Source organism: Dipodomys spectabilis, unplaced genomic scaffold, assembly GCF_019054845.1.
Source record: "Dipodomys spectabilis isolate Male_0828 unplaced genomic scaffold, ASM1905484v1 ptg000297l, whole genome shotgun sequence".
Lineage (NCBI taxonomy): Eukaryota > Metazoa > Chordata > Mammalia > Rodentia > Heteromyidae > Dipodomys > Dipodomys spectabilis.
The window spans coordinates 4562789-4706967 of NW_024870974.1; the positions used below are offsets into that span (position 1 = coordinate 4562789).

At 41.9% G+C, this 144179-nt stretch overlaps 1 protein-coding gene and 1 pseudogene across 1 annotated transcript; one reads left to right on the top strand and one right to left on the bottom strand.

Annotated features, from left to right (window-relative positions):
- Positions 1-22889: 22889 nt before the first annotated feature.
- Tet2 (tet methylcytosine dioxygenase 2) lies at positions 22890-108817 on the bottom strand. Its single transcript, XM_042701666.1, has 11 exons — positions 108710-108817; positions 79302-79449; positions 53008-56360; positions 50806-50896; positions 49425-49518; positions 48435-48643; positions 37858-38008; positions 35775-35864; positions 32047-32184; positions 28328-28685; positions 22890-26375 (listed from the first exon to the last, which is right to left on the bottom strand). Exons 3-11 carry the CDS (start codon positions 56312-56314, stop codon positions 24928-24930), a joined length of 5886 nt encoding a protein of 1961 aa, XP_042557600.1. The 5' UTR covers positions 56315-56360; positions 79302-79449; positions 108710-108817; the 3' UTR covers positions 22890-24927.
- Positions 30104-30880, top strand: LOC122127116 (annotated as a pseudogene).
- Positions 108818-144179: the final 35362 nt, after the last annotated feature.

Sequence of the window (144179 nt, forward strand, 5' to 3'; positions counted from 1 at the left end):
CTGTTTTGTCTTGGGCTTGGCTTCAAGCCATGATTCTCTCAATGTCTGTCTCCTGTGTAGCTGGGGTGACAGGTGTGAGCCACTGTGCCTGGCTCACTAAAATATTCTTTGCCAAGCACTGTGCTAATGATTTACTATGAACTTTCCCAATGACCCTCATAACCCTGTGAGTGCTTCACCATTGTTTCTATTTTACACATGCACCAATTGAGACTTACAGGAAACTTATCTAGAATAGGAAGCCAGGAAAAAAATGGAGGTGACATGTCACCCTAGACAAGACAGCTGTAGAACTTAAGCTTGATATTTGTTTGGTTAGACATGATTTTGCTATGTTGTTCAGGCTGGTCTCCAAATTCTGGGCTCAAGCAAGCCTCCTGATCCAGCCTCCCTAAAAGCTCAGGTTATAAACATACACAACCATGCCAAGTTCAGCCTAAGTTTTGTTATTAACTCCTGGTATTATTTCTATACCATTTATTATTTGTATTGGGATTTAAACTCATTTTGTAGTTGCTAAGCAAGTACTCTTACCACTTGAGCCACATTTATAGCCTTTTTACATATTCTGTGTGTGTGTGTGTGTGTGTGTGTGTGTGTGTGTGTGTGTATGTTTGCGTGTTTGCTAGGGCTTGAACTTGGGGCTTGGGCGCTGTCCCTGAGCTTTTGTGTTCAAGGCCAGCACTCTACCACTTGATCCATGGCTCCACTGCTGGCTGTGTGTGTGTGTGTGTGTGTGTGTGTGTGTGTGTGTGTGTGTGTGTGTGTGTGTGTGTGTGTGTGTGTGTGTGTGTGTGTGTGTGTGTGTGGTGTGTTAATTGGAAATAAGAGTCTCACAGACTCTACTACCCAGGCTGGCTTTGAACCCTGATCCTGAGATCTAAGCATCCTGAGTAGCTAGGATTAAAAGTATGATTCACTTTGCCTAGCTACCTTTGGCCCACCTGGATGGTGGTCCTCTTACTCATGCCTCCTCTGTAGCAGGTATAATAGATGTCTCCAGCCTTTTCCTTTTGCTGGGGACAGTCTTGCTTATTTTTTGTTTTTGTTTTCTCCTGGACTGGAATCAAACTCTGACCACTACCTTCTAAGTAGCTGATATCACAGATATAAGCCACTGTCCCTGATACATTTTTTTTTTGGCCTCTTGAGTTAAACATCCCTCATTGTTTGGCAAAAATAATAAAATATTAGCAATATATTTTTATTTTTAAGAATTGCTAGCCAAAAAGTAGCAGGTTATAAAATTAACCCCCAAAAATCAATGGCTTTTCTGTATGCCAACAATGAGAAAAGTGTGGCTGAAATTAGGAAAGCAACTCCATTTGTAATAGCCCCACAAAAAATAAAATACCTAGGAATTAACTAAAGAAGTGAAGGACCTCTATGATGAAAACTTTAAAATCTTGAAAAAGGAAATCAACACAGAACTTAAAAAATGGCAAAACCTCCCATGCTCCTGGATTGGAAAGATTAACATCGTGAAAATGGCAATACTCCCCAAGGCTATCTACAAATTCAATGCAATACCTATCAAAATTCCACCCTCATTCTTCAAAGAAATAGAAGAGGCAATCCAAAAATTCATATGGAACAATAAAAGACCCCGAATAGCAAAAACGCTCCTCAATGGAAAGAACACTGCTGGAGGAATATCAATACCAAATTTCAAACTCTACTATAAAGCCATAGTAATCAAAACAGCGTGGTATTGGCATAAGAACAGACCTCAGGACCAATGGAATAGAATTGAAAACCCAGAAATGAACCTACAGACCTATAGCCATCTAATCTTTGATAAGGGAGCTAAAACAATACAATGGAAGAAAGACAGCCTCTTCAGTAAACGGTGCTGGCAAAATTGGTTAACTACATGTAGAAAACTAAAGCTAGATCCTTATATATCACCCTGCACCAGAATCAACTCCAAATGGATCAAAGACCTTGAACTCAAAGCAGACACTCTGAAAACATTACAGGATGGAATAGGAGAAACCCTAGGTCTCCTTGACTCAGGCCGAAATTTTTTGAATAGAGACCCGGAAACACAACAAATCAAAGAAAGGTTGGACAAATGGGATTGCATAAAGTTGCAGAGCTTATGCAGGGCAAATGACATAGCTAGCAAGATCAATAGAAAGCCCACAGATTGGGAGAAGATCTTTACTAGCCATACAACGGACAAGGGTCTCATATCTAAAATATGCTTGGAACTCAAAAAGTTAAAACCCCCAACAACAAATCCTCAAAGAAACAACTGCCCAATAAATAAGTGGGCAAAAGACTTAAAGAGAAACTTCTCTGAAGAAGAAAGAAGGATGGCCAATAGACACATGAAAAAATGTTCAACATCCCTAGCCATAAAAGAAATGCAAATCAAAACAACATTGAGATATCACCTCACTCCAGTTAGAACAGCAAAAATCAAGAACTCTAACAACAACAGATGCTGGAGGGGATGTGGACAGAAAGGAACCTTACTTCATTGTTGGTGGGAATGTAAACTTGTTCAACCAGCAATCCCATTTTTGGGCATTTACCCAAATGTTTACAAAAAAGACCACACTAAAGCTACCAGCACAACTATGTTTATTGCAGCATTATTTACCATAGCTAAGATATGGAACCAACCCAGATGCCCCTCAGTAGATGAATGGATCAAGAAAATGTGGTATATATACACAATGGAATTCTATGCCTCCATCAGAAAGAATGACATTTCCCCATTTGTTAGGAAATTGAAAGGCTTGGAAAAAATTATATTAAGTGAAGTAAGCCAGGCCCAAAGAAACATAGGTCCCATGGTTTCCCTTATATGCAATATCTAGTATATGTATGAGTCAAGCGGAAAAGGTCAGATAATGTGATGTTAGGAAAACGATCCCATAAATATGTATTTTAATGTTTTTGTTTCTTTCATGCATGTGTTTCTAACGCATTTATAAGATTATTTCTTTGTTGCTTTGTATGTCCCTCCCCCACAGTGTAACCCCCACTTTCACTATATTTGATGTCAGTATAACTTGTGGAGGAGACGGGGACAAACAAGTCGTTTAAGGATTCAGGTGGACCTGTTGCAACAATGAGAAGTACAAAATGTCATGTCAAAACCAGCTTTACAATGTCGGTGGCGGGGGGGGGGGGGGGGGGGGGGGGGGAAGGATTGGGTGGGGGGGAGGAGGGAGGCTGGGAAGGGAGGTGAAGGGTAAACAAAGGAGGAGGCTGCAATGCTTGGTAAGAAATGTATGCATTATCCTGCCCATGTAATTGTAACCCCTCTGTACAGTATGTTCTCAAATAAAATAAAATAAAATAAATAAATAAATAAATAAAAACCCTGCTGGACAAGGAGTCGGGCCTCACAACTCTGATCTGCTGTGTCAGTGACGATTATAAGTCCAGGCTCGAGCTTTCAAATAAAGGACTCTTTTGCTGTTTAAAAAAAAAAAAAGAATTGCTAGTCAAACATTTAGTCAGGCAGTAATCATGGAACACATGCATGTGCTTAGCACTGGGCTAGGATTGGAGTTATGAATTTGCGAATGATCTCTAGCCTGGTGAACTTATAACTAAAATTTACAGCCACTACATTTACTTAACAATGTAATATGTAGAGTTGGTCCTAGACATGCAGTCGTACCTGATACAAATAAGTGACAAGAAATCTAGTTGCTAAACAACCAATACTTTCTGAGTTTTAGTATGCTTAAAATATTGCATTGAAAATAGTCATGCTAAAAGTATTTGTTTAGCTGAAAAAATTATTTTTCATTTTACCTGACTATTCTAAATGTAGCAAAAAGAGCTAAATAGATACGACTATTATTTGGAAATAACTGACTGGAAAAGTATTTGTACCAATACAATTTGAGTTTCTTTTTAAACACACCCAATGCCTTTACATCTACTAACTAAAACTAGTTAGAAAACACAATAAGCTAGCTATAATTGTAGCTATTCAGGTTGAGAACTGAAATATCATGGTTTGAAATCAGCCTGGACAGAAAAGTCCATGAGATTTTGAACCAGACTGGAGGCATGCTGCAATTGGTAGAATAACAGCTGTGAGTAAAAAAAAAACTGAGTGAGAACTTGAGGCCCCGAGTTCAAGTCCCAATGCTACATGAAATAAATGAAAGAATGAAAAGAAATGTGTAGGATAATAAGAAAACTATGAATGTGAGATGTGGAAGGGTTCTTTTGAAAAAATGTACAGGACCATTCCAGACAGATTTATTCCCTTTAAATATTGCTAATGAAATCATAATGAAAATATTAGCATGATTGAAGGTGAAGAGTGGCAGAGAGAATGTTGCAAAATTGAATCAAGTTTTCTGAATATTTTGAAGAGTAGCTTAAAATTTGCAAAAGAAGAGTCAAATGGGAAGGGTGTGGCCAGACTGAATTTGATTTAAGAGAGCATGTCTTCATAAGCAATTCCTTAAGTGGAAAAAGAGCCAGCCACTGTTTCTGTAAGCTTTCTGGAATAGGGAGGTAGGTTGGGTGTAGAGCAGGTTGCGGTGTGTACAGCATCTTTGCCCTTGCATAGAACATGGCAAATGAGAGCGAGGAAGCTCTGTGGAGATGCACGGCCATTGCCTCTGTGCAGTTCCCTCCCCTTCTCAAATGGTCCAAACAAATCAGAAAGTCAGTATTCACTTTCCTGGAAGCTGCGAGAATATGACACACAAGCAAAAGTCCACAGGACAAAAGAAAATCTTAAAGTTGAATCAAAAGAAACATTTTTTAAAATTTCTTTTGAAAGAGGTTTCAATTCCACACGTGAGATTCTGAGTACAATGCATTATCCCTTCAATTGTTCTCCTTGGAAACTATTTTATTCATATTTAACACATAAAATTCCAATATTCTGAACAGGCAAGGACCCTTTCTGTTTCATTCCCCCCAAAAAACATGATGAACTAGAAGATGGATGTTTACGAAAGAACCAATGGGAATGGCCAAGAAAGATAAATATTTTCTGTAAAGCCCTCAACCTAGTGGAGGAAAAGCTAGAAAATACCTGCAAAGGATAATAGTGCTATCATAAATTACTAGTGAAAATGTATATATAAGAGCTGGAAAAATGAATAAGAGAGCTAGAAAGCCCCTGCAATTCTACTTTAACTGGCAGAACTAACCTGTTAGACCATCGTGGTTTCATGAATACCTGGGGCAGACAAGACACTTTTTATTTTGTGGCAATAGACACTGTTTTTATTTCATTTCCTCTAAGACTGAAAGGACACAGTGATTCTTCTCCTAGACCTATTTTTGCTGCTGTTGGGATAGAACTCAAGAGCTTCTAAATGCTAAGTAAGCATACAGCCACAGAGCTAGACTCCCTGCCCATTAGCCTGCATGGATTATTGGAAAAGAAAGGAAATATGTATATGCATATACATAAATGTGTTTAATGCAGTATTATGTTGAGGAACAAAACTAGATATAATACCAAGTTATGTTTGTTTAACTGATGGTATATGCATGAAAGCTATTAACAGCTTTTTGTATTGAAGAGTTCCATGTCCTTGAATTGAAGTATACACAAAAAAGAATATTTGAAGGAAAAAAATTAATCTGAACTGGGCACCAGTGGCTCATGCCTATAACTCTAGCTACTCAGGAGGCTGAGATCTGAGGATTGAGGTTCAAAGTAAACAAATCCTAGAGACTCATCTCCAATTAGCCAGCAAAAAGCCAGCACTGGAGGTGTGGCTCAAGTGGTAGATAGCTAAGCAAGAACATGAGGTCTGTGGTACTTACTGGACATTATGTTGAAAATGAACTGTACAACTTGGAGGAGGGGAGGAGGGAGGGAAAATTGGGAGAAAGTGAGGGAAGAGGTGACACTGTTCAAAAAGAAATGTACTTGTTACCTGATCTATGTAACTGTAACCCTCTGTGTATCACCTTTACGGTAACAATTAAAAAAATAACATGAGGTCCTGAGTTCATACCCCAGTACTGGCCACACACACAAACAAATTACATACATCCTGAGTAGGAGTAGACTTTAGCCATTATTTCCCAAACAATACATTATAGCAACTATTTCTATAGTACTTATATTTAAGTCATGTATATGGAAAGGTGTACATAGGTTATGTGCAAATACTATGCCATTTTATTTTTGTGGTGATACCTGTGGCTTGAACTCAGGACTTCTTGTAGTCTTTCCCAGTTTGCTTACTGGCTGATGTTCCAGCAGTTGAACCACATCTCCAGCTTGGCATTTTGCTAGTTATTTGGAAATGGAGTCTCATGAACTTTTCTTCCCTGGGCTGATTTTGAGACTCAGTCCTCCTGAACTCAGGCTTCTGAGTAGATGGGATTACAAGTGTGAGTCACTAGAGTCTGACTACTCTGTCATTTTAAAGAGACTTGAGCATCTGAATATTTTCTCACCCTCTGTAGTTCTAGAGCCCATCTCCCATGGAAAATGAGCAATGACAGTATTAAGCTATTAAGATGGCCACATGAACCTATATTCGAGAATTTGAATATGTATAAAACTTTCATGAAAAAAACAATAATGGAAGAATTTTGTTTCACCCCAAAGTTATTCACTGAAAATTTAACACACACACACACACACACAGAGTATACCTGTACAGTATTTGCAGATCAGATCTGTTAGAAAGTTATTTGAACTACTACAAAAGATCGTTTGGAGCAAAGGCCTTCATAAGAGTAATGGAAATACTTAAGGTATGTTAGCTGTGGCAAGTTTGGGTGATGACTGATGATCACCAGCTGTCCAGCTTTGTTTCTTTAAGAATAAAACGTCAATCTAGAGTATGGGAGAGAAAATTGTTGGCTCTATCCCTGAAGGTGTGAAATTATTAGTTGCGTTTCTGGAACGTGAATGTCCATGGGTGTAGGAGAAAAATTTTAGGTGCATATTTTTATAACACAATTGTTGGCCATGTCAGCTAAAGAACAGGGTATTATTATGTTATTGCTGAACTGTGAAATTTGTCACTTCCTCCCCTTTGCATGTGAACTAAGTGTACTCTACCCACGTTGTCGTGTGCATTTGTACTTCAGACAGATGTGCCACGTGCGTTTCTTGTGTTGTGTCTGGAAAGATAGACATAGGGGGCAACCAAGCAGATGGGAGAAGGTAAGATGTTGCTTGCTAATGGACAGAGAACCATCCTAGATTCCATTAATGGATGTCTCAATTCAAAATGAATGGCAGCCGGGTCGGTGGAGGTGAGACTCGGGCTCAGGGATGGGACTGTCATCACCAGAGCACTGTATTTAATGGCATGGCTGGTGAAAGGCTTGCACTATGCCAATAAATCACTTCTGATAGTGTTGTTTGGTTTGTGGAGGAGGGAAAAAAGAGCTTGTCTACATTTCTGTACCAACTCCTATTTGATTGGCAGAGGCAGTGGGGAGGAAGTTAGCTTCCTTTTTTTTTTTTCTTGCTGGTCCTGGGGCTTGAACTCAGGGTCTGGGAGCTGTCCCGGAGCTTTTTTTTTTTTTTTTTTTACTCAAGGACAGTGCTCTACCACTTGAGCCACAGCTCCCCTTCTGGCTTTTGTTGTGGTTATTTGGAAATAAGAGTCTCAGGGACTTTTCTGCCTGGGCTGGCTTTGAGCTGTGATCTTCAGATCTCAGACTCCTGAGTAGCTAGGATTACAGGCGTGAGCCCCCGGCTCCCAGCTATCTACAAGTGGGAGCCACTAATGCCCAGTGCTTTTATCTATCTTAAGGGGTACATAGTGTTCACATATCACAAGAGTTTTCAATTTCATATTTGAGAAACTAATGAGTGACACTTGTCACCATGAAATATATCAGACCTCATGGCTGAGAGGATTTGAAGGCCTTTCCCAATTACTGAGATGTTACTATGGTACATTTTTTGTTTTTCAGATCAATATGGTAGGGTGACTTCCTGAGCATCTCAGAGCTATCTGAAGAAGTTAATTTCCGATCCTGTTTTGATTCTGTGGGTTTGTTTTAGGGTTATGGATGGGAGACCCAGCTGGGAGTCTAAGGAAGTATCTGTGGGAAATGTATAGACTTCAGGATTCTCAGCTGGTTCTTTGTAAAATGAACCCAGCTAGCTCCTTATCTTTTGGAAGGTTTTATAACCTGATAAACTCACAGTAAAGTGGAAATAAGAGAAAATGAATTTAGCTAGGCACCAGTGGCTCATGCCTGTAACCCTAGCAACTAAGAAAGCTAAGATCTGATGATCCCTGTTCAAAGCCAGCCTGGGCAGGAAAGTCCAAGAGATGCTTATCTCCAATAAACCATCAACAAACCGGAAGTGGCACTGTGGCTCAAGTGGTAGAGTGCTGGCCTTGGCTGAAGAGCTGAGTGACAGTGCCCAGGCCCAGAGTTCAAGCCCCACAACTGTCAAAGAAGAAAAAGGAAGAAAAAAAGAAAGAAAATGAATTTAATACACCTGGTCTACCAAATGTCATGTGTATGGTGGAGAATCTGGTGTTCACATCCGTATTTGCATAGCTGACCGAGAGTTTTATGCCATTTTGCTGTCTTGAGAAAAAAAAATCAACATTTAAATTTCTTCATGGAGTTTCTCCAGAAAGTGTATTACTTTTGCATCTGTATTGTGAAGCATTGGCTTGGATGGCTTCCTAAGATCTATAAATTATATATACCCTAGATTGAAATCAAAGAACTTCTAAAATGTGGTGCCATTGGTCATCTTAATCTTACTTAAAGCCCTTATATGTCTTGCAAGAAACTTCTACAATCAATGCTGCCCTGCTTCAATCTAACCTAACCCTAACCCTAACTCAGGTCAGGACCTGAGAACATTGCTTCCATTGGCAGAAGAGAAATTCCCAGTTAAATGGGGCTTCTTTATATCTGTTTTCTCAGAATTCTTCAAGTAGAAGTCAATTTGAATAACAATCATGCAAAAAAAACCTACCTCATAAAACCTAACTAAACCTTTGTCTTTGAAGTTCATTTGGTTGGCATTATTATGGACGGTACTGGAAATACAATTTAAGAAGTAGACTAATTTTGAAAAATAAATTATTTCGTGGTAATATAGATAAGGATTTTTGGGGAGTGCAAGTTTGTAAATCAAAAGTATATATTCAAGTATATTTTGTATATTAAAACTGTAATAGGAGTCAGATTCAAGGTCCCAGCAAATTTCTAACTGCCCTCTCAGACATCCCTTTCAAAATACAAGTTCAAAGTGAAGCCATCCAACATCTCAAGATGATTCAACACCACATTTAAATCCTCTGAGCATATACCAGTATGATTGCACTGGTTAGAGAACTCTAATGCCAGCTCCACAAAGAACCAGTGATGGGCATTGGTTTAATGGCTCCAGGCTTTCTAGGCCCTTGAATCCATGTTCCATCTGTGTTCACCCTCTTTCTCTTTATATCTTTTTACTTGTCCCTGTGTAGAAACTACACAACGTTGAAACCACACAAGCTCACAATAATGTGAACTGAAGTCTAAATATTTTTATTGATCCTTGATGGGGTAAAATAACAGCCAGGAAAGGTACAGGAGAGACATCTTTCCAAAATAAGAGTTACTGTGCAGTCTTCTTCTAGTTGATCATGTCTAGTTTCGACATGGCATTGCTGCCTACGCTGGTTAGGTTTCTGTCTCACACCAGATTGTTCGAGAAAGTTCAACTTCATGAAGCCCTTACTTAGACAGAAACTTGACCCCCTATTCAGTTGAGAACAACTGAGAAGTCAACTTTTGAGGAACCTACTTTCATTTCTTTCTTCCACCATACTTCAACTTAACCTGGCGGAAGCCTCTGCCAGCTTCCCAGCGAGACCCATCTCCATGATAGGTCCAGCTCGCTTGAATCCTTCCTAATGTTCCAGATGGCTCATACGAACAGTGACTCAGAAAAGCTGACAAACTCTGTCTCTGAAAGATCTCACAGTTAGATTCAACAAGCAATTTGTGTGTGTGTGTGTGTGTGTGTGACTCTGTACAGCCCTGGGGTTTTCCCTTTTCTGAGTTCTAGTTATGAATGTTACTATGAGAGCGAGCAATTCTCCACTCTAACACACAGAGGTCAGGGCGAGGAGGCTGTGTGTCAGTTGGTGCTTACTTAGAACCAGACATACACCCACCTACACCCATACAGCAAAGGATCTCAGGTAAGCTTTAGCATCATGGTATAATGCTGTTTTCCACGATGCTTTTTAAAGTCAAATACGTAAATGATCTGGTGGGCGAAGGAGTTATAATATGTGTGTGATATGTTCTCATTGTCGTAAGCAGAATCTTTGAAACCAAGGCTATATATATATATTTTTTTTTTTTTTGTCTTTTCCTCCCAGCTGACTTTTGTAACCCAGAATTTTTTTGGCCAGGAAACAAACAAAGAAACAACAACAACAACAAACAACAAACAGGGGTCAGTGGATCTTTCTAGTTCATTAAAGCTGCTGGGGCCTAAGTACACAGGACTCTGATAATAGGTCTAGACACACATCATGTGACTACTTGGAAGTGCAATTCAAAACCAGGCAATTGGCCAGGCGCTGCCAACTCACACTTGTATTCCTAGTTACTCAAGAGGATGAGATCTAAGGATCACGGTTCAAAGCCAGCCCAAGCAGAAAAGTCCATGAGACTCTTATCTCCAGTAATCAGCAAAAAGTCAGATGTGGAGACCTTCAGTTCTCCTTAAATGTTAGAACATTGCCATTCAGGCCTTCCTTCCCCCTGTCTTTAACAAAAAGGAACTAGAATTTGGAGACTTTTTTTAAAAAAAATTTTTTATTGTAAAGATACTATACAGAGGGTTACAGTTACACGAGCAAGGTAATGAGTACACTTCCTATTGAGCATTGTTAACCCCTCCATTGTTTTCCCCCTACCTTCCCTCCCTCCCTACCTTCCCCGAGGTTTTTTTTAATTGTGATTAAGTAATTACATAATTTCCCAAATTTCATAGTATTGTGGAATAATGATGCTCGTTTAAAGTCACAAGTTCATTCTAACTTTCCTGGAGCAAATTGTCTATCACGGTCTATAACATATAACGGTGTACACATATACACCATACATGTGATCAGCAGCATGGGGATATTTAGTAGTGGTTCGACCAGATGAGTGGGAGTTCTTTGTTTCTTAAGTCCTGTTAATTTTGTCATATCACCTAACATTTTGGATTTAGCATCCACTTAATAGGGAGACCATGTACCATTTGTGGAGACTTTTTTTGTTTTGTTTTTTTTGTTTTTTTTGGTCTGGTCGTGGGGCCTGAACTCTGGGCCTGGGCACTGTCCCTCAGCTCTTCAGCTCAAGGCTAGTGCTCTACCACTTGAGCCACAGCGCCACTTCCGGCTTTTTTTTTTCCTGCTTATGTGGTGCTGAGGAATCGAACCCAGGGCCTCATGCATGCAAGGCAAGCGCTCTACCACTGAGCCACCTTCCTAGCCCTGTGGAGACTTTTTTAAACCAAGTATGAGCCTTAACAGGAAGCTGGTAAGACAAGGATGAATTTAAAAATGCTCTGGAATTTCCTACCACTTTGGAATTTCTTTTATTTTTTTCTCTTTCATCAGTACTGGGGTTTGAACCTAAGGCCTAGGCACTATCTCTAAGCTTTTTTGCTCAAGTCTGGTACTTGCTTCTGTTTTGGATGTAAATTTTCTTTATTGGGCATTTGCTTAATTGCTGTGAGCCTTTCACTGTTTCTCCAGAACTACTACAGATTGGCTGAAAGAGCCCATCTCTTTTCTTCTGTTTGATTGGTTGGTTTTTGTTTGAGTGTTCCAGCCAAAAGGAGGACTTGGAGCTTCCTAGTGGGCCATATTGTTGCTGTCTCTCATCCTTGTAGATTTCATAACACTTGGGGATGTGGATGGAAATTGATGTTCGAGTACCCTCACTATGGAAATTGTGCTTAGATACCATTCTAGATTTGTCAGTTCAGAAACCATGAGAATAATGAGAAATCACAGAAATCAGAGAAGAGGAGTTAGAGAGCTGTATTTGGAGCTGGGAAAAATCTTCGCAATGTTTCTTATGAGGAAATTATTGAGGTCACCACTCAAAAGATCAATTATTTTTTATGAGAGAGATCCTAGGGGATACATTTTTCTCTTTTCCTCATTGGGTTTAAAAATGATAAATAATCTGTGACAAGTAGTGAGGACATTTGTCAAGTCCATACTTCATGAGAAAAATCAAAACGAAATATACAGAACTTTCAGCAGCCCTCTCCCAGTATGGAAAATGTCTTTACAAGTGAATGTTTGCAGCTAAAACCCATGGATCTTGAATAGTACATAACACATAGTAGGTATATATTAATGTTTGTAGGATTATTTAAGGGGAAAAGACTGTTATCATATGAGAGGAAGAAATGAGGCTTTTGCTACCTTTTCAAAGCTTTCTTTAATCAGGGACTGGCTAAAAAAAGTTACAGCTGCCTGCCAATGCTAGCTACTCAGGAGGCTGAGATATGAAGACCAAGGTTGGAAAGCAGTCTGGGCAGGAATGTCTGTGAGACCTCCAAGTAACCAGCAAAATGCTGGAAGTGGAGCTGTGGCTCTAGTGGAAGAGCACCAGACTTGAGCACAGAAAAGCTAAGGGAGAATACCAAGCTCTTGAGTTTAAACCCCAGTGCTTGCCCCCTTACCTCCAAAAAACATGTAATGAATCAGGATATCTATCATAATTACATAGGGCTGTGAGTTTTCATCTTAGGAGCAGGCTTGTGCAGTCAGCTTCTACACCCAGAAGCAGAACACCAGAAGCACTTTGGTAGCAGACTTCTCCCTACCTCTGCCTCTCCTACTTGCTACTTAACCACCTAAATCCATGGCTTTCTTTGGCCTATTTTCAATTTTCCTATAGAGTAAATAATACAGTATGTAGCATGCCTCAGTGTTAGGCTTTGTGCTCCGCATTTGTGAAGAAACTTTATTTGTTAAAAAAAATATTTTGGAGTTAATCAGTCTCACATTTATAGAGGAATAATTTCCAGTAACTGTCATTTGTTGAACTCAGTGACAAACTGAGAACATATTGAGATGGTCGGGCTTAGCCTATTAACATGAATATATTTATCATGAGGCCTGTTTTCTTGATCATTTTACAGAAGTATACTAATTGCATGAACTAATCCAGCTCTGAGTTATACCCAGATACCTCAGGCCACCAAGGTCATACTTCTTACCAACCATCTTGTTGGGTCTTTTCTCATTTTCTCATAGGACTCTGTGTGTGTGTGTGTGTGTGTGTGTGTGTGTGTGTGTGTGTGTGTGTGTGTGTGTGTGTGTGTGTGTGTGTGTGTGTGTGTGTGTGTGTGTGTGTGTGTGTGTGTGTGTGTGTGTGTGTGTGTGTGTGTGTGTGTGTGTGTGTGTGTGTGTGTGTGTGTGTGTGTGTGTACCAGTACTGGAACTTGAACTCAGGGGCTTGCACTTTAAAAAAAATAGTTTTATTGTTAGTATAAAGGTGACACACAGAGGAGTTACGGTTACACAAGTCAGATAAAGATTACATTTCTTTTTGGACAGTGTCACCTCTTACCTTGCTCTCTCTCAATTTTTCCCTCCTGTCCTCCATCCACAAGTTATACAGTTCATTTTCCAAATAGTGTCTAGTAAGTACCATTGCTGCATTGTTCACCCTTTGTCCCTCCATATCTGTGCCTCTCCTAATGGGGCTTGCACTTTTGCTTGGCCTTTTTTTTTTTTTAACTTGTGACTGGTGCTCTGCTACTTGAGCTATAACATCAGTTCTGGCTTTTTACTGATTGGAGTTAAAAGTTTTTTTGAATTTGTCTGCCAAGGCTGACTTCAAACTGTGATGCTCAGATCTTAGCCTCCTAAATAACTAGGCTGATAGGTGTGAGCTACGGTGCCCAGCTCCTCACAGGATGCTTTTAAGTGTTTTAAAATGAATAGGCATTTAGATCAAATAGGTAAAAGAGTGGAGCTGGTGCTAATTAAGATGGATGTATTATGGCTGCGTGTACCAATGATAAGAGTTATTCAAAGCTTCTGTGCTGTTCTGAACTGTGTATATGGTAACTCTTTCAAGTTCTTTGCTGAAGGCCAATTTGATGCTCCAGAGCTCAGAAGTGGACCTGGCCGGCCGTCTGCCTTACAGATGTGGGCCTCAGGATAAATTCAGGAAGAATTGTCTCTGGCTGTGTTCTATTTTTCTATGGGCCCTAGCTGTCACGGGCCCAGGCCCAGCTGGAGGTCAGCTTCGTGCCAGATGGTCTCCATTTCTTTCTACAAGGTGGTGACCTTGGTCTGGCCCCAGTGAAGAAGAAGATTCCTCCATCATTGTGAGATGCATCTGTGCAACATTTCTCCAGAGACAAAAATCTCACAGTTTAGGACTTACAGTGTTTCGTTCCCAGCTGTTTTAACACACCATTTAGAAAGATGAGATTTTTTCCCCCCTCCCCCTTTCTGGTCTTTTGCCTTCTCTCTTTCTGTGGTTTTCTACACTGCAGGCTCACATTAACTTGTATTTTTACATCCATTTTTGGAAGTTATTCGTGAGCAAGGATAGAGAGAGCCATCTGTGCCAACCAGGCCTATACTTTCATTGTATAATCTTCCCAAACATAGCTTATTTCCTTTGCTGATTTCATTTTCTCTTTAAAAGTGTTCTTTTCTCCTGCCTCTCCTTTGTCTTGTCTGACTCCTCTTGTCTCAGAAAATGATTTTGGTTGGTGAGTACAAATTCAACATCTCTGACGATCTGCAAAGCCCGGGGCGTCAGGCTGAGTACATTCCCAGGCTTTGCTTAGCCAGTGTGATTCAGCCTGGGGAAAGATGAGCTACCTCCTATCTAACAGACAGGAAGAAATGGGCCAAAAGTGGATGGAATTTCCCAAAGGACTGAGCTAGGATTTTTTTTTTTTTTTTTTCTGGTCATGGGGCTTGAACTGTGGGCCTGGGTGCTGTCCCTCAGCTCTTCAGCTCAAGGTGAGCACTCTACCACTTGAGCCATGGGATTTAACCACATGGTTAATTGGAGATGAGAGTCTCACGGACTTGCCTGCCCAGGCTGGCTTTGAACTGAGATCCTTAGATCTCAGCCTCCTGAATAGGCGTGAGCCACCAGGGCCTGGCTTAGGAGGTATTTAAATTAGTCAAAACTAAACTCTATTCTTCGTTGCCTCTGTGTTTCTTTTACCTTTTACTTATAAAAGAGTAGTGTTCAAGTGCAAGTGTCTCACATGTGTAACCCTAGCTACTCAGGGGCTGAGATCTGAGGAGTGTGGATCAGAGCCAGCCCTGGCAGGAAAGTCCATGGGATTATCTTCAATTAACCACCAAGAAAGCCAGAAGTGGGGCTGGGGTTCAAATGGTTGAACGCCATCCTTGAGCCAAAAAGCTAAGAGACAGTGGCCAGACCCTGAGTTCAAGCCCCAGTCCTGGTATAAAAAGAAGCTTCTACATCTAGGCTGTCAAATTGGGCCAGGACAGGGAGTAGAACGGTAGAAAGATGAATGCTCAATGACAAAGACAAGGCTTATCACAATGAGCATCATAAGCCTGGACATGGAGGTTGAACCTGGACATGAAGGCAGTGAAGAGTCCCTCAGCTGGCAATAAATGGGTGAGTTTATTTCTGGGTTCTCTATTGTGTTCCATTGAACCCCTTAGGGAGACTTGTCAGGGATCAGATATCTACCACTTTTTTTTTTTTTTTTTGGTCGTGGGGCTTGAACTCTGGGCCTGGGCGCTGTCCCTGAGCTCTTCAGCTCAAGGCCAGTGCTCTACCACTTGAGCCACAGCGCCACTTCTGGTTTTCTGGTGGTTAATTGGAGATAAGAGTTTCACAGACTTTCCTGCCTGGGCTGGCTTTGAAATGTGATCCTCAGCTCTCAGCCTCCTGAGTAGCTAGCATTACAGGCATGAGCCGTGCCTGGCTAGCTACCACTTTGATCCATTGCCTTCTTCTTGCTTTTGCCTCAAAGATAGGTCTTAAGTGATCAACTTGTTAATGAAGTATTTGTTTTGATTCTAGCTAAGCACTGACATGTCACTTCTCTGTAGCTTCTTTGGCTGTGAAGAGTGACTTTGAGCACTTTTATCTTCAGGCACGTGTGAGTACACAGCAGTGGGTGTGGAGCGTTGTCCATCTGGCTACCGCTATACATGGGAGTGGTAGCAAGGGTTTTCTCAAACACTGACCAAGACCCATGACCAGCACTGATGATTGAGCTATGATGAAGTACTTGTCCTCCAACCGGGGTGTGGTGTGGGCCCTGCTGCTGCAGGGGAGAGGTGGGGAGAGGAGCTATAGTACTCCCCATGCCCAGTTATAACAGAATGCATGTTCAGGGCAGGGCAGCAGGAATCTTGCAAGGTGATAACAAGAAACCCTGGCCCTCCTCTCTGCCACTTCCCTGGCAATGCCTACCTGGTGGCTGGGCTATAGTCGTGAAATGTATGAAGTTCTTCCCTGCCATAAGCAGGAGCCAGATGTGGGTGAACTTGGGTAAAGTTGCTCTTGGCATCCTTGAGTTATGCATGCCTCGTGGTGGGTGATGACCGCAGAGCTGCTCAAGGAAGGGCCCCTTGGCATGCTCTGGGTGAGAAGCACAGTATCCTAGTGGTAACAGATGCCCAAGTGTGGTGCTTGAGGAGGGATGGCAGGGTCCTCATAGTACCTTCAGTGATGTCGCCAGCATGGGTCTGCACTGAGCTGGACACACACTCTTCTTGGCCTCATAGAGCAAGTGGCCCTCATCTCCTGGGTCTAGAAGGTGATACCCATGGTCTCTTTCTCACAGCTCCCATCCTCTGCAGTTCAGAGACTCAGCGGGCTTCGGTTAGCATAGTCTCTCTGCAGTTCAGGGACTCAGCGGGCTTCGGTTAGCATAGTCTCTCTGCAAGGCCCAGGTAGGTTTGCAAAGCAGCTCCCTGCCTCATGCCCGTGGGACAGAACACTGGTAGAATTCCAGAGATGGATTTCTGACCTTCCAGACCAATGCAAATGCTGAGGATAGCTCACTTCTCAGGATGGCTTGTCGCGATAGCTCGCTGTTCGCTGGCCAATGATGGGAGGTCCTTTTCTAAAGCAAGGGTGCAGGGTTTAGGCTATTTTTTTTTATTTTTTTTATTTTTTTTGGTCGGCCATGGGGCTTGAACTCTGGGCCTGAGCGCTGTCCCTCAGCTCTTCAGCTCAAGGCGAGCGCTCTACCACTTGAGCTGCAGCGCCACTTCCTTGGGTTTAGGCTATTTAAGTTGTCCACAAGGCTGGGCAAACTGTGACACTCCAGCTAGCATGACGGTATCTCCGCTGATAGTTTTCTGGAATTGCCGCTTTCACTTTTACTCCTGAAAAAGGAAATTCTTCCACCCAAACCCTTGTTCTGGAGCTGTGGTGGCAAGTCGGGACTATTTTATTCTCTTACTATGCTGTTTTCCCAGGTCCCTGAAACTTTTATTTTTATTTTTTATTTTATATTTTGTCAGTTACGGGTCTTGAACTCAGGGCCTGGGTACTGAAAAGCTTGAGTTTTTCTGCTTGAGGCTAGCACTGTATCATACTGAGCCATAGCACCATTTTTGGATTTCTAGTGGTTAATTGCAGATAAAGGTGTCACAGACTTTCCATCCTGGCAGGCTTTGAACCACAATCTTCAGATCTCAGCCTCTTGAGTAGCTAGGATTATAGGCATGAACCACCAGTGCCCGGCAGGTCTCTGAATCTTATAAGGTTCTGAAACTTTGGCTTTCCATTGTTTCTTTGTGGATGGGCAGGTGGGTTATTACAGTTCAGTCATTTGGGATCTCCAATGCACCATTTTATGAAAATGGTTTGACTTATATCTGTGACACCTTTAAATTGAACGTGTCATCCCTCATTGTTCAAACTGGCAAACAAGGCTTAAAACAGGTTAGGTAACTTGAAAATGTGATAATTAGTGGATGAGTTGAGTACTATAATCAAACTGGTCTCAGCTCATACATAATATCCAGGTGAACATGGTTTTATCAAAGGACTTCAGTAATGTACTTAATGTTATAGCTTCCCTCTAATCTATTAGAGCCACAGTTTCACTTCCAGCTTTTTTGCAGTTAGAGTCTTTGCTGCCTAAGTAGCAAGGCTTATAGACCTGAGCCACAGCACTTAGCTAATTCTGTGAATTTAGATGATCTGAATCCATTCTTGTCAGGGGAAGAATAGGAGTAGCAGGATGTCTTTAAATAAGAAAGTTTTTACCCAACACTTATGTGGAATTCTTATTTCAGTTTGAACTAGCAGTTGATGAGAGTAGTGTCCAACTGAATATCTTTGACTATCTTTGAAGCAGCTTAATGAGAAACTCCCAAAGAAACTGTATTTATCAAGCATGCACACAGGAGCTTTGAAGAGAGAAGGTTAAAGTCATCAACACCAATGAAGGAATTTGCAAGAAATGACCAGGTCAGGAGAGGATTAAAACAAGCCGTTTCAAATCTATGAGAACAAAAGTATCTTTGTTCTTTGAATACGAAGCACACTGGTAAACCTGAACTGATGTGCACTGCAGTGAATTCCTTCCCCTATTCCTTACGCTTTGAAGCTGTGATTCTATTTAGTCACAGAGGCTGCTGAGAGGGGCGGGGCCTCCCTTCTTGATGCCCCCTGTACGTTCTCAGGCATGGTACACTAGGTATAGAAGGAGAGCAACAGAATGTCTGGATGCAACCCCAGGCTGACCAGCTGAGTGAGCACAGTAAGCAAGTCCTGTAGTGAGCAGGAGCTGCACCATCATTATGGAAAGGAGGCTCCTCCAGTTGTCCCCCCCATTTTTTTTTTTTGCATACTCACTTTTAGATGGTTTTTAAACCAACAATACTGATTTAAAACCCTGTATTACTGAAATCAAGTCTTCTCTCAAAGACTTGATCTCAAATAGCTGCTTAGTGGCAGAGTAGTTGAATGGGCAGTGGGACAAACCTAAGCAGGAATCATCCAAAATAAGGTTGTTTGTGTTCAAACCAACCAGACTAAGGAAAGCAGCCAGGGGGTGCTCTGTGTTCGGGCAGCTATATTGCATGGTTGCCTACAGGAGTTTTTTCTTCTGTCAGTCTCTTCTAAGGGAAGCAAGGGATCAATAAGGCTTTAGGACAGCTGGCTCGTCTGTCATTTTCCAGCTGTCTCCTCACTTCGAGCCACAGCTCTTTTGTAGCATAATAGCATCTCAGGTCTCTGCCAGGGAGTGGGATGGGGAAGTTTTAGAGCTTTTCTCAGCCCTGGGCATTGGAGTGCAGGGTTCTGACACATGATGGGTAGGAAGTGAGGATTGAGTGCTTTAAAAAAAATTGGGGAGGTGGGGAGGGAAGGGGTGGTAGGGGAAAAGCCAAGGAGGGGGGTGACAATGCTTGACAGGAAATGTACTCATTACTCATGTAACTCTAACCCCTCTGTACAGTAGCTTTACAATTAAAAAAATATATATATATATTTTAAAAACAGTGATGTTGCTGCATCTCTCCTAAGATCTTGGCTTAGAGCAGCATCTCAAGGAAAATTGCCCAGTCAATGAGCTTAAAAGCCACTAAACTTTAAGCATTTCCTGCGTTGCTTTAATTTGAGTCAAATTTGGCCTTGACTGAATATAAAGAAATAGGAAACAAGGGAATTCCCTATGTGCATGCTGAAAAAGATTTCTAGGTCTGAGGCCAATTCCTGTAACCCTAGCTACCTGAGTACTGCTGAGATCTGAGGATTTTTGGTTCAAAGCCAGCCTGAGTAAGAAAGGCAATGCAACTCTCCGATTAACTACCCACAGGCAAAAGTGCAGCTGTGACTCAAGCAGTAGAGGACCAGCTATAAGTAAAAAATAAAGAAAGAAGGAAAGAAAGAAAGAAAAAAAGAAAGAAAGGAAGGAAGGAAGGAAGGAAGGAAGGAAGCAAGCAAGCAAGCAAGCAAGCAAGCAAGCAAGCTAAGGGTATTCACTCTGGCTCTGAGTTCAAGCCCCAGTACTGGCACCAAGTAAATTTTAAAAAATTCCTGCTAATTTGAGAAAGGATAAAGGTTGGAAGACTTCATGGTTATGAGTCTTCTGAGAACCTGTGGTTCTAGAAAATGTTTCGTCCAGTGTTCAGGGCATGCCCCCATGGCAGAGGGAGGGTGGAGAAATGGGAACTATTTTGCTTCAAGATCTTCTAAACTACATGGAGTTGGTTAAAGATATGTCCAATTTTTTTTTGATACATCTCATGTGCCTTACACTTGTCTTTCTGATGAAAGAGGAATTCTTCCTTGAGAAGAGCCAGAGTCCCTGGGAAAATGAAAGTCCAGAATCTGAGCAATACCAGCAAGCAAAGCTTCCACACCATTAACACTGAGCATGCTCCTAGCCAGCACAAGGAAAAGGCAATCTCACATTAGCAGGGTGTTGCTACTCCTTCCTGATTTATGTGGTTCCCACAATGAGAAGGATAAAAAGTGAGCGGGAGGGCTGGGAATGTGGCTCAGTGGTAGAGTGCTTGCCTAGCATGCATGAAGCGCTGGGTTTGATTCCTCAGCACCACATACACACAGAGTGCCAGAAGTGGCGCTGTGGCTCAAGTGGTAGAGTGCTAGCCTTGAGCAAAGGAAGCTCAGGGACAGCACCCAGGCCCTGAGTTCAAGCCCGAAGACTGGCAAAAAAAACAGGGGGAAAGACAAATCAATAAACAAGAGAAATATCTGGCCTTTGGGGGCATTAGACAGTTTAATATGGAAAATATTATTTTGTGGTATAAAATACCACAATAAAACCTCCTAAAAAAACACTAAAAAACAAAACAAAACAAAACTGAGAGACTAAAACAGACTGCTGTTGGGGGATGGTATTTGTGGGAAGTGAGGGGATGAATGGAGAAGGTGAATATAACCCACGAGAGCAATGAAGCCAGTTGACATTGTTTTAAGAAGTGGGAAGTAGGGTAGGGGAAACTGAGGTTGATGTGGTATACTGTGCCTCTCATCCCAAACTCTAGAGGAAGCTGAGATTAGGATTGCAATTCCAGGTCAGCCTAGGTAAAGAAGTTTGCAAGACCCTATCTTAAAGTTGCTGGGCATGGTGGCACATGCCTGCCATTCTCGTTGTAGCAGTGAGTCTAAATAGTAGGATCAGGATGGAGCTGTGGCTCAAGTGGTAGAGCACTAGCCCTGAGAGCTTCAGGGACAGCATCCAAGCAGAGATCAAGCCCAGGGCCAAATAAAAAGAAATAGTAGGATTAGTGAAAAATGTGAGAGCCTATTCTCAAAAATAACCAGAGAGAGAAAACCAAGGTAGATATGGCTCAAGTGGTAGAATGCCTATGTAGCAAGTAGAGAAGCCCAGTAGTGTTACCCCTCCCCTCCCTCCCCGCCAAATCCCACAAAACTATAGACCCACAAAACCCCTCTTTACCTCAGTAAAGGTAGTAGTCACTCAGGAAGCAAACAGAGATGTCATCAACACAACACGTAAGAGTGCATTAAATAAATATAAATTTTATTAAAAACACTCACATAGCGTTATCAGGAATGATATAATAAACAGCTTTTTCAAATAACCTGCATTCATAACATTACAATACTTACAGTATTTATAGCCATCCTCAGATTTTATAAACCAAACATCTCTCGAAAATGAAATGAAAACTAAGTTAAAAAAATAAAGCATAGAAAAAATGCATGTCCCCGTTCATTATCTTAGTGTCAAACTGCAAATTTCCTAGATGAGCTAACCCACTAGCTTTAGAAGTGAACTGTCACTGTGCGTCCATCAAGATGAAAAAATTCATTCAAGTAAAGTTGACACCCCTCAGAAGCATTTTCAAGTATGGCTATCGAGTCAACCTGATAATTCCTATAGAAGCAAACCGTAGATCGGCTTTCCATTCACTGTGACTGAGGCAGGTTTGATATTTACAATGAGAAATCTGATATTTACAAAATGCCATTCAACCTCCTCTCTTCCTAATCCATTCTTCCCAACACTCTGGACCACACTTCCTGCTCCTGCTGGCCAGTAGTTTGACAAATGACAGCGGACAACACAGAAACCAAATATTCTAGAGGGATGGCTGACCCTCCATCACCAAATGTTTGAGTTAGATAATATAAGTAAAACACATGGCTTGTATGCATAGCATACATTTTAAAAAATGCTTATAGAGCTGGGCCCTGGTGGCTCCCTTGTCTAATCCCAGCTACTCAGGAGGCTGAGAGCTAGAAATCCCGGTACAAAGCCCACCTGGCCGGGGAAGTCCATCAGACTCTTACCAAAAAAACCAAAAATTGGAGCTGTGGCTCAAGTGGTAGAGCACCAGCCTTGAGCGAAACAAAAAAACAAAAACAAAAACACCATAGAGACAGCTCCCAGGCCCTGAGTTCAAGCCCCCAGTATTGACACACAAAATAAAAAGCTTATACATTGGACACACAGCCAAAAACTTGTGATATTTTTTTTAAACTCAAAACAAAAATTCATCTTAAGATCTGACCAATGAAACTCAAAGGACTCCATAGATTAAGAATGTGTTTGAAAAGCTAGTAAGCAAAAATATATTTAGACTGAAATGTAATTATACAGTCCTATTGCACACCATACCTATATGTTGGGCCTGTTTAAGGTAGGGGAGGGGTCTTCCTAGAGTTATAAACTTATGATTGTTTGATAAAAACTACCCCCCCCTAAAAAAAAAAGCACACAAAAAAAACTAACAACAAAAAAAACCCTAGACAAACCACTTTCTTTCAGGATTAAAAGGCTTCTGGCCCAACAGTCACTTGCCAAACTTGTGCCACGCAATTTTCCCTTTATCAGCTCAGTGCATTCTATTTTCATGTAATAATTTCTTCTCCATCAAAAGCCAAAAAAAAAAAAAAAAAAAGGCCCAGTACTTTAAAATGCTTTTCTTTACAATGAATAGCCAATAGATTTACAAAATTACTTTAGGTTACTTACATCAATACATATACAAGGAAAATAGGAGGGATTCAAAATAAAAGGGTTAGATCCCTGAAAGAAAAGGAATACATTTATTAACCTAAAACAATTTTACATAAACACAGGTGACATTGGCATAGGAGAACATGAGCTGAGATATCCCTGAATTTTTAGAACAAAAAGGTTGATGTTCAAGTTATACTTGCTAAAAAATCAAGTATTGATTTAAAAAAAAAAAGTATGCTTTTTTTTAAAGCAATAAAAAATGACTTGAAAAACAAAATGGTGGTACACAATGCTAAGTTTACACTCAGTTCCTATCTTATTGCCACACTAATATTGAGGTATATGACAACCAGGGACATCACTCAAACCTTTAATTCTTCACTCACATTATGATATATTTGTAGCAGGCTGAGTAGCACCATTGTGATGTGAAATCTGCTTTCATCTCATGTAAGTATGGGTGTATATATACATATATATATATATATATGTATATATACACACATATACACAAATATGTATATATTTAAAATTTTTACAGTACTAAAATACTAAAGCCTTGCATTAAAAAAGCTTTGTTTACAATTTAATTTACTATATAACTCTTTTAACTTCTTTATACAAATTAATGATTTTAAATCACCACAGCAAACCAGCTGCCTGTTTTTTATTTATTTATTTTTTCGTTGCCTTCTTTGTAACCATCAAGATTCAAATGGAACTAACCCTGTTTATTCAGTCCACTTCAATCTTCCTAAGCAATCACAATGATGAACACAAGTTTCAACATAAAAGCAGACAGCCGTTCTGGTCTCTGAAGATCACCTAGGTCTGGAGACCAGCGCAAGCTTCAGTAACTAAGAGTGGCTGAGTCTTTAGCATGTGGCTAAGCACAACCCACAGCTAACGGAAAATTCTGCATAAAAAAAGGTACATTTCTGAGTGACAAACTTGTCATACAGTTTTGTATTGGACTGTATAGCATGGGAAATGAGCACCAGAACACATGTGTCTTATGGACTGACGTATTCCTTTGAATCCAGTAAGCTTTCAGGGTGTGTGTGTGTTTGTTTTTTTTTAATCTTTTTCATCTCAAAATAAAAGTAAACCTTTGTTTCTTTCTTAAACGTCTCAGTACCTTCGCATTGTTCAAGTTGCCAAGGCTTAGGTAGGCAAAGTGCTTCTAAAACACCATTTAAAATAGTTAGACATATACATGTATACAAACATATGTGTGTATATGTACATGCGTACATTTATTGTCCTGTAAGGACGTGAGTGGATGAACAAGATCCAGAGGCCATTAAAATGTCCTTTTTTTTTTTTTTTTTAAAGTAAGCTTGTATAAGAACAGATCACTTTGATTAAAAACTTGAATGCAAAGGTACCCCTAACTCTTCAAGGGGTGTTATCACGAGGGTACATTGACAGCAACTTGATGATAGAAAGGCATTGTTTTCAGCTATTAAAGACACCATTTTCTTAGCACCAGTTTGTAGCACATCCAAACAAATTCAGTGTTTTGCTGTTACTCAATGCTTCTTCCTGTAGCTATATTGATAAATAAGTTAATATTAAGAGTACAGTAAGAACTGCATGTTAAAAAGCCATGATTCCAGTATTTCAGTACATTGTATATTCAGCACCAGATGCTATGTGAAGATTCCTGCAACTGTACGGTGACAGTTTTTGTGTCCCAACACTACGCAAACCTTATGTATTATTCAAAGTGGCCACAGATAGGCTGAGCTGTTAAAGGGAATCACATTTACCTATTAGACCCTCCCATCACAGAACCAGTGTTTGAAAATGGAAACGAAATCAAGGATATGTCCACACCTTTTTTTTTGTTTTGTTTTTTGCTTTTTGCATAGAATGCTATTTTTTTTGTTTTCCTGGACACCATTGGTGAATGACCACTTGGGGATCAGTGGAAATGAAGCTCCCCCGTTCCCCTCTCCACCCTGCCCAGGTCTTGAGAGCTACACGAAGCACTAGGGTGGCTGATGTCAGTTCACATGGGGTCACTGGCCGTAGGGGCCTCATATGTACCTGTTGTAAGGCCCCGTGACCCTGGTGAAGGCGTATGGAGACGTGGTCACCGTGGAATCTGTGGTCACCGAGATGGTCTTTTCCACCAGAGACTTGATGAAGCGCAGGTAGGTGGGCTCAGCGGGCTCGTGCGGCTCGGCCGGCTCCCGCTTCGCTTTTTTGCCATGCGTTTTCTGAGGCACATAATCCGGGCCGTACTTCTCACACTCTTCCTCTTTCTCCCGAGCTTTTTCAGCCATTTTGGCTTCCCAGTGCGCCAGGCCGTGCTTTGGTTCATTCATACTCTTGTGTTGGTAAAAGACCAGCGAGATCCTGGTGGGATTGTTCCTATCTGGGTTCTTTAGGGGGGTGGTGGCATGAAGCTCACGCTTTGCGCACTCAATGAGCAGGGACCCATGAGTTGGAGCCACAGCCAAACCCCCAAGGTCAGGATCCAGGAAGCTCTGTTCACTGTCTGACCAGACTTCTTCGTTGTCCTCTTTACCCGGACCCACCGCCTGGACCACAGGCATGGGCTGCTTGTCCTGACTGCCAGCATCGCTTAACCTGTACAGCACGCTGGGAGGAGCGGCAGCAGCTCCGTCCTGGCTCAGCCCTGGAAACATCTTGGAAAGCCCGTTGGTGGTGTGGGCAAGCGCGTTGTTGGTCTTGGGTTGCAGGTTCAGGGTGTGAAGGGAGCCCAGGCCTGTGCTGTAGTTGGGGGTCAGGGGAGCAGGTGGCTGAGGATCATTGTTTTTACAATCTAGGCTTGGGTTGCTGGAACTGGGTGGTAATCTGGAGGCAGCTCCCATGCAGGGGTCTTCCGCCTCGGGAGCCGAGTGGGGACGGAAGGGCCCCGCCTGGCAAACACTTGGTCTCAGGGTAGAACCGCTGGAGGTATCGCCCTGCAGGTTTTGGTTTCCGTAGTACTTCGAAGTGATCCTCTGGTCGTTGCCATACCTCTGCTGGTAGAGTGTGTGGATGGGTGGAAGATTCAGCCTGGAGAGATGATCTTGGTTTGGGTATCTGTATAAATCCATGGGTTGAGTCAGGGACGAATAGGAGCCCAGATAGGAGGAGCAGTTGTCCATGGACGCAGTGCCATTGCACTGATAGGATGGGTACTGGTTATTCTGATTTAAAAGTCCAGGATAGGGGTGCATGGGATTAGAAGAACTCAGATATGAACTAGCAGCCTGGGGGGAGGTGGAATAGAGATTCATGTGGTTGGCGCCACCATAAATATCTGACGGGTGCGGGGAGCTTGGATAAGGACTGATGGGATTGGGCCGTCTCATGTACACATTGCTGGACGTGGAGGAAGAGGAAGAGCTGACAGATTCTGACTGAGGGTTGCTGGTCAAAGTGTGCTGTGGCGGCAGCTGGGGTGCCTGGGGTCGCTGGCTCTGGTGGCTCTGGTGGCTCTGAGGGGTGACTGGTCCAGAATGTCGAAAAAGTTCTGTAGACAGGGTAAGATAGAGAAGAAACAAAGAGACAGGATTATTACTTGGTGAAGTTTAGTGAAGGTATTTTACTATAGGTGTGCACTCAAGATTATGTAACCTTCGGCCTGGGAAGGTGGCTCAGTGGTAGAGTGCTGGCCTTGCATGCATGAGGACTTGGGTTCAATTCCTCAGCACCACATAAACAGAAAAGGAGTGGAGCTATGACTCAAGTGGTAGAGCACTTGCCTTGAGCTGAAGAGGTGAGGGACAGTGCCCCAGCCTAGAGTTCAAGCCCCACGACTGACAAGAAAACATAAAAAAGTATTATGTAACCTTGCTTGGGGCCAGTGGCTCATGTCTGTAATCCTAGCTAATCAGGAAACTGAGACTTTGAGGATCACCATTCAAAGCCATTCTGGGTGGGGAATATAAATCCAATTGACTCTGATCTCTAATTAACCAGAAAAAAAAGCTGGAAGTGGAAATGTGGTTCAAGTGGAAGAGACCCTTCTTTGAGCAAAATAGGCCAAGAAGAGTGATACCCTGAACTCAAGGCTCAGTACTGGCATGGCACATGTACGTGTGTGTGCAAACACATGCATGCACACACGTATGTACAATGCAACTCTAGAAAGCAAAGGCTTTCATTACTATCTGGCATCTTTTTTTTCCTTTGTCTACAAGAGTTAGAAATATATAGAAGTAAAATGCAGAACTTTGAATAGTCTACTGTGGTAAGGGAAGAAAGAATTGTAATAAACATTTGCCAGCAGGTATTCTACTGAGATCTTCCTCCCCACATGCCTGTCTGAGTGTCTCTTCTTTCTTCTTTTCCCCATTTCTCTTCCTTGACTTTGCTTTTCCTTCCCAAAGGTTTCTGCAAGGTCACTTCAGGTGGCTTTTTCAAATACCCATTGCAAGTAGAGGTGTGATGGAGCAAGAGGCACAGGTGTGTTGTAGAAATGGGCTGTTTCTAGACCCCCCCCCCCCTTCCTCTATCTCTGGAAAAGGGGGCCAAAAGCCTAAGATCTCTAGACTGTCAGTAAATTTAATGAATATTGTCTGAAAAAAACCACTCAGAAGGGACAAAGTTCAAACTGATCGTACTTCACAGCCACAGTGGGCAGTGAGCCCAGCTGACTTTATGGAAGTCAGCCAACTAACCAGGATTTATTAACTATCTTTACCATATTGTTCTACATTAACTTAGTCCCTGTGAGCTTGGGAATTCATCAGTAGAGAGATTTGCTTTCACAAAGGATTGGTGGTTGGTTCTAAGCAAATGTGTATCTGTAAAAATATACATTTTTGTGTGCTTTTTTTTTAAAGGCTAAGAAAGAAGAATTGGACTGGAGGCAGGATTCAAATGGTAGTGCTCCAGCCATTTGTAAGAATTCGACGCTCTGAACTCAGTACTAGCCCCTCCCCACCACAAAATATATCTACCCCTTGTTGCCAATAAATCACATTTTAAGATGCCATTTTTTTAGTGTTATAGTCTTAAGACTTGAAACATCCTTAAATTTCTCTTCATTCCAATATTTTGTCCCCCATGGATTTTATTTTTCATTTGGAAACATTTATCATATTTATTGTTATATTTCCACTGGTCCTACCCCAATTTGAGGTCTTGGTTTATTGTATGACTCTAAATGCTCTTCTTTTAATTTAGCTATTTTTTTGCTATCCTGTTGACTCAAATCCCATTCTACCACTTAGCTGTTTAAAAAAATCCACAAATTTCCTGATTACATACAATAAAATCCAAACTTCTCCCAGAGGAGGTACTACAGAACAAGTAGTCCTTGCCCTTTGAGCCCTTTGAGAAGTTTCTTTAGTGCATACAGAACTAGGACCTGGCTGATCTCTTGCTGCCCACATGGATTTCCCTCGCTCAGGATGAGTGGATGCGTCAAGCCACATCTGGCAAAGCCCCTCCCTTCCCCCCTCCCCCCATGGCACTCACCTGCCAGCTGTTTGGCCTGGCCTACAGTTTCAGTCTGCTTTGTCCGTGATGAGGCTGACTTTTCCTTCTCATTCTTGCTTGAGTTGTTCTCCAAAGAATTGGAAAGCTTCTCAGCGGCAGCTTTCCTGGCTTCAAGTTTCCTTTGTCGACAACTCTTGGCCGGCTCGGCTAGCATCCGGACTTTGTGATGAAAACGGGTGAGAACCTCAATAGCACCACTGCGTTTTTTCTCCTCCTGGCCTTCCACACTCCCGAACTCATCCACATCAGAGATTTTGTACAGAGGCAGTACGTGGAGCTGCTCATCCTCAGGTTTCACTCCAAATTCTCGATTGCCTTCTTTTGTGAGGGTGCATACCTGGGAGGGAAGGGGACAGGACAGCTACAGTGGCAGATCCCAAAGGGCTGCATGGGCTGGGTAGGATTGATGAAATGCAAATTACTGTACACCTGTGTCTATTTGAGTCTACTGGGAACTATTACAGGTCCTGACTCTGATTCCAGAGAGAGAGAGACCACACCCCCCAACTAAAGGAGGAAACCTCTCGATTTTATGTATGGGACAAGTGGGAAGCTCATTTTAAAAGATGCCAAAAATCAGGTGCTGGTGGCTCACACCTGTAATCCTAGAGACTCAGGAGGCTGAGATCTGAGAATCAGCCCAGGTGGGAAAGTCCATGAGACTCCTATTGCCAATTAACTTCCAAAAACCTTAAGGGAAGCCGTGGCTCAAGTGATAGAGCACTAGCCTATCACTAGCATTAGCAAAGCCCAGAGACAGTGCGACAGTGCCTAGGCCCTGAGTGCAAGCCACAGGGGAGACACACATACACACACACACACACACACACACACACACACACACACACACACACACACACACACACACACACACACACACACACACACACACACACACACACACACACACACACACACACACACACACACACACACACACCCCTTCCACTGATTTAATCTGATGCTGATAGTTAACACCTACTTTACCTCTGCTCTCTACTCATACTGCAGTGGAATTTCACAAGTCCCATGCCTGCATTCTAACACTGTCCACACACACACACACACACACACACACACACACACACACACACACACACACACACACACACACACACACACACACACACACCCCTTCCACTGATTTAATCTGATGCTGATAGTTAACACCTACTTTACCTCTGCTCTCTACTCATACTGCAGTGGAATTTCACAAGTCCCATGCCTGCATTCTAACACTGTCCAACAAATTCAAGAAACTTCTACAAGGTAACATAGTGAAAAACAGAAGCTGAACATTTGGTTGAATTGCTTGGCAGGTGACTTAACATTTCTTCTTCTGTGGTGATCATTATACATATTTTAATTGTGGTACTACAAAACTACCATCATTGGTTTCAATGCATGATGGTTTTTAAAATACTAGCTTTGGGGGCTGGGAAGGTGGCTCAGTGGTAGAGTGCTTGCCTTGCATGCATGAGGCCTTGGGTTCGATTCCTCAGCACCACATAAGCAAAAAAAAGAAAGCTGGAAGTGGTGCTGTGTCTCAAGTGGTAGAGCGCTAGCCTTGAGCTGAAGAGCTGAGGGACAGTGCCCAGGCCCAGAGTTCAGGCCACGACTGGACCCCCACCCCCCCAAAAAAAATACTAGCTTTTGGGGAGTATTTACTGTTTGCTAAATGGGAAAAATAAGAGACCAATTAATATAATATAAAATCAGTGGAAGATACTTTTAAAAAATGTACACAAGCGCCGCTCTCCGACGCCAGCGCCATGCCATCTCTCGTTCGCCGAGCTCCAGCCGAAGGAGAAGGGGGTGTTGAGGCCGCTCCGCCATGGCTCGCACCAAGCAGACCGCCCGCAAGTCCACCGGGGACAAGGCGCCCAGGAAGCAGCTGGCGACCAAGGCCGCGCGCAAGAGCGCGCCCTCCACCGGAGGGGTGAAGAAGCCGCCCCGCTACAGGCCTGGTACTGTGGCCTCCGTGAAATGAGACGCTAGCAGAAGTGCACAGAACTTCTGATTCGCAAGCTCCCTTCCCAGCGTCTGGTGCAAGACATTGCTCAGGACTTCAAAACAGATCTGCGCTTCCAGAGCGCAGCTGTTGGTGCTTTGCAGGAGGCAAGTGAGGCCTATCTCGTTGGCCTTTTTGAAGATACCAATCTGTGTGCTATCCATGCCAAACGTGTGACAATTATGCCAAAAGATATCCAGATATCCAGCTAGCACGCCGCATACGTGGAGAACGTGCTTAAGAATCCACTAAAACGGGAGGCATTTCATTCTCAATCCCCTCCCCCCCTTTTCTTGTTATCAGTGGTTCTGAATGTTAGATTTTTTTTCCCATGGGGTCAAAAGGTACCTAAGTATATGATTGCCAGTGGAACAATAGGGGACAGAAATCAGGTATTGGCAGTTTTTCCATTTTCATTTGTGTGTGAATTTTTAATATAACTGTGGGGATATAAAGCATTAATGCAAGTCAAAATGTTTCAGCAGTTCAACTTTATAACAATTATAAATCTGTTAAATTTTTCTGGGCAATGCCAGCATTTGGATTTTTTTAAAAATAAGTAAATTTCTTATTGATGGCAACTAAATGGTGTTTGTAGCATTTTTATCCTACTGGTAGATTCCATCCGTTCACTCCACTTTTCTAACTGAGTTGTCCTACATGAAAGTTCATGTTTTTAATGTTGTCTGTCTTCTGTGCTGTTCCTGTAAGTTTGCTATTAAAATACATTAAACTATAAAAAATAAAAAATGTACACATAGTCTCACTATTATATGGAAATAGCGATTAACATGAGATAATACGGTGAGTTTGTTACCTGCTACCCAGAGTTTTCCAAAGTCATGTTGCCAAGGCATCTTTTTCCTCACAAGCAAATACTCCTTTTCACGGTGTGGGTGGGAGGCTGGGTAATCTGGATTTGAACTGAGGGCTCTGCTGCTTTTCTGTTTGCTAGGCGGGAACTTGGCCATACCTCTTGCTCTTCTTGTTCCAGGTATTTTTTGAAATAGGATCTTGCTTTTGCCCAGATTTGTCTGGAACCTGACAGGTGTGTGTTACCATGCCCACTTGTTGGTTGAGATGGGGACTCTTATGAACATTTTCCTCTAATATCCCCAGTAGCCAGGATGACAGCTATGAGCCCCAAGCGCAGGCCCCTATTAAGACATCCAAGGCTTCCTTCCACCTTCCTCTAGAGGCAAATTCCCCTTGATTTTCGATCTCCACACTTTCTATCACCCTCCTGGAAGGAAACAGGGCTATCTCTAGAACCTACAATAACTAAGTGATGAATTATTTCACTCATTTCTCAGAATCTATGGTAGGTATATAGAATCTAGCATAGTAAACGCTGAATGCTTGACAAGGGAGGAATTTATATGTGGTTGGCAGGCCTTGTGTTTCCCTCTAGAATTACGATTATTCCCTACCAGGTATCCTGAATGTCGAGAGATTGTTTAGAAATGGCCAAGTACAGACGATGATTTAGATTACCACTAGGAATTCCCCAAATTCCCCAAATAGTTTTCTACTATTAAGAAAATCTGTTCCGAATAGTAGTTGGTAGGCCAAGGAAGGTCTCCTTGCCAACAGCACTTCATGTATGTATGCTTGCTCTCTAGACACACCTTCGGAGAACCCAGTACTGTAGGTCTCCACTCCCTCTGAGGAGGGCAGCCCCTCTTACCAATGTGCTGCCATTCGGCATATTGTGTAGGTCCCTGTGGGCGTGAGCACAGAAGTCCAAGCACGCAGTCACCCCAGAGAATGGGCGACCTTCCCCCAGACCCAGGCGGCACTCCGGAGCTCTGTGTTCGAACTCAATCTGAGAAGAACAAAAGCATGTGTGTCAGTTAAGGACATTGGGTTTTACTCGTAGATAGACCCCATATTCTAAATACTCTTGGATATAAGCAATTTAAATGCTTAGTTTAAGCCAGGGACCAGTGGCTCAGGCCTGCAATCCTAGCTACTCAGGAGGCTGAGATCTGAGGATTGTGGTTCAAAGCCAGCCCAGGCAATTAAGTCTGTGAGAGTCTTATCTCCAATTAACCACGAGAAAACCAGAAGTGGTGCTGTGGCTCAAGTGGTAGAGCTAAAGAGTACCTTGAGCTAAAGAGTTCAGGGACAGCGCCCAGGCCCAGAGTTCAAGCCCTACAACCGACACCCCTCCCCTCGCCCCCACAAAGAAAAATAGTATCTGACTTTTTCTTTACCATCTACCCATGTAACCATTGCCATGAGTCAGATTACAAAGTGCATAGTCAGCATTCCCTGAGACCATGCTCTTCCCAGGATGAGGCATACATTCTATTTCTTTTTTTCACTTTAGTATCTAAGATTTCCAGTCGGATATTGAAGAGAAGTGATGAGAAGAACCGTATTTGTCTTGTTCCTAACCTTAGGGTAAAAGCATTCAGCCGTTGAGTAAAGTTCAGTATTATACAATGCTTCTGATTGTTCACCTGTTCCCCCTGACAGATAGAGATACTTCCTTTCTATGGGTGCAGATTATTAAGTGCTTTTTCTTCAAAAAACTGATCATATATTTCCTGCTGAAAGATTGAATAACTTCAATCTTTCAAATTATCTTTCAGTAGTTATACAAAGGGGACATTAAGGTTTGTGTGTCAAAGGAGCCAAGCATTTCTGAAAGAACTTCAGTTTTAGTCATTTGGTAGAACTTTTATATATTGTAAGATCTGATTTATACTATAAGACTTGATTTGCTAAGCTTGCAAAGAAATGTTTACACAAGTATTCATAAGCATTGGAGTGTGGCTTCATTTTCCCTTCATGCCTTTCTCTGGTTCTACTGTTAGCCTCAGAATGAGTTGGGAAGTTTTGACACTTAAACTCTGGAACTGTGAACAGAACTGGCAGCATTTCTTCCTTAAATGGGTCAAGGGGCTGGGAAGGCGGCTCAGTGGTAGAGTTCTTGCCTTGCATGCATGAGGCCCTGGGTTCCATTCCTCAACACCACATACACAGAAAAAGCCAGAAGTGGTGCTGTGGCTCAAGTGGTAGGTTGCCAGCCTTGAGCTGAAGAGCTGAGGGAAAGCGCCCGGGCCCAGAGTTCAGGCCCCATAATTGACCAAAAATTAAAAAAAAATAAGATTAAAAAAAATGATGGGTCCAATTTGCTAAAGAATCATCTAGGCCAAGACTTTTCATTTAACTACAGACTACATAGACATAAAGAACAGAGAGCTACACACGGTCTAAATTGTTTTCCTGTAGTGAGCGCTGGCAATTTGTCTCATTTAAAGATCTCTTTTGGGGGCTCTCTCCATCTCCTCTAATTTGCTGGACTCACTCGTATAAAGTGTTAACATTTCTCTGTTTAATATCTAAGGGATCTTTTGTGGTCTACTCTCCTTTCCTTATTTGTTGTAGTGCTGGGCATTGATTGTAGCCAGAACCTTGAGGCTGCCAGGCAAGTAAGTACTCTTCCACGTGGTCCAGTCCTTCTGCACTTTCTATCGTGCCACTAAACTTTGTCCTATAGGCTTCAAACACTTGATACCCCTGTCTCTACCTCCCCAGTAGTTGAGATTGCCAGATCTGTGCCACCATACACCTTTGGGGTGAGCTGTGTTTCTCCCTCCGTACTTTCCCCCGGAAGTACTGAGAATTAAACCCAGCCAACTTGCCAAGCCAAGTGCTCTACCATCAAGCTACCTCTGCAGCCAATATTCCTACTGTATTCCATCTAGTTTTTTCCTTATTAGATTGTCTTTTGGTTTCTCTGATTTGTTCTCTTAGTCTCTGTATTTTATTTCATTTATTCTTTGTATTTTTCCCCTCTATTCTGCCCTTTAGGACTTAAATTGCTTTTCAATATCTAGTTTCTTGAGTAGATGCATCGAATACTGACTTGAGAAATTGCATTTTTCTAACGTCATGTTTAATATCATTTCTTGTCATTTGGTTTGAGATACTTTGATTTCCCATGTGATTTCTTCTTTAGCTCTATCTATTTGTAATAAGTTTGTTGCTAAGTTTCTAGACACTTAAGGAGCTTTTTAGGTACTCTTCTGGTACAGAATATTAATTATAGAGAATATACTAGTATTTTAAAATTTATTGGTAATTGTTTCATAAACCAGAATATCTTGGCAAATATCTACCTTGGTAAACCATGCTTGTGTACCTGGATATTATGTTAATTTTGCTGTTGGATGAGAGCTTTATACACATTAATTAGGCCAAGTGGGTTAAATGTTTTGAGTTTGTTTTTTTTTAGTCTTATGCTTCTTTAATTCTTTTCTTTTTACTTCTATCAATTATTGTGGCAAATTCAAATCTCATTGTGTGGATCTTTGTTTGATGATTCCGCATTTGAACTCAGGGCCTCATACAAGGCAGATGCTCTCCTGATCACTGAGCCACTGGTGATTCTGAAACAGGGGCTCACTTCTTGCTCAGACATAGGTTGAGACTAAAACCCATTTATGCAGGTCATTGGTGTATCACGCCTGTAATCCTAGCTACTCAGGAAGCTGAAGATCTCAGTTTGAAGCCAACTTGTATAGGAAAGTCTGTGAGACTTGTATCTCCAATTAATTACCAAAAAAGCCAGAAGTGGAGCTGTTGCTCCAGTGATAGAATGCTAGATGGGCAAAAGAGCTCAGGGACAGCATTCAGACCCCGAATTCAAGCCCCAGGACTAGCATACACAAAGAAGATTATTTTCTGACATGTGCACCTGCCTCTACCCGACCCTGCTTTTATCATATTAACCAACACGTTATTTCACTTGTCTGTCCTATTAAGACACAAAAATTGCATCACCTTCTTTATGTCTCTAGTGAATAACCACAGAACAGTACCTGATGGGCTTTCACATGTTTTTGTAGTTAATACAGTGAAGACTTCATGGTTCAGGTTTTTTGTTTTTTGGGGCTTTTTTGCCTTCTTTTGGGGTAATGTCTGTCCCAAATTACTTATCTAAGATACACTAATACACAAAAAAGAAGCAAAAAGATGTTCCTGCTGGGTTAATAGAGTCAAGGCCAAACAAAAGGGACTATGGTAAGCTCTGGACATTTGTTTGTACTTTGTTTACAGACTGATAGGCTATTGGAACCTCTAGTTGGGGGACACATAATTTTATTATGATTACTAAAATTGTTTTACCATGGCTTTAGCCATACAAGGTGAGTAGAACTTTAAAAAGTCATCATCTTTAAAACTAAATAGAGTAAAAAATAAAACAAAAACTCTCGTGGATGGTTTGAGTTCTATGAACCCAAAACAAAACAGTGACTTGATTTTAACAATTAAGTTTTAAAAACAAAGGTCAAAGATAAGAATTACCTCAAACATTTTTTACAATAATAAAAAAAATCTTGGCTTAGGTGTAATATGAATAACAAATAATTAAAATCAGCGTGAACACTCATTTAAGCTTACCTGATTATGGTATGCATCTGGTGCAAGCGTCTTGTATTTTGGGGCAAGAAGAGTGGCCAGATTTTGAAAATATGACTCTAGTTTTTCTTCCTGTACCAAAATGAACAATTCAACAAATTAACTTCTAAACCATTCTCCATATAGGGAAGAGGAAAGCAGTAACATTATTCTCTAAGACTGGATCCAAATACAGTGTATACAGCCTTTCTCTATTAAATAATGGTATCATCTTAAAAATGATGATTCTAATGCCACCTAATTTTTGTGCTATTAAGGGTATCTTGGAAAGATTCATTTCTACTTTGCATGTGAATGTTTGGCCTTCTATAAAACAAGTCTATGCTGGTGGGAGGGTTAGGTGAATGAAGCTGCTTGGTTTGAAAGGGGTCAATTTCTACCACCACAGTCTAATCACCTGCCAAGGAAGATAAACTATTTCAAACGATTTTGCAGAAGGGAGACACTGTCCAAAGAAATGTACTCATTGCAACCCCTCTGTACATCACCTTTATAATAACAATTTTCAAAAAAGCACTTTGCTTGTCTATTTATATTTCACTTTAGGAAATTTACTCAAAAGGGAAAATGCTATACAGAGTGCTTGGCTACCTTCCTGTCATCCCTAACTACAAAGACCAGATCTTTCAAATAAGCCACTTTTTCAAATGGCAGGTGGTAGTATTTAGTTGTTGTACTCATTACTGAGATGTTCATATTTCAAATTATCACTCTAAAAGAAAAGGTTCAGGAAGCTGAGCACTGGTGTCTCACACCTGTAATCCTAGCAACTCAGGAGGCTGAGATCTGAGGATCATGGCTCAAAGCCAGTCCGGGTAGAAAAGTCCATGAGACTCTTATCTCCAATTAATTACAGGAAAACAAGAAGTAGTGCTGTAGCTCAGGTAGTAGAGTGCAAGTCTAAAGAGGAGCCCATGGGCAGTGATCAGGCCCAGGGTTCAAGGCTCAAGGCTGGCAAAAGGGAAGGAGGAGGAGGAAAAAGTGGAGGAGAAGACAGAGGAGGAGACAGACAGAGGCGGAAGAGGAGGAAGAGGAGAAGGAAGAGGAGGAGGAGGAGGAGGAGGAGGAGGTTTGGAGATACAAAATTTAGAAGACAAGAAGGACTTTGTATGGAGACCTTCAGTTTAAGAGATCAATAAGGATATAGTTCTTTGGGGTTGGAATCATGGCTCAGTTGGTAGAGTGACAGCCAATAGGCAAAGCATCAGGTACTGAGTTCAAATCTTGGTCTTGCAACAAAAAGAAAAAGCTCTTTTTTGGATTTTTCATGGAAACTGGTTGAAGTGACAAACACCTATCAAGATCTTTATTACAGAAAATAAGATCCCTCAGAAAAGAAATTGTAACATGAGTTCATTAATTTGTTTTCCTTTCATTATAGACGTAGATAGTAAACTTAGAAAATTTTCCATAGAATTTAATTGTACTTAAAAATTTTAAAATAATACACAAGGCATATACAGAGAAATTTGGTCACATTCAAATGCAAAGTATACTGAGGTTTCTTGCTCAGTGAGCAGGCTCTAGACCACATGATGGTCCAAATGCTATTAGATTTTATGGCAACCCAAAAGTTATGCAGTAGATAATTTAGAGGTGGTTTCAATGAGAAATCAGTGTTCACCTACTTCAACCCTTGCATGTTCAAATCTGTTAGGTTTTTGAATGCACTCCCTACAGTAACTTAAATCCTTTGGCATGTAATGAAAATTGATTATAAATGACTTCTGAATGTGATGATCATGAACATGACTAATACAAATTCCAATTTAAAGATACTTATCACCAATCCTAATTTAGGTTCCACACTGAAGAGACAGCCTCTTAACATTCTTCAGTTAACACGAAAAATAATATAAAAGGCTATCTGTAGGAAGAACTTGTGATGCTCAAGTTCAAAGCTCTTGCTTTGGCATGGTTAGGTTAACTTTCTACATTATTTTCATTGTGTTGAGTCATCCGCTACGAAATCCTGGGAATAAGAGCACCACCAGAATACGTCCCATTGCTCCCTTCATCCATGGTCCTATGGAAAATAAGATTATACAGCAGGAAGTAAACCAACCTCTTTTGGATCATCCCCAAGCAGCTTAAATTTTCTTGGGTTCTTGCTTCTGGCAAACTTACATCCATTGTAGTACATGCTCCATGAACAACCAAAAGAAAAGGAGGCACCGAAGGTCTCTGGGTCCAGCCCCTGACAGGCACAGGTTCTCCTGAGAAATCAAAGCATCAAGTTTAAGACTCAGTACAGATTGGACATATACAGAGGAAGAGACAGAGACTGATAAAACTATCTCATGTTCTGGGTGCATGTAATACAACGAACTTGGAATAAAGTCCAACCTCACTCTGGCCTATGCTGAGGCCAAACCACACCCAGAATAGAATTCGATTGACAATATCCAAACCTGTGTGATCCTAGCACTGCAAATTAAATAACTTTTTTTTTTTTGCATTCTATTGCACAAAGAAAAATATGCGTTGCCAGGTGTGGTGACACATACTTGTAATCTCAGCACTTAGAAGGTCAAAGCTTGCTAATTCCAGGGCAGCCTGGTTATGTGAGGAGACAACCGGAAACGTTGACATAATGCAGTGTGCTCAGGTGTGCAGCATCAAACAAAGACAGAGCGATTAGCAGCACCCTGGAATTGCTCTGCTTCCTGCCGGCCCTGTCTCCTAAAAGTAGTTTCCTCAGAGCAGACAAGTTGTTCTGCACAGGTAAATGAAATCAATGAGCCTATTGTGTCTAGCTTATTTTTGCAACATTCTATTTAGAGTCCTTCCTAGTTTTTAACTGAAACATATTGCCTTAATCAGATACAGCCTAGTAACAGACCAATACCTAGAGAAACAAAAGAAAAACTTACATTTGAATAGTCTTAGTGTTTATTTTGAAATCACTGAATGTATATGGTGGTGGAATAATGGGTTGTGGGCCAGGTGCCAGTTGTTCGTGGCTGTAACCATAGCAATTCATGAAGCTGAGAGATGAGGATCATAGTTGGAAGCCAGCTCAGGCAAGAAAAGTCTGTGAGACTCTTATCTCCATAAACTATTCAGAAAATGCTAGAAGTGGTGCACTGTGGCTCAAGTGGTAGAGCACTAGCCCTGAGCATAAAGAGGCTAGGCCCTGTGTTCAAGCCTTAGGACTGGCAAAAAGAAAAAAAAAAAGAAAAATAATGGGTTGTGGTCTGAGGTTGTGGCAAAGTGGTAGAGAATTTTGCCTAGCATGTGTAAGCTTTGAGTTTGATCTCCAGCAATGCAAAAAAATGAACCTCCAACAGTTAGTTACTGTCAAGAATTACAATACAAAGTGAAAGTAGAACCAATTGTAATTAGCCAATAATCTTAACTATGGATTATCTAAAACTGGATAAACCCAGGATTGGAGTTAGAATTTATTTCATGTCATCCCACCAAAGAAGCCTAAAAGTAATGGTATGGATAGACAGACATTAGTGTCCAAATATGATTTCCCTCAAAACAATCATAGGTTCGTAAATTAAAAAAAAAAAAATCAGACTGCTCATTTTCATGAGGATGTAGGTATACTGTTGGCAAGAATATACCAAAAAAGCAAAAACAAACAACCAAAACAACCAAAACAAAGCAGCTGCCTTGGAAGAAAACATGGCAGTTCTAGAAGTTTATTATATGAACAATAACATTCCTAGAAAAATACCCAAGCAAATGTACAACACCACTAAACAAGCATGGACAAGGATGTTCATCACGGCATTATTTACAACAGCAAAAATGAAACAATTCAGGCCCATTCACTGCAGAATGCACAAAGGGCACACACATGCAAAGGCATATTAATAGCTGTGAACAGAACCTAAAAAACTGACTGTTGTCACAATACCGATGAATCTTGAAAACACAAAGGATAATGTTATAATTGGACTAAAATGAAATGTACAGCGTAGGCAAAATTTCCTATTCTAGTCTACATACCATGGCGACCAAAAGTTTATTAGTGGTTGTCATTTATAGGACTGAAGCACCTAATAGACATGGTGTTTTCTTCGTGAAGTGACAAAAATACTCCAGAATACGGAAAGCAAGAGAAGGACTAATACTGTCCAAAAAGAAATGGCCTCTTGACTTATGTAATTGTAACACCTCTGTATATCACCTTTATAATAACAATTCTTAATATTGTAGAATTTAACTCTATTTTCAAAAATCCCTCCATTACAAGATAGAGTAACTGTAACCTCAAGTTGACTTCCTACAAAAAGAGGCTACTAAAAGACAATTTTCTTTTAAATATCATTAGAATCAGCACAAGACTGTCATTTTACTAAGACTCAGATTTTGGCTTATATTTTGATGATGATTTAATAAGACAAATATGAAAATGTTCATAAACAAAAGAGATTTTCAAATTCTTAAACTTTTAGTTGCCGTGTGGTTTCTAAATGGCTCATTTAAGGGCTGGGAAGGTGGCTCAGTGGTAGAGCGCTTGCCTTGCATGCATGAGGCCCTGGGTTCAATTCCTCAGCACCACATAAGCAAAAAAAAAAAAAAAAGCCGGAAGTGGCGCTGTGGCTCAAGTGGTAGAGCGCTAGCCTTGAGCTGAAGAGCTGAGGGACAGCTCCCAGGCCCAGAGTTCAGGCCCCACAACCGGACCCCCCCCCCAAAAAAAATAAATGGCTCATTTAAAAATGAAAATTATATCAGTGACTCAAAAATGTATGCAGTACCAGAATATGGCAAATAGTGGCATACAATGGTAACGGCAGCTATATGGGAGGTAGAGATAGGAGGATCATGATTTGAAGCCACTGCAATACAAAAAGAAGACCTTCTCTGAAAAAATGACTAAATACATAAAGGGCTGCAGGAATGTCTCAAGAGGCAGAGTTCCTATCTAGTAAAACCCTAGGACTGCCAGCAAAAATACCAGAAGAAAGAAAAACTAGCAAAATAATTCAACTTACAGTTTGTTTAATATCAAAATAGAAGTCAACTAAATAACTGAACTAGTCTATGAGTATCAATGGATACAAAGCTATCAAACCAGAGTTAGATGGGGAATACTGATGGGTGAAGATGACAATACTTGAACAAAGAGAAGGCCGTGAATTTCAACACAATTAAGAACCAAAACAGTGTGTGTGCCCTGCCCTGGATGTGAAAACTAAGATGGCACCTAATTTTCATAACACCTATGAAAGTACTTGCCAGTGAATACACCCATGCATGAACACATAGTTTATACCATATAGTAATGTACAATCTGTCTAACTTCTATGTACAGGAGGCTGGGGGTAAAGAAATAAGATGAAACCAACCAAATCTCATGGATTTTCCTGCCTGGGCTGACTTTGAACCACCATCCTCAAATCTCAGCCTGAGTACCTAGGATTACAGATATTGAGCCATGGGTGCCTGGCCAATGTAGGAATTTTAAAGAGAAGCTATTGCTTTAACCAAGCAATTCCAAGGGGGTTGGGGAGAGAGAGAATCACACGTACAAAAAAGCTTCTGAATCATGTATTCCAAACTAGTACACTTTGAAGAAAGAAAAGCAGATCCCAGGAATAGGTACAATCTCATCAGTCAAATGCATCATCTTCCCCTAAGTATGCACTGAAACCAGATCTGTCCAGGAAATTAACAGGTGTAAGCCTGAATACTGACATTAAAATAGTCACACTGGACATCAGTATAAGTTTTTATTTGGGGGAAAAGCCTTACTGTTTGGGATACATACTCAAACCCTTAAAGAGTTGTATCTCTGATTTACTTTAAAACATTAGAGAGGTGGAGATAAACTTTGAGACAGATACATGGAAAACTATTGACAAAACATTGACTAATAGTGATGCCATACAATGAGTACATTTGCCATTTGCTACAAAGAGCTGTTGTTATTTGTGTTGGTGATTTTGTTGCGGGGGGGGGGGGGGGGGGGGCTAGTCCTGCAGCTGGAACTCAGGTCCTAGGCACTGTCTTTGAGCTACTTTTGCTCAAGGTTAGTGCTCTACTACTTGAACCACAGATTTCTTTTTTTGGTAGTTATTTAGAAATAAGAATCTCCTGAGCTGGATCCCTGTGGCTCACTGTAATCCTACCTACTCAGGAAGCTGAGACATGAGGACCATGATTCAAAGCCAGCTCGGGCAAGAAAGTCCATGAGACTCTTATCTCCAATGAACCACCACAAATCCAGAAGTGGCACTGTGGCTCAAGTGGTAGAGTGCTCGCCTTGAGCTGAAGAGCTGAGAGACAGTGCCCAGGCTGAGAGGTCAAGCCCCATGACCACCAAAATAAATAAATAAATAATAAAATAGATAATAAAATAAAAATTAAAAAAAATCTCATGGCCTTTCCAGCCTGGGCTGGCTCTGAACTGTGATCCTCAAATCTCAGCCTTCTGAGTAGCAAGAATTATAGGCATGAGCCACCAGCACCTGGCATGAGTCATTTTTTATAATATACAATTTCTTGCAATGTTTGACACCACGTACCAGGCAGAGAGCAATTCTGGCTTAGCCTCCTTGTGATGACTGATCCAGCCCCACAGCTCTTCCTTGCCAAGGCAATGTTGGTTAAGTTTAGTCATAAAAGAGGACTCTCAAAGGGATGTCTATGGAGAACAGCTGGTGTGGCTCACAGGAAACATACAATCAGTTTTTGACTTTCCCACTACAAGAGGCTCTTCCCTAGCCCCGTGGTGGGTGGTTATGGTGTGTGTGGGGGCAGAGGAAACAAGCTCAGTGAGCTGTTCACACAGCTTTGAAATGGAGTCGGCAGCATAAACCTACTCTGTATTGGCAAAAAGTCCTGAATTTCACTCCTGCCATTCATGAAATATAATCCATTGACAGATTAGAAAAAACTTAAAAACTTACTTGGGAATGAAGTTTCTCTTGACATGTGGATTACGGGTGTGTTTTGGTAATACATTTCTTTTTTGTTTTAAATGTTAATTGTGGACAATTGCTCCAAGTATACAGAGACCCCCCCCCCCCCCCCCGCCCCAGCTTACACATACCATTAAGTAATTACACATCTTTACCCTGAAATTCTGGACAAAGAAAAGCCAAAATATACAAAGAGACCTTTAAAATGTCTTAATATTTACAGTTTGGTACTTGCCAACTATTTATACCAATTAAACAAATTATAGTTTTCCAAGATTCTAGTGAATTTTTCCTGACTTTTAGTTGCAAAACAACAGAATTTAGTAAGTTCTGAAGAAAGTTTCATTTCAGGTCAGATTTTTAGTTCACATAATGGTGTTAGTAAGAAATGAAGACAAAGTCTAAGAGAAAGGTACCCAGAGATACCATTAAGAAATAATGATTAGGGGCTGGGAAGGTGGCTCAGTGGTAGAGCGCTTGCCTTGCATGCTTGAGGCCCTGGGTTCGATTCCTCAGCACCACATAAGCAGAAAAAAAAAGCCGGAAGTGGTGCTGTGGCTCAAGTGGTAGGGTGCTAGCCTTGAGCTGAAGAGCTGAGGGACAGCGTCCAGGCCCAGAGTTCAGGCCCCACGACTGGACCCCCCCAAAAAAGAAATAATGATTAACCAGTTGTTGATGGCTCACACTTGTTATCCTAGCTACTGGGGAGGCGAAGATCTGAGGATTGCTGTTCAAAGCCAGCCAGGACAGAAATTATCTGTGAGACTCTAATTAACACCCCAAAACTAAATGAAGCTGTGGTTCAAAGTGACAGAACACTAGCATTGAGCACAAAAGCTCAGGGACAACACTCAAGCCCTGAGTTCAAGCCCCATGACTGACAGAAATGAAAGAAAGAAAGAAGGAAGGAAGGAAGGAAGGAAGGAAGGAAGGAAGGAAGGACTGTTTGCATGCAACCCCAAGAAACTTAAATTCAGCTAGAACTGAATCAGCAGCGACTTAGAATGTCATGCCATCAAGTCTAAGATAAATTATGTTGAAAAATAATGCAGTTAGGTTCCAGCCACTCAGGAAGCTGAGATCTATGGGTCAGGTTCGAAGACTGCCTAGGTAGAAAAAAGTTATGAGACAACTCCAATTTACCAGCTTTGGCTCAAGTGGTTTCCAGTCTGAGAGTATGAGCCCCAATACTAACAAATTCCTACTAAATTCTATTGTCAATATATACACGGTATGTCTTAACCTTTATTTTCTTTCTGGTTAAAGGTTATCTGCCACACTTTTTTCCAGAAAGAATAAGGAAAGTGTATGATAGATCAAAAAGCATTTGACTGCTGTACATCTACCCAGAATATCACAAGTCAGGATACTTGTTCATTGCTGCACTATTCATAATAGCCAAGCTATGGAAACAGCACAGATGCCCTTACTAGACGAGTGGTTGCAAAAAAAAAAAAAAATGTGGTACCTATACACAATGGAATTTTACACAGGCATTAGAAAGAATAATATTATGTCATTTGCAGGGAAACGGATGAACCTAGAACAAGTCATGGTAAGTGAGGTAAGCTCACAGAGACAAATGGCTCATGTTTTCATGAGTGGAAGCAACATCTAAAATACACTAGGACATGATAAGGAATTATATAGTCATTCACAAACAGTGAAACCAAAGGAAGATATTCTACGGAGATGAACACAAATAATGCCTATGTGCTTCTGATCATATAAAATAATATTTACTAAAATGAACCCCAGGAAATGGAAACAAGATGTTTTTTCGTTGCTGTTTCTTTTCTTTTCTTTTTGTTTTGTTTGTTCATTGTCTTTGGAAGGGTGAAGGGAGACAAAGAAATGCAGGGACAAAGAAAGCATGAGCAGCAGTGGCATTCACTGGACACTATGTTGAAAATGAAGCAACTGGTGGCTGAGAATGGGAGGGGAAGGGAAAGGTGACATGGACCCAAAAGAAATGTACTCCTTCCCTGACGTATATAACTGTAGCCCCTCTGTGTATCATCTTTATAATAACAGATTTTTTAAAAAAAGCATTTGACATTCAAAATGACTCATCCTAAATTTGCAAGTCATGTGTTATGAAGTGATTGTTGGTAAAAGTGGACTGGTGGTGGTCAAGCACATATTAGGAAAATTTCCCATCACAACTCTCAGAAGTACAAGCTTCTTAACTAGATGATTGATCATGCATAGATTTGCCCCCACCACAACCCAGAGAAAGAACCTACGTTAACAGAATGTTGGTAAAACCATGTGAGTTACAATCATCAAAAAACAAAACCTAAGCTGAGCCCAGTGGCTCACGCCGGTAATCCTAGCTATGCAGGAGGCTGAGATCTGAGGACTGTAGTTGGAAGCCAGCCTGGGCTGGAAAGTCCATCTCCAATAAACTGCCAATAAAAAGCCTGAAGGGCTTGGAATATGGCTTAGTGTAGAATACTTGCCGAGCATGCATGAAGCCCTGGGTTCAATTCCTCAGTACCACATCAACAGAAGAAGCCACAAATGGTGCTGTGGTTCAAGTGGTAGAGTGATAGCCTTGAGCACAGAAAAGTGCCCAGACCCTGAGTTCAAGCTCCAGGACCAGCAGAAAAAAAGGAAAAAAAAAAGCCTGAAGAAGTGCAGCTGTGGCTTGCGTGGTAAAGTACTAGCCTTGAGCAAAAGCAGTGCAAGGACAATGCCCAAGCCCTGAATTTAAGCCCCAGGGCTGGCACAAAAATAAATAGAGCAAACCTGAGTTGCACTGCACTTAAACTGATGCAATTAATTTGGACCCCTTTGTACAACTACTTAAAATAAAGAACAAAACAACCCTGAGGTACCACCTTACCCCAGTCAGAATGGTCTATATCCTAAATTCAGACAATCACAAATGCTGGTGGGGATGCGGAGAAAGAGCAACTCTATTGCACTGCTGGTGGGAGGGTAAGCCAATACAACCAGCCAATACAACCACTCTGGAAAGCAGTCTGCAGGTTCCTCAGAAAACTAAACATAGACCTTCCTTAAATCTCAGCCATGCCACTCCTAGGCATCTACCCTGACCAACAGGAACCAGGATATGAGGACACATGCACCTCCATGTTCATTGATGTGCAGTTCACAATAGCCAAGATATGGAAACAACCCAGATGCCCCACTACAGATGAATGGATCCAAAACTTGTGGTACCTATATACAATGGAATATTATGCTGCCATCAGAAAGGACAAAATAATGGCATTCACAGGATGGAACTAAAACAAATCATGTTGAGAGATGTAAGTCAAGATCAGAGAGACAAATGGTCTCCCTGATATGCGGATGTTAAATTCAAAATGCAAGGAGATATGACAAAGTAAACAGGACTCAAGAAACAAAGGACCTCTTCTTAATTTGTTCCCATCATTTCTAGATGACTCCATGTTCTTGGCCTTACATATGGTTTACACATGCGCACACCTGAGGGAAGTTAGGAAGAAGGTACAGAATCAGAAGGAAACGGATGAAAAAATACAACAGAGGGGACCCATTAGCTGCACTGGACATTGATGAAAATGAACTAAGCAACTCAAGGGCAGGGGAGGGAGGAAATGAGAGAGAAAGAGGGAACAGCTTACACTAAGCAAAAGGAAAGAAATGCTTGTATCATCCAATCTTGAAGAAATAGTTTATTGTCAAAATTTGTAGAATTCACAAGCTTTATAGACCATGATAATGACAATTCACCTTATGAAGGTTAAAATGTGTTTGTGACTTTGGCTAAGCATCACTATCCCACAATACTGTGAAATTTGTGAAATTTATGTAATCACAATAAAGAAAAAAGAAAGAACAAATCTGCTTAGTGATGGGTTGATACAATGATGGGCATGAATATTTCCATCATCTCAGTATATTAGTTTGTGGTTTCATGGATGTAGAGTTAGGTAGACAAAAGTGAAAAACTATGGGACTGGGAAGGTGGCTCAGTGGTAGAGCGCTTGCCTTGCATGCATGAGGCCCTGAATTCGATTTCTCAGCACCACATAAGCAGAAAAAGCCAAAGTGGTGCTGTGGCTCAAGTGGTAGAGTGCTAGGCTTGAGCTGAAGAGCTGAGAGACAGCGCCCAGGCCGAGTTCAGGCCCCACAACTGGCAAAATAATAATAATAATAATGTAGATAGCGACATGAACCAGGATACGAGCACACATGCACCTCCATGTTCAGATGAATGGATCCAGAAATTGTGATACCTATATACGATGGAATTCGCCAATAGAAAGGACAAAATAATGGCATTCGCAGGTAAATGGATGGAACTAGAGCAAATCATTTTGAGTAAGGTGAGCCAAGAGCCGAGAGACATATGGTAGATGGTCTCCCTGGTGTGTGGATGTTGAATCCAAAGTGCAGGGAGATATGACAGGGTAGACAGGACTCGAGAGACAAAGGACCTCCACTCGGTTTGTCATATCATTTCTGAATGACTTGACTGCTTCTTGACTACTTATATGGTATGTGCACATCTGAGGGAGGCTGGGGGAAGGGCATGGAGTCAAGGGGAAACGGGAAGGTATGCGACAGTGGGACCCATCAGCTGCACTGGACATTGATGAACACGAACTAAGCAACTCCAGGGCCGCAGTGGAAAGGAGGGAATGAGAGGGAAAGAGGGAACAGCTTACACTGGGCAGAAGGAAAGGAACGTACATGTTGCCCGACGTGGAAGAAATAGTTGTATTGTCAAAGCTCATAGAATTCACAAACATTATGGACCATGATAATGAGTTTGCCTTGTGAGGGCTAAAATGTGTTTGTGACTTGAACTAAGTATCCCTATCTCACAATGCTGTGAAATTGGTGAAATTTATACAATCACTTAACCTCAATAAAAAAAAAAATAATGTAGATAATGTCTCATCGTCTGACTTAGGAAACAGTAATTTTTGCCAGGTGCTGGTGGCTCATGCCTGTAATCCTAGCTACTCAGGAGGCTGACATCTGAGGATCAAGGTTCAAAGCCAGCCTGGTCAGGATGGTTTGTGAAACTCTTATCTCCAGTTACCACCATAAAATGGGAAGTGGCACAGAGGGCTCAAGTGGAAGAACGCTCGCCTTAAGCTGAAGAGCTTTTTTGTACAACACCCTAATAATAACAATGGAATTCGTTAGAAATAATGTATATAGAAACAGTTAATTTTCAACTATTCTGCAACAGTAAAATGGAAGCCAACCTGGGACCCAATCCGAGCTACTAGATGACTGAGATCAGAGGCTCCTGGTTCAAAGCCAGCCAAGGCAGATAAATCCAAGAACCCCTGATCTCCAATTAACCAGCAAAAGGAAAAAAAAAAAAAAAGAGCCAGAAGTAGACCAGCAGCTCAAGTGGCAGAGCTCCAGCCTTGAGCAAAAAAGCTGAGTGTGGGCCCTGAGTTCAAGACTTAGTAGTTCAAGACTTAGTACAGGCAAACAGGCTCTCTCTCTTTCTCACCCCCCTCCTGTTTCCCTCTCTCCCTCCCTCTCTCTCTCTCTCTCTCTCTCCCCCTTTCTCTCTCTGTCTCCCTCTCTCTCTCTCTCTCTGCTACAGTTGAGGCCATGTGGATATACTTCCACTTTCTAAACTGAGTATACAAAACCCAAATGAAACCACCTCCTGTCTTTCCCATGAGCAGACACTTACATTGCCTAACAGCGAACTAGGCATTTTGATCTCTTCTTCATAGATGTGAGATTACAGGCTCGACTCCTCCTCCAAGGGGAGAGAGCCCCTGGCTCCACTTACTCTTCATTGAGGGCACAGCGGCGATTGGTGAGGGCGCCGTTCTTCCTCAGCGACTGGGTGAGCTCCGAGTACAGGGTGTCGGCCAGCTGGATGGGAATCGCGTCCCACACCAGGATGAGAATCACGATCACGGCCGCCTCGCAGCGGTGGCCAGCTCGCTCTCGGACACAACACAGCAGCTTCTCCTCCAGGCTAGCTCTGCGTATCACCTGCGTGCGTCCCCATTCATCCCCAGAATCCCCCACCCCGCCCAAAATGGAACAAGGGTCACTTGTGGCAGACAAGAACACTGGCTCTTCTGAGTTAAAATTAATATAATATATATATATATATAATATATCATATATAATATAGATCATTGGTTGCAAACATATTTTACTGTTTATGGGGAGCTTAGCTTAGGAGGTCAGAAAAGAGAAGTATACAACTATTTCTAATGGTTAGCACGCTATACCAGCACAGTGGGAGCCACTAATTAAATGGCACCTGCATGAAAAGCCAGAGCTAATGCAAGCAAAGACATGCTAATGCAGACTCCAGACATGCAAGAGTTGAGGGGAATGGGTGGAGATGAGGGAGACAGAGAGAATGATGGAAGGGGCCAGATGCATTGTATTCATAAGTTAATATGTTGGATTGAACCCCCTGTGGTACAATTTGATATAATAAAATAAAAAACATGCAGGTCAGAATTCAGTGTTAGCATTAACACAACCTATGGGGAAATTGAGGATGTTTAAAGCATTAAGGACTATTTCTTCACAACCCAAGAATTATACTTTAAGCAGGCAATAAGACGGGCCTTTACCCTATTAAGTACACTGTGTCTATGATTTGAATAGGAATCCACCTTATTAAAAGATGCCACATACATGATAGCATATAGGCCAAAACGTGCCCTTCAACCTGTATACTAACCCAATTTTCAGGGCTGTATTGAGCCAAAATTCCCAAGATTGAAGACCAAAGGCATTTTCAAGTCACACTTACCCATTTAGCAATAGGGCATCCCTGAGAACTTTTGCCTTCTTTGCCGGTATAGACGGCCCTTTCAATTCTAATAGCTTTACCCTTCTCTCCAAACCTTAAAGAAACCCACAGAAATACACACACACACAATTAGAAAAAATGATTTCAAGAAGCAATCAAAATATTTGAACATTTAAGTGCAATTTTATCCTATGACCACATCCTGAGAAATAAATGGTTTATTTATTTATTTTAAAAACAGGTCTAAGCCAAGCAACTGGATAATAGACTTTGATGTCTTACTTTTCTGCAGTATCAAAATATACCAGAAAATGTAATGAACTATTATTTCCTGTCTTACATGTTGGGTAGAGAAATACTGGGACAGATTTTTTTTCTTAATATATAATTTCACAAAGTGCAAAATTTTAGTTTGCCCAATTCAGTCTTTTAAAACATACACTATTTGACTTTTGACCTTTACTAAATCTATTTTTCAGAACTTGGGGATTCATAATAGAGTTAACTAAATCTCATTTTGTAAAAGGTCTTGACAAGTACTTAGCATCCACCCATTTGAAAATACAGGATAGTGCTAGAAATAGACAGTAGAGACTTTTTGCTAATAAAAGGGACCATTTGGAGAGATTTGCTTTCTCTGCTAGGGTGATTTTATTTAGTTAATTTTCTATGCATTAATTTAGAAATGTGTGGTTTGGAAATACAGCAAGAGTGGTACTCAAAGTATCCTTGCTGCCCAATGTTTCCTACTGTATTTCCATGCTCATCCAGGCTACCACGTAAGGAAAGACTAGTAGATTACAAGCTCAGAGTTGTAGACACCTACAAAGTCTTCTTTTGGAGGAGTTAAGTGTTGATACTCGCAAATACTAATTAGCAGACCTGTGACTGATCATTTTTTTTAAAAGGCAGCTATAAACCATGTCTTTTCTATTTAACACATCACCCTTGCTCTCTTGGTTCAAAAGGTAACTTACACATTTGCAATTTACCTCAACGACTACTTTCTTATGCTACTTTCCCACTCTTTCCTCTTTGACACTATCAAGTGGAAAGGCCCAGCAGGGGACTCTGCAGCCTGTGCCAGCACCCCTGTGCCTGGCAGACTGGTTGGATGACTCTTGTTGGTGCCTAAGTTTTTCTATTTCTAGCATCTAACTCAGAGTGGGTAGCCTGTGCCAGCTCAGAGACTATTAGTCCTGTCAAATATTGTGACTCCCTGGTGAATAGTGCAGTGTGTAGTGTTGGCAAGCCCGGAAGAGCTAAGCTACTAATAATTACTCCATTTACAATTGTTTACTGCTTTGTGTGTGAAGGCTGGAAAATCTGACATATACAAAGGGATAAACGTTAATCTGCCCTGTGCCTTTGCGTTAATTACCTTTCTTCCATGATTTCTCTAATAGCTGCCACATTAGGACCTGCTCCTAGATGGGTATAAAAAGGACCTTCATCTTTTTCAATAATTTGCTCTGTTGAGATAATAGAAGATTATTATTATAGACCTCAATTACACTAAATATAAAGGCTACATCCACAAAAAGTATCCCCCATCTGCACATGAAGGGCTGTAAATTATTTAAAATTTTTTCTTTAAAATGAGTAACTTGATGGACTGAGTTATTGTGCCAGATGATTAAGTATTATGTACATGAAGGCTACTGGAAAAGATTACCAAATTACATTTCAGACATGGCATATAAGAAATAATTTTAAACCAAAGAAGTGGAACTAAACAACAACAACAAAAGAATTAGAATGTATTATATGTAATATCAAGTACAACTCAACTTTGTAAGCTGGAAAAAAATAATTCAAGCTAATTAGAAGTTTGCCTACCACTTATGAATGTCAAAATTTTAAAAATAAAATTCCCTGTCTAATACCACCCCCAGAATATCATTCAGTTTCTTGTCAAAAGTCTATGTTTTTTTTTTCCTTTTCTTTTTAAAAACTTTGTGCCAGTACTGCATCTGAATTGAACTCAAGGCTGAGCTTCTTCGCTCAAGTTTGGTGCTCTACCATTTGAGTGACAGCTCCACTTCTGGCTTCTGATGTTTAGCTGGAAATAAGAGTCTCATGGACTTTCCTGCCCAGGCTGGCTTTGAACTGATCATCTAATCTCAGACTCCCAAGTAGAGTATCTAGGATCATAGTTGTGAGCCACTGGCACTCAGCCAGCTCCCTTCTTCTGCTTCATATTTACTACCACATTTAATGACTCTATTTTTAAAATGATAATGTTCAATCTAGACAGACATTTGGATGATGATGTGAGAAAATACTTGAGAGTAAAGCAGGGGCAATTGTTAACCCAAAAGATGGAAGCAAGGTAGGACTAGGGTGAGGAGAAAGAAATAAAAGTCATGACTTATCTAATCTTGTGTGGCATGTTAGCCCAGGAACATAACTTAGTGACTACACATAAGGAGGGAAAATATGGGGTCTCCTCCATCAATCTACGCATCACAGCAAGGACAGATAGCGTGGAGAAGTTAGGCCACTATCCATGCTAACTGAACATTTGCTTTCTTAAATATCTTTGCTTCTGTTCCTGTTCTTAGCTGTGGTTAAGATCATCTCTGCCCATACTTCATCTGCAGACAGCAGCCAAAACATTTCCTTATTACAGACTGGTCACATGATCTGAATTTTAACAGAAAGTTGTTTCTTTTTAAGGAAAAAAAAGTAGAAATACCATTTTATCAAAAGGTGAAATATTAGCTGGATAGCGGTGGCTCATGTCTGTAATCCTAGCTACCCAGGAGGCTGAAAGCTGAGGACTGTGAAGGCAGCCTGGGCAGGCAAATCTGAGACTCTTATCTCCAATTAATCAGCAAAAAGCTGGAAGTGAAGATGTGGCTCAAGTGGTAGAGCACCAGCCTGGAATGAAATAGGTGAGTGAGAGCATGAGGCCCTGAGTTCAAGCCCCAGTGCTGGCAAAACCAAACCAAAGAATACAATAAAATAAAGAAGATAAAAATCAAAAAGAAAACAGATGAAACAATTAAAAAATGAAACAAAAATGAATAGAAATCAGCATCTTAACTGTATTTAGGGGGGAAAGGTCACAGTGAGTACTCTCAGAGCTTTGCATTGTGATTTCTCCAACTCAAGAGATTAAAGGTAATAATTTCCTTACAGAGAAATGTTCTAAAACAAATAAGCTCCAAATTCTAGAAAAATGAACAATCCTACATTAGCTTGTACTGGAACAGTTATTCTCTTATGTTGATCATTTTTTTAACTACCTGTTTGCCTCTTCAGATGATATTCAAAGAATTAAATCAAGAAATTTCAAACAAATACATTTATATTTTAGAGAGTGGAACTGAGGGGGCGAAATGAACATGCCTAGTTATTTAAATTTGGGGGGAAACATGCAAATGAAGCTTTCTCTGGCTCAGCACAAGGATCTATAACTTAGGGGGTGGTGGTGGAAAGCTTTGGAGGTTTTATGAGCCTTTAAAAATTGCTCCCAGACACAAGATTTAAAAAAAAAGAAAACTCATCTCATATCTGAAGATAAATTTTGCTAATTCTGGATAAACACCATGTGCTTCAGTACGTGTCTAGCACTTACCTACACATCTGCACGATGGGAAATCATACTGGGTCTTGGCAGGTGCACTCCATAAATTTTTTATAGGCGCCTCAAATAATTGGGAAGGTGACTCTACAAAACTATTGAAAATGGAGCCAGCTGTTCTTTTGCTGGGCGTCTTTTCTAAAGGCGATGCTGGCTGCTCTGATGTTGAAGTGTGGCTATTGATTTGTGTCGTTAAAACTGTCACTGGCCCAGACATCTCTACTTTCACATGTTTCTGGGACTTGAGACTAAGTGCTTTATGGTCAAAGAGTGATTTGGCCTGAAACTGCTTCACCTGCAGTTCCATGGTCTCGATGATGCTCTTCTGCTGGCTATTCTCGCCGCTCAGAGGTGGAATCTCTTGTTTGGGTGTCTTTTTCCAAGTTTTGTTCTCTTGAGGTGTTGTTGCACGCATACAGGCCTGGGGCTTGGAGCCAGGCTCACTTTTGATGGGCCTGTGCATCTGATTTTGGCAGGACTCAGCTTGGACTTGCTGAGCTTGCTGCTGCTCTTGCTTTTGCAAGAGGTGCCACCTGAGAGCAGCATGCTTTTGGATGTCCTTTGGGGTAGGGCTAACACGAATGCGACATCCTCCCTGATCAGAAGCAGGAAATGCCTCTGCAGGGTGATGCATCAAGTACCTTTGCTGAGCTAGTTGTACAGTTTGTTGTCCTGACATTTCCTGGCTTCTGCTTTTATATCCCTGTAGAACTGAAGCTTGTGGAGGCTTCTGCTCTTGTTCTTGAAAGCACCTGTGAGGAACTTCTTGCTTTGGAGTCACATGATTTGGAAAATAGTGCATGTGGTGCAAGTTGGGGGTCTTGCTTCCTCCAAAGACTTCAGAATGTATGGTTTGTTCATTACCCTCTGGGATAAGGTGTGGATTGCTTGCACTTGACTTCAAGATCTGACCATAAGGGACATTTCTATTAGTATTCTGTACTTGCTCTAATTTTTCTTGGGTAGTACGAGCTTGGAACTCATTTGGTTTTGAATACTGATTTTCACCACTAAAGCAGTCTTCTACTTTAATCTGGCCAAAGAATGATCCTTCTCTTTGCTGATCGTTATTACCTTGGGGGTGAGGGAAAGCCTGAGACATTTGTTCTTTACTCCTCATTTGTAATTTTTGCTGCTGCAGCTGCTGGTTTTGAGAGAAGTGTGGATCTGGGGATGGTGGGATTTGTTCAGCCTTCTTGAGACGCTTAAGTGTTGAGCTTGAAAAGGGCTCAGGCTCAGTAACCTGTTGATTCAAGTGCCGTTTTAATTGTGGGGACAGGAACTTCTCAGTGTGTGGATCTGCTCTTTGTGGAAAATAAAATCGAGAGGCACACGGTACCTTCCTGGGAGGTTCAGGCGAAGGCTCTGTCTTAGAAACATGCCCTTGGGGAGAGAGTTTTTGGAACTGGAGATGTTGGTCCAGCATACCTTGAGACTGCCCTTGACCTGTCTCCACCTGGTACATTTGTAACTTCTGCTCCCGCGGCATCATTTTCTGGAGATAAACTTGCCTGGAGAGCCCTCCACTTATGTTGGAATTTCCAGTGTATTGTGTGGAGGTGATTGGATGGGCATTGTTGGATTGACACTGTCGCGAGGCCTCACGGAAGGGTGGATGAGATTCCGCTTGATGAAAGTGCGGAGTCTTCAATTCAATCCATCCTGGTTTCAGAGAGTGTGGAGTTGGGAGCACGTGATCTTGTGTTCGATCCTTCCCCATCGCTTCCTCTTTGCAGCCCATCAGCTGCTGGGGATGGTGGCTACCAAGGGTTGGAGGGTTATGTTTGAGATGTTCTGCTACTGTGGTTTTCTCAGAAGCCAAGGGAACAGTGGTTGTACCAGGTGTCCGGAGGCCATTGTTATTAACACAATTATTCTGAGGACCTTCTGGAAGCAACAGGGAAGGGTTGGATAGGCTGGCAGAGGGATCAGGACTCTGGGATGCTCTGGTCAAACGTTGACCTTCAACTTTCACTTCCTGTAGAAGAGTTATGTTATTTTGGTTCGGATGGTGGTGGTTTGCTTCCAAAACTCCATCCTTCAGAGTGCTGTTTCCTTCTGAAGGAAACTGAGGAAGAGGAGAAAGAGGAGGAGGGGGAGAAAGAAGCAGTTGGGGTGGCGTGGGAGTGGTAGGAAAGGAATCCTTAGTGAACACTGAGCTTCGCTTGAAGTAAGCACCATTCATTTCATTTTGCTTTAAATACTGTTCAGAGTTGCCATGAGGAGCTTGCGACTTGCTTCTGACACCTGAACAGAATTCTTCACCAGAGACGAGTCTCATGTTTCCTTGAAGGTGGCTGTTTTCTGCTGGAGATGAGCCAAGCTCAAAGAGTGACTTTTGTGGTTGGCGGTAGTCTGGTGTTTGGGGGGAACAAGTGGTCCCCAGCATTGCCATGGGTTTCTTGGCATGCTCAGCATCACAGGCCTCTGCTGGCTCTGGTGGCAGCTCAGGGATTGAGGTCTGGGAATTGTTCTGCCCTGAGGTATGCAGTGGGTGAGTGAGCTCACAGGACAACTCATTAGTAGCCTGACTGTTAATGGCATTGATGTGAGATGTGGTCGTCTGCACTGTATTGGAAACACACCCTGGATAGTATCGAGACAGTGTTTTCTCCAGGAGCTCACCATGTGTGTTTTCCATGGAAGAGGCAGATTCGGTAGCACCATTAGGCATTAGCACTGCCTGGTTTGTAAGAAGTAATACAAGGTTCTTGTTGTGGTAGCTAGCATTTTCCCTTTCCTGCTCATTCTGAATCTGAAGCTCTGGATTTTCAGAGCCGTTGCAGTGACTGGATGGGAAACTGGTGGAATTTTTCACTGAATTTTCTTGGGTGACTGAGCTCACAGATTCTGTCTTATCACTCAAATCGGAGACATTTGGTTGACTGCTGCTTTTACCTGGATTTCTTTCTTGCCTTTCCCCGAAGTTATTTCTCTCTCCATTAGCCTTTTGGTCTTGTTTCCATTTCCGGTTATTTGGGAGCCCAGAGAGAGACGGTTCACTAAGTGTGCGTTTTATTCCTCTATTTGGCAAATGCTTGGAATACCCTTGGCCTTCTTGGATGAAATCTGGACTGGTGCAACTACTCTGGCTATCCTTCATATGCGGTATTCCGTAATAGCTCTTGAAAGACTGCCACTTGGTATCTCCATTTACTTCTTGATGTGGTCTCTCAGTTACTGGGCTTCCATTCTGGAGTTTTACAGCCAGAGGTTCTGCCTGGCAGATCGGGGAAGGTAATGGTCTCAGGAATGGACTTTGTCTGTTGCCCTCCACATGGTTGGTTCTATCCTCTTCCATCGGGCTTGCTTCGGGGCCATCCACAAGGCTGCCCTCTGAATGAATCCTAAAGAACATGGAAACAAATATGATGCATCAGTATACATCAACACTAACAGATAACTTAGATGATAACTGTCACTGAAGTAGTATAGGAATACCTTTGGAAGAAAGTTATACTCATTTTCTCTGTCTGTAATGATGGACCAATGGCTACTTGAGAAGTGTTCATTTTTTATCTTTCCAACAACTCTCAGGTCATTATGGTCATGGAGCGCAATGGCTAATAAAAATTATTAGCTGACATGGGAGTTTATCAGTAATTAGTACCAACTTCTTTTCCAAATAATTCTTTGGGATCAAAATTCTAAGAATTATAAAGAAAAATCCTTTTTCTTTCTTTTCCCCTAGTACTTCATGTATCCAATTCCTTGCCAAGTTCTCTTGTTTACACTTTCTACATAGTCCTTAGATCATCTTCATTGCAAGTTTTAACACTCAGATCTTTACTTTGTCAAGACCTATGTTAGCAGATTTTTAAAAAAGGATTATCTCCCTTAGCCTGGGCTGCTTCCCCACCCCTACCCCTTCAAGGACACACATCAACACAGAAAATTAACAACATATAGACAAATCATAAAAATGGGTACGGTATTTTTTTTTTACTTGGTATTGTTTTTACTTCTTGACCTATGTCTCCAATCCTTTTGATTTTAGTGTTTCTTTTAGATAGGATTTCCTAATTTGCCCCAATCTTTCTGTCTTCATTTCCTTTAGTAACTAAAATTACAGGCATGTTCCACCATACCTGGCTTATTTGTTGAGGTAAGGTTTCACTCTGCCTAGGCTAACTTTGAGCTATGATCTTCCTTATATTTGCCTCCTGGAAATCTGGAATTGTATTTGTGAAGTACTCTATGCCACTTTGGCATTTTCTTTCTTTCTTTCTTTTTTTGGTCAGTCGTGGGGCTTGAATTCTAGGCCTGGGTACTGTCCCTGAGCTCTTCAGCTCAAGGCTAGCACGCAGCCAGGTTTAGGTGGCTCACGCTTGTCATCCTAGCTATTCAGGAGGCTAAGATCTGAGGATCGCAGTAGAAAGCCAGCTGAGGCAGGAAGGTCCATGAGACTCTTATCTCCAATAAACCACAAGAAAACTGGAAGTGGCACTGTGGCTCAAGCAGTAGAGTGCTCGCCTTGAGCTGAAGAGCTAAGGGACAGCCCAGAGTTCAAGCCCCACAACCAACAACAACAACAAAAAAGGCTAGCACGCTACCACTTGAGACACAGCGCCACGTCTGGCCTTTTTTTCTGTTTATGTGGTGCTGAGGAATCAAACCCAGGGCCTCATGCATGTGAGGCAAGCACTCTACCACTGAGCCACCTTCCCAGCCCCCGGAGTTTTCTTAGAAGACCAAATAGGCAGTTTTAGAAATTATATAAGACAGATTTGAATGAAATCACAAATAAAACCAAAAAGCACATTTAGATCCAATTTGTCATTTTTTTGTCTAACCTTTTACTGCAGTAATCCAATATTCCTCATAAATAAATCCTGCCTTTCTGAAGAGCCAAAAAGAGCAGTTTCATTTTCTGGAAATATCCATGATTTTTAAGCAGAAGGGTTACCATTTCTTAGTCAGGTAATGAGTACATTTCTTTTTGGGTGGTGTTACCCCTTCCTTCACTCTCTCCCACTTTCCCCCTTCTGTGGTTTCTTTCTTTTTTTTTTTTTCAAAAATCTAAAGGTCAAATTATATCCGAGTAATTTAGCATAAATAGGAACACACAATCATTATCTATGGCCATTCCATGATTTCAGCTAATGGCACAGAACAATTTTCTAAGAGAGAGAGAAAGAAAAGGAGATGTATAGAAGGAAAGGGAGAGAGAGGGAGGGGTGGGGAAAGAGGAAGGAAGAAGGGGACACCATGTTCCTTATGACCTTTATCATTGATGTGAAGATTTATGAAGCATCTCTATTTTGAATACTGTCCCTTTAGCTAGTAGCTAACATTTTGGTTTCCTAAGACCAAAACAGGTTTTCAGCCAGAGCAGTTTCCCTTTGATATTTAATTCTGTGCCTTTTCTTGCCTCTCTGACAATAATTTATTATAAATTCAAGTCGCATCGGCAGCATCTGTGAAACAATTACTGCATCTAGGACTGACTTTGCAGTCTAATCCATCATAATTATGACAGTCCTCTTTGAAGATACCATGATGCATGACTTAAAAATAGCACATTAGTGTGCAAATGGACCTGCATCTCATTTCACCAATATGCATTTAGGGCTGTAATTTAGCTCAACACCATTTGACTCTTTGAATCGCTCAAATGTAGCTGCACTTCTTACCACATCAGACTACATAGATGAGGCTCAAAATTTGTGAAGGGTTTCTATTCTCTTGTTCTCTCTATTGATTTTTGTAGGTGGTATTTCTTTTCCTGCTCTTAGTGTAAAAAAAAAAAAAAGGCACAGATCATTTAAGTCTTTTCTCAAGGGAAAACCCTATGCAGATGTTATGATAATGCAGTTTAATTAAATGCAATCTCGAGGTATTGAGAGGCTGTGAATTGGGAGAGTCCAAAGTTAACACCACTGTGAACTTAGATGGATGTGTGGAAATGAAAGTCTTTGCTTTACCTTCAAAATTGCACCAGCAAAGAAACTTAAGTATCTTGCTGTTCTACTTATTCAAACAGTTTGCCTCTAACTGGGTATTTCTTCTATCAGGTAAAAAGATTCAATGTGGCTATCAAAGCTTAAGCCTACAAGGTTTGAAACAGTAACCTTTGACATTATAATTGAATAGCAAGTTTGATTTCTTTCAAGAAGTTTAAGAACCATTACTTTGTTGTATACATACTTTAATTTCAGGTACAAGTGAGAATTTAGTTTTCTAATTAAATCTTGTAAGTGCAGCCTTGTAACCTCTTGAGTCCCACAAGTCACCCCAAGAATATAATCCCTGACTGTTCATTTCTAAACCACACCTACATACACTCAAACAAAATTGCGGATTATTAGGCAACTTTTTATGTGGGTATAAATAGAAACAATGACAATTGAGAAATTGTAGTATATCTCTATTGGTATGATGAGTAATTTAGCATGAGTTATTTTTTTTTAATCCATTAAAAAACACACAGGTCTGGGAAGGTGGCTTAGTGGTAGAGCGCTTGCCTTGCATGCATGAGGCCCTAGGTTCGATTCCTTAGCACCACATAAGCAAAATGAAAAAAGCCAGAAGTGGCACTGTGGCTCAAGTGGTAGAGCGCTAGCCTTGAGCTGAAGAGCTGAGGGACAGCGCCCAGGCCCAGAGTTCAGGCCCCACAACTGGACCCCCCCCCCAAAAACACACACACACACACACACACACACACACACACATACTCAGGCTGGGTGCTGGTGGCTCATGCCTGTATGTAATCCTAGCTACTCAGGAGGCTGATATCTGAGGATCATGGTGGTTTGAAGCCAGCCCATGAGTTCAAGCCCCACGACTAACAAAAAAAATTTAAAAAAAAAGAACCCAGCCTACAAATTTTCTGTCATATACCTTTCTGTTCCCATTTTGATAAACAACTTGGCACACATACTATTATAGTAAAAATGAAGTTGTTAGAAATGCCTCATATCAGCTCTAGACCGGAATCAATCAACAGGCATATTCTGTTTAGACCTTTTAACCTTAGACATCAATGTAGATCATTCTTTATTGTGAAAGATCCAACAGCTAGACTCTGCCCAGCCTTCTCTCACATTCTTTATTGTGAAAGATCCAACAGCTAGACTCTGCCCAGCCTTCTCTCAGTCAGCCTATGAACAGAAATGTCAGTTTTAAGATGGGTACTAGTGGCTCAGGCCTATAATCCTAGCTAAATTTTGAGGATCATGGGTCAAAGCAAGGCTAGGCAGCAAAGTCATCTGTGATATCCTTCAATTAAGGACACACACACACACACACACACACACACACACACACACACACACACACACACACCACTTTCCTTCCCTATATGGCTTAAGGCTCTCTTGATTCATCACAGAACAAATACAAATTCTGACTATTATTAATAAGACTCAAAATGTCAGGTTGAATTTAACTCCGAGCTTAATAAATATCACCAGTGGTGAGTGGCCAAAACATATTCATGCAAACATTGATTCTCATACATTCAGTTTGACTGAAAGCAGCCTTCACCCAAACATACACACTGTGCAGAAAGCAAGTTCACATGAAATGTAATAGTTTTGTCCTTTTATCCACTTCACTCTGAAACATCATCAGTATTGGAATGTGTGATTGACACTAAAATGCAGTTCGAACTTGAGATTACATTTGCAGACAGTCTGCCTCTTTGGAGGAAGATTGTTTTACTTGGTACCCTGTTTCCTGTTTTGTTGTGGCAAGCAGGTCACCACTTTGAAAAAAAAAAAAAAGTAATGAAACCAAATTCATGCTAAATTACTCCCAAACTTTGAAATTAACTGTTAACACTATGTACTTACTACTATGTCTTTACCCATATTTTATTCTTCATGCTAACCTAGTCAGTCAGGAATACTCAGCAACTTTTCTACGACTAGAAACAATCCAAGAAAAAAAAATGGTAAAAATAAAAATGGTAAAAATAAAGTTGTATTAATTAGCATTGTGAGTTCATTGCAATTAGAAGTCTATTTTTTGTATCCCTGACACTCCACAGAAAGACAAAAAATAATAATGAACATGGAACTGGTGGCTCATGTCTATACTAGCTACTTGGGAGCTGAAATCTGGAGATCAATTATTCAAAGCCAGTTAGGGCAGGAAATTCTTATAAGACTACAACCAGCAAAAAGCCGGAAGTGGAGACCTGGTTCAAGTGATAAATTGCCATCCTAGAGTGGGAAAACTTCAAGGAGCAGTGCTGGTACAATAGTAAATAATAAAAACAATAAACAAAAACCAGTTAAGAGGGCTGGGAAGGTGGCTCAGTGGTAGAGCACTCACCTTGCACGCCTGAGGCCCTGGGTTCATCCTCAGCACCACATAAGCAAAAAGAAAAAAGCCAGAAGTGGTTCTGTGGCTCAAGTGGTAGAGAGCTAGCCTTGAGCCGAAGAGCTGAGGGACAGTGCCCAGGCCCAGAGTTCAGGCCCCATGACCGGACCCCCCCCCCCAAAAAAAATTAAAAAACCAGTTAAGAGACTCCCCTAACTTGGGAAATTTATTCTTCACAGAACCCAAAATGTGGTTTAGAGAAGAAATAATGTTGGAGTCCTGGATTGCTTGCTTGCAAATAGGCATCTTCTATCAGTTACTATGGAGGGAAGGGAAGGGGACCTGAACATTTCTAAGTCAGGATAGAGAATAAAAATTTGTTTTTAGCAGGCTGGGAATGTGGCTTACTAGTAGAGTGCTTGACTAATATGCATGAAGCTGTGAGTTCAATTCCTTAGTACCACATAAACAGAAAAGGCCAGAAGTGGCACTGTGGCTCAAGTGGTAAAGCACTAGCATTAAGCAAAAGAGGCTCAGGGATAGTGCCCAGGCCCTGAGTTCAAGCCCCAGGACTGGCAAAAAAAAAAAAAAGTGTTTAGGCCCAGTGCTGGTGGCTTAGGCCTGTAATTCTAGCTTTTCAGGAAACTGAGATCTGAGGATCATAATTTGAAGCCAGCTCAGGCAGAAACACCTGTGAGACTCTTATCTCCAATTAACTTATCAAGCCAGACATGGAGCTGTGGTTCAAATGGTAGAATGCTAGCCTTGAACCATAAAGCTCAGACAGCACCCAGGACCTGTGTTCAAGTCCCAGGAGAGGTCCATACATAGACAAAATGTTTAGAAATTTGTGATTTTTTTCTGCTAATAGCTGGCTGCATAATTAAGATACTCATAGTGACTCACATAATAAAAACTGAGGGCATGAAAAAGGAAAATGGAGTTGGATACTTTCTACTTCTGAAATTACTCAAGTTCAAAGTTGCAGCTGTGACCCAAATGAACCAAAGCCAGTCCCCATCCTTCCCAGCCACAGAGGAATGATGCAACACAGAACCATATTTAAAATCTATCAATGTACTTTGTATCAAAGCAAATCCAATTTTCTGCACTTCTGGTTTTAATTCTTCACTTGAATCTCCTTTTTCATATTAAAAGGACAGTTTTCATTTTTTGTGCTAAAACAATTCCTTGTAAATTATTATCTAAACTATAAACCCCTAAGATGAATTTTGTTCTTAATTCCATATGCTTATAGCATTAATTTCTAATAAGCTTTGTGAGCTCATGAGAATCTAAGGGAAGGAATTAGTCCCCCTCTCCTAGAAAAATCTGTATAAAATTTCTAGATATGAGCCAGGTGGCCTTGGCTCATGCCTGTGATCCTAGCTACTCAGGAGGCTGAGATCTGAGGATCATGGTTCAAAGCCAGTCTAGGCAGGAAAGTCCATGAGACTCTTATCTCCAATTAACCATCAGAAAAACAGAAGTGGTGCTGTGGCTCAAGTGGTAGAGCGCTCGCCTTGAGCTGAAGAGGCTCAGGAACAGCACCCAGGCCCAGAGTTCAAGCCCCATGACTAAACAACAACAAATATATATATATATATATAATATATGCTCTGCGGTTTCATTTCAAGAGTTCAGCGCAGTTTTGGAATGTTAGTTTACTCCAAAATCTTTTAAAAATATGATCTGACTTATTTTCGTGTGTATGTAAAACTAGCTGATAATTTATTCTCTCTACTTGAAAGAATACTTTCTATTCTGAATTTCCTTGAAAGCAGTATCCAATGGTAAAGCCATTCAAGGAAGTTACTTCCATTATGTCCATGGAAAAAAAAATAAGCTTTTTAGACTTCTGGGAACATTAGAGCAGGTATCATCCTCTTCCTATGAGGTGACTAAAATAACTAAAGAAAATAAAAATAGGGGCTGGGAAGGTGGCTCGGTGGTAGAGTACTTGCTTTGCATGCATGAGGCTCTGGGTTCGATTCCTCAGCACCACATGAACAGAAAAAGCCAGAAGTGGTAGAGCGCTAGCCTTGAGCTGAAGAACTGAAGGACAGCGCCCAGACCCAGAGTTCAGGCCCCACGACTGGCAAAAAAACAATTGGGAAATATCCTGTATTAGCACTAGGTAACTAGGGGATAATTTTTTGAGACGAGTTTTAAGAATTTCTAGAAATACAAAACAAGCCAATCCACAAAGTACATTGCTGTCTGTTGCTGGTGGCTCATGTCTGTAGTAGTCCTAGCTACTCAGGAAGCTGAGATCTGAGGATCATGGTTCAAAGCCCCCCATCCCTCACCCCCCACCCCCCCACCCCCGCATTGAGGCTTGAACTCAGGGCTCAGGCACTGTCCCTGAGCCTCAAGGCTAGCATTCTACCACATCCCCACTTCCAGTTTTTGAGTGGTTAATTGGAGGTAAGAGTCTCATGGGGCCTTTTCTGCCCACTGGCTTCGAACTGCAGTCCTCAGATCTCAGCCTCCAGAGTAGCTAGGATTATAGGCATAAACCACCAGCGTCCAGCTAAGAAAAACTCTTATTTTCAATAAACCACCAAAAAGCCAGACGTGGAGCTATGGGTCAAACTGTAAAGCCCCATCTTAGATCTAAAAAGCTAAGTGAATGTGAGGCCCTGAATTCAAGCCCCAACCCAAACCAACCAACTAACCAATGAAAAATACATTGCTACCTGTCTAGTCATAATCTCTTATGAGGTGACTCAAATGATAGAGCCGACAGTGAGTGAGTGCAAGGCATTGATTTCAAGCCCTAGACCCAGCTCCCTGCTCCTCCCACCCCTCCTCCCCCAGCAAAGCCAGTCATGGAATGTATAAAGAATAAATACAAAGCCTTGGCACATCTTATTTGGAGGGCATGGGCTGGGTAGACAAAATCAACGGGAGAGATGAACAATGCCTTGGAAGCCCTTTCTCCCTACGTGAAGCGGAAGAAGGAGGAACACTAGAGAGAAGAATGCTAGGGTTGGTGGCATGCTTAGCCTGGCATAGAGAAGCTATTCTGGCAACTCGGCACACCACATACCTGGAGATAGCCTTAATCTCTTTTATTTCTTCCTCTTCTAATCTGACTTTCTTTTTCACTGATGAGTTCTCTTTTTTTATTTTTATTACTATTATTTGTGTGTGTGTGTGTGTGTGTGTGTGTGTGTGTGTGTGTGTGTGTGTGTATGAGGCTTAAATGCTGGGCATGGGTTGTCCCTTAGCTTTTTTGCTCAAGGCTGGTACTTTACATGACTGGAATCACAGCTCCACTGGCTTAGTTGGCTAATTGGAGGTAAGATTCTCAAGATTTGGGCTGACACTCATCTTTTACCCTCAGATCTCAGCCTTCCCAGTAAGGAAGTTTTCAGGTAAGTTAGCATCCAGCTAGTGCTCCATCTTAATACTGGTTGAAAAGTCCTCAGCTGGGTGGGCCGGGGCACCAAAAAAAGAAGAAAAAACTAAAAGGACTAGCTCACATAACAATCCTTGACTAGAGTCCAGGACAAGTAAAAAGGTACAAGGAGATTAAACAGAAGGGAGAGGCAGGAGCTGATCTCTTAAGCAATATTGTATTTTTTTTTTGGGGGGGGGGGCCGAATTCTGGGCCTGGGCACTGTCCCTCAGCTCTTCAGCTCAAGGCTAGCGCTCTACCACTTGAGCCACAGCGCCACTTCCGGCTTTTTTCTTTTTGCTTATATGGTGCTGAGGAATCGAACCCAGGGCCTTAGGCATGCAAGGCAAGTGCTCTACCACTGAGCCACCTTCCCAGCCCTTAGGCAATATTGTAAATTAGTACAAAGACTCTTTTTAGGGATAATATTCTAAATGTCTTCACAAAGAGAATCTTTTTTTTTTTTCTTTGCCAGTCCTGAGGCTTGAACTCAGGGGCCTGGGCACTGTCCCTGAGTTGCTTTTGCTCAAGGCTGGCATTCTACCACTTGAGCCACAGCATCACTTCTGGGTTTTTTTCTCCCACTTCTGGCTTTTTCTCCGTTGAACCCCAGGCTTTGTGCATGCTAGGCAAGCACTCTATCACTAAGCCACCTTCCCAGCCCTTGAAGAGAATCTTTTGAACATTCTAAGACTCTTTTACAGACTTCCATTGGGTATAGGTGTTTTCCTTCAAGGGCTAGGGAAATAAAAGGAGAATAAAACCTGTGTTGAGAAAACAAATTTCTCCTCTGCTCTCAAAACATAACCAACAGACAAGTCTTTAGTGACACTGAAGGATCAAAGCCTTCTGCCCTACAAGCAAGTGTGCAAGTCAGCAGATGACAGAAAACTGGGGTCCTAATGCAGTCACCCTGACCCCAGCCACACGTGCTAAAGCCTCAACTGTTACACGAGGAGAGCTCAGCCATACCACTAATGCCCACCCCATTTAGATGCCATTTGAACCTATCTTAGTTTTCTGAGTGAACAGCTGTAAAACAGGCTTGCCACACTCCATCCTTCCTTCGTAGGTTCAACAAATAGGCTCAAACAGCTCAAAGACCTCCAGAGAACACCTTTATGGGTAAAAGATAGAGAGGAAGAAATGCATAGGTGGAGCTATGGAGTTATGAGAAAAGAGGACTGGAGTTTCTCTACCTTTCAGAGGTGATCCGGTGATCTTCAAATTCAGCTTCGAATTTATTGACGGAATTCAGAGCCCCCAGCCCTTCAAAGAGCTTTTATGGAAACCTTAATCTAATGTTAATAAATTGGGTGGGGAAACTTAGGAAAACCTATCATTTTCTAGTTTCTCTCAAGAATTTTCTGGCAGCATTCCTCCCCCAGGCCAGGACAGTGTCCTTGAGCTAATTGGACTGGATTCTAGTGAAATGCCTTAAGGAGAGAAAGTTATAAAGGAAGACCAGAAGAACATGTCAACTGACAACACCCTGGAAAAGAAAAAACTTCACCTAAAAGAAGAAATAAACCTGTGGCCCCCCCAAAAGAAAATGAACATGTTTCACAGCTAATGTTCTTACTGTGCTAGAAATAAGTGACAGATTTCATGAGTCATTCATGGTAAAAGTTTTTGGCTGAGTGGAGCTGAATAGTAGAATGCTTGCCTAGTATGTGAGAAGTTCTGGGTGAGATTCCCCAGCCTTTGGGATCTATGGGGTGGGGGACGTTCGCAGACATTCTTTGAAACAACAGATGAAAGGTTAAGTTAGAAAATGTACTGAAGTTAAGGGGGAAATCTAAGGCAAAAATACTTAGAAAATTCCACAAAATAGCTATATATATATATATATATATATATATATATATATATATATATAGTTTTTTAATTTAATTTTTTTCTTTTTGTCAGTCATGGGGCCTGAACTCTGGGCCTGGGCGCTGTCCCTCAGCTCTTCAGCTCAAGGCTAGTGCCCTACCACTTGAGCCACAACGCCACTTCCGGCTTTTTTCTGCTTATGTGGTGCTGAGGAATCGAACCCAAGCAGTCTACCACTAAGCCAACTTCCCAGCCCAAAATAGCAATATTAAAAGAAACAAAAACCAGAGTACTGCCAGGAGCTGGTGGCTCACACCTATAATCCTTTCTACTAAGGAGGCTGAGGTCAGAGGATCACTGTTCAAAGCCAGCCTGTGAGACTCTTATCTCTAATCACTGAAAAACCTGGAAGTGTCACTGTGGCTCAGGTAGTAGTGCACTAGCCTTGAGCAAAAAATTTAAAAAAAAAAAAAAAAAGGAGCCAGGCTCAGAGTTCAAGCCCCAGGATGTGGTGGAGTGGGAAAGACCAGAAACCTGCCCAAAACAAATTAAAATGGTTTGGACACTCACTCAAAATGGACTCTAGACTCCAGTGATAAGGAAAAACTCATCCACAGCCTACAGCCCACAACCACCCAAGGGCCATTTAAAACTTTAATGTCTAAAGACCAGCACACTCCCTACCATTCCTTGTTTTGTTACTTTAAGTCAGGATTGGTGTCAGGCGCTGGTGGCTTCTAGCTACTCAGGAGGCTGAGATCTGAGGATCATGGTTCAAAGCCAGCCTTGGCAGAAAAGTTCCCAGGAGACTCTTATCTCCAATTAACTATTCAGAAACCGGAAATAACACTGTGGCTCAAGTGGTAGAGCGCTAGCTAGCCTTGAGCTGATGAATTCAGGCCCAGGGCCCAGACCCAAAGTTCAAGCCCCATGACTAACTAACTAACTAACTAAATAACTAGGAGACATGGCTGGGAAGGCGGCTCAGTGGTAGAGTGCTTGCTTGCCTTGCATGCAAGAGGCCCTGGGTTCCATTCCTCAGCACCACATAAGCAGAAAAAGCTGGAAGTGGTGCTGTGGCTCTAATGGTAGAGCGCTAGCCTTGAGCTGAAGAGGGACAGTTCCCAGGCCCAGAGTTCAGGTGCCACAACCAACAAAAAAAAAAAAAAAACCAGACAGGGAGACAGGGTTGGCCTGGTGGATCAGGCCTATAATCTTAGCTATTCAGGAAGATTCCATGAGAGGATCATGATTTGAAGCCAGCCCAGGCAGGAAAGTCAATAAAACTTTTATCTCCAATTAACTACCAAAAAGTGGCAAATGGAGCTGTAGCTTAAAGTGCTAGAGCTCAGGGCTCAGGGACAATGTCCAGGCCCCGGAGTACAAGCTACTCTCTCTCTCCCTCTCTCCCTCTTCCTCTCCCTCTCTCCCCTTCTCCCCCTCTCCCCCTCTCCCTCTCTTTCTCTCCCCCCCCTCTCTCTCTCTGTCTCTGTCTCTCTGTAGGACCCATTGACCTTGAATTTCCAGTAAAGCCTAGGGTTCTCAATCCCATCAGAGAATAACTCAACCAATCCAATTAAACATCAGTTTGAAGCCAGCCCAGGCAGATAAATCCAAGAGATTCTTATCTCCAATTGACCAGCAGATAGCTGGCCTGGTAGAGCACCTGCCCTGAGCAAAAAAAAAAAAAAAAATCAAAGACAAGAGTCCAAGTTCTGGCCCATGAGCTAACATCAAAACAAACAAAAACTTACACTCTCGCCAAGCACTGGTGGCTCACATCTGTAATCCTAGCTACTTAGGAAGCTGAGATCTGAGGATCACGGTTCAAAGCCAGCCTAGGCAGGAAAGTCTGTGAGACTCTTATCTCCAATTAACCACTAGAAAACCGGAATTGGCGCTGTGGCTCCAGCGGTAGGGTGCTAGCCTTGAGCTGAAGAGCGCAGAGATAGCACCCAAGCCCAGAGTTCAAGTCCCACCACCAACAAAAAACAAAACAAAAAACAACTTATACCAGCACTAATCATAATTCCTACCAAATGATGTAGTTACCAATTGCCTTGAGGTTCAAAGTCACAAATATGGCTGCCATTTTGTAAAACTTTGGAACACATATTCAATGTACTTGCTTGTATTTGTGCTTTCCCAGATTGTCATCTTAATTAACCCCAATGTAATTTTTTTTCTTGTTTGGATTTTTGGTTTGCTTGTTGTACTAATAGAGCCATATCTTGACTTATACACTTTGCCAGTAAACTGGAGATAAAAGTATCAAGTTTTTTTTTGTTTTTGGGGGGTCCAGTCACGGGGCCTGAACTCTGGGCCTGTACTCTGGGTGCTGTCCCTCAGCTCTTCAGCTCAAGGATAGCGCTCTACCACTTGAGCCACAGCGCCACTTCCGGCTTTTTTCTTTTTGTTTATGTGGTGCTGAGGAATGGAACCCAGGGCCTCAGGCATGCAAGGCAAGCTCTCTACCTCTGAGCCACCTTCCCAGCCCCTCAAGTTTTTTTTTGTTGTTGTTGTTCCTGCTAGGTCTGGCTTTGAACCATCATCCTCAGATCTCAGCCTCATGAGTAGCTAGAATTTTAGGCATGGGCCATGGGCACTTGGCTTAAGTTTGGCTATGGTGGATGTATTCTAGGTCAACACAGCTGTAAAGATGCTTGTGTAGGGCTGGGACGTTGGCTCAGTGGTAGAGCGCTTGCCTTGCATGCCTGAGGCCCTGGGTTCGATTCCTCAGCACCACATAAGCAAAAAGAAAAAAGCCGGAAGTGGCGCTGTGGCTCAAGTGGTAGAGTGCTAGCCTTGAGCTGAAGAGCTGAGGGACAGCGTTCAGGCCCAGAGTTCAGGCCCCATGACCGGACCCCCCCCCTCAAAAAAAAAGATGCTTGTGTATTTTTCTAAATAATTCTTTGCCCAAAGAAGAAAACAAAAGCTTGAAATAAATACCCAAAAATAACAGTCATGAGCTGGGAGCTGGTGGCTCAAGCTAGTAATCCTAGCTATTTAGGAGGCTGAGATCTGGGGATCTTGGTTCAAAGCCAGCCCAGACAAAAAAAAATCTATAAGATTCTTATCTCCAATTAACCACCAGAAAATGGGATGTGGTGCTGTGGATCAAAGTGGTAGAGTGCTAGCCTGGAGCAAAAGAGCTAAGGACAGTGCCCAGGCCCTAAGTTCAAGGCCCACAACTTACAAAAAAAAAAATCAGTATTGAGTACAGTACATCTTCAAATGCATTATTATAGCCAAATTATAAGCTGAGCCTTAAATTATTTTGACCAAAAAAACCTACAACAAGAAAATAAATTGTTTTCCAACTCAATAATTCAGGAAAATAAGCAAGAAAAAGTAATTAAGAAAGCATATACTAGGCCTGATTTAAAAAAATTAAAGTAGTCTTCAGTAAAGAATCTAGTAAATAGAAAATATAAAACAATTTAAAAACTGCATAAGCTAATGTAGACAGAAACAGAGGTGTTCTATTGACACAAAGTATTTTTTTTAATTTTTTGGCAGTTGTGGGGCCTGAACCTGGGCTTGGGCGCTGTCCCTCAGCTCTTCAGCTCAAGGCTAGCACTCTACCACTTGAGCCACAGAACCACTTCTGACTTTTTCTGCTTATGTGGTACTAAGAAATCGAACCCAGGGCCTCATGCATACAAGACAAGCGCTGTACCACTGAGCCACCTTCCCAGCCTAAAGTATTTTAAAAAATACTAGAATAATAAAATGGACAAATTTTATGACACTAATTCGACAATAAATTCAAAAACCTAGATACACTGCATGATAATAAAGGGAAACATGATGATCTCAAGAGAAGGTATAATGTGGCAAAAAACATTGTGAGGTCCTAAGTTTGGTCTCCATCTCTGGGCAGGTGGGGATGGGAAGAGAAGAATCAAGACATAAACATCAACTATCACCCATAAAGTCTCTATAGTGAAACATTTATATTTCTCAATACCATTGGGATTAGCACACTGAATGAATGCCCAAACTCATACATCTCAGTTGTAACAACTTTGAAATTCCACAAGTGTTAGTTACCATTAAATACCTCTATGGTTTGAGCTCTGTCATAATGTAACTGCCTATGACTTCTCAAGCATTGACAATGAGTTTCTAATACTCCAGCTGCCCGCCCCCCTCCCCTCCCTTCCACAAACACACACCAGGGCTGCCTCTTCAATGGGCAGGTGTGGTATGTATTTTAAGAAAGGGCCAGTGGAGACAAATGAGAAAGAAGAGGTTAAAAAAAAAAGGGGGGGGGGGCACACAGTGAGCTGCCTGATTGCTTAGCATGTAACCAAACACTGTGAGGAATAAGAAGACAGGATCTGTGTCAGAGGAACTTCAGGTTGTGGAGCAGACCAGCGCAAGCAAGGATAGGAGTTATCTCCAGCTGTGACACTATGAAAAAGGGAATGTCAGCAGAATAACAGCAACTGTGAAGGCTCAAGTGTATCAGATGCTATGTCATGCTGCAGACCTCGCAGGGCCGGAGGAATCTGAGTGACCACATGATGATGAGATTGGACAGTAACCAGGTCAGGGATATGAAGCATGTAGTCCTTTTCTTTTTTTTCTTTCCCATTGATATTCCAAACTAAGGTTTTTATCTTCTACAAAACTATCCCAGGACATTAGGAAAAGAAGGTAAGAACACTAGCAACCCGTCCATCTCTGTGTTATCCAACCAGATAAACTCCTTGGGGGTAAAGGGAGCTTCTTGCCTTACACATTAGATAGTGACTGTCCGTTAAAGGGTAGTAAGAATGATCAGAAAAGCTTAAGAATAAGCAAGCTGGGGCAATTTAAACTGATCATTAGAAAAGTAAACAGTAGCAGCAACAATAACAACCAAACAGATAGACGGAGCTACCTAGAGAAGGAAGAGGTAGTTTTGAAGACTAGAAAAAGGATAGGGAGTCATGTCAGCACTGGGTTTGGGATACGGATGACCACAAACTTGTAGAAGGTCTTGCCCCAAAAGTTCAATGTTCTTAGTGTTGTAGGGAGCAAGCTGGCAGAGAGGATCTAAGAAAGAATCTGTCACCACCGCAGCTATGCGTGAGCTCATAATGAGCTCACATTCAAGAGTGAAAGGAGGGAAACAGTCAGGCACCAGTGGCTCACCCCGTAATCCTAGCTCCTTAGGAAGCTATGATCTGAGAATGGCAGAAAACTAGCCCAGGCAGAAAAGTCTATGAGACTCCAATTAACCACCAAAAAGCCAGAAGTGGAAGTGTAGCTCAAGTGACAAAGGACTAACTTTAAGCAAAAAAGGTAAGCAAGAGCCTGAAGCTGTGAGTTCAAGCTCCAGTACTGGCACACATGTGGACAGACAGACAGACAGACAGACAGACACATACACACACACACACACACACACACACACACACACACACACACACACACACACACACACACACACACACAGAGGAGGATTCAAGATCTTGAAATGATAGTCAAGGACTGCTGATTAGTTTGCTGGTTTGTAATTTTTTTTTTCCTAGTGCTGAATAAGGATCAAAGCCAGGGCCTTGATTATACTAGGCAAGTGAGCTACCACTCATAGCACCAGTGATTTTGATTTTTTTCATTAAAATTTTTTAAATAAATATGCCAGTTAATTATTATCACTAAGGACATCTTGGTGATTTTGAAGTTTTGGCAATCATGAATAAACATCTGTGTGCTTGTGCATTTGAGAATGCAACATTTTTAACTCTTTTTGGTAAATATTAAGGTTTTTAAAGAAAATGTCAAAAGGCTTGTCAAGATTCAAAGACTGTAGATAGAAATGGTTAGACACAAACCCATTAACACTCTGATCATGGATGTTCCTATAAAACCAACCATGACAGGTTTCCTAATTTTCTTTTTCTTCTTCTTTTTTTTTTTTTTTTGTGCCAGAACTGGGGCTTGAACTCAGGGCCTGGGCACTGTCCCTAAGCTTCTTTTGCTCAAGGTTAGCAATCAACACTTGAACCACAGCACTATTTCCAGCTTTTTCTGTTTATGTGGTACTGAGGAATCGAACCCATGCATGCTAGATAAGTACTCTACCACTAAGCCACATGCCCAGCCCTCCTAATTTCCTTAATAGTACAAAAGCTAAGAGAAAACACTGGCTTCCCATTGTGAGAAGTATCTGGTCTGATTAGCAGGCCAGTGATGGGTAAACATTTCTGGAGTCTTATTTGCATAACTTTCTTTTCCTGGTGATTTCACCAAGTCTCGTTTCTGCCTAAAATACCTGGTAAGAGACTTCATTTTTTTGATGAGGAAACTGAAAGACAAGAGTGGTAAGAATGACTTTCACAGGGCACAGTCAGCTTGGTTGACTTTTCCTACACTCAAAAGGACACATCATACATGGATAATGATTTACATATATAAAAAAAAGCTACAGGGCCATTTGTGAAGTTAGGAATTGCCAAAGGTCTCAGCTGAAGCCCTGGAGATTGTCAGTGGTTTTCTCAAGCCCAGTCCCTTGAGATTTGCCTTTACCAGACACAAGGTGCAGTATGACTGAGGTTTTGCTTGTCTTACCGAGACATATGTAATGGAGATTGTAAGAAATAATCATCGTCTCTCAAATACACAGCTTCTTACTTGCTAAATAATTACATTTTAATTAATAAAACATGAACAGGATGGTTTGAAGAGTGTAGTTTGGGCAGCGCTGTATTAGATGACCCAGAGAGTCTATTTAGGATATCCAGGGTTTTTTTTTGTTTTTGTTTTGCCAGTCCTGGGGCTTGAACTCAGGGACTGGGCACTGTCCCTAAACTTCTTTTGCTCAAGGCTAGCACTTTACCACTTGAGCCACAGTGTACTTCTGGCTTTTTCTGTTTATGTGGTACTGAGGTGTCGAACCCAGGGCTTCATGCACACTAGGCAAGCACTCTACCACTAAGACACATTCCCAGCCCCTATCCAGATATTTTGGAATGTGTCCTATAATTCTAGCTAACTTTATATTTTGAGGTAGGAGGATCACTTGAGCCTATGAGTTCAAGGTCAACCTGGGCAAAAGGGTGAGACTCTGTCTTGGGGGGAAAAAGCCCTATGATCAAGCTTGTTAGAACAATGACTGCATGCTTTAGTTCATTAGAACGGTCTCTAAGGAAGGCACCCTGAAGTTTTCATTTAGTGAATACAGATGGCGATTTAAAATTGAAGGGCAATTAGGAGTACATCAAGAATATCAGGCAGAGGAACACAGATTTTTATCTGTGTCTTCTGGCGCAATGAGTTTAGAGGCTAAAAAGAAAAGTCACTTTTTATTTTTTTCCTGAGAGAAAAAGTGCACCCAGCTGCCGGTGGCTCTTGCCTGCAATCCTAGCTACTAAGGAGGCTAACATCTGAGGAAGGTAGTTCAAAGTCAGCCCAAGTAGGAAACTTTGTGAGACTCATCTCCAATAAACCACCAGAGAAAACCAGAAGTGTCACTGTGGCTCAAGTGGTAGAGCACTAGCCTTGAGCTGAAGAGTGCAGGGACAGCACCAAGGCCTAGAGTTCAAGCCCCACCAAAAAAAAAAAAAAAAAAAAAAAAAAGTGCATTAGGAATGGGATGATGGTGGCTCACTCCTGTAATCCTAGCTACTCAGGAGGCCGAGATTGAGGATCATGGTTTAAAGCCAGCCCAGGCTTTTTAGGAAACTGTGATACTTTTTTTTTTTTTTTGGGTCCAGTCGCAGGGCCTGAACTCTGGGCCTGGGCGCTGTCCCTCAGCTCTTCAGCTCAAGGCTAGCGCTCTACCACTTGAGCCACAGCGCCACTTCCGGCTTTTTTCTTTTTGCTTATGTGGTGCTGAGGAATCGAACCCAGGGCCTGAGGCATGCAAGGCAAGCGCTTTACCACTGAGTCAACTTCCCAGCCCAGGAAACTGTGATACTTTTATCTCCAATTAACCACCAGAAAACTCAAGTGGTAGAATGCTCACCGTGAGCTGAAGAGCCAAGGGACAGTGCCCAGGCCCAGAGTTCAAGCCCCACAACTGACAAAAAGAGAAGTTTAATTATGTATTATAATAAAATACTTATATATGATATAGCAATTACAAATCTATGATAATGATTTTTAGCATTGACTTCATTACTCCAATGTGGAATAAAAATATAAAACTTGGGGCTGGGAAAGTGGCTCAGTGGTAGAGCTCTTGCCTTGCATGCCTGAGGCCCTAAGTTCGATTCCTCAGCACCACATAAGCAAAAAGAAAAAAAGCCGGAAGTGGCGCTGTGGCTCAAGTGGTAGAGCGCTAGCCTTGAGCTGAAGAGCTGAGGGACAGCGCCCAGGCCCAGAGTTCAGGCCCCAACGACCGGACCCCCCCCCCAAAATATATATATATATATAACTTGGACACATATTCTCATGTAAACAGCTTTGAATTTTTTTCTTCTGGTCAGTCATTGGACTTGAACTTGGAGCTGGGGTTCTGTCCTACACATTTTTGCTCCAGGCTAGCATGTGACCACTAAGAGCCACAGCTCCCTTTCCAGTTTTCTGGTGGTTAACTGGAGATAAGAATCTCATGGACTTTTCTGCCTGGGCTGGCTTTGAACCATGATCCTCAGGTCTGTCTCCTGAGTAGCTAGGATTACAGGTGTGAGCTGCCAGTACCCAGTTTACAGCTTTAGATTTTAATGCATTGTGAAAAATGGTTCCTAGAAATTTAATTCAGCTTGCCTATCAAATATTATGTAATATTTTTGTGCGTCAGTACTAGAGCTTGAATGCAGGTCCTCTCACTATTATTTGGCTTTTTCTGCTCACATCTGGTGCTCTAGCACTTGAACCATGCTTTTCGATTGGAGCTGGCTTCTAACCTTGATCCTCAGATCTCAGCCTCCAGAGCTGGGAGCCAGTGTCATCTTGCTTATATGAGTTTTATCTTTAGTAACCTTAAGGATGTTTATATTAGACTGTCAGTTCACTCACCTTGAATTCAAACTCACCATATGCCCCAATGTTCTAGTTCATTAATGCCAAAACTTGATTGGTCATTCTAAACTTTTAAGAGAAATCTTTGATACTTCTTTCACTTCTTATATGCAATTAGCAGTTAAGTCCTCTCCTGATTTTTCTTTAAAATATATCAAATCTATCTTTGCTCTTTGTGTGTGAATGTGTGGGTATGCACATGTGTGCATGCGTGTGCACATGTGCCAGTACTGTAGCTTTAACTCAAAGGCTGGGTACTATCCCTTAACTTTTCCTTGAGCTCTTCACTCAAGACTGGTGCTCTACCACTTCAACCACAGCTCTACTTTTGGACTTTTTTGCTAGTTGGAGATAAAGGTCTCCTGGACTTTCCTGCCTAGGCTGGCTTCAAACTATCACTCTCAGATTTCAGCCTCCTAAGTAGCTAGGATTACAGGTGTGAGCCACTGGTTCAGCCTTCTTTTATACTTTTATGTTTAGAACTTCTTGGTATTGAGTATACTACTTCCTTGTCCTCCTTCCCCCTCCCTCTCTCCCTCCCTCTCTCCCTCCCTCTCTCCTTCCCTCCCTCCCTTTCTCCCTTCCCTCCTTCCCTCCTTCCTTCCTTCCTTCCTTCCTTCCTTCCTTCCTTCCTTCCTTCCTTCCTTCCTTCCTTCCTTCCTTCCTTATTTTGCCTCTCTAGGCAAACATTCTACTACTTGTACCACATCCCCAGTCCCTAAATACACTAAAAAATTAATTTTTCTTTTGTCTATTTTCCACTTCAAATTCAGTTCCAAAAGGACAGAAAGTTTTATCTCATTTATTATTTATGTATTTATTTATTGCCAGTCCTAGGGCTTGAACTGGGCACTGTGCTTGAGCTTCTTTTGCTCAAGGCTAGCACTCTACCACTTGAGCCACAGTGCCATTTCCAGCTTTTTCTGTGTATGTGGCACTGAGGGATCGAACCCAGGGCTTCGTGCATGCCAGGCAAGCACTCTACCACTAAGCCACTTGTCTCTTTTCTGAAAGAGGGCTGGGGGGGGGAGGGCGGCGTGTAGTTCAGTTGTAGAGCATTTGCTGAGTTTGCAGTAGGCCTTCTCTTCTATCCTTGGCAAAATAAAAAGTAAAAAATAATTAAATGAAATAGAATAACAGATAAACATTAAGTAGTGTGATAAACATTATTAATAATAAAATAAATGCTAGTACAAAATTGAGAACTTACAACATGCCAGGCTTTAACACATATTACCCATTAAATATGCATATTATTATTATCTATTATTACTTACTTTGCTTCTTGCCAAATAAAGCAAGGCTTAGAGAAGTTAAATAATTTTCCCAAGAACACACCCCTAATAAATGTACTAAAAATAAGCTCTGGGTTTATTTACTACTGAAATTCAGCCCTAGGCTGAGTTTCTCCAACTGTAAAAACTAAATGTAAAATAAGATTCAAGGTGGGAGGGGCTTGGGAAAAAAAAACTTTTCAAAAAGGTACTTGTAAAAATCTTTTTCCCCAAAGCAGTGAATATTTTAATCTCTTCTCCTCCTTATTAGTTATCTTACCTTTTTTCTATAAACTTTTCCATTTCTTTCCTTAACTACCATTCACCTCTAAGAAGAGAAAGCTGAGTAATGCTATGATTTCACTAAAGAGAAAAAAAAAAAAAACTCCATCTTCAAAAATCTGTTCTCAGTTCTCAGGGAAAAGACAAGAACAGAGTCCTCACCCACATTGTATAGGAAAGCCATGATTAGAGCAGGAGGAAAAGTAAAGAATGCTTTATTCATAATTACCTAAGACTTTCCAGCATGAGAGGGGAAAAAGGAAGTCTATTTTCAGTAACAGTGCTTACTGTGAAAACATTAACATGCGAGGGGAAAATTTTCATTCTGCGAGTTACGACTGTGGTGCGGTCTCTTTGCCTCGCTGTGACTTACAATTCCGAGTGGAGGTAATCTAGGCAGAAGCGCTTGCCCTGTGAACACTGGCCTCATCCAAGCCCCATCCAATCATGGGAGTTGAAGTAAGGACACACTGGAAGGGTTTTCAGCACTAGGTCAGCCTCTAAGAAGTATCAAATGGCAGAATGAATACTTATGGTCTCAAGCCTTGGGAATGAGGGCAGAGATTAGAGCTACACGGTTTTTTAGAAGATCTGTTGTGCTGAAGGCATAAACAAGATTCGATGAAACTGAGAGTGACAAAAAGAAAAAAAACATCCCAATGATTTATGTTTATTCAGTCTAACTTCTGTTTCTTTTTTCTAGTACACCTATCACTTCTTAGCTGGTTCATAGTACAGGCAAAGGTGTGTATATATATATATATATATATATATATATATATATATATATATATATATGGCAGAATTCATTTTAATTGTCATCACCATGAGTATTACATGTACATAAATGAAAATAGTCTCATAATTAGCAGGTAAGTGGTATTCAGAGCAAATGAGTCTTCATTAATATTAGTTTTAAAAACTACCTGGATTGTGTATTTTTAGAAAGTTGTATGAGGGCTGGGAATGTGGCTCAGTGGTAGAGTGCTTGCCTACCATACATGAAGCCCTGGATTCCATTCCTCAGCACCACATACACAGAAAAAGCCAGAAGTGGCACCATGGCTCAAGTGGTAGAGTGCTAGCCTTGAGCAAAAGAAGCTTAGGAGCAGTGCCCAGCCCCTGACTTCAAGCCCCAGGACTGGCAAAAAAGAAAAGAAAAAAAAAGTTGTATGAAACATTATATAGACTCTCCCAAACTGCCATTCTAGCCAGGCACCATTGGTTCACACCTGTAATCCTAGCTACTAAAGAAGCTGGTTCAAAGCCAGCGTGGGCAGGAAAGTCCTTGAGACTCTTATCTCCAATAAACCACCAGAAAACTGGAAGTGGCGCTGTAGCTCAAGTGGTAGAGCACTAGCCTTGAGCTGAAGAGCTAAGCGACAACATCCAGGCCCAGAGTTCAAGCCCCTCAACCAACAAAAACAAACAAACAAACAAAAAACTATCATTCTATACTTTACTCCAAAGCCAAATTGTCATGAAACCTGGCTGCCTGGACTAAGCTACAAGGCTTCCTGTCAGATAAGCCACTAAACTTATTTGGTCCTTAATGAGATTGAGGCAAATAGACTGGAAGTGATTTTAAAACTGTACAGAGAGCCAGGCACCAGTAGCTTATTCCAGTAATGCTAGCTACTGAAGAGGCTGAGATCTGAGGATCACAGTGTAAAGTCAGCCTGGGCAGACAACTCACAGAGACTCTTATCTCCAATTAACAAGAAAAAAAGCAGGAAGTAGAGGTGTGAAATGGATCAAATGGTAGAAAACCAAACTAGAGCAGAAACAGATATGTAAGAGCTCCAGGTTCTGAGATCAAGTGCCAGTACCTCTCCCCAAAAGAAAAACTGTACACAGAAATACAGTGACAATTATTATAGAGATTACTTTTCTCTATGCTTGCAGTTATATTTGAATGCTCCTTATTTTGTTAAAAAAAAGTCATAGGCATTAAGAATGTGATGAAAACCTTCCTTTCATCTAAAAAATCCAGATAGACATCAAAGTCAGCACACAAAGAAATCAGAATTCATGGGGTTGGAGGTTTAGCTCAGTCATAGAGTGGCAGCAAGTATCAGATACTGAGTTCAAGTCTCAGTCTCAAATCAAAATAAGAAACAACAACAGACAACAGAATTCATTTATCTTAAAATCTAGTCCTTGTATCCTAAATTTAGATAATACAGGTACCAGGGAGAGAAACAAAGAGTAGAGGGTTGGGAGAGAGATTACCCATTCAACTGAAAGATACTTATATTGCAATACGAGCACCTGTGGTTCCAATGCCTTACCAGCAGCTCTGTTCTTCCTCACTGCTCCTCCTGGATCATGTCCTATTGGCTGAGAATGGACCCATCTCCTGCTTCCGAGTGCGCAGGCTCAACAGGAGCAAGGGTACATGGATAATCCTGGGAGGTTTGCTGCGGAAAGTCTGCCAGCCTGGAAGAGACAGAGTATGTCAGTGTGCAGCAAGGACCAACACATCTGATACACTTGTGCCAAAAGATACGATGACTAGTTCAAAAGAGTTCAGATGTCAAGTGATTTTTTTCTCTTTCTTGCTATTGTTTCTAACATATTTATAATGTACCATGTGAATTTTTTTGTTTCTTTGTATGTTCCTTCCCCATGGTATAACCCCTGTTTTCACTGTATTTGATGTTGGTGCCCTGCATATACACTTCTCTAGCTTGGGGAGGGAAAGGGGAAAAACAAAATGTTGAAATAGGGACACAGGTAACAATGAGATGTACAAGACACTATATTGAAAATGAACTTTACAATTGAGGTGGGGAAGGGGAGGAGGGGGGAGTGTAGTTGTGGAGGTGGGAGGGAAGGGATGGTAGGGAAAAAACAAAGGAGGAGGTAACAATGCTTGATGGGAAATGTACTCATGACCTTGCTCATGAGACTGTAACCCCTCTGTACAGTATTTTTACAATACAGATGTATTTAAAAAAGAGTTCAGATGTCTACAACTGAATATAGCCATTATACTGCTGGCTGTTAAAAACATTTAAAGTTGTCAAGTGTAGATGGCTCATGCCTATAATCCTAGCTACTCAGGAGGCTGAGATCTGAGGATCACAGGTCAAAGCTAGCACAGGCAAGAAAGTCCATGAGACTCTTATCTCCAGTTTGCTACCCCCCAAAAAGTTGGAAATGGAGTTGTTAGCTCAAGTGGCATAGCACTAGACTTGAGTGAAAAACAAAAACAAAAAAAGCTCAAGGAAATAAACTATACAACTTGTGGGTAAGACTGGGAGTGAAAAACTGGGAAAGAGCAAGGGAAGGGGTGACATTGTCCCCAAAGAAATGTACTCATTACCTGACTTATGTAACTGTAATGCCTCTGTACATCACTTTTATAATGACAATAAAAAAAAAAGTAAAAAAGAAAAGCTCAGGGACAGTGCCCAGGCCCTGAAATTCAAGACCCAGGACCAGAACTAAATAAACAAATTCATACATTAATTAAGTAATTAAGGTCAGAGGATCTTTCTTAAAGGAATGACAGTCTTAAATGCACCTATAATAATATCATCTAATAGATGGAGAGAAATTTTCAATGCCCAGAGGATCTCTCTGTCCCTCACATCATGATGGCAATTATAACTAGGCTTGGGAACCATTGGCTTATCTTATTTCTTCTGTGGAAAGCCATGGTCTTTAGCCTAAGTGATCATAGTATTACATGATGTAAAGCTGAGACCTTTTATCTGGCGATTCTGATTTGCTGGGATCATATGAAGCCTCATTTCCCAGGTGATTGTGTAGCGCCACTGTGGTTGAAAATCATTAGTTCAAACCCTGGAATGTTTAATCTTTTAACCCAGACAACTTTGTTGTAATGTTTTTAGTTCCCAACAGTCATTTATTAGGTTTCAATTTTTTCAAATTCTTACCAATACTTGCTATCTTTACCTTTTTAATTGGATTCATTTTGGTAAGTGAGAAATGGTTGAAGGTTTAGGTATTATAAATAATCATATACAAAATAATGTCCATATGCAAAGTGGCTAATCAGAGTTCATGAGACTTTTATATCCAATTAACTACCAAAAAGCCAGAAGTAGACTTGTGGTTCAAGCCTTAAGTAGAAAAGGCTAAGGGACAAAGACCTGGTCCTGGGTTCATTAAAAAAAAAAAAAAAATAGAATACAGGGGCTGGGAATGTGGCTCAGTGGTAGAGTGTTTGCCTAGCATGCATGAAGCTCTGGGTTCAATACCTCAGTACCACATACACAGAAAAGGACAGAAATGGCACTGTGGCTCAAGTGGTAGAGTGCTAGCCTTGAGCAAAAGAAGCTCAGGGACAGTGCCCAGGCCCTGAGTTCAAGCCCCAGGACTGGCAAAAAGAAAAAGAAAAAGAAAAAAAATTCATGTTGACTCACACACTAGGGAATATTTTTTAAGAAAATTAATTCAAAGCAATATTATCCAGCTTATTCACTGAATTTCCCCTTCCTTGACTAGATAGATTGGGAGTTAAAGGGATCTCTAAAAAACCCATCTGGAGGCTGGGCACTGGTAGCTGAAGCCTGTAATCCTAGCTACTCAGGAGGCTGAGATTTAAGGATCACAGTTCAAAGCCAGCCCAGGCAGGAACATCCTTGAGACTCTTATCTCCAATAAACCACCAGAAAACTGGAAGTGGTGCTATGGCTCAAGTGGTAGAGCATTAACCTTCAGCTGAAGAGCTGAGGGACAGAGCCCTGGCCCACAGTTCAAGTCCCACAACTGACAAAAAGAAAAAAGAAAAAGAAACCCACCCATCTCAGGACAAGCATGAAGGATAACTGCTAAAGGGAGGGGTTAAGATAAGAGCCATTATTGGGAGGAGTTTTGAGAATGGAAATCTGTGAGCAAATTTAAATGTCCCTTTTAGGGGTTGGGAAGATGGCTCAGTGGTAGAGCACTTGCCTTGCATGCATGAGGCCCTGGGTTTGATTCCTCAGCACCACATAAGCAAAAAGAAAAAAAAACGGAAGTGGCGCTGTGGCTCAAGTGGTAGAACACTAGCCTTGAGCTGAAGAGCTGAGGAACAGTCCCAGGCCCAGAGTTCAGGCCCCACAATCGGACCCCTCCCCCCCCCCAAAAAAAAGTAGCTTTCAAACCAAACACATAAACATTTTTTGAAACTGAATGATCGAAACTACAAGAAATTGTAATCTTTCTGAGTTAGTACTGTTCCTAGAGAGATGTTTTTCCCTTTTAAGTGGAATCTCCTTTAATTTTATCTTCATTAACTTTTCACTGTTTTTAAGAGGTAGTATCTAGCAGCATGCCAGGGGCTCATGTCTATAATCCTAGCTACTCAGGGGGCTGAAAGCTGAGGTTGCAGCCCAAAATCAGCCCAGGCAGGAAAATCCAGGAGACTTTCATCTCCCATTAACCACCAAAAAGCCAAACATGGAGATGTGGCTCAAGTGGTAGACCACTAGCCTTGAGTGAAAAAGTGCAAAGAGAGCATCCTGGCCCTGAGTTCATGCCCTAGGACTGGTACACTTGCACACATACACACATACAAGGGAGTATCTACCCAGGCTTGGCAGTACATGTCTGTAATTCCAGTTTTCAAGAATCTAAGTAAGGGGGGGTCATGAGTTTTAAGCTAGCTTGGGCTATATAGCAAAACCCATCTCAAAAGAACCCACCAAAAGCCGGGCACTGTTGGCTCATGCCTGTAAACCTTGCTACTCAGGAGGCTGAGATCTGAGAGTCGCGATTCAAAGCCATCCCAGGCAGGAAAGTCCGTGAGACTCTTATTTCCAATAAACCACTAGAAAACCGGAAGTGGCACAGTGGCTCAAGCGGTAGAGCACTTGCCTGGAGCTGAAGAGCACAGTGACAGTGCCCAGGCCCAGAGTTCAAGCCCCACGACCCACCAAAAAAAAAAAAGAACCAGCCAATCAAAAACCTCCAAACAAACAAAAAGTTATATCTACTTCCTACTATATTTATTGATTGATTGAATGTCAGTCATGGAGCTTGAACTCCCGGCCTGGGCAATTGTCCTTGAGCTCTTTTTACCCAAGGCTAGTGCTCTACTTCTTTGAGCCACAGCTTCACTTCTGGTTTTCTGGTGGTTTATTGGAGATAAAAGTCTCACAGACTTTTCTGCAGGAGCTGATTGTGATCCACAGTCCTCAGCAATCAGTCTCCTGAGTAGCTAGGATTACAGTCATGAGCCACTGGCACCCAGCTACAATAAGAGAAAGAAAGCACAATACCCTGAAGTCAAGCCCCAGCACCATCACATTCCCACACACATACATGCATACCAATGAAATTGATTTCCCTCCTAACTACTGTTAAGTAATTTTTAAAAAATCCTGTCACTCAACCTGTAGTGTTACATGTATACAAGCTACACACAGTTTTGTATAGGGACATGTACGTGGAGTCTAAAATTAGTTATTTTTAGAAGATGGACCTTTCATTGATCAAAAGCCACCAAACCCTTCCATGACAAACGGGAAATCGTCATGAGTGACCTCATTCTCCTTTCTCCCCTCTGCTATGAGAGCTCCCCATTGCGTGTCTCTTCAAAGCATCAGTCACTTCAGATACAATGTTGTTGGAGAGCTAGGAAGGTGGCTCAGTGGTACAGCACTTGCCTTGCATGCATGAGGCCCTGTGTTCGATTCCTCAGCACCACATAAGCAAAAAGAAAAAATCCAGAAGTGGCACTGTGACTCAAGTGGTAGAGCACCAGCCTTGAGCTGAAGAACTGAGGGACAGAGCCCAGGCACAGAGTTCAGGCCCCACGACCGGACCCAAAAAAAAAAAATAAAACAAAACAAAAACAATATTGTTGGAACTTTCATTAGAAAAAAATTAAAAGAAATGATTCCACCAAATCTCATTTCCAATAAAAAGGCATAAGAGAAAAGAATTTACAAAAGCACTTGAAAATATGTAGGAAAACTCTGGCCCTATATTTATCTGTATTGGTTAAAATGAATTACACATTTTGGAAAATGGGAAGTAAAATGAACATGAAGTTAAAATACTTCTATCACAAATAGAAGCACTTTAGTAAAACACCAGTTAATAACGAGTAAATGACACCCCTTTTTCCACACACCAAAGATAGCCAAAATACTTCACATCTGTCAAAGTGAAGCACAGATAACATGGTTGTAGGAGGGAGTCCTAGAGGCAACCTAGAGGCCTAGAATTATTTTAGTCCGTGGGAGAGAGAGAGAGTCACGGGAAGAAAAGTTAGCCACTGTGGCTTAGAACAGCAGAATTACCAGCTACAATGACTACCACCACTGCCAAACTCTCATGTGCCTGCAGCTGATGAGCTCTAGTTTTTTGCATGATTCCTACAGAAGAGGGGAAAGAAGTCATTAAGAAACAGTTACTTTTTGAATCTACCACATGTTGGAAAAAAGAGAGCAGCAGGATAAAAGACATCTGGTAGCAGGAAGAAAATCTGAAGATAAAACATTTTTTTAAAACCTTGAAACTTACACGAGAAAAGGATGCAAAATAAATAGATTAAAATGGAAGCATGAGGTTAAACTTTCAAATACTAGCCAAGAGAGTGCAATAGAGGTGATGGTTCTGATTAAAATAGAAGGCCAGGGCTGGGAAGGTGGCTCAGTGGTAGAGCGCTTGCCTTGCATGCATGAGGTCCTGGGTTCCATTCCTCGGCACCACATAAGCAAAAAGAAAAAAGCCGGAAGTGGTGCTGTGGCTCAAGTGGTAGAGCGCTTGCCTTGAGCTGAAGAGCTCAGGGACAGCGCGAAGGCCCAGGGATTAGGCCCCATGACTGACCAAAATAAAAATAAAAATATTTAAAAAAATTAGAAAGCCAGGCATTGGTGGCTCATGCCTGTAATCCCAGCTACTTAGAAGAAGGAGACCTGAGGATTGTGGTTTGAAGCCAGTCTGGTACAGAAAAATCTGAGAGATCCCTTATCTCCAAATAATGAGCCAAAAGCTGGAAGTGGAGCTGTGGGTCAAGTGACTGAATGGCAGTCTTGATCCAAAAAACCAAGTGAGAGCCCAGGACCTTGAGTTCAAACTCAATCAACCAATCAACATAGTTCATAAGTACATACCATGGCCACCCCTCCTTGACACAATTAATATACGCTTAAAAAAAGAATGATAGAAGAGAAAAACAGATTCTCTTTGGAGTAAGTACTCACGAGTAGGGAGAATGGAGACACTGAATGAGGGTGAAGATCATTGAATATTTTATATGTATGTATGCAAATAGAACAATAAAACCAGTTAAAAATGTTTTAGGACAAAGAGGGACAGTAGCCAGTGATAGGGGGGATCATTTGATTGGGCACATTGTATACATATATAGAGATGGTGCCATGAAACCCACCTTGTACAAGAAATGTATGCTAATAAAAATCTTTAAAATTAGCCTTGCGCCCGAGGCTCACGCCTATAATCCTAGCTACTCAGGAGGCTGAGATTTGAGGATCGCCGTTCAAAGCCATCCTGGGCAGGAAAGTCCTTGAGACTCTTATCTCCAATAAACCCTAGAAAACGGGAAGTGGTACTGTGGCTCAAGCAGTAGAGCGCTCACCTTGAAGAGCATAGGGATAGCGCCCAAGCCCAGAGTTCAAGCCCCATGACCGACAAAGAAAAGACAACTTCAAAATTACACATGAAAACAATACATAGTAATTTGTTATTAAACTTGCATAAAATGGAAGGCAGTATGACAAGTGGCCAAAACAATTAAATATCATTTCTGCTTAAGACAAGAAAATTCTAAATGTATTTCTCCACTAAGTACAAAAAGGTTGTAAATTCAGCCAGGCATGGCAAAGATGAGACAGGAAAATCATGTAATAAAGGTTGACCTAGGATATACAGTAAGAACCTATCTCAACTGTGTGTGTGTGTGTGTGTGTGTGTGTGTGTGTGTTTGCGCGCATGTGCGCGCACCAATTTAATCATAGTTAGGGTTTGAAAATCATGCAAATGATTGAGAAATCCAAATGAATACTTCTAAACAGAGTTACAATATAATTTTTTCATGAAATAATAATCATTACCACATTAGATTTCCATTTGTTTGGGGCCGGTCGTGAGACTTGAACTCAGAGCCTAGGCATTATCCGTGAGCTATTTGCTCAAGGTTACTGCTCTACTACTTAAGCCACACCTCCACTTTCGGCTTCTTGGTGGCTAACTGGAGATAAGAGTCTCACAGACTTTCCTCAATCAACTGGCTGGAACTGAGATCCTCAGATCAAAGCCCCCAGAAGAGCTAAGCTTACAGGTATGAGCCTCTAGCACCCAGCCAGGATTATTTTTAAGGTAGGGAAAATAATGACAGGCTTGTACATTAGTGGAAGGATTCAGTGGAGAGAGGAAATGCTGATGCAGGAGATAAGGGTAGAGTAAATAGAAAGATGTCATTGAGCAATGGAGTTCACCACTGTCAAGGAAAGAAAGCCACCAACATGCAGCCTGACTTTTTATGAATTAAGAAATAGTGGCATAAGGCTGGGAAGGTGGCTCAGTGGTAGAGTGCTTGCTTTGCATGCATGAGTCCCTGAGTTTGATTTCTCAGCACCACATAAGCAGAAAAAGCTGGAAGTGGTGCTGTGGCTCAAGTGGTTGAGTGCTAGCCTTGAGCTGAAGAGCTGAGGGACAGCACCCAGGCCCAGAGTTCAGGCCCCACAACAGAAGGGAGGGAGGGGGAAGGAAATAGTGGCATAATCATAGCTCCTCCTCCTTGTACACAACTCCCCCTGTTCACCATCTCCTAAGGATGTACCCCTTCTACAAGGGCCCCTGGATCATGCATGACCTGAGTCCCAGCAGTCCCAGCTTTCCCATGGACAGAAACCAAGCACAATAAATTCCTCATTCAGGACAAGCAGAAAGTAGCTAAAGACTGCTTTACTATTCCCTGAAAGATTCAGCATCTTGAGTCCTAAAAGGAGGGGAAGAAAATAAACATAGCAATGACACAGGAATGATGGAGAAGGCAGAAGGAGCCTAAAATTTAAGGGATCACCAGGTCTCAGAAAGAAAATACTGCAATTAAACTTTCCAATATTCCCACAGGCCAAGTGGCCCACCAAGGTCATTGGCAATGTCACCTCCAGGGTTCTATACTCCTCACAACAGGCCGCATTCCAGCTTAAGGTGGAACCACAAACTGTTCCAGTAACTACAGAGCTTTAACTCCCCTACCCTAAACAAGGAAGCTAAGTCCTAGGAGTCAAATGTAATTCTATACATCTCTGTAGCCCAGAGACAGGGATTAGGTCCCAAAAGCTTACCCAGGGGAGGGACGTAAGACTAGAAGTCTTTAAGTCAATAAAAACAAGCCTGGGGGTGGAGGGGGCTGAAGGTAAGTAATTCCCACTTTAGAGATTACTTGCTTTTCAATGTATAGAAAGGGGATTTGTTTCGCAGTAAATTTTTCCTAAGAAGAAGAAGGAGGAGGAGGAGGAGGAGGAGGAGGAGGAGGAGAAGGAAAGAAGAAGAAGAAAGCAGCCAGGCACTGGTGGTTCACGCCTATAATGCTAGCTTCTCTGGAGGCTGAGATCTGAGGATTGCGGTTCAAAGCCAGCTCTGGCAGAAAAGTCCGTGAAACTCTTATCTCTAACACACACACACACACACACACACACACACACACACACACACACACACACACACACTCCAGAAAGCCAGAAGTGGCGCTGTGGCTCAAGCGGTAGAGCGCTTGCCTTGAGCTCAAAGTACTGGGGCAGCGCCCAAACCCAGAGTTCAAACCCCACCATTGACAAAAAAAAAAAGAACCATGTGACTGACTATCCTGGCTACTCAGGAGGCTGAGCTCTGATGATTGAGCTTTCATTTCTACCAGGAAAGGAAAATCCAAGAGTCTCTCATCTCTGATTAGCCACTAAGAGCCCAGATGTGGAGGTGTGGTTCAAGTGGCAGAGCTTAAGCCTTAAGCAGAAAAGGCTAAGGGACAGCACCCAGACCCACCCTCAGTTCAAGCCCCAATGCTAGCACAAAAAAATGAAAATTAAAAACTAGAAATGAAGTGTAAGTTAGAAATATCCACTTGTTTGGATGTTGGATAAGGTCTCTCTATCACTGTACATTAAAAAAATGCTTTCAATCACTTTTATTTGGCACATCTTCAAAGTAGGATCCCTCAATCTGAAGAAAGTGGGGATTAGTTGTTGTTGATGATCCTTTGTTGAAAGGGATTAAAGTTACCTAGCAATCTCTGTTGTAGGAACCAAAATAAGAGTTGGCTGTCCCCCAATTCCTATGACATGGAAGAGTACAAGTGTGTCACTGTTTGGGCCGTGATGCTTTGACACACATGGCACAGTAAAAAATCACCAAGCAATTCCCAGGAAGTGGAAATCTTCTCTAAGAGCATTAATTTTGACTAAAGAGAGGATTTACATACTAAAGAGAAAAATCATAAGATGTGGACAAAGAGTACTGAAATCACAATTTACAAAGAACTGGGGGAAACCTTATGGCCTTGGAAATCTAACAGGTAGAAAGACATGTGTGTATAATTATGATGTATTGAATCAGTGGATTTTTTTGGGGGGGTGGTGGTTATGGGGCTTGAACTCTGGGCCTGGGCACTGTCGCTCAGCTCTTCAGCTCAAGGCTAGCACCCTACCACTAGAGCCACAGTGCCACTTCCCATTTTCTGGTGGTTTATTGCAGATAAGAGTCTCACGGACTTTTCTGCCCAGGTTGGATTTGAACGGAGATCCTCAGATCTCAGCTTCCTGAGTAGCTAGGATTATAGGCGTGAGCCACGGGCATCCAGCCAGAGGATTTATTTTTAAATGTGCTTTTCTGGAATGTGAGGTAAAGGCAAGCAGCTTTAGCGTTGAGGTGTAAGTGTTAAGACTGAGTTACATAGAAAGATAAAAGGGCAATATTTATGAGAATGTAAGGATTGAATAAATGGAAGTAAGTGGTAGAAACTGGATGACAATGGCTCACACCTCTAACCCTACATACTCAGAAGGCTGGGCTTTACTCAGAAAGCTGGGCTCTGAAGATCCAGGTTCAAAGCCAGCCCAGGCAGAAAAGGCCATGAGAAGCCATGAGCCTGTGGCTCATGCCTGTAATCCTAGCTACTCAGGAGGCTGAGATCTGAGGATCCTGGTTCAAAGCCAGCCTGGACAGGAACATCTGTGAGACTCTTATCTCCAATAAAACCACTAAAACTAGAAATGGCGTTGTGGCTCAAGTGGTAGAGCACTCGCCTTGATCTGAAGAGTGCAGGGACAGCGCCCAGGCCCAGAGTTCAAGGCCCATGACTGACAAAAAAAAAAAAAAAAAAAGGCCAAGAGACTCTTATCTCCAATAAATTGGCAAAAAGTCAGAAGTAGAGGTATGGTTCAAGAAGTAAGAGTTCCAAACTTGAATAAAAAAGCCAAGCAAGAATGGGAGGCCCTGATTTCAAGCCCTAGTACTGGCACAAAAATAAACAAAAATTAAATGGTAGAAAATATTCATATTGTAGCATTTCTTCAAGTGTCATGCAAATCTAAAGGACAGAAAAATAAGCTCTGAAATAAACAAGTAAACGTAATTTAAAAGAAACTATATATGGGAGGGGAAGGTGGCTTAGTGGTAGAGTGCTTGCCTAGCATGCATGAAGCACTGGGTTCGATTCCTCAGTACCACATACACAGAAAAAGCAGAAGTGGCGCTATGGCTCAAGTGGTAGAGTGCTAGCCTTGAGCAAAAGAAGCTCAAGGACAGTGCCTAGGACTGGTGAAGAAGGAGGAGGAGGAGGAGGAGGAGAAGGAGAAAGGGGGGGAGGAGGAGGAGGAGGAGGAGGAGAAGGAGGAGGAGGAGGAGGAAGAAGAGGAGGAGGAGGAGGAGGAGGAGGAGGAGGAGGAGGAGGAGGAGGAGGAGGAGGAGGAGGAGGAGGAGGAGAAGCAAGAGGAGAAAGAGGAGAAATAGAAAGAAGAAAAAGAAGAAGGAGGAGAAGAAGAAGAAACTATATAATTTATAATTTAAAACAGAAAATTTGAGGTAGCTCAGGCCTGTAATCCACTGCTTGGGAGGCAGAAATTTAGGGATGATAGAGGTTGGAAGCCAGTAGGGGCAAAAGAAAAAAAAAGTTACCAATAAATGGTATGTGCTATTACTCACCTGTCATCACAGCTATGTGGGAAGCATAAATCCGAGGATCATGGTTCAGGCAGGCCTGGACACACTATTTTTGTTGTTGTTGTGGGTTGTGAGGCTTGAACTATGGGCCTGGGTGCTGTCCCTTAGCTCTTCAGCTCAAGGCTAGCACTCTACCACATGAGCCACAGCACTACTTCCGGTTTTCTGAGTAGTTTATTGGATGGCGATAAGAGTCTCGCAGACGTTTCTGCCTGGCTTTGAACCGTGATCCTCAGATCTCAGCCTCCTGAGTAGCTAGGGTTACAGGCGTGAACTACCGACTCACACACTATTTGCAAAATAAAACAAATAGATTTGCAGGCATGTTTCAAGTTGTAAAGCAACTGAGTAGGAAGTGCAAAGCAGTGAGTTCATATTCTAGTAATGTAAAAAAAAAAAAGTACAATCCTGAAAATAAAGCTAGGCATGCGACAATTTGTAATTAAAAATGACTGATGCCGGGTGCTGGTGGCTCACACCTATAATCCTAGCTACTCAGGAGGCTGAGATTTAAGGATTGCATTTTGAAGCCAGCCTGATGGCCTGTGAAACTCTCATCTCTAGTAACGAGCAAAAAGCCAGTTCAAGATGAAAAGCTAGCCCTGAGCAAAGAAGCTAAGCAAGAGCATGAGGCCCTCTAGTACAAGCTCTAGTACCAGCATGAAAGAAAACAAACACATAAACAAACAAGATTGATATTTTGGAATGTAGAGAAATTATTCTTTGACTAAAGAATACAATCGCTATTTTTTAAAATCATCACTGCACAAACTGAAGTTTGGGAAAAAGCCACTGTCTTCAGAGGCTGGTCTGGAAAAGGTCTTGGTGTCAAGTTGACTCTAATTTTTTTTTAAAAAAAAGCACAAGCATGGGGTGGGGGGTTAGGCTAATTGGAAGACCACTTGCCTAGCAAGCACAAAGTGCTGCTGAATTCAGTTCTGTCTCTCTCCCTCAAACACACACACACACACACACACACACACACAAAAGCATGGGCATTCAATATTAGAAGTGTTATCAATAGCTTTAGGTAAGAACTGAGGGGAAAAATATAACACCTAACTTTCCTTCCTTCCTTCCCTTTTCTCCCTTCCTCCCCTTTTCTCCCTTCCCTCCCTCCCTCCCCTTCCTTTCTTCCTACCTTCCTTCCCTCCCTCCTTCTCTCCCTTCCGTCCCTCCCTCCTTCCCTGCCTCCTTCCTTCCTTCCTTCCTTCCTTCCTTCCTTCCTTCCTTCCTTCCTTCCTTCCTTCCTTTCTTTTCTTTCTTTCACCAGTCCTAAGGCTTGGATTCAGGGCCTGGACACTGTCCTTGAGCTTCTTTTGTTCAAAGCTAGCACTCTACCACTTGAGCCACGGCACCACTTGTAGCTTTCTCTGTTTATGTGGTACTGAGGACTCGAACCCAGGGCTTCATGCATGCTAGACAAGCACTCTATCACTACTAAGTCACATTCCCAGCCTAACTCTGTTCACTTGGAGACAGAGAAAGCATCATTTCTAAAAGAGATCTCTAGTAAGACTAGCCAGGCATCAACTATTAGAACCTCTCAGAAGAAACCATCTAAAGAAGAGAGGGGAAGCAAACAAATGAACAACCATTAGGATTGCAACTCAGCAGACGTTGAAAAAGCCAGCTACTGTGCATGTTAGAAAAATGTCTCTTCTCTGAGGAGTGATGAGCAGTACTAGGGAACTTAATGGAGGGACACACTTAGCCAGGTCTCACTAGGGACACAGCTGCTGTAGAGGATTTCACTGTGAACTGTCTTCCGGGGGATGTCAATCTTTTCTCCAGCAAATGCCACTGCAGTGACTCAACACTCTAGGTTTATGCCAGGTCAGGGGACACAAGACAGCTCCACTGCCATGAATGAAGTCATACGTTATCAGAAAGCAGGTCAGAGGAAACATTAATCATCTAAGTTAACAGCTGACTACAAATAACTTTCTATTGCACGCTCTTACTTCTCAAATGCAGAGATAAGGGAGAAAATCCTTGAATAAACCAGACAAAATATTTGCAAGTTGAATACTGTAAGGAAAAGTACAAAATATGACTTGTAGCCTTTGAAGTATTATGGCCACTAGAAGAAGGGCGATTGAATTAAGCCTACTATTGCCTGTATATCATCTACCACCTCCTCTACTTGCCTTATATGTGGTGGTGGTGGTTGCTGTTATTTCTTTTGTAACAGTCCTGGAGTTTGAACTTAGTGCCTAAGCACAGTCCCTTAGACATTTTTTGCTCAAGGCTGGAATCCTATCACTTGAGTCATACCTCCACTTCAGGTTTTCTGCTGGTTAATTGGAGTTGAATCTCTCAGACTTGTCTGCCTAGACTTCAAACCATGATCCTCAGACCTTAGCCTCCTGAATTAATAATCAGTGTATTTTCTGGGCACTATTGGCTTTCACCTTTAATTTTAGCTATGCATGACACTAAGATCTGAGGATCCTGGTGTGAAGCTAGCCTAGGCAGGAAAGTCCAAGAGACTCCTACCTCCATTAACCACCAAAAAGCTAAAAGTGGAGCTGTAGCCAAGTGGTAGAGCACTAGGCCTTGAGCAAAAAAGCCCAGGGACAATACCCAGGCCCTGAGTTCAAGCCCCAGTACTGAAATAAAAAGGAAATATCATGTATGATTCATGCTAGGCAAGTGTTCTACTGACCTACATTTCCTGCTCTCAGAAGGCAATATAAAGTAGGAATGCAAAATACAGAGTTTATGGAAAGCAGAGAGAGAAGGCAAATGAATGTGAAGAATTCTAAATGTCACATTGCACATGGCAGGCAGAAAGAGAGGAAGGTCCAACCTAACATTATTTAATTTTTCTAAAAAGTTAAATGTACAGGCTGGGAATGTGGCTTAATGGTAGAGTGCTTGCCTAGCATGCATGAAGCCCTGGGTTCAATTCCTCAGTACCACATAAACAGAAAAAGCCAGAAGTGGGCTGTGGCTCAATTGGTAGAGTGCTAGCCTTGAGCAAAAGAAGTTTGGGACAGTGCTCAGGCCCTGAGATCAAGCCCCAGGACTGGCAAAATAAATAAATAAATAAATAAATAAATAAATAAATAAATAAATAAATAAAGTTAAATGTGCTGTTGTGAGAAAAGTTATAAAGACACACTGTAATTATATTAAGGAGTTATTTGGGTGCATGGTAAAAGTTGAAATCTCTCTTTCTGAGTTATCTATTTCCAGAAATAACAGTTTAGACTTAGCTAGGTGGCCCAAACATCCCAACTCAGCCTAACATTTGGTTACTGAGATTCTGCTCTCCACTTGCTTGCCTGCTAGTGAATTCATTATGGGAGATACAAGAACACTACTTTCTTTTATTAAATAGTTTCCAAATTTGTTTCTTAGCTTTTCTTCATTTATCATTAATCGAACAGTTACACTGAAGACATATACTCAAACACAATCTCATTTGTCAGCAAAGATAGCTCTAAACAAATATATGCAGTAGTTTTAGAAAGTATTGCTATATGTAATAGGAATGGCTTCTTTTCAGAAATACAGCAGAAGCAGGTGTGGTGGTGTACAACCATAATCCCAGCTACTGGAGAAGCAAAGATAGGAGAATCTGTGGCAGGGAAAAATCACTAGACCTCCAAGTCTGGGGGGGGGGGGGGCTAAAGTTGTTGAACATTTGCTTAGCAAGCCTGAGGAACCTGAGTTCAAGCCCCAGTACTGTGCAAAAAGTAAAGAAATCCCAGAAATAATGGGCACGAAATACTTTGTAAACAAGAGAAAATATAGTTCTAACTCCAACTATCAGTTCCTATGAAATAGATAGCAACAATATTTGAGATGGCTAAGTTACTAGATGAGCTAGTGATGGTTAACTTACTAGGTGAGCATCTGAAAAAGCTTGAGTCAGCTGGTTAGAAGATCAACAGTCTTCAGGACTTTGTCTCCTCAGTGCCTGAATACTAAACTGCTTACTCACAGTCCCGTGTATATGCTACTATTTTAAGTTCAAAGTACCAAAGTTCAAATGAAGAGTTTAAAATAAGTAAAGAGGGTAGAAAACCTGCCTTAGGCATCTACTACTCTTCCCCTCCCCCCACACCCCCTCAGTCTCCCATCAAATTAACTACAGTCTGGTTTTTTTGTTTTTTTTTTTTTATTCTGTAGCAGTAATCAAAGAACCAAGTCACTAAACAGCTTGGGGGACACAGAACTCTCCCTCCATTGCTAAAACACTAGGAGTCTGAGTTTTGGAGGAGCACAAGAGCATGAAAGCACTGTGCTAAATCTCATGGGCTGGCCCAAGAATAACCCGAACCTCTTTCTTGAAGACCCAATCTTAACATCATCAAATCATAATGCCAGCTGTTAGCATCTGTGTATGTGGCTTTATTTGGTTCCCCAAGTTGTTTTCTACACAGACCATGCAAAAAGAGTTCATACAAAGACCCTACACATTCCATGCATCTTCAAGTTCTTTGAAAAATTTGAAAAGTTCAACTCCCTAACACACACACACACACACACACACACACACACACACACACACACACACACACGCTGAAAAGGGATAAACAGCCTCAAATTGCCCCATTACACATCTTTAATATTCAACCTGTCATTTAATATTTTATAATATAGACAACTGCTAGTCTAGCAAATAAATTGATGCTTAATGTATCATGCTGGTCCCATCAAAGGAAACTAAAGTATCATCAAACAAAAGTTAGGTTTAAATATCCCACCACATCTTCCTCTGTGTGTGTGTATGTATGTGTGTGTGTGTGTGTGTGTGTGTGTGTGTCTGTTGTGAAAATGCATTAACTTACAGCTTTAATCAATTTCTGAGTATTTTCAGTGCAGAGTCATATGACTGTCTGTTCAACAAAGGATTGAGGAGAAAAATATGAATGTTCCGATATGAGCCAGTGTGAATCTTTTTTTTTTTTCTGTCAGTCATGGGGCCTGAACTCTGGGCCTGGGCGCTGTCCCTCAGCTCTTCAGCTCAAGGCTAGCACCCTACCGCTTGAGCTGCAGCGCCACTTCCAGCTTTTTCTGCTTATGTGGTGCTGAGGAATCGAACCCAGGGCCCCATGCATGCAAGACAAGCATTCTACCACTGAGCCACCTTCCCAGTTCTAGTGTGAATCTTGTGCAAGTCTGGGAGTGTTCAGATAACACTATGTGTACAAAACCAAAAAAAAAAAAACAAACCCAACTATAAATAATTTTACACAAGTTTTCACTACTTGGATTTAGAACAGTTAATATAAACATACCATCTTTAGCTCAAAACAATGAAAAGCAAATAAAAAAAAGAGTTTACCCACATTTTAATTCAATACATTAGAAATGATACTAAAAATGGTATTAACTACTAAATATTAAGTTCTGCCTTTTTAAATTCAGAAAAGATTTTCTTTTTTTTTTCTTCTCATCAATGGTGATGAAAAACATCCATCCTTAGATTTCATTGTGTTGGCTAAATGAGTCACTCTTGGCAATTTCTTCCAAATGAGAACAGATTCAGTTGTTGAATAAACAAACTCAATTGGAGTCTCATATGTAAGTAATGGATTTGTGCATATCATCTCTAAATTATTCCAGATCTACTATTCTCTAATACCAAACATTTCCTGGAACAAAATATTTTTGTTGCTTCGTTTATCTCTTGAAAAAATCCTTTGTTTAAAAAAATTAATTACTAAATGAACCCTTAGATATGTATTTTAATTTTTTTTCTTTCATGCATGTGTTTCTAACGCATTTATAAGATTATCTCTTTGTTGCTTTGTATGTCCCTCCCCCACAGTATAACCCCTGCTTTCACTATATTTGATGTCAGTATAACTTGTGGAGGAGATGGGGAAAAACCAGTTGTTTAAGGATACAGGTGGACCTGTTGCAACAATGAGAAGTACAAGTTGTCATGTCCAAAACAAGCTTTACAACGTCGGTGCTGGGGAGGGGGGGAGAGGGGGGGGAAAGGAGAAGGATTGGGATTGCGGGGGAGGGGGGAGGATGGGAAGGGAGGTGAAGGGTAAACAAAGGAGGAGGCTGCAATGCTTGGTAAGAAATGTACGCATTATCCTGCCCATGTAATTGTAACCCCTCTGTACAGTATGTTCACAAATAAAATTAAATTAAATTAAAAAAAATTAATAACTTTCCTTTAGAGTACCACATTTCAAAGACATTTTTTTTCCTGTTTGAAAATGGTACTTTTTAAGGTGGTCACCTTAAAATATATATATAAAACAAGCCAGGCACCAATGGCTCACGCTTGTAATCCTAGCTACTCAGGAGGCTGAGATCTAAGCAGCTAGTCTGGGCAGAAAAGTTCCTGTAAGACTGATCTCTAATAAACTACTCAAAAGAGCTAAAAGTGGTGTTGTGGCTCAAGTGGTTGGTGCTCCCCTTGAGCAAAAGAAGCTGAGGAATAGAGCCTATACCCAGATTTCAAACCCCAGAACCAGCTATACACACACACACACACACACACACACACACACACACACACACACACACACACACACACAATAGTTCAAAGAAGCCAACTTTGCAATCTACCTGTAATAATCCTTGGATGCAATACAAAAACGCCTCAAAATCTGCTTGCTTTTTAATCATTCTAACTATTCTTTTTACAACTAATGAATAACATCAGCAAACATAAATGCGATACACAAGATTAGAAATTTACATTCTTAGTGCTTGATTTCTTTTCACTTTTATTATTAGCATACATTGATCTTATGAAGGAGTTATTTGTGATTTTTGCATACAGTCATACAATATAGTTCGTTGTTGTCTTATTTTTTTTAAATAATCCATAACCTTCTTTAATTGGTAAATGTAAATGAAAGGGTCTAAAAATCAATCTGGGAAAAGAAAACTCAAATTCTCAAGTATAGAAACTTCTTCAAGCTTTGATTTGTTGTTTTAACCCCACATGTGGATGCTCAATTACAATGCAGGGTTAGGGAGAGGGCTTGCATGAATTACAAATGCAGGAGAGGGGATTAAATAAGGAAGCAGGAAGAGAAGAAAAAGGATGCAGTACTGACAGTGAATAAATTAAGTGTTGCCTACATAATGAAATAGGATCATAAATTCTCTTGCTTCTGAAGACACAAATACCAAGAGACATTTTACATTGCCTGTGTAAGGGTTGGGTGCAGGCATACCAGATATTATTCTCACAGTAATACACATTACAATCAGAACCAAGGTATAATCTGCCCCCAAAGAGATTTGGTTAACTGCAGTCAACAAAGAAGTGAATTCTCTGTGACAGCACAGCCTTTGGGGTTTGGTAAGAAAACTCACTCTTAGGCAGGTCCTGACCTAGACACCTTGATCTTTGGTTCACGGCCCTGTGAGGGCCAGACCAGGGCTCCCTGACTGACTCTGAATTAAACTGTTGATACTCCACCCCTGGACAAAGCTGACTGTTCCCTAGCTGTTACATAAGAGTCTCTGGAATCCCGGGCGGTGTTTGTAAATAGCCAGGCCATGCGCACAGAACCCACGTGTCAAATGTTGATGTGACAGCGTGTAATCTGTAGACAAGAGAGCATCAAGTTCCAAAGGGAAACCTACTTCTTGCTCCCTAAAAATGTGCAGATGGATGTCAAGGAAGTACCACTCCGGGGGGAGTTTTCTTCTTTCCTTCGATTTAAATTTATTTATTTATTTAGTTAGTTACTTATATTTATTATGTATATATATGAGAAAAAGTCGAAATTTGTCTGTTGCCTTTCTTCCTTTCCTTTTCATTTGCCTTTCTCTTCCCCTTTTGTACTTCCCACTGTCTTTTTTCTTTGTCTTGATTTCTTTCTGTCTTCCTTCTTTCTGTCTTTCTTCTTTCCTTCCTTCCTTCCTTCCTTCCTTCCCTTCCTTCCTTTTTCTTCCCTTCCCTTCCCTTTCCTTTTCTCTTTTGATTTCATTCTCTCTTCCCAACTCATCTTCCCTTCTCTTCCCTTTCCTCTTTCTTTTTCAGAGTCAAATTTAACTGATATGCCTAATTCAATTTAGGACACGTTTTTCAGCCTCAAGCACGCACTTTCTGCCTCCTCCCTTCCCAAGACGTTTTGCTAACTTCCGTGAACATGAATGTGAGGTAGGACTCATAACCACTGAGATACAGCTAAGTACCCAAATAGTTTGCTGTGATAATTTACAACAACAATATTACAATACAACCCTTTCAACACTGCTTACAGGAAGAGAAAAACGGAATTTTGTAGGTTAGTCTCTACCACTGATGTATTGAATTAAAAACACTTTGTACAACTATGTGGATAATTTTTTTTTTAATTGTTGTTGTTCTCATCCTGAAGCTTGAACTCAAGGCCTGGGTACTGCTCCTGAACTTCCTTTACTCAAGGCTAGCTCTCTACCACCGGAGCTACAGCTTTTTTGGTAGTTAACTGGAGATGAGTCTCTTGGGCTTTCCTGCCCAGGCTGGCTTTGAGCTGCCATCCTCAAATCTCAGTCTCTTGAGAAGCTAGGATTACAGGTGTGAAACACTGGCTCAGCTACATAGATAATTTTTTTAAAGAAAACAAGCAAACAAATAAGCAAATAAAGTGTCATATCCAATATCTCTGTTACATTTGGAAGATACATTTGTAAAAATGTATTAAAATTTTTTTCATGTCTGCAAAATTTCTTATTTAAAATAATAATTGCATTTTAAGAATAAACGTTGTTTCAAAAGAATGAAAACCTAATTCCCAAAGTTAGTAGTTAAACATACATCCCAATTTTGAGTTAAATCAAAAATCATAGCCATCATTAAATCATAGCCATTAATAAGATTAGCCATCAATAGGATGCTTTCTTTTTTTTGGGGGGGGGGGGTTTACAAACTATAATGTGATAGAAGCTTCAAATTTATTTTTACTTTTATTTTTTTGTCAGTTGTGGGGCTTGAACTTTGGGCCTAGGTGCTGTCCCTCAGCTCTTTAGCTCAAGGCAAGCACTGTACCACTTGAGCCATATCACCACTTCTGGCTTTCTGGTGGTTTTGGGGAGATAGGAGTCTCATGGACTTTCCTGCCCAAGCTGGCTTTGAACCACAATCCTCGGATCTCAGCCTCCTTAGTAGCTAGGATTACAGGCGTGAGCCACTGGCGCCCAGCTATGAAAACTAAAATTTAACCTGTTTTAAGGTCAACTTATAGGTAATATAACTTCTTAGGACAAAAATAACTATTTGACTGGATTGGTATAGTGATGCATAAAATGTGGAGTATGAACTTAATTTTATACTGTGTTATTTCCTACTAAGATGTGCCAGCTTCAGGTTTTGTTTGTTTTTTTTTTTGCCAGGGCTTGAACCCTGGGCCTGGGCACTGTCCCTGAGCTTTTCAGCTCAAGGTGAGTGCTCTACCACTTCGGCCTCAGTGCCACTTCTGGTTTTCTGGTGGCTAATTGGAGATAAGAGTCTCACAGACTTTCCTGCCTGAGCTGGCTTTGAACCGAGATCCTCAGTTTTAGCCGCCTGAGAGTAGCTAGCATTACAGCTAGCATTAGTAGCTCCCAGCTCCCAGCCCAGCTTCAGTTTTTACTGAAACAATTGATGTGATATTTTTAAGCTGGAGAATCTGTTCTGTCCTACACAATACTTACTTATTGTTTTTCCTTTCACAATTACATTCCATACCTGCAAACAGGAATACCTCTGAATTGATATTTTAATAACTGAATTTACTTTTTAAGATAGTTACTCTAATTTTACAACAAGCCATTTTATTTATAGCTTCTTTTTCTGCTATAATGCATGCAGGCAAACAAACAAAAAGCTAATAATCATCTAATCACCCTAATGAGAGGGTGGTTAAAAGTGATCCTTTTAATACAAAAATCATGAAAGCTTATAAAAGAACTAAGAGAACTTTATAGCTAATGGCAAATATGAAAATTCTATAACTTCAAAGGAAGAGACTTCAAACAAAAGTGGGAAAAGTGGTGAAAGAAGAGGCAGATTAAGAATTAATTAATGGGAACAAGGCAGTATGTTAAAGATGGAATCTAGGTGTGGCATTACTGTATTACTGTCAGACTCAGGTGCTTTACATTAGAAACACATACTAAAAGTTAAGATTTTTTAAAATTAGGACAGAGAAGAAAAACAGAATAACTCAGCCATCATGTCATATCATCTGCTTCCATTATAATTATTTAAACCATTGTTTTGTTTTCATTTGTTAAGACAAAAACATACTCATATTGGGAGAAAGTATTAAAATAAAAATCCATTTTAGCTGGGAGCATGTGGCTCACACCTGTAACCCTAGCTACTCATGAGGCTGAGATCTGAGGATTGTGGTTCAAAGCCAGCCTGAGCAGAAAAGTCTGTGAGATTCTTCTCTCCAAATAACCACCAGAAAATGGGAAGTGGCACTGTAGCTCAAGTAGTAGAACACTTGCCTTAGCTGAAGAGCTCAGGGACAGCGCCCAGGCCCAGAGTTCAAGCCCCACGACTGACAAAAAAAAAAAATCCATTTTAAAATTACATCATGAATTCTTCCATTAAAGTACAGTCTGGCACAGACACTAAATTTAATACTCTGCCAGGAAAATAGGTGATTTGATAAAGCAGTTTTCAGCAGTGGCTAATAAGGGCTGATAGCCCTGATTAAAGTTATCTTTACTTTGGAACATCCACAGAACAAATGGTGACAAAGCTGAAAATAGTCAAAATAATAAAAGAAAAACATCAATACCATGTATGGAGTATTTTGTTTGTTGGAGACATGGTTTTCCTATGTGGCTCAGGCTTCATCCTCAAACTCCCAATCTTCCCACATATGGCAAACTGCTTGGATATGTGTATGCCTGACTGACTATAGGCATTCTCTCTAAGACAGTCATAGTCTATCAACAAAAGGTAATGACCAAATGTCTTCTCTCGAATAAACTGTATCTTCTCCAGAAATTATTGATTACAAAAAGTAAAGTTAAAAATATGAATGAGCTTGTTGCTGGTGGCTCATGCCTGTAATACCACCAATTCAGCCACATGCCCAGCCCTTGAATTTTAAGTTTTTATTTATTTATTTATTTTTGAGTCCGGCTGTGGGGCCTGAACTCTGGGCCTAGGCGCTGTCCCTCAGCTCTTCAGCTCAAGGCTAGCGCTCTACCACTTGAGCCACAGTGCAACTTCTGGCTTTTTTCTTTTTGCTTATGTGGTGCTGAGGAATCGGACCCAGGGCCTCATGCATGCAAGGCAAGCGCTCTACCACTGAGCCACCTTCCCAGCCCTGAATTTTAAGTTTTTATGCAGGTAATTAAATACACTTTAAGTCTCTATGACTTTTCCTACATAGTTCAGATGATAGCTATACTATATAATAATGTTGTATAGGATGGTGGTTAAAAAAATGGGCTCTAGAGACACACATGTAGGCTCCTCCCACATTCAGATCTTGTCTAAGCTACATACTGGGCAATTTTCTTTTATTTCCTCATCATTACAGATCCTTAGTCTTCCTAGACTACTTCTCTATAGAGTTGTGATGAGAATTAGTGGAGATCAATTTATATTGTTGCAAAAGATCAGAATGACAAAATATTTACAATACAAAAGCCATACTAGCAGGGTACCAGTGGTTCATGCCTGTAATCCTAGCAATTCAGGAGGCTGAGATCTGAGGATCTAGGTTCAAAGCCACCCTAGAGAGGAAGGTCCATGAGACTCTTATACTCAATTAAACACCAAAAGAGCCAGGGACAGCAGAAAACCATGCTCATCTCCCACCTCCCCCCCCCACAATTCTGACACATACTCTGTTAAGACATTATAGCACATGATTGAGGAAAGAGAATCATGTGATTTGCTCTTAAAAATCTATGATCATGTGAGAAGAGTTTTAGAGCTATGCACACAGATGAAGGAAAGTACATGGCTCAAAGCTGGGAAGGACTGGCACAGTGGGAGAAGTATACAACTGTACTTCCCAGCTATCAGTAGTGTGAAGCAGAAACATGGTGAGTTCAAGGTCCCCTCAGGCTACAAGGTGAGATTCCCATCTTAAACAAACAAGGAAACCATTGGTAGACTGGAAGTGAGGAAGTAGCTCAGAGGTAGAACACTGGCTCTACCTCTATGTGTGAATCCCTGGATTCCATCCTCAGCAGCAGAGCAAAAAATGAAAGCCGGGCACTGGTGGCTCACGCCTGTAATCCTAGCTACTCAGGAGGCTGAGATCTGAGGATCACAGTTCAAAGCCAGCCGGGGCAGGAAAGTCCATGAGACTCTTAACTCCATCAAACCACTAGAAAACCGGAAGTGGCGCTGTGGCTCAAGCCATAGAGTGCTCGCCTTGAGCTGAAGAGCGCAGGGGCAACGCGCAAGCCCAGAGATCAAGCCCACAACTGACAAAATAAAATAAAAAATTGTTACACTGTATCTAAGTCACTACCCTAGTAGTAATATTAAACTAAAATTTTGTTGAATGTTAGAGGGATGCCGGGGAAGGGAGGGAAGGAACTGGACTAGCATATAAGGGATCAAACTACATTATTTTATTCACCTGTATAGGAATCCACAATTATCTCAATACAAACTTCAATTAAAAATACATAATTCTAGGGGCTGGGAAGGTGGCTTAGTGGTACAGCACTTGCCTTGCATGCATGAGGCCCTGGGTTCGATTCCTCAGCACCACATAAGCAGAAAAAAAAAGCCAGAGGTGGCACTGTGGCTCAAGTGGTAGAGCACTAGCCTTGAGCTGAAGAGCTGAGGGACAGTGCCCAGGCCCAGAGTTCAGGCCCCACAACCGGACCCCCCCCCAAAAAAAAAATACATAACTCTAGGGGGCTGGGAAGGTGGCTCAGTGATAGAGTGCTTGCCTCACATGCATGAGGCCCCAGGTTTGATTCCTCAGTACCACTTACACAGAAAAAAACTAAAAATAGCACTGTGACTCAAGTAGTAGAGTGCTAGCCTTGAGCAAAAGCAGCTCAGGGACAGTGCCCAGGCCCTGAGTTCAAACCCCAAGACAAGCAAAACAATTTTTTTTAAAAACAACCTCCCAAAACCATAATTCTGGTTGGGTGCTGGTGGCTCATGCCTTAAACTGAAGAGTTTAGGGGCACCCAGGCCCAGAGTTCAAGCCCCATGATAGACAAAACAAACAAACAAACAAACATAATTCTAGTATAAGTTTGCTAACAGTCACCAAATATTAATCTTACAAGGGGTAGCTTTAATCGGGACAACTGCTATTTCCTGTAGAAGTTCCATTAAAGAAAATGCACCAACCCTACCTATCTTCATTACCATCACCAAGACCTCTTATGTTATTATTTTAATGCTTTGAGAATGGATAGTTTGTTTCCCAGTTAAATGACATGGTTTTCCACTAGATTCTATTAGAGAATGCAAAAACACTGAAATCAGTAACTGTTTTCCAATAGATAAAAATACATATGTTGGGCTGGGAAGGTGGCTCAATGGTAGAGCGCTTGCCTTGCATGCATGAGGCCCTGGGTTCGATTCCCCAGCACCACATAAGCAAAAAGAAAAAAGCTGGAAGTGATGCTGTGGCTCAAGTGGTAGAGCGCTAGCCTTGAGCTGAAGAGCTGAGGGACAGTGCCCAGGCCCAGAGTTCAGGCCCCATGACCAGATCAAAAAAAAAAAAAAAAACCATATGTTTTATAAAAAAACAACTAATTAGTTCTATTAGTTAAACAACTAATTTGTTCTATGTCCTAAACTGTCCTTCAAAAATATGTCACTCAGCCGGGCACCAGTGGCTCACACTTGTAATCCTAGCTGCTCAGGAGGCTGAGATCTGAGGATCATGGTTCAAAGCCAACCCCAGGCAGGAAAGGCCATGAAACTCTTAGCTCCAATAAACCCCCAGAAAATGGAAGTGGTGCTGTGGCTCAAGTAGTGGAGTGCTAGCCTTGAGCTGAAGAGCTGAGGGACAGCGCCCAGGCCCAGAGTTCAAGCCCCACAATCAACAACAACAACAAAAGTCACTCTCCCTCAGTCATCTTTTATTTAAATTGATATTATTTAGAATATGATGTGTGTGTGTGTGTGTGTGTTACTAAGGCTTGGATTCAGGACCTGGGTACTGTTCCTGAGCTAGTGTTTTACAACTTGGAGCCACAATTTCAGTTCTGGTTTTCTAGTGGTTAGTTGGAGATAAGTCTCACAGTTACTTTCCTGCCCAGGCTGGCTTTGAACCACGATTTTCAGATCTCCTCCTGAGTAGTTAGGATTATAGACATGAACTACTGGGTACCTGGCTGTTTCTACATCTTAAAGCATGGCACATTTAATTACATGTTATAACAAGTGGGGGAAATATAAGTTAAAGCTGACAGAATCTACTATTTGGGAATGGAACAAAAAATCAATTCAGTGGTATAATCTTCAGTGAGAAAAGATTATAAATCTATCTTATGTCATGAATTTTTTTTATTTTTATTTTTGCCACGGCCAATCTAAGGTCAGACTCATTCTGGAAATAATCAAATATACATTATTTTTTCCTTGTGGTCACTGATTCACACTCTCACTTTACCCCACTCCTTCTAGAACCTGCCTTCTTTACTACTGCATACCCACGAACAGATGTAGTGTATAATCCACTCAATAATATCACACTATTCACTAAGTTTTGGCAGTGAGTTGAAATTGGAGCTCTAGACCAAGTAAATACTGTATGTTTGGCAAAATCACTGGTGGTTGTGTTCTTCAGCACAGTTTCCAAGATAACCACCAGTTCCACTTGGCAACCTGACTTTCCCACAGCAAAAGCCCCAACTGTGAAGTTGACTTGGGAGATATTTTCCTGCTGTTGGTGTTGGTGCCATTGCTACCCTAAAGAACTACTAGGCAAGGATGGCATCTTGTTGAGAAAACATTATTTTGATGAACCAATACTGGAAGTTGGTCTAAAAGTTTTTGCCAATAGCCATGTTAGAAAACAATGATAATCAATATGATTTACTTGGTGATTTATTTTTTTAATAGAAAAGAATTTATTGCAAATACAATGGCTCTCACGTTACTTGGTAATTTATAAATCAAGTTATGACATCGATAAATAAGATGATACAATTATATTAAGGCAATAACAGGTGAAATTGCAATTAGAAACAATTAATGGCATTAAAAAACAGATCTATCAATATTTATAAAATATGAGGCATTCTTGCTGGGCACCTGTGGTTCCTACCTATAATCCTAAGAGGTTGAGATCTGAGGACTGAGATTCAAAGCCAGTCCAGATTGGTAAAACCTTTCTAGCCACCTAGAAAGCTGGAAGTGGAACTGTGGCTCAAGTGGGAGAACTGAAACCTTGAACAAAAAAGCTAAGGGACAGTACCCTGGCACCAAGTTCAAGCCCTAGGACCAGCGCGCGCACACACACACACACGTAAGTGCACGCACACACACACGTAAGTGCACGCGCGCACACACACACAGTTATTCTAAAATGCTGACATTCTGCAACATCTTGACATTTTATTTCAAGGTGATTTCATAAGAACTTAGTAATTTGCATGATGGAAAACAGTCCCTGCTAGGTGTGTCTATGAATCATAAGAAGGGCTTCTTAATGAGGCCAGCAAACAAGGAAATAGTGACACTTGCTTTACAACACTGTGTGGGTGGAGTCTTGGGAGGAACTGGTAGAGAATTTCTAACTCCAACAAGTGAAACCAAAACACAAACTCTAGACTTTGCTACCTAATGCAAACCCAGCACCCAATAAGGACTTTGGAAGTCTGTCATACCAAGTCCGCTGCAGGTGCATTTCACTTGTCTAGGAAGCGTGGAAGCAATGCTTACCTGGCAGCACTCAGGATCGCATGCCAGTGCACTGAAATATAAACTACCCTTCCCATTCCTGGCATAAGCCAAAACAAATGAAAGCCTGCAAAGGGGTTTTGGCAGATAACTGAATTTAAACAAAGCAAGTGACTTCTCTCATTCCAAGTTAATTCCTCATTAATGATTAAATTCAATAAAAAAAAACAATCAAAACAGTGCTGCAGTCTAAAAAGCACATGCTATGGATCTTTTTTATTTTTTATTATCTCTTCTAAAAGTCAATTGACCAAGTCAGGCCTGTGGAATGTTGGGAGTACTCAGAGGTGACTGACTAGCACAGGCGACATGGTAAATGAAGATCTGAGGTTACATCTTTTATAATAAACTTTTTATCCTAGACTTATTCAAATAATTTCTCTAAGAGAAAGCCTGACTTTTATTCAAACTGATCAATAAAACATATTCTCAGTTTGTTCGGCAAACAGTAAGCATTTATGCTAAAATCCTCAGTGCTTTCCTTATTAACTTACAGTAAATAAGAAGTAACCAATGAACTGTTCCTATTCTTGGAGATGACATCATGTGAAAGTACCTCCACTATCAGTGATTAAAGCCATGTTAAAACCACTTTGCCAAAAATCAAAATAGAGTTACAAACTGAACTCTTGAGGACAAATAGTTTTGGAAATCTAATTTATGTAGTAATGTCCATTTCGGTGCTTTTTTTATTTACCCTTTTAATCCAATAAATGTTTGCTTAAGTTTAACTCTCTAATTTTTTATGAACACCTTTCTGCTAAACAACATTTTTAAAAATTAGGATTTGTGGCATTGAAATTTATATTCAGTTCCCAACTGAGTATGAAACACACATGTAAACATGCAGAAGAATATAGCTCTCATTCAGTATCTCAACTTTCCATTAAAATGCAAATGTAATGATTTCATTAGCCAGGCAACAATACCCACAGCCATACATCAGACCCAACCAATATCTTTTCCCTGTAAATCCCAACTTCCTTAATATACACTCTTTTCCTGTATTGGATCGTTTGCCAATAAATACTTTTGTATTTGAATTTTGCCATCCTAATCCCTGGCTGAGGGGAGAAAAGTGCAACAATGTGTGATTTGCAATTTAAAAATCCATGGATGGATGGTTTCTATTCAGATTTGTTTTTAACATTTAAAAATTAAAACATATAAGAAATTTTTAAAAAGCTCGCTAAATTTTAAGTAAGCCACCTGAAAATAATCCTGTTTCAAATCAGAAACATTAGACAAGAGGAAAAGCAATCACTCGATATAATTAAAACCATGTCAGGAGGCTGGTTTCCAGCAAATCACACGTATTTCTGATTCAGGCCACACTTTATATTCTCCTAGGTAGAAAACTCTCTCCGTAGAAACTCTGGTAGGATAACCACACTAGACAGGCAATCCCAGTTTAAAAAAAGAGAGAGAGAGAGAGATTAAGCAAGAGGTGAGGAGTGGAGGGACACACAGACACACATACACACATACACACACACACACACACACACACACACAGAGGGAAAGACAGGAGATAAAAGAAAGGAGAAAGCAAGAGGCAAAGAGCAATTGGGATGGGACGGTAACCAATCTGTTCACTTCTTCTTTGCTGGAATGGCTTTCATGTCTTCGGACGCCCCTGACCCCTCAGTCCCGCAACTCTGTGCACCTCACACTCCCACCCCGAGCCTCCCCCTCCCGGGCCTGCGCCTGCCTTTGTGTCTGCCTGTCACTTACCGGGGAACCAAAACGGAGCTGCTTTCGGGAGAAGCACAAAGCCGGGACCCAGATTTGCCTTACAAATTCTCTTCCACTCCTGCCCCAGGTGGGAAGACACCGCACCCACACACTGCCCAAGGGACCTGCGGGAAAGTGGGTTCCGATCTTGTTGGGGGGACCTGAGAAACTATGCTTTTCCTCGCTCGCTCAGCGCCACCAACAAAAAGCGCGGACTTTGGGAGGTGGAGAGCAAAAGAGAAAACCCAGCACGCACGGCAGAACTCCACTCGGTGTCTTCCCAGCCCACGCTCCGTGACATCTGCTGAGCGCTGACCCCAGCGGGGGGACGACACGGGGACAGGAAGGGACCGATCCAAACCCAGACCCAGACTCCACAGCCTAGCAAGCGAAGAAGGGGGCAGAGGATCCCAGGACCCCCCTTCGGTGTTGTCTGGGGGGGGGGGAAGAGACCCGTTTGACTTACAAGAAGGAGATGGGGTGGGGGTGGTTTAAAGGGAAAAGTGGCATGCTCCCCCACACCCCCCGGCCGAACTAACTGAACAAGAAATGCAAAGCACAGAGAGAAAATACGAATCACTTTCCTGAAGCGTTAGAGGCCAGGAAAGCAGCTCGTGGGGAGGTATAAAGGTAAGTTTTTGTGGGGGGGGGGGACCAGGAGGGGACGAGCATTGGCAGGAGACAGAAGTGAACCCCGAAGTACAGGTTTAAAGGGGTTGTTGTTTGGTGGTGGGTGGTGGTGGTGGTGGTGGAGATTAAAACTGTATTTGTCAGCCATGTTGAAGAAGCTCCAGTAATTTGTGAAGCTTCCCCCTTGGTATTTGTGGGTGACATTACAAGGTCTGCTCCCCCAATCCCTGGAAGCCCAAGAGAAAGCGAGGTGGGGCGGGGGGGGGGGTGTGGGGGGAAGAGAGAGGGAGAGAGGGAGAGAGAGAGGGCAAGAGAGAGGGAAAAGGAGAGTTTCCTAGCCAGGAAGAGAGAGAGGGAAAGAGAGGGAAGCGCTCTGACCTCGTTCTCGTCCCCGAGCCTTGCAGCAATCCAGTCCTTGCAGTCGGGTCTCCTTTCTAACAAATCCTAAAGGGCAGCCATCTTGCTTCCTTCTGCTTCTCTACGAAAGCAGCCCGGCGTCCGCATCAATATTCATAAGGCAGTTTGACGTCTGTTCTCATCACTCGGCGGGGCCGGCGTCTCGGGGCGGCCGCCGAGGGGGCGGACGTGACTCGCATGCGAGCCGGGCCTGGGCGCACGGCGGCGGCCGCCCGAGCTGTCGCCTGGCGCGGCTGCCACGGCTGCGGGCTCTGGTCCTCCACCCGGGCCTCCACCTCCTCCTCCACCACCACTCCTCCTCCTCCTCCTCCTCCTCCTCCTCCTCTTTGCCTCTCCTCCTCCTCCTCCTCCTCCTCCTCCTCTTTGCCTCTCCTCCTCCTCCTCCTCCTCCTCCTCCTCCTCCTCCTCCTCCTCCTCCTCCTCCTCCTCCTCCTCCTCCTCCTCCTCTTTACCTCTCCTCCTCCTCCTCCTCCTCCTCCTCCTCTTTGCCTCTCCTCCTCCTCCTCTTTGCCTCTCCTCCTCCTCCTCCTCTTCCTCCTTCCCTCCTCCTCCTCCTCCTCCTCTTTGCCTCTCCTCCTCCTCCTCCTCTTTGCCTCTCCTCCTCCTCCTCCTCTTCCTCCTTCCCTCCTTCTCCTCCTCCTCCTCTTTGCCTCTCCTCCTCCTCCTCCTCCTCTTTGCCTCTCCTCCTCCTCCTCCTCTTCCTCCTTCCCTCCTCCTCCTCCTCCTCCTCTTTGCCTCTCCTCCTCCTCCTCCTCTTTGCCTCTCCTCCTCCTCCTCCTCTTCCTCCTTCCCTCCTTCTCCTCCTCCTCCTCTTTGCCTCTCCTCCTCCTCCTCCTCCTCTTTGCCTCTCCTCCTCCTCCTCCTCCTCTTTGCCTCTCCTCCTCCTCCTCTTCCTCCTCCTCCTCCTCCTCCTCCTCCTCCTCCTCCTCCTCCTCTTTGCCTCTCCTCCTCCTCCTCCTCCTCTTTGCCTCTCCTCCTCCTCCTCTTTGCCTCTCCTCCTCCTCCTCCTCTTCCTCCTCCTCCTCCTCCTCCTCCTCCTCCTCTTTGCCTCTCCTCCTCCTCCTCCTCCTCTTTGCCTCTCCTCCTCCTCCTCCTCTTCCTCCTTCCCTCCTCCTCCTCCTCCTCCTCTTCCTCCTTCCCTCCTTCTCCTCCTCCTCCTCTTTGCCTCTCCTCCTCCTCCTCTTTGCCTCTCCTCCTCCTCCTCCTCCTCCTCTTTGCCTCTCCTCCTCCTCCTCCTCTTTGCCTCTCCTCCTCCTCCTCCTCTTTGCCTCTCCTCCTCCTCCTCCTCTTCCTCCTTCCCTCCTTCTCCTCCTCCTCCTCTTTGCCTCTCCTCCTCCTCCTCCTCCTCTTTGCCTCTCCTCCTCCTCCTCCTCCTCCTCCTCCTCTTTGCCTCTCCTCCTCCTCCTCCTCCTCTTTGCCTCTCCTCCTCCTCCTCCTCTTCCTCCTTCCCTCCTCCTCCTCCTCCTCCTCTTCCTCCTTCCCTCCTTCTCCTCCTCCTCCTCTTTGCCTCTCCTCCTCCTCCTCTTTGCCTCTCCTCCTCCTCCTCCTCCTCCTCCTCCTCCTCCTCCTCCTCCTCCTCCTCCTCTTCCTCCTCCTCCTCCTCCTCCTCCCGGGTCTCCTCCTTACTCCACCCCGGGTCTCCACTCAGCTCTCCGGGGATCAGTGCCTCTGCCCCGGGGCGTGTGGGGGGACTGTACACTGGGGGAGCACGGTCGAGAGGAGGAGCGGAGAGAAAGTGGGGGTGCCCCGGATGCGTGCGGAGTGCGGTGGGGTGATGGGGGGGGTGGGTACCCAGAGTAAGGAAGATGGACCGGCTGGGGCCGGGGAGGGGGTGTGGATGCAGAGCCGTGCTGCGCTCCTTGCCCTGGTCCTCCCTTCCGTCCACTCTGAGCCAGCCGCACTCCCCAGAGCAGACCAGGGCCGGGACTATGGGAGTGATGGCGTGTCTGGAGGTGGAAATGGAGAGCGCTGATAGCCCTCTGAAACTTTTGCCAGGTCCCACACTCCGTCACCTTTTCTTTGTTCAGGGGGACCCACGCAGGCTCCCACTTCGCTCCTGCTCCCACAGCACCCTCTCTTCGCCCCAGGCAGGCCCCCCAGCATGCCCTCTCCTGATCCCCACCCTTCCCCACCCCCCCTTCCCTCCCCCCCACTCCAGAGCCCGTGCCCCAGCGACCTGTCACTGTCGTCTCGCTCAGCAGATGCGCTCCCCATCTCCGTCGAGGGCTTTGCCCCGTCGAGCTGTAGGGACCTGGGTTATTAACGTCTGCACACACTAGGAAATGGACTCACTCGGGTGGCTCACCGCCCGGTCCACCTTCTGTTTACTTTGGCCACGTGGACTGCGCAGGGGAGGGCAGCTGGCAGATCCAAGATGAGCTTCTCAGCACTGACCCTCGCGCCACCTCTCGCTAGTAAGAACCGAATCTGCACTTTCAGATGCCCAATTGTCTCCTGCAAGTTCCTCTGCTTCGAAGACATTTCCAAGTGTGCCGCTCGGTATTGGAGAAGCTGTTCTGTAAAGAGCAGAATTCCGAATGGCTGACCTGGGTGTGCTGACATTGGAGGGGGCGGGGTGGGTTCTGTTCGCGCGGCGGAATAGTTCTGCTCCCTTTCCTGATCATTACCATTTTGTTTGGAGGATGAGGTAAAGAACAAAGCTCTTAGGAATCTGAGCAGGTAGCAGTGTTTAGCATATACCCCCTCTCCCTTGAAGAAGTCCTCACACGGCCGAGTTTTTAAATAGATAATTTAAGGATATCTTTGGTGGAATCCCAATAACTCTTAACACCAATTGGACCATGTATAGCCCATCCCTAGAAAGGGGACTCCTGTAATTCCCTTAGGTATGAGGCCTTGCGGGGTGCTGGTGGCCCAAGCCTGTAATTCGAACTACTCAGAAGCCTGAGGCCTGAGGATCACAGTTCAAAGCCAGCCCCAGCAGAAAAGTCTATGTGATCTTATCTCCAATAAACAACAACAACAAAAATTGCTGCAAGTGGAGCTGTGGCTCAAGTGTTAGAAGACTAGCCTTCAGCAAAACAAATCCAGGATTGTGCAAATTGGTTCAAGCCTCAGGATGGGCATGGAAAGAGAGACAGAAAGAAAAAAGAAAAGAAAAGGAGGAAAGAAAAGAGTAAGAATAAGAAATGAGGCCTAGTGTGGGGCTGGGTGGAGCACACCTGTAGTCTGAGCTACTACAGAGGTCCACACAGGAGAATCCCTTGACTCCAGGAGCTCTGGGGCAGCATAGGTAACATAGCAAGAGTTCATCTTCTGAAAAAAAGGTACAAGTGGGGAAAGATGGGTGAGAATATTTTAAGGGGTGACGTTGATTGATAGGCATTGTACTTATAATCTGACTTGTAGAAATGAAACACCTTTTCACAACTACTTACTAAAAACATAATAATAAAAGAAAGAAAAAGGCCAGGTACTGATGGCTTATATCTACTATTCGGGAGGCCAAAATTGAGCATCACAGTTTGAAGTCAGACTAAGCAGGAAAGTTCCTAAGACTCTTTCCTCCAATTAGCGAGCAAAAAAGCTGAAAATGGATCTGTGGCTCAAGTGATAGAGTGCCCGCCTTGAGTGGAAAAGCAAAGGGACAGTGCCCAGGTCCAGTGTTCAAACATATACATAACAACACACATAAACAAAAGAAAAGGAATAGACCTCATGATTTTATGAAGTCAAATTTTTTCCTTTGCAAAGTGTTTTTTAAAAAAAGACTCCCTTTCTGTGTTACATTGTTACCAAGAAGGCTGTCTCAAGTACTTTGTAATGAAACATTGTATATTCAACTTGGAAACAATCTAATTTCAGATCTCGGGTAGACTGTTTTGCCCCAAGCAAAACTATTTTTCCCTAACCATTTTATCTAGACTTGGATTTTCATCACTTCTAGCTGTTCACTAGTGTGCTATTAAGGTCTTAATAATATTTCCCCCCCCCAGGGCAGAGCCTGGACACTCCCTGAGCTACTTTTGCTCAAGGCTAGCACTCTACCACTTGAGCCACAGCGCCACCTCTGGCATTTTGTGTGTATGTGGCACTGAGGAATGGAACCCAGGGCTTCCTGCCCACTAGGCGAGCACTCTACTTAATCCACACACCCAGCCCTAATAGTTGTTAATGCACCTTTTCTTTTTTGCAGTAGCAGGGCCTTACATTCTGCTTAACACTTTACACTCTTAAGACATAGGCCACACACCTTACCTCCTTCCCCTGGCCTTGTCCCTTTCCCTTGCCCTTTCTTGTTGTTTTTTTGTTTTTGGGTCCGTTCGTGGGGCCTGAACTCTGGGCCTGGACACTGTCCCTCAGCTCTTCAGCTCAAGGCAAGCACTCTACCACTTGAGCCACAACGCCACTTCCGGCTTTTTTTCTTTTTGCTTATGTGGTGCTGAGGAATCAAACCCAGGGCCTCATGCATGCAAGGCAAGCGCTCTACCACTGAGCCACCTTCCCAGCCCCCCTTGCCCTTTCTTAATGAACCTTTTTGTTGTTTTCCAGTAGTGGGGCTTAAACTAAGGAACGGGGTACTGTCCTTTAGCTTTCTCACTCAAAGGTGGTGCTTCATTGCCCTTGAGAAGGTCTCATGGACAATTTGAGGTACATTTATTTTATTTTATTTTTTGTCAGTACTGGGGCTTGAATTCAGGGTCTGGGCACTGTCCTTGAACTTCTTCTGCTCAAGGCTAGCACTCTACTACTTGAGCCACAGTGCCACGTCTGGCCTTTTCTGTCTATGTGATACTGAAAAATTGAACCCAGGGCTTCATGCATGCTAGGCAAGCACTCTACCACTGAGCCACCTTCCCAGCCTGAGGTACATTTAAACATAAGCTGTTTGAAGATTCTTTGTGATTTTTTTTCCAGTTCTAAGGAACAAAGTTCTCCAAAGATCACAGCATCCATTTATGTAGCAAACAGGATTGCAGAGTTATTGACAGCTCAGCTGTTGATCTGAACTGAGTGAATCTTGACTCCATCTCTTCCTGTGTGACTTTGACCCTGCTCTCTAGCTCTGTTTCGATTCTTCATCTGATATAGCCCCTCTTACACAAGGGTTATTATCAGGATTCAGATTCCAGGTAAGGCTCTAGATAGATTACTCAGGCTCTGTAACAAACCTTATACTTCTGACTGACTACAGGAATATCTATACATATAATTGTGTGGTTTTCAATGCTTAATACATGGACAATGCCATACTCAAATGTATTTGATAGAAGTAACTATGTTCCTTTAGTTAATTTATTTTAGAATTGGGTAAATTATTTTTAAGGTCATCTTCTGAGTTCATATTTCAAAACCTCTCTTTTAGCCAGGTGAGAGTGGCTCATGCCTGTAATCCTAGTAGCTAACACAGGAGGTTGAGATTTGAAATCATAGTCCAAAGCCAGCCTGGGCAGGAAGGTCCATGAAACTCTTATCTCCAATTAACAAGCAAAAAGCCAGGAGTGGAAATATGATTCAAGTGATAGAGCACTAGCCTTGCGCAAAAGCAAAACAAAACAAAAAGCAAACAAACAAACAAACAAAAACTCAATGACAAAGCCCAGGCCCTAAGTTTAAGCCCCAGGACCAGCACATACACACAAAAAACTCTCTCCTGTCCCCCCTTTTCCCTCCCCCTTTCAGTTGTAACAGGTGGTTCTTGTCTTTCTGGAATCATACTTGGCTTGCAGTTGGTTTTGCAACAGGCTCTGAACATCTCCGTGCCAAGTTCTTTCTTTGCACCCCACCCCACCCTTAACCACCATGACATTCATTAATTTAAAAGAAAATAAGTTATTCTTCTTGACTACTGTGACTTCTCACAAAGAGACATAAAATTCTACAGGTCCTCAAGTGTGAATGAAATATTTGTCAGATTTCAGTGTTTTTATCTAAAAAAAATCTTTGCTCTTATTCCTATGAAAAAAGTAGAATCTAGTGTACATAATCCATTGTTTACTGGACACGAGTTCACATTTGAATAAGTAGTTCAGAGACAGCTTTGTTCATGATATGCATTCTTAAGATTCCTCTTCCTATAGGTGTGGATAATCTACACTTTAAAAATAATTTTGTTTTTAACAAGTCAATTGTTAGCAAATTCCTTACCTTTCATTCCCCCTCCATACACACACACCATCACACTACAAATAAGAGCATTGCTTGCACAAAGGAATCCTTGCTTCCTTAACAGAAAAAAGACTAATAGAATAAGTCCCACGACATGCTAGTCGGGGTAAGAAAATTGACTTGATTGGCTGGGGCACCTGCTAGTCTAACTCAGTTGCTCAGTCTCTAAGCCTCTTAGGGTGGAGACAGCTTCCTGTGTCTGCTGCTGTCCATTAAGGAGCTGATAGAAGTTTGCTTTACAGTGCCTTAAAAAAAAAAAAAAAACTTATACACATGTATACATGTATACGTAAATACACACACGCACACACACACACACACACATACACACACACACACACACACACACACACACACACACATCAACAACAAGAACAAAAACTGGGTATGTTCTATTTGCTCCCAACCTGCAAAATAGGACATTTTCTTTAGGAAACTGATTTTTCCCTTAAACAGAAAGAATGGTTACATACTGCTTTGAAAGAATTATGGTGGCTTAACAAAGCATTTTATTATAGTCTGTTGTTTTCCATTTCTGGAAGCATATATCTGAAAGGTAACTTGATAAAAAAAAATTCCCTGCATACTCAGAGAACAATTGACCTTCAAATAGCACAGCTTGCATTGCTAGGAGCAAGCTTTCTTCTTCCTTTTGTTTGATGACATTACTGAATACGAGGAGAAAGTCCGTATTTAAATTAGCATAGATAGGGTGCTAATTTAAAGAAATCTTTGACACATGAAATACTTGAGATAAAGTCCATTAGTCATGATATGAATTATTGTTAATAATTATTTCCTAAAGCCAGGAATCATATTATGAGGCCCTTAATAGTTTCCTGTCTTTTTCTTTTCTTTCTCTTTCTTTCATTCTTTCCTTCATTTCTTCCTTCCTTCCTTCTTTTTTCTTTGTCAATAGTGGAGCTTGAACTGAGGGCCTGAGTGCTGTCCCTGAGCTTTTCTCCTTAAGGATAGTACTCTACCACATTGAACTACAGCACCACTTCCAGTTTTCTGATGGTTAATAAGAGATAAGAGTCTCAGGAACTTTGCTGACTAGGCTGGTTTCAAACCTCTATTCTCAGATCTCAGTTTCCTGAGTAGTTAGGATTACTGGTCTGAGCTATGCAGTACCAGGCTAAGCTCGTTTCTTTCTCCTTTTCTTTCTTTTTCTTTTTGCCAGTCCTGGGGCTTGAACTCAGGGCCTGAGTGCTGTCCCTGAGCTTCTTTTTCTCAAGGCTAGCACTCTACCACTTGAGCCACAGTGTTACTTCTGGCTTTTTCTGTGTATGTGGTACTGAGGAATTGAACCCAGGGCTTCATGCATGCTACACAATCACTCTACCACTGAGCCACATTCCCAGTCCTCTAGGCTCTTTTCTTAATGTGATTTGTATTTACTTTTTCATAAACTTATTTGATTGGGTTATTTATTTATTTTGGTGCTAGTCCTGGGGCTTGAACTCAGGGCCTGAGCACTGTCCCTGAGGTTCTTTTTGCTCAAGGCTAGTACTATACCACTTGAGCCACAGCTCCATTTCTGGTTTTTCTCAGTAGTTTATTGGACATAAGAACCTCCTGGACTTTCCTGCATGTGCTGCCTTCAAACCATGATCCTCAGATCTCAGCCTCCTGACTAGCTAGGATTATAGGCATGAGCCACTGACACCTGGCTAATTTGAAAATTTCTAAGGAACAAATATAAATAATGTCATAGTAAATTACTGAAATCAAGAGCTATTTAATGTATACTAATTTAAAATGAAATGAGATGTAACTCAAAAGTTTAATCCTGTTGTGGTTTTGCCATGGGTGTCATAAAGAGAATATCAGGAACATGACTGGAATACACACTATGGAAATTCTTCCACAAGGTAAGTTGCAAAGGCCAGCCTCCCACAATTTTGGGAATCTCTCTCCATGTAAATTCAGATTCTATTAATCTACTTTTCATTTGGATCCAAATTAGTAACTCAGTTAAAAATCTCATTTTATTTTGAGAGGCTAATTTTTTTAACTTTTTTGTTTGGCCGGGGGTGGGGGGAGGGGAATGGGTATTGTGTCTTGAACTCAGGTCCTCATGCTCTTGCTTTGCTTTTTATGCTTTTATTTATATTTATTTTTTATTTTTTGGGGGTCCAGTCAGGGGCCTGAACTCTGGGCCTGGGCTCTGTCCCTCAGCTCTTCAGCTCAAGGCTAGCACTCTACCACATGAGCCACGGCTCCACTTCTGGCTTTTTTCTTTTTGCTTATGTGGTGCTGAGGAATCGAACCCAGGGCCTCAGGCATGCAAGGCAAGTGCTCTACCACTGAGCCACCTTCCCAGCCCTGCTTTTTATGCTTAAGGCTGACCCTCTACCATTTAAGCCACATATCTACTCTGCTTTTTTTGTTTTTGTTTTTGTTTTTTGCTGATTCACTGGAATTAAGAGTTTTGTGGATTTGTCTGCCCAGGCTGGCTTTAAACCTTGATCCTCAGATCTTAGACTCCTGATCAGTTAGGATTACAGGTATGAGCCACTGGTGCCCATCTCCAAGTTTTCAACTTTAGTTAGAAATTTCAATAGTAAAAAAAACAGCTACACACATACACATTCAGGTTCATCTCAATTTTTCTCACTATTATTACTATTCAATGATATAAGAATCCTCCAGTTGGGCTGGGAGTGTGGCTTGGGGGTAGAGTGCTTGCCTAGCATGCAGGAATCCCTAGGTTTGATTTTTCAATACCACAGAAAAAGCCAGAAGTGGCACTGTGGCTCAAGTGTAGAGTGCTAGCCTTGAGCAAAAGAAGCTCAGTGATAGTGCCTAGGTCCTGAGTTAAAGCCCCTGGACAAAAAGAAAGAAGAAAGAAAGAAAGAAAGAAAGAAAGAAAGAAAGAAAGAAAGAAAGAAAGAAAGAAAGAAAGAGGATGAAGGAAGAAAGAAAGAGAAAAAGGAAAAAGGAAAAGAAAAGAAAAGAAAAGAAAAGAATCCTCCTTTCAAAACTCAGATTAAGGGCAGGTGCTGGCAGCTCACGCCTGTAATCCTAGCCACTCAGGAGGCTGAGATCTGAGGACCATGCTTCAAAGCCAGCACAGGCAGAACAGTCTGTGAGACCCTTATCTCGAATATGCTGCCGGAAAAGCAGAAGTGACACTGTGGCTTCAAGTGGTAGAGCTCTAGCTTTGAGCTGAAGAGCTGAGGGACAGTGCCCAGGCCCAGAGTTCAAGCCGCATAACTGATAAAAACAAACAAAACAACAACAACAAAACCTCAATTTAATTTTTTTTTCCAGTCCTGGGGGCCTGGGTATTGTCCCTGAGCTTCTTTTGCTCAAGGCTAGCACTCTACCACTTGAGCCACAGCACTACTTCTGGCCTTTTCTGTTTATGTGGTACTGAGTAATGGAACCCAGGGCTTCATGCATGCTAGGCAAGCACTCTACCACTGTCACATTCCCAGCCCAGATTAATTTTTTAATGATTCTTTGCAACTTAAAAAAAAAAACTCAATGGGAGGAAAAAATGGGGAGAGAAATAGAGGGGGTGACATTGTCTAAAAATAAATGTAAATGTACTCTTCACTTGTCTTATGAAACTGTAACCTGTTTGTGAATCACATTCATTTATTTATTTATTTATTTATTTATTATTGTCAGCCATGCAGCTTGAACTCTTGGCCTGGGCACTGTCCCTCAACTTTTCAGCTCAAGGCTAGTGCTCTACCACTTGAGCCACAGTGCTACTTCCCATTTTCTGAGTGGTTTATTGGAGATCAGAGTCTCATGGACTTTCCTGCCTCGGCTGGCTTTCTACTGCGATCCTCAGATCTCAGCCTCCTGAATAGCTAGGATGAATGGCATGAGCCACTGGTGCCTGGCTGTATATCACTTTTATAATAATAATTACAAAAAAAAAAAAACCTCAAACCAGGCACTGTGGTTTACACTTGTCATCTCCAAGTAACCACTAAAAAGGTGTACCATAGTGGTAGAGTGTATTGTTAAGCAAAAGTGCTTAGGAACAGAGCCCAGCCCTGAGTTCAAGCCCCAGGATACCACCCATCCACCCTACCCCCATCCCCACCAACAAACCTCAGTATCTTCATTTACCTTTTCTTAGCATTCTGAAGACAATTGTTATTTGTGAACTATGAGCTGTGCACCAAAGCATTGAGATAATTGTCTTACATTGATTATTTAATGTTAGTTTAATGCTTATTACAACCAAGAAAGGCAGGTAATATCTTACTGAGAATTAATGGGTTGGTAACATAGTTGGGATTAGAGAACTGGAATGATTTTTTAAATCCAGGTTTGTCTGACTCTTAAGTGCCTGGCTTTTCAGGTTACTCTACTGTCTCCTAGGGGACCCATATGTAGACATCCATGTTTGCCCAATCTTTATTTTTCCATACTATACTCAGCCATATATATCACAGGGCTTGAACTAAAGGCTTGGATGCTGATCCCTGAGCTTTTGTGCTCAAGGCTAGTACTCTACCACTTTGAGCCACAGGTCCACTTTCAGTTTTAGGTGGTTTATTGGAGATAAGAGTCTCATGGGGGAGAGGGGGCTAGGAAGGTGGCTCAGTGGTAGAGCGCTTGCCTTGCATATCTGAGGCCCTGGGTTTGATTCCTCAGCACCACATAAACAAAAAGAAAAAAGTCGGAAGTGGCACTGTGGCTCAAGTGGTAGAGAGCTAGCCTTGAGCTGAAGAGCTGAGGGACAGCACCCAGGCCCAGAGTTCAGGCCCCATGACCAGACCCAAAAACAAACAAAAAGGAGTCTCATGATGGGCCGGATGCTGGTGGCTCACGCCTGTAATCCTAGCTAGTGAGGAGGCTGAGATCTGAGGATCACGGTTCAAATCCAGCCCAGGCAAGGAAAGTCCGTGAGACTCTGATCTCCAATAAACTACTAGAAAACTGAAGTGGCACTGTGGCTCAAGCGGTAGAGTGCTTGCCTTGAGCTGAAGAGCTAAGGGATAGCGCCCAGGCCCAGAGTTCAAGCCCCATGACTGACAAAAAAAAAAAAAAAGAGTCTCATAACATTTCTTGCCTGGCTGTCTTTGAACCACCATCTTCAGATCTTAGACTCCTGAGTATTTAATATTACAACTTGAGCCACTGGTGCCCAGCCAATTTATATATTTAAAGCAATAACGTGTGTGTGTGTGTGTGTGTGTGTGTGTGTGTGTGTGTGTGTGTGTGTATGTCCATCTGGTTTTACTAATCATGTTTTCTTTCCTTTCCTTCCTCTTTCCTTCCTCCCTCCATTCCTCCCTCTCTTTCTTCCTGCCTCCCTTCCTTCTTGCCTCCTTCTTTCCTTTCCTTTCCTTTCCTTTCCTTTCCTTTCCTTTCCTTTCCCTTCCTTCCTTCCTTCCTTCCTTCCTTCCTTCCTTCCTTCCTTCCTTCCTTCCTTCCTTCCTTCCTTTCTTTCTTTCTTTCTTTCTTTCTTCCTTCCTTCCTTCCTTCTTTCCTTCCTTCCTTCTCTTTATCATTTTTTAAAATCTTTTTTTTAAAGACAAGTTCTCACATGTCTTCCAGGCTGGTTTCTAACTCTTGGCTCTCCTGTCTCAGCCTCCCTAGTGCTGGGATTACAGGCATGCATCACCTTCTTCATCCTCTCTGATGAGCAAATGAAACATAGCACCTGTGTCAGCAATCCTGGCAAGGAGGGTGAGGAGAGTCCCATAATCTTCCTGGGAATGTAGCCAGCTGCATTAAAATGCCTCTTATGCTCCTTGCTTTGGTCAGAAATCACAAAGGGAATGAATTTCTTTTCTTTTCTTTTTTACCAGTCCTGGAGCTTGAACTCAAGGTCTGGGCACTGACCCTGAGCTTCTTTTGCTCAAGGCTAGCACTCTACCACTTGAGCCACAGCACCACTTCTGGCCCTTTCTGTTTATGTAGTATTGAGGAATCCAACCCAGGGCTTCATGCATGTTAAGCAAGCACTCTACCACTAAGCCACATTCCCAGCTCAAGGGAATGAATTTCATTGTAGCCACTGTCCCTTACCTTAGAAGTGGGTCTTTAATCAGCTTCTGACTTCCATGAATGACTTGAGGTTCCTTCTACCAAGCAAAGGAAGTTGATAGGTGGAAAGAGCGCCACCTACTGAAATTGCTGAAAGGACATGGGTCTTTGGGGACAATATATACTCAAATGGTTTAGGCAACGATCCTTCCAATTGGGAAGGCAAAGCAGAATCACCTAAGTGTTCCAATCCTCTAGCCTCAGTGGCCTGTGGAGAGTTCTCACAGGTCTGGTGTGTGGCTAGAGTAATGCCATGATTCAAAGGATTTGCCGAGTGATGTCTAAGTGCACAGGAGTCACTGGGATAGATGGATGTGAAATACAATAAAAACACTGTGAGTTCAGACTTATTCTTCATAGCTAATAGGCACACTGTTTTCATTTACAGACCGTCCGCAGGGAAGAGGCAAGATTGTGTGTCTGTGTGTGATGGGGCCTCTCATATCTTTGGCAAAGCTCTAGCAAAAGTGCATGTGATGCTCTTTGGGGGTTTTCAGCTTTATTCAATCCTTTTGCATCCTGGTGCAATGGTTAAAACAAGCTCATGAGAAGAATCTTCAAGGAAGAGATCAATAATTAATAGGTAAAGGATGACTTGTCTTGATGAAGAGGAAAAGTTTAGAGGAAAGGTAATGGCAAGTCTGATATCCTGAGGTGGTACAGAATAAAGAATGTTGGAAGTTGCCTGAGTCCAATGTGCAAAATATTCTGGGATATATATATATTCTCATGGGAAAATTCTATTGATTCAAGTATTTGTTTTGTTTTGTGTTTGTGCTGGGGCTTGATCTCAGGGCCTGGGTACTGCCCCTTAGCTTTTTAGCTCAAAGCTAGTATTCTGACACTTTCACCATAACTCCTTTTCTGGATTTTGTTGGTTCATGGGAGGTAAGAGTCTCACAGACTTTCCTGCCTGGGCTAATTTAGAACCACGTTATTCAGATCTCAGTCTCCTGAGTAGGATTTGATTGAGTTTTTTCTAAACATTTAAAAAACCATTCCTGTAATTCTAGCAATGAGACAAGTTGAGTAGAATTTCTTTCTCCAAAATAATGTCAGGCAATAGTTTATGAATGTATGATATGGCATTGGGCAAAATATGAATGCTGATTTTTTTCCCCTGTATAGCTGGGAAGCTATACAGGCTACCGTAATTGTACTCAACCTCTCCCCATGAGCTAAATTATTTCCTTTCCTACAGGTACCCTAAATGGAGTAGAAAGAAAAATAGAAAAGGAAGTAGAATACCCATTGTTTGATAGCCAGCTTAGAGAGCTACGTGTAGAAATGTAATAAGATCTGACTCAGTGCCAAGCAGACTCCGTGGGGGCATGAGAGCCCAAGTAGCTCCCTACCCAGGGGTGAACTATCAACCTCTGTTTAATTGTTTTCTCATTTTATATCATTCATTTCAAGCCCCCTCTTGATCTGTCAGTAATTAGGCCTGCCTCTAAGAACACCGGCTGCTGGGCAGCTGACTGCTTTGCATTTCACAATGATTCTTATCTTCCAAAGGATAGATTCTCTTCCAACAGTGGCCACAAACTATAGGTTCCTGAGAATAGTGCTAGGGTAGAAGGTAGAAAGAAACATATATATGCATAAATTAAATCATTAAAACTACACTCTTTCCCTGCAGAGCATTTCAGAGAGAGTCCCTAGACTTTCACCTGCCCAAAGTCTTCAGTCATCAGCTTTATTTACACTGGGTGGAGAGATGTGGAGATGGATGTAAGGACTGTTGGAAATGGGAGTGTGTAGCATAGGTTGGCTTCCTGTGGATATTATGGGTTGTGATGGTTTATTTTAAGGAAAGATTCTTTCCTGAATCTCTTTAAATCCTAAAATGCCAATAGGCTCTGTTTCCTTGAGGCCAAAAGCTAGAAGAGTCTCTCCTGACAAAAATTTGAGAAAGGAAAAATGAAACATTAATTTGAACCAGATGTGACACCTATATTCACACCTATATTTCTAGCTACTGAGGAGGCTGATAGTTAGAGGACTGAGGTTCAAAACCAGCCCAGGCAGAAAAGAGATTCTATTTCGAATGAACCAGTAAATTGCATGGCCCAAAGTGTAACTCAAGTGGGAGAGCATCAGCCATAAACAATAAGCAAGTGTGAGGTTCTGAGTTTAAACCCTAGCAACCTGCCAAAATATAAACACATGAAGTCTTAGGGATATAGAGCATTTGCCTAGCAGGTCAGAAGCCCTGGGTTTTATCCTCAGCACCATTGATTAAAAACTCAGAAAGAGCAACTAATAAAAGAATATTGACTATACTTATTGAGAATATGGTTCTTCCTATAAGCAAGTTGCAGTGAACAGAATTGCAGTCTAGACTCTGCTAATAACAACAGCTCACCAAAAGACTCCCTTTAAAAATTTTATTGTTATTTTAAATGTGATGTACAGAGGGGTGACAGTTATAAGTCAAGTAAAAATTGCATTTCTTTTTAGACAACGGCACCCCTCCCTCATTCTCCCCCAGTTTTTTTCCCTCCCACAAGTTGTATAGTTCATTTTCTGCATAGTATAACCCTCCTTTCCCCTCCTTTTCTCTTGCTTTTGCCAGGGCCTGGGCATTGTCCCTGAGGCTACTACTCTACCACTTGAGCCACAGCACCATTTCCAGCTTTTTCTGCTTATGTGGTACTGAGGAAGCAAATTCGGGGCTCCATGCATAGTAGGCAAGCACTCTACCACTAAGCCACATTCCCAGCCTCTTTTATCCCTTTTCTTCTTTTTAATGTACTAGTTAAGAGCTCTATCCCTGTCTCAACAGTAATCTTTAAAACAAATAAGACTATTGGGCTGGGAAGGTGGCTCAGTGGTAGAGCGCTTGCCTTGCATGCATGAGGCCCTGGGTTCAATTCCTCAGCACCACATAAGCAAAAAGAAAAAAGCTGGAAGTGGCGCTGTGGCTCAAGTGGTAGAGCGCTAGCTTGAGCTGAAGAGCTGAGGGACAGCGCCCAGGCCCAGAGTTCAGGCCCCACAACCGGACCCCCCACCCCCCCAAAAAAACAAAAAAAAATAAGACTATTATGATCCCTTCCTTACTGAATTTAGGGAACTGCATTAGGGAACATACATGTAACGCATGCATGCATATGCCAGAGAGACTAAGAGTTGTTTAGAGTTGCAGAGTGGATAATAGATACTCATACTCAAGTCTTCTGCAGTATTCACCCCACAAACCAAATGGAAACAAAGAAGCCGGCTTTAATGACTTCCCTCTTCGCTGAAAGTGCTTTCATAGTGACATTGTATCTTAGATTGATACTGTGTCACTCCTTGCCTATGAACCCAGCAAACAATGTTACAATGTTGCACCATGGGGAGGGTCCTCAGGAAAAGTATGCTTAGTGTAGTGTATTTATTATTATTATTGTTGTTATTGTTGTTATGTTGTTGTACACAGGGACTATAATTCCATTAGTCAGATTATGCATACAATAGTTCTTTGGTCATCATTACCCCTTCTTTCATTCTCCCCATTTTTTAAATCTTGTGTGTGTGTATGTGTGTGTGTGTGTGTGTGTGTGTGTGTGTGCCACTGCACTGGGGCTTGAACTCATGGTCTAGGTGCTTTACCTTAATTTCTTTTCCACTGGGCTGTTGCTTTAGTACTTGAGCTACAGCCCCACTTCTGGCTATATGCTCATTAATTGGAAAAGAGTCGCATGGATTTTTTTTTTACCTGAATTAATTTGAACTTTGATCATTAGGTCTCAGCTTCCTGAGGAGCTAGAATTACAGGCATGAACCACTGGCCCCAGCCTAGTTGGAATGTTTTGAATTTCTTTATATGTAGTATGGTGGAAGGAGGGCATGATGGAAGGAATGAAGCAATGGTGCATTGGACCCATAAGTTAACATATTGAGGAAGAACTCTTTTGTGCAACTATTTAAGGATAATAAGACTTCTTAACAAAGGACTTGAAATAAATGAAAACTAATCTAATCAGAACACTGATGAAACCTGAAACACTTTAGAAATGAAGGCTGTTGAGTCTCATTTTCCATTGAAGACTTGTGGCTCGATTCTGAATGTTTAATTTATCATGGCTTATGGTGATGTTGAGAAGCTGATGTGTCACATGAGTTTCAGTTCCCATATTGACCAGTCAGTCCAGGCCCATGATCACAAACTGCGTCATCTGTCATGAGGGCTGTGTTCTGGAAAGCTCATAATGCAGAAGCATCTGGAAATACCACGATGTGACATCTCTCAGCAGGTGGGACAAGGACAGCATGCCTGCATGCCATTTTTATTTCATGTTAGAGGTGGAATTTCCATGCTCTGTTTTCTTGGTCTTATTCTATACTTAAAATTCAATTTCTGTGGTGATAGCTCATGGAAGAATTTTCTCTTTGATATGCCCCTTATTTATGTATTCTCTCATTCAGGGAGCTAACAGAGAACAAACTGGGTGCCCCTGCCCTCACAGCTCTTAGGTTTAAGTGAGAAAACTGGACATGTGAACAGGGAATTGCAAAACATTCTATGTATTGGGAAGAGAAGAAGCGTGCTGGTATGCCATAGGGAAACGTGTTGAAGTCACACTTGGAGCCTCAGGAAAAGACTGCCTAGGGAAGAACTCTTAGTCAGAGACCTTCCTACTAAACACTGATTTAGACCCATCAGAAAGCCAGAGAAGTCTTTTTTTTGGGGGGGGAGGGGTTGGGGAGGAGAAGAAAGGGAGTTGGTCATGGGGCTTGCACTCAGGGTCCTGGGGCACTGTTCCTGAGCTTTTCTGCTAGCTCTCTTCCACTTCAAGCCACAGCACCACTTCCTACTTTCTGGAGATGTGAGTATTAATTGGAGATATGAGTCTCAAGGACTTTACTGCAGGCTTCACACCATGATCTTCAGACCCTTAGCCTCCTGAGTAGCTATGATAGATGTGAGCCACCTAACACCTTGCAAGAAGTCTCTTGAAGGGGAGAAAAAAATGTATTAGTTAGAGCGCTGTCCCTCAGCTGTTTAGCTCACAGTGAGTGGAGAACAGGATATATTTGAAGACAGAAAATTCCAATTTCTACAGAGAACCAAGAGTGATGTTGGGTGCAGATGGCTCACTGTAGCTACTCAGGAGGCTGAGATTTGAGGCCATAGTTTTTTTTTTGGTCATGGGGCTTGAATTCTGGACCTGGGCACTGTCCCTCAGCTGTTTAGCTCAGGGTGAGTGCTCTGCCACTTGAGCCACAGTGCCACTTCCAGCTTTTTCTGCTTATGTGGTGTTGAGGAATCGAACCCAGGGCCTCATGCATGCAAGGCAAACACTCTACCATTGAGCCACCTTCCCAGCCCAAGGATCACAGTTTGAAGCCAGTCCAGAGAGGAAAGTCCTTGACACTTCTTCAATTAACCAGCAAAAAAAGCCAGAAGTGAAGCTGTGGCTCAAGTGGTAGAGCACTAGTCTTAAGTGAAAGATGGTAAGAAGAAGATAACCTCATTTCATACCAAGAGAAGGGAAAAATGGAACTCCAGAGAGAAACAGAAATTAAGGGAAAGAAGAATCTCCCCTCCTCCAAAGGAGGAAGGGAGCTGTGAATTTGATGTGGGAGCCAGATTCAGGAAAAACCTGGGGTGGGGGGGGGGTGGGGGTGGCATTGAATAGGGTCAGCAGCCAGAGCCACTGACTGCTTAGCTGTCACCATGCACAGCAATAAGAACCAGGCTGAAATTGGTAGCAAGAAACTCATTGAAAACTGGCAAAGTGAGCTTTACCAGTTTTGGTGAAGGAAGCCAGATTGCCCAAGGTTGATGGTTGAACAGGAACTGAGGATGTGGAAATGGTAAGTGGAGATAACAATTTAAAGAAGGCTAAAGAAAGGAGGAAGAGATAACAGACTAATTGGGTGTGGGTCATGTGGGATAAAAGAAAGGATTTTTTTTTAAAGATAAAGACTTGAAATTGTTTTCATGATAATGGCAGAGGAATAATTAAAGTGTGAGATTAGAGGCCAGAAAAGATTATTTTTCGGTGTGCTGGCAATTCCGGCTTTTAATTCTAGCTACTCTAGGGGCTGAGATCTGAGGATTAGGTTTGAAGCAGGCCTGGGAAGAAAATGCCACAAAATTCTTATCTCTAATTAACCATCAAAATGCCAGAAGTGGAGCTGTGGGTCAAGTGATAGAGTGCTAGCCTTCAATGGAAAAGGCTAATGGAAAGTAGTAGGTAGGCCCTGAGTTCAAGTCCTGACACTGGCAGAAAAAAATTGTTTTCTCTAGGAAGTCATCTTAAAAAGAAGAAGAAGAAATGTCTCCAGAGATTTTCAACTACAAATGTTAGAGCAATAATTAGGAGTTTTCCTTTAAAAAATAAGCTTCTCAGATAATTCTGATATACATATATATATATTCAACAGTTTTTTTTTTTTTTTGGTCTGTTGATAAGGGGTCTTGAACTCTGAGCCTGGGTCTACCACTTAAGCCACAGCACCACTTCTGGTTTTCTGGTGGTTAATTGGAGATACGAGTCTCATGGACTTTCCTGCCCTGGCTGGCTTTGAACTGCTATCCTCAGATCTCAGCCTACTGAGTAGCTAGCATTACAGGTGTGAGTCACTGGCACTTGACAGTCAATAGTCCAGAAGCTGGACTTCACACTGATGCAACTTAAAAATAAAGAGGTGAAACAATGCAGGCAGGAAACCAGTATATGCTAACACTCTACCACTTGAGCCAAAGCACTACTTCTGGCTTTTTCTGCTTATGTGGTACTGAGGAATTGAACCCAGGGCTTCATGCATGCAAGGCAGGCACTCTACCACAAAGCCACATTCCTAGCCCTTGTCTTTGTTTTTGTTGTGTGTTACCTTTTTACCTCTAATATGTATTTATGAAGAAAGAGGGTGTTTCCTTTTTTGGTTTTGTTTGTAATTTGTTTGTTTATTTGTCATTGAGAATTTATTTTCTTCCTGACTAGAAGAAAAGGACTGAAAGAAGAAAGTTGTGACCCGAAGCAAAGTTTCCTCCAGGGTCACACTGTTCATTTCAGGACAGGAAGTAGATGTCCCAATGAGGCCTAAGCTGCAAGACAGAAGCTGGACTTCCCACTGATGCAACTTAAAAATAAAGAGGTGAAACAATGCAGGCAAGAAACCAGTATTTAGACCCCAGGCCCAAATTCCAGATGTTTCACACATCAGGTCTAGCCACTCATCACTACACTCCAAACAAAGAGACATGGCAAAGGTCAGAGAAGGAGATTGATTCCACACTAGCCATGAGAAGACTGCATTTCAGAATATCCTCAACCATCTTCCAGAGTAGAGTTATGAGTTATAGGTTTTATAGGCAAAGAACTGTGGATAGGAGGAAAAGGATATGCATAATTATTAGCATCCTGGTGCATATCTGACCTGGTTGATATTATTATTATTATTATTAGTCAATTATGGGGCTGGAATGGAGGGCCTGGTGCTATCCTTGAACTTTTCCACTCAAGACTAGTGCTCTACCACTTGGACCCAGGGCTCCACTTCCAGTTTTCAGGTGGTTAACATGAGCTTTTCTGCCCAGGCTGGCTTTGAATCAAGATCTTCAGATCCTAGCCTCCTACTGAGTAGCAAGGATTACACACATGATCCATCAGCACCTGGCATATTATTTCTTGTTTGGGGAGAGAGTTCTGGAGAAATTATTAGCATTACCATCATTGGTTAAGATAAACAAGTCATCGTTGCCTGTGGATGGTCTGGCCCTGAGGGATTTTGCCCCCAATGGATAGTTTGAATCTGCAGTCATGAAGATGACCTTCTAGGAACCCAAGGTAATTGCAAATTGACTACAGAGAGAATACTTTAAGACAGATACAGATACACATACATATACATGTACAAAGTGGAAAAAGAGATGCCAAGCTTTTGTCATTTTTAGTGAATTTGTAGCTAAACCTAGCTAAGTCATTTTTAAACACCTCTTACATGCATGGATGAGTCATTTTCAACTGGCTTAGCAATTTGCTTGCAATACAAAGTTGAACAATGCTCTCCTTACTCTTCTAGATAAGTGAATACATGGAAGTTCCTGAAGGGGAGGTAGGTTGTAAAATATACACTAAACTTTGAAGACAGTATTTAAAAAGTAAACAATAAGCTGGGTACTATGGCTCATGCTTATAGTCCTAGCTATTCAAGAGGCTGAGATCTGGCTGGGTGCTGGTAGTTCACGCCTGTAATTCTAGCTACTCTGGAGGCTGAGATCTGGGGATCACAGTTCAAAGCCAGCCCAGGCAGGAAAGTCTATGAGACTCTTTATTTTTTTTGTCAGTCGTGGGGCTTGAACTCTAGGCTTGGGCTCTATCCTTGCCCTCTTCAGCTCAAGGCGATCGCTCTACCACTTGAGCCACAGCACCACTTTCGGTTTTCTAGTGGTTAATTAGACCTAAGAGTCTCACGGACTTTTCTGCTCAGGCTGGCTTTGAACCATGATCCTCAGATCTCAGCCTCCTGAGTAGCTAGGATTACAGGCGCCCGGCTCCCTGAGACTCTTATCTCTAATAAACCACCAGAAACCGGGAAGTGGCGCTGTGGCTCAAGGGGTAGAGTGCTTGCCTTGAGCTGAAGAGCTGAGAGAGGGTACCCAGGCCCTGAGTTTAAGCTCCATGACCTACCCAAATAAATGAATAAATGAATAAATAAATAAATAAAGGCGGAGATCTGAGAATCTCAATTTGAAGATAGCTGGGGGAAGGAAAGTCCACAAGAATCTTATTTCAAATGAACTACCAAAAAACCAAAAGTGGAGGTGTGACTAAAGTGGTAGAGTGCCAGCCCTGAGCTCTAAAGCCAACAGACAGAGCCCAGACCCTGAATTTAAACCCTAGTACCAGCACATACAATGACACATACACAAATATGCACATGCATGCATGTGTACACATGCACACTGAAATAAAATATCAGAACAATAATTTCATATTAAATAGAAAAGATAATATTTTAAAGATAAATATATTTAATACACACATTAAATCTGAACATGCTAAAAGGTATTTATCAATGTAGGTAATATGTGTAAATACTATCCTAGATATTATACTGTGATTAATTTTATCTGTTTCCTTTGCTTTTTCACTCAAGATTGGGTCTCTTCATTTGAGCCACATCTCCACATCTGGCTTTTTGAAGATAGGTGTCTCATGGTCTCTATAGGTTCAAAGTTGGCCTGGGATGGCTTTGAATCTTCATCTTTGTATCTCAGCCTTCTGAGTAATTAGGATTAGAGGTATAAATCCCTGACACCCAGCTAGTAATAGACTTTTACTGTATCATCATATTGTTCAAGATCCTGAAACTTAGAAATACTTTTGGAGCTTATTTCCAGAAAAATACTACACCAAAATAAAACATTTCTTCCAATTAAATCAGTGGAAAAACATGTTTAGATTCAGAGGGAGACTGTCTTCCATCATATGCTACTGGAATTTCTTAAGTGTGTACAGAATTCTTAGCGTGAGCCTTGGGCTAAGATCTTAGATCTGCTTTCACAGCTGCCTCCTATGGCTTTCTATGACATAATCCAGGTCAGGCTGACCTGTCAAATAACTAGCACCACTGAGTGCCAACCAGAACGTGTGGGATGAGTCATTCAATACCGCCTTCCCTCACTGCAAGGGCAACAACCCCAGCATTTATTAATTCAATGAGATATTCACTTGGTAATTAACCTGGGGGCTACATCAAATGTCTAATGACATTGGTGACAAGATAGCAAGTTTTCCTGATCCCTGATTGGCTTTCAGGAAATGCTGTTTGGATGCTATTGGTTGGTGTCTCAGAGAATGAAAATACAGCGTGACACTGTTTGCAATGGGGATCGCCAGTTTCTCCTTTCAGTTAATGAAGTGTTGAGAGTTCAAGATCTTCCTTCCTGGTAGAACTAATGAGAACCAAAAGAGAATAGGCCTGCTGAAATGAAGTATTTATAAAGTTTAAAGTGTATCAGTAACCATGTTTTAAGAGGACTCTATTTTGTTCACATTTTCTAGTTCTTTATAATTTATTTATCCGCCCTCACCTTTAATCAATCACATGAAGTGTAAACTACTCGAGTGCAAATACAGTTTCTTCACTGTGCTTATACATGGCCTTATGCATTACAAATGCTCAGGATTGCTTGGTGAGTAAATCTAAAATTTGATCTGTCTCCTGATCTTGTTTCTTCACACTATTATTTCTGCTTATTCCAGAGACGTTTTCTTGGCTTGCTCTCACCTTCCTGATCATGGCCAGATAAGAAAACTGGACACACTCCTTTCAGAGGTTTGAGTTAATTGCCATGGCTAGATTGGCTTCTCTATATAAACAAAGCAGTCTAGATTACTTTCAGAGTCTGCAGGAGTAATCCAAACATAAATAATGGGCAAATGGGGAAAAGGAATAAGGAAGTGAATTCCTTGTAATTCTGTTTGAGGAGGACAAACATTTAATATTTCACATCCTTACAAACATGCATTCTGTAGGAATCTCAAAGTAACATATCTAATCATAAGTTTACACAATTTTCTTGAAAAAATCTCCTACATTCCTACCATTACATTGTTTAATAGAGTATTTTAAATGAGGAGAAGAACTAGGGCACTGATGATACTTTTTAGAAATATTGCTGGTCCTGGTGGCTCACGCCTGTAATCCTAGCTACTCAGATCTGAGGATCCAGGTTCAAAGCCAGCCCAGGCAGGAAAGTCTGTGAGACCTTTTTTTTTTTTTTGTTGGTTGTGGGGCCTGAACTCTGGGCCTGGGCGCTGTCCCTGAGCTCTTCAGCTCAAGGCTAGCACTCTACCACTTGAGCCACAGTGCCACTTCCGTCTGTGAGACTTTTATCTCCAGTAAACTACCAGAAAACTGGAAGTGGTGCTGTGGCTCAAGTGGTAGAGCGCTAGCTTTGAGCTGAAGAGTTGAGGGATAGCACTCAGGCAAAGTTCAAGCACCATAACTGACAAAAAAAAAACAGAAAGAAAGAAAGGAAGAAAGAAAGAAAGAAAGAAAGAAAGAAAGAAAGAAAGAAAGAAAGAAAGAAAGAGAAAGAAAGAGAAAAAAAGAAATATTATCCATGGCTTGGGAATATGGCTTAGGGGTAGAGTGCTTGCCTAGCATGCATGAAGCCCTGGATTCCATTCCTCAGTCCCACATAAACAGAAAAAGCCAGAAGTGGCACTGTGGCTCAAGTGGTAGAGTGCTGGCCTTGAGCAAAAGAAGCTCAGGGACAGTGCCCAGGACCTGAGTTCAAGCCCCAGGACTGGCAAAAAAATATTATCCACGGACCAGTCTGGCTATGATCGAAAAATCTAAATAGAGAACCCATAATATTCAAAGATATGCCTTAATTTGATACTACTTTATGCATGTAAGTGTAGATTAAAGAAAGCTAATAATAATTCCTAATGCTCACCTTATGTGACTGAAAGCTAGGCACTGTATTAACAATTCTAGCTGGGCATCAGTAGCTCAATTCTGTAATTCAGCAGGCTGAGATTTGAGGATCTGCAGTTGAAAGCCAGACCAGGCTGGAAAGTCTGTGAGATTCTTATCTCCAACTAACCAGGAAAAAGCCACAAGTTGAGCTGTGGCTCAAGTGGCAGAGCACCAGCCTTGAATAAGAAAGCTACAGGATAGTGTCCCAATAGAGTCTCCCCCCCCACAGGAATTCTACCTGCGTCAACTCATTCAATCTTCAGAATATCCATATAAAGTATGTTAAATTTTTTATCTACTTTTGCAGATGAAGATACAGAAAAATATTAAGAAATCTGTCTTGGGACTCCCAACCAGAAAGCACAGAAGACATTCAGACCCAAATTGACCTAACTCTAGAGCCCTGAAAAGGCTAAGTGAGAGTGTGAGGTCTTGAGTTCAAGTCCCAGTACTTGCACACACACATACACACACACACACAAAAGAAAGAAAGGAAGAAAGATAGGAAAAAAGAAAGAAAGAAAGGAAGGAAGCAAGGAAGGAAGGAAAGAGGGAAGGAGGAAGAAGGAAAGAAAGAAAAAAGAGAAAGAGAGAGAGAAGAAGGAAGAAAAGGAAGCAAGGAAGGAATAGAAAAGATGCCATTTCCAAAACAATATTATAAATGTGAAAACGTAAAATAACTGCCTTAATCAAATGCTCACAAATGGCTCCTCTGATTACCACCCCCCCCCCCCCCCCCCAGTCCTGGAGACTGAACTCAGGACCTGGGCACTGTCCCTGAGCTTCTTTGGCTCAAGGCTAGTGCTCTACCACTTGAGGCACAGTGCCATTTCTGCCTTTTTCTGTTTATGTGGTGCTGAGGAATTGAACCCAGTGCTTCATGTGTGCTAGGCAAGCACTCTACTATTAAGCCACATTCCCAGCCTCATAATTCTTAGAGGAGGGTTTTTGTTTTTTGCTGGTCCTGGGGCTTGAACTCAGGGCCTGGAGCTGTCCCTAAGCTTCCTTGGTTCAAGGCTAGCACTCTACCACTTGAGCCACGGTGCTACTTCCTCATAACTCTTAATGTTATTAATTTCACATGGCATTATGTTAGTAGTTTTCCCTCATGTGGCAAAGTCTTAAGGTTTGAAAATTATTACATATACTCATGTTGATATGAAATTACTACATGTGCTTATATGCTTACTACATGTAAGCATTTCATCACATCTGAGCCTTTTATTTTTGTCTTTCTTCCTGCAGATATTCTAAAATGTCCCTTGTTGCATACAATTTATCTTTCTTCCTTTTTCTAACCCTTATTCTTATCTTTCTCCCTCTCCTCCACTTCCTTCTTCATCTCCCTGTTTTCTCTTCTTCTTTGCTTCCTTTTTCTTTCTTTCTCTCCCCATAGGATTAATTTTGAGACGTGATCACAAAGGATAAGGATATTTTTTGTAACTCTTGAAACGTATTGCACAATTGCACACCCAAAGTATGCTACTGACAACAGCACCATATGAATATACCTTTTGTTTTCATTCTTGCCAGAATTATTCATAAAATTTAAAACTTTATGCAACTTTAACATGCTTCCTTTTTTGTGTGTGTGTCAGTTGTGGGGCTTGAACTCAGAGCCTTGGCACTGTCTCTGAGTTTATTGCTCAAGGCTAGTGCTCTACCATTTTGAACTATGATGCCACTTTCAGTTTTCTGGAGGTTAATAGGAGATAGGAGTCTCATGGACTTTCCTGTCTGGGCTGGCTTGAACCATTATCCCCAGATCTCAGCCTCCTACTGAGTAGCTAGGATTACAGGCATGAGCCACCAGAGCCTGGCTTCAGGCTTTGACAGCAAAACAAACTTCTCTCCTTGTTTTCATCTTTTGGATTGTTAGAAAAATCTAAAGATTCTCAAAGATTATTTGATGGTTAACACACACACACACAACTATCTACAAGTTTCTGTTGAGAGAGATTTAGTCAAGTCGATGTACCATATTTTCCTGTGAGACCAATCATATCTGTCAAAATATCCCCTCTTTCTTTGGCCTTTTCAAGACATTACACTGCTACCTCAGGGACAGAAATTCTCCAAACTAGCTTATTTTTTTAATTACAAAAATTTAAACCACAACTTAATTTGCATTTGAAGGTTCCCATTTTTCTTTCTCTCATAGTTACCCAATAGATACCACAATATAACTGCTCTGTCCATACTGGCAGGAGAAAACTCTTGTGGTTCTGATAATAAGAAGAGCATTAACTTCCAAACCAGGGCTTCTCACCTACAAAATGAACCAATAAATAATCAGTACTCATTTAGCTTCACACAGCCTTTATTGTACGGAGTTCTGAAGAAGGAGAAGCTAATGGTTGATGGATGAAAACTCTTAATGTTATTTTTGTTTTGTTTTTAACCAGTATTACAACTAACTTACTTACTGAAAAGTTATGTATGAGTGCCTCTGTGTGTGTGTGTGTGTGTGTGTGTGTGTGTGTGTGCTGGTATTGGGACTTGAACTCAGGACACCTAATCCTCTTGCTTATCTTTTTTTTGCTCAAGGTTATTGTTTCACCAGTAGAGCTATACCTCCATTTGTGGTGTTTTGTTGGTAAGAGCTTTGGGATTTGTCTTTACAAGATGGCTTTGAACTGAGACCCTCAGATCTCAGCTTCCAGAGTAGCCAGGATAATAGGAATACGCTATGGGCACCTAGCTGTTGAGTTGTTTTTTCTTTTGAGTAAAGGTCTTGGTATGTAGCCTATGCTAGTCTCAAACTCACACCAGAAGCTCTCCTGCTTTGGTTTTCTTTTTCATGAATGCTAATATGTATATGTAGCTAATTATATAAAATAAATTTGATTTTTTTTCAGGTCTGAGGATCAAATTGAGAGTTTTGTGCATGCCACACAAACTTTCTATATTTCCAGTCTCTAAAAATATTTTAAAGGTTTTAGATTAGAAATAAGTTTAATATAATCCATAACTAAGAAGACAATGAAAGTTTGGGCCCAGAATATGATCTAGTAGCAATTATCGATTATGGTTGATCTAATAGTAGGATAAAATTTCAGCTCCTTAACTAAGTCCTAAATGTTTCAGACTCCTCTAGAAGGAAGAATTACAGTATAACCTGCTTGAGGAATAATGTAGGACACTATACTATCCCTTCATTAATGGGAAATAATATTTAAAAGTTTAATGAGTTGGGCCAATCACAGTGGCCAATGCTTGTAATTCCAGCTATTCAGGAAACTGTGACAAGAGGATCTTGGTTCTGATAGATTGTATGTATCCCCAATTCCCTTTATTGAAGGTATTATATAGTTTTATTTTTATCCTATTGATATTGAACCCCCCTTCCCCCTTCCCCCCCCCCCCCCCCCCGTCATGGGGCTGGACCTCTGTGCTTGGACACTGTCCCTGAGCTCTTCAGCTCAAGGCTAGAGCTCTACCACTTGAGCCACAGCACCACTTCTGGTTTTCTGGTGGTTTATTGGAGATAAGAGTCTCACAGACTTTCCTGCCTGGGCTGGCTTTTAACCATGATCCTCAGATCTCAGCCTCCTGAGTAGTTAGGATTACAAGCATGAGCCATTAGCACCGGCAATCGTTTTCTTTTTTCTATATTTGTCTAGTTTTGTTATCAAGGTACTACTGGCCTCTTGAGAAGGTGATCCCTATGAGTTCTTCCTTACATATTTGATAAAATTTGTCAGTGAAGCCATCTGGAAGTGGGGTTTTCTTTGTGAGAAACTTTACCATTATTAGTCTAAATTGCTTCTTTGACATAGGTCAATTGTTGCTGGTGAGGAAGTTTTAAGTATTTTGTCATCCTGAGCTACTACTTTCATGTAAGTTATCTAACATGTGGTTATCATTTTTATTGATCATTTCCAAATATTATTTTCCTATTATTGGTTTCCTTAACTTCCATTTATATTGAATTTTCTTTCCATTGTTGTCCTCCCTGTGGACTTAGTTTATTCTTCTTTTTCTAGTTTTTTTTGTTTCTTTTTTTGTTGGTCATGGGGCTTGAACTCAGGACTGGGGTGCTGTCCCTGAGCTCTTTTGCTCAAGGCTAGTGCTCTAACACTTTGAACCACAGCTCTACTTCCCATTTTGAGTAGTTAATGGGAGTTAAGAGCCTCACAGGAACTTTTCTGTCCGGGCTGGCTTTAAACTGTGATTCTCAGACCTAAGCCTCCTGAGTAGCTAGAATTACAGGCATGAACCACTAGTGGTCAGGTTAGTTTTTTTTTTTTTCCTGTTGCTGGGGCTTGAACTCTGGGCCTGGTCACAGTCCCTGAGCTTCTTTTGCTCAATGTGTGTGTTCTTCCAGTTGAGCCTCAGTGCCACTTCTGGCTTTTTTTTTTTTTTTTTGAGTAGTTTATTGGAGATAAGAGGCTCACAGACTTTCCTGCCTGGGCTGGCTTTGAACTGCAATTCTTAGATCTCAGCCTCTAGAGTAGCTAGGATTACAGGTGTGAGCCACTGATGCCCAGCTTTTTTTTTTTTTTTTTTAAAGGTGAAAGTTGAAGTTAGTGATTCTTGATCTTTCTGCTTTTCAAAGATAGTTATTGTGGTTGCTTGGATTGTACCTTGGAGCTTGCGTTTTCATGGTGTGAGGTACTGCTTCTGATTTAGTAGGCAGAGTAGTTTCAAAGGCTTATCTTGGCCTTTCATATATACTGGCTCCTATTGTATAGTTCAGGGAATCATGTGACAGTTTGTTAGCTACTAAGCATATTTTATCCCCATTATTAACCAAAGGCAGAGGAAATAACAGATTTAGTCTATGGGCTCTGGCTAGGATTCATCTGATGAGTAGAGCCCACACTCTAAGTGAGGATGCAGGGCCTGAGGGAATTTCATATCTCATTGTATTTGTGTCAGACTAGGAGTGTGTCAAATCCAACCAGGAGAGATTAGAGTCCTCTCCTCTCCCCAGCAGACAGTTCATTTGTTAAGTGGCCACAGGTCTTTTGGTAATGAATTTTAGAGATCTTTATTATATGTACTCACTGCAACAGTAGACATAATATACTTTTCTTAAGATTATGTCATTGATTGGACAAATGGGATTGCATGAAACTGCAGAGCTTCCGCATGGCAAAGGACATAGCTAGCAAGATCAATAGAAAACCCACAGAGCCAGGCGCTGATGGCTCAAGCCTGTAATCCTAGCTACTCAGGAGGCTGAGATCTGAGGCTCATGGTTCAAAGACAGCCCGGGCAGGAAAGACCGTGAGACTCTTATCTCCAATAAACCACTAGAAAACTGGAAGTGGCACTGTAGCTCAAGTGGTATCGCAATAGCCTTGAGCTGAAGAGCTGGGAGACAGCACCCAGGCCCAGAGCTCAACCTCCATGACTGACAAAAAAAAAAAAAAAGAAAAAAAACCCCACAAATTGGGAGAAAATCTTCACTAGCCATACAACAAACAAGAGCCTCATATCTGAAATATACTTAGAGTTCAAAAAATTAAATACCCCAACAACAAATCCTCAAAGTTATAACCACCTGATTAATAAGTGGGCTAAAGACTTAGAGACTTTTTTTTTTTTTTTTTTTAGGTCCGATCATGGGGCCTGAACTCTGGGCCTGGGCGCTGTCCCTCAGCTCTTCAGCTCAAGGCTAGCACTCTACCACTTGAGCCACAGCACCACTTCCGGCTTTTTGCTTATGTGGTGCTGAGGAATCAAACCCAGGGCCTCATGCATGCAAGGCAAGCACTCTACCACTGAGCCACCTTCCCAGCCCAAGACTTAGAGACTTCTTGTCCATGTAATTGTAACTCCTCTGTACAGTATTCTCACCAAAAAAAAAAAAAAAAAAAAAAGACTTAGAAACTTCTCTGAAGAGGAAATAAGAATGGCCAATAGACACATGAAGAAATGCCCAACTTCTCTAGCCATAAAAGAAATGTAAATCAAAACAGTGTAGAGATTCCACCTCACCCCAGTTAGAATGGCTATAATCAAGAACTCTAATAACAACAGATGCTGGAGGGGATGTGGACAGAAGGGAACCTTACTGCATTGTTGGTGGGAGTGTAAACTTGTTCAGCCACTTTGGAAAGCAGTATGGAGGTTCCTCAAAAGACTACACATAGAGCTCCTCTATGACCCAGCAATCCTACTTTTGGGCATTTATTCAAAGGATCACAAACAATGCCACACTAAAGCTACCAGCACAACTATGTTTATTGCAGCATTATTCACCATAGCTAAGATAGAGAACCAATCCATATGCCCCTCAGTAGATGAATATATATATGTATGTATACACACACACACACACACACACACACACACAATGGACTTCTATGCCTCCATCAGAAAGAATGACACTGTCCCATTTGTTAGGAAATGGAAAGACTTGGAAGAAATTATATTAAGTGAAGGTGAAGTAAGCCAGGCCCAAAGAAACATAGGTTCCATGGTTTCCCTTATTTGTAATAACTAGTATATGTTTAGGATAATTTTATCAGATGAGCAGAAAAGCCCAAAAGCTATGTACATATGACCATATAAGATGATGCTAAGTGAAATGAACCCCAAGATAGGGACACAAGAGGTTTTTTCTTTGTTGATGTTGTTTTTAATGTACTATGTGATTTTTTTGTATGTTCTTCCCCCATGGTTATAACCCCTGTTTTCACTGTATTTGATTCCGGTGCCCTGCATCTTGTATATACATTTTTCTAATTTGGGGAGGAGAAGAGAAATAACAAAATGCTGAAACAAGGATATAAGTTGACCCATTGTAACAATGAGATGTACAATACACTATGTTGAAAATGAACTTTACAACTGGGGGGAGGGGGAGTTGGGATGGTGGGGTGGGAAGGAATGGTAGGTAAAAAAATAAAGGAGGTGGTAACGATGGTCGATAGGAAATGTACTCATTACCTTACTCATGTAGCTGTAACCCCTCTGTACAGTATCTTCACAATAAAAAAATTATAAAAAGATGATGTCATTCTCCTCTGCCATAATTAACTCTTAAGAATGAGCTCAGATTTTGCAAGTAGCTGGTAGATTAATTCTGATTTTTTTTTAATTGTGGAGGCTGATATCTGCTTTTTGTTACCAGCCACTGATTTTTTTTGCCAATGTGTCTTACTGTACAAATGCCATAGTCAAGATGCCCTGACTGCCATTTGAGATTTGCTGATTCTCTAGAAATCATGTCTATCTTGCCTCTTGAGTATTGAATGTCACAAGCTGGTCTCCATTTTTTCTGGAATTCTCTTAGTCTCACTGGCAAAATGGAAACACTTTCCTCCAGCACACTTCTCCAGGGTAACGTTTCCTTTGATTTAGCTGGCCCACAGAGAAGAGCATCTACTGAAATTCTTTAAGATATAACTTGGCTACCCCTCTCTGCAAATGTTTATTCTTTTATGTTTTAATAAAAGCAGAAGTCTCTGGGCTCTACTGCAGAAGGGAGTTAAGATGAATTTTATCTCCTTTTTCCACAAGCCTTCCAAATCCTACTCCAGGACTCTTCAGTTCCCAGGAAGTTCTGGCATCTACCTTTCTTGTGGTAGGCCATGATGTGACTAAGCTCAGTGGAGGCTTCCCAAATCTGTATTAGACTAGGTTCATGTGTTCTTGCCAAGACATTAAATCCTGTCATGGGAGAGAGCTCTCACATCAACAAACTCTCCCCTATTCACACTGTCTCCCTACCCTACCTCCCCAAATCCACACCCACACATATTCTACCACTTTCTGCCAGAGCATATAAGCAGTTGAACATGTTCTATGAATAGGCTATTTCCTTCCAGAGCAAGGATCATATTTTTTTCCATTCAGCAAACGCTGATTTATGACTGTAGTCCTTGGCTTGGAACTCTAATGGAAGCTGATGATGGATCTTAAGGAGAACAGGTTGTCTTGCAGGCATCTGCCTCAGGTGAATTCTTCACCAGATTTTCAGGTAAGGGAACCTCCTCTTTAGTGGGCGGAGGGTGCTTATGCCACCCAGACGGGAGAAGATAGAGGTTCAGTGTTATTAAAGGAATATAGCCAGACATCCTCAATGAACTTTTAGGATTCTACTGTTTCCCTATGATGGCTGTGTCTTCAGCTTAGAAGACCACTTGAGATTCCATGATGTGTTTCTTCTCAAGGCTTCCCATGCGGCCTTGACAAAAACTGCTCTCTAAATACCTTTTCCATGGAACTTTTCTGATCTTCACAATGTACACTCACTTGACAGCAGATCTGGGCTTGGCATTCTACTCCAATTCTCTATTTTTTCAAGGCTTTTAAGACAGAGAAGTATGGAGTCCACTAATCCTTAAAGTTACCATTACTTATACTGGTCATTATATTTTTTTTCCTTTTCCTTGAAATTTATCATATCCACTGAAGATGAGAATATTAAGATGGAATGGAACAGAATGCCAGGTATGACCACTATTTTGTTCATCACCAGTAATTGCATTATTGGAAACATCTGAATGGAGATAATCTAGCTGAATACGTTTTATCTAATAGATTCTATTTTCAGTAATGTTGTCTGATGTGCTGGGAATGGAAGCAGGGTCCTCATGAGTGCTAGGCAAGCCAAATCTCTTATCCACACCAGTCCTTGACTACTTTTTGGTTTCCCTAAAGGTGGTGTCTGAAATGAGAACTTGAATGCAATTTAAAAAAATGGTTCCTGCTGGGAGAGAATGAGGGAATGACACAGTTCAAAAGGAAATGCACTCATTACCTGACTTAAATAACTGTAACCCCTGTACGTCACCTGTACTATACACACACACACGCACACACACACACACACACACACACACACACATTTGTCGGTTGTGTGGCTTGAACTCTGGGCCTAGGCACTGTCTCTGAGCTTTTCAATTCAAGGTGAGCACTCTACCTTTTGAGCTATAGCTCCACTTCTGATTTTCTGGTGGTTAACTGGAGATGAGTCACATGGCTAGGCGCTGGTGGCTCACACCTGTAATCCTAGCTACTCAGGAGGCTGAGATCTGAGGATCATGGTTCAAAGCCAGCCTGGGCAGGAAAGTACATAAGACTCTTATCTCTAAAAAAAACACCAGAAAACCAGATGTGGCACTGTGGCTCAAGTGGTAGAGTGCTACCCTTGAGCTGAAGAGCTGAGGGACAGCACCCAGGCCTAGCATTCAAGCCCCACAACTGACCAAAAAAAATAAAAAATAAATTTAAAAAAGAGTCTCAGGAACTTTTCTGCCCAGGCTGGCTTTGAACCATGATCCTAAGATCTCAGCCTCCTGAGTAGCTAGGATTACAGGCATGAGCCACTGATGCTTACAATAAAATAACCCCCCCCGCCCCCCCCTCCCCCAAAAAGTACAAAAAATGGTTCCTGAAGCTGGGTGCTAGTAGTTCATACCTGCAATCCTAACTACTCAGGAGGATGAGATGCTAGTATTTCCAGCTTGAAGCAAGCCCAGTCAAGAAAGTCTGTGACATGTTTATCTCCAATTAACCACCAGAAAGCCAGAAATGGAGCCCTGGCCAAGTGATACAGTGCTAGCTTTGAGCATGAAAGTCCAGGGACAGTGCTCAGGCCCTGACTTCAGGCACTAGAACTTGCATACATGCACAGAAGTGTGCATGCATGCACATGTGTGCTGCATGTACACACAAGTACACACACACACACACACACACAAACACACACACACACACACACACACACTGGCTCCTGGAGCTGGATGTGTAGCTCAGTGGTAGAGCACTGAGACTTTGGAGCTCAGTCTACAGTACATACACATGCACACAAACACACTTCGAAGAATTTAACAGACCCTTTACTGAAGAAGATAGCAAGTAGGCAATGTGAAGATGCCCCACCTCACATATCACTGAGGAACTACAAATTAAACCATTAGTGATCTGTTTATTATATTATTATATACTTATCATATATTATTTAGCCCATAGCCAAAGCACTGGTAATACTAAATATGGAGCAATTTATTGCAATAAATTTCATTGTTTCTTACAAAACTAAATATGCTCATCAGACAAACTACTAATCATGATGGTGTTAACCAAACAAGATGAAGCTTATGTCCACACCAAAATCTGCATACAGGTGTTCATAACAAATTTGTTCAAAACTGCCAAATTTTGGAAGCAATCAAGATGTCCTTCAGAAAGTGACTAGATAATCAGTGGTATATCTAGATCATGGAATACTATTCAGCATTAAAAGGAAATGAGCTAGCTGGGAATGTGGCTTAGTGGTAGAGTGCTTGCCTAGCATGCATGAAGCCCTGGGTTCAGTTCCTCAGTACCACATAAACAAAAGGAATGAGCTATCCTGGCATGGAGACTCATGGAGGAAACTTAAATGCATATTATTAAGTGAAAGAAGCCAATCTGTAACAATTTACATTACTTTATGATCCTAACTAATGATTTTTGGAGAAGTAATCAAAACAAAACTAGGAGGTCAGGGCTGGGAATGTGGCTTAGTGGTAGAGTACTTGCCTAGCATGCATGAAGCCCTTGGTTCAATTCCTTAGTACCACATCAACAGAAAAAGCCAGAAGTGGCACTGTGGTTCAAGTGTTAGAGTGCTAGCCTTGAGCCAAAGAAGCTCAGGGACAATGCCCAGACCCTGAGTTCAAGCCCTAGGACTGTTAAAAAACAAAACAAAACAAAAAAACTAGGAGGACAGTAAAAATAGAAGTTGCAGTGTTGGTTAATGTGAGAAAAGGATGAATAGGTAGAGGAACATAAAACACTTTTAAGGTTGTGAAAATACACCAATGAAAATACGCTACCATAGTGCATATGTACATATCATAAAGCTATCCAAAGCCCTAGAGCACAGTGCTAGAAATGAAGCCCCGGGTAAACAATGGGCTTTGGGAGATTCTGTTGTGTCAATGGAAGCTCATCAATTGGAACAAATGCACCTCTTTGGTGTAGGATGTTGATAAGGGGGGAAGATATGGGAGTAAGAAGTGTGTGAGGGGCTGGGAAGGTGGCTCAGTGGTAGAGCGCTTGCCTTGCATGACTGAGGCCCTGGGTTCGATTCCTCAGCACCACATAAGCAAAAAGAAAAAAGCCGGAAGTGGTGCTGTGGCTCAAGTGGTAGAGCGCTAGCCTTGAGCTGAAGAGCTGAGGGACAGTGCCCAGGCCCAGAGTTCAGGCCCTACAACCGGACCCCCCCCCCCAAAAAAAAAAAAAAAAAAAGTATGTGAGAACTCTCTGTATCTGCTGTTCAGTTTTGCTAGGAACCTAAAACTGGGCTAAAAATAAAGTCTGATGAAAAAAGGAGAACTTGGGTCTGGGTGGTTTGTTTGGGAAGTGATCCCACAGTTATCAGTGGCCAACGAGGTCAAGCGAGGGAAGGAGGAAGGGTCAGAGGCAGGGTCCTCTTAGAGCCAGTGCCCTAGGCAACAGGGAACTTTGGGGAAGGAAGAATGTCTCCCAGAACTGCACAACAGATGGTGAGAATCTCCCATTGTGGGTTAGTCTTGCTTCAGTGGGAGGTCAGCAGCTGTAGGATCAGGCACTCGGGGCAAAACAGAAAAGGACTGAAAATCCAGCCATAGAAGTGGTGCTTTGGCATCCGAAGGCCAGATGTAATTATTCCCAATAACCACTATCAGATGGGCAAGTGAAGAAGAGGAAAGCCTAGGGTAGAGTTCCAGATGTGAACATTGTGAGGAGGTAAGGTGAAAAGATCCCGAATGAGCTCATTAAAGACAAGGTAGAAATACAAAAACACACTGTGTTTTTTTTTTTTTTTCAGAAGATCAGGGAAGAGAAGTCAAGGAAGGAGACTCAGGATTGGTTGAGTCAGAAGAGTCACAGTCAGGATGTTATAGAAAACAAAGGGTGAGAAAATTCT

Bases quoted from the DNA above. Each gene is read 5' to 3' on its own strand.
- Tet2 (XM_042701666.1), bottom strand. From the start codon at position 56,314: ATGGAAGAGGATAGAACCAACCATGTGGAGGGCAACAGACAAAGTCCA. The intron at 38,009-48,434 runs GTAAGTGGAGCC...TTGATTTCTCAG, and splicing joins CGCTGTGCCCTCAATGAAGA to GAGAACCTGTGCCTGTCAGG. The intron at 26,376-28,327 runs GTGAGTGCCATG...CCCTGTCTACAG, and splicing joins CCAGGCCAAACAGCTGGCAG to AACTTTTTCGACATTCTGGA.